Source organism: Dermacentor silvarum, chromosome 3, assembly GCF_013339745.2.
Source record: "Dermacentor silvarum isolate Dsil-2018 chromosome 3, BIME_Dsil_1.4, whole genome shotgun sequence".
In the NCBI taxonomy this organism is placed as follows: domain Eukaryota; kingdom Metazoa; phylum Arthropoda; class Arachnida; order Ixodida; family Ixodidae; genus Dermacentor; species Dermacentor silvarum.
The window spans coordinates 231,690,030-231,834,208 of record NC_051156.1 but is presented as its reverse complement, the minus strand read 5'-3'; the positions used below and the strand labels follow the sequence as shown (position 1 = coordinate 231,834,208).

Genomic DNA, 144,179 nt, shown 5'->3' with positions numbered 1-144,179 from the left:
CCCCCGCAGCAGACGAAACCGAAGCCACCGAAGCGAGCCGAGTAAAATCTACCGCTTGCCTATCACGTGAGGGCCTATTTCCCATCATCCCATTCCTCTAAATTTTTTATGACTAGGCTTCAAGATTGTCACGTGACGCTCCCTCCTAGTTTTTTTCCTTCCTCCATGGAACGAACGACGAGCGCGGTTGTTGGCAGCGTAAAAGTGCGCCCCCCCCCCCCCCCCCCCCCTGCTCCCTCCGGCGCTGGCTTCCTGCTTCCTTGCTTGCGCGTGGGAGAGATAAGAGACTGTGCGGACGAGCGACGAGCGCGGTTGTTGGCAGAGAAGTGCCCCCCCCCCCTGCTCCCTCCGGCGCTGGCTTTCCGCTGCCTTGCTTGCGCGTGGGAGATTGAGTGCGTTCGCTCTCCGTGATAGCGCGCGTCCCCGCACGCTTCCGCTGGGGCATACGGCGCGCGGCGAAGATTTTATCTATACGGAACCTCACGGTGACGCCGACGGCGACGGCGACGGCAGAAATCCGGTTGAAGTGTCCATATAATTGCTATCGCAATAAAATATTGAATGCCTTCTTCCATAGGTAAACCGAGTATTTTTTAAGCTTCATTGACACCGACGCCTAAAGAATAATCTGTAAATACCTTTCCTCAGCTTCTGTTATTCTGGGCGACGACTGGCTGCGCACTGAAATTGCGCAACCGTCCTATTCAATGCAGAAACCACAGCGCAAAAGCGACTTTGACATTGAGACAAACACATGGACGGACGATGCACTCGCCAGTAATTCATTATAAGAAAGCACGCTGAATATAATACCTGCGGTGCACAAGGGCGCACATGCAAGAAACAAACTGCCAAACACAGAGCGATTTGCCACAAGCAGCACTAGATCAGATGCACAAAGTAAAGCAGCGTATCATATGTGGCAGAAAAAATAACTGGAGTATAGAAGTCGCCTCAAAGCTCCTTTTATCATCAGTGCGTGTCATTCATACGGCTTTAAGATGAAACCAACCTCCTCATAAACGTTGCCTTCAGCATTCTTCATGCTGTTATCACCACTTTTCAAAATTTTCTACGCCACTGGGGCGCGCAACTGGCGCAAAATCATGCGCCTCCATCGAATTCTGCGGCCCGTCCGTGGTAGCCCAGGCGCAATAGCGTGCCGTGCGCAGCGCGCGCAGCCGGCGGGCGAGGAGAATCGAGGAGGAAAGCGCGGCGGGGAGGAGAATGTCACTACTTTCAAATTATCAGGGGGTTTTAACGTGGACTTTCTAGGGGCGCCACCGTTGACGTGCTTTCGTAAGCAAAAAGTAAAGAAAAAAACAAGCGCTTTAGGAGAGGAGACGGCGGAGGAAAGAGTAGATGGCGGCGGTACCTTTACTATATAGGGATTTTAGCCGATACTAAAGCCCCTCGATAATCAAGGGGCTTTAGCCGATACTAAAGTCCCTATAGCCGATACGCGGCGCCAGCGCCGCTTCCACCACTGGCGGCTGCCCGATATCCTACTGGAAATAATTCACAAACAAAACAATGCCTATATGACGTCACTGATGATGTCAGAAGGTAGAGGGAAAGGGCGCGCAGCCGGGTGGAGGAGGGTTGCCGCTGAAGCTCTCCTTTCCCATTTCGCATGCAAGCGGACTGTGTTCGTGCTCTCTTGCAGGTCCGCTGGCCGTGCGGCGACATTGACCAAATCGCGGAGCAGAACCCGCTGAAGTGTGTCGTGTATTAGGAAGCGCTTTCTTCCTACCAGGTTTACCTCGCAAGCTGCTATTCATTTTAACACGAAAGTGTTTTATGCCGGGGTCCACCAAGACTTCACTGACGTATTTCCGTCACGGAAATACGTTCTTACAATGTACACGAACATAATACAAAGAAAGAAACCAGAAGAAAAAGTTCCACAAACATGCAAAATTTGGAAATCGAACCCACGACCTCTCGGTCCGCGACGATAGATCGCCGAGCGTTTAACCCATTGCGCCACAAACGCATTTGCAGAGAGCTACACAGACGCGCCTTATATATCTAACACTCCTCCGTGTACCCGCCATAGAGAAAGAAATTCAACAAGAGGGGACACTCCCATAGAGCCCAGCGGCCGAATTGACTGCAGCGTGCCAAGCGGTCGGTGTCGATCACTTACATCACTGCCGGTTTCGGTTTTGGGCGCGCGTATTTTGAACGCAAGCTAGCACGCCGGCTGCGCACCCCCCTCCCCCCTCCCCTTCATTTTTTTTTTTTTTTGTCTTCGTGCAGAATCGGTTTATTATTTAGTAAAAATGATTGCGAACGATCTCGTAAAGTCCCATCGAATCTGTGCCACGTGTAATTTCACAAAGTAGATGCAAGACCTTTTGTGCAATGAGGAAATATTTATTTTGCTCTATATAAAAGCTCGTTCCGCGCTTTTTGTGCGTTCATCCAACGTTGTGACACCAGCAGGTAAGGCAGTAGTTCCTGTATGAAGCTCCACCGGACGGTACCAGCTGAAAAAAAAGTAAATTACAAGCATGTTACATTTGCAAGCACGTAACAGCATGTTACAAGCATGAGTCATTTTGATATTTAGACATAGGAATACTGCGAGGCGAAACGTGCGAAAGCGGTGAATGGGCGGAATTACAAACAAAAGCAATTCGCTTTTACATACATGGCGTAGAAAATACCCGACTCATCCCAAACATATATGAAAACATCTGATTTCCAAGCGTTCCCCAATTTCCGGGCATTATTTCCTGCACTTAGGCAGCACAAATACACGAGCGACTTCGCGTTTCCAAAACTTGGCCTCGGGCGACGCGACGGTACGCGACATACACAGAGACGGACGCAACAGGCACTCAAGACAAATGCGTGGGTGCAATGCCTTTTTTCAGTCCTTTAGAAGACCTAATTTTCGAATTACAAGTTTCTGATATGTTCGTCGTTCGCGCGTTCTGCCGGCGCCAGCAGCACACCCCATGTTATCACTCTTGGCAATCGCCCATCGCGTTTTCAACAGGCGTGAGTACCGGAAGAAGGTATATGTTGTTGCGGAGCCACAAAAAACGCCAGACTTGTCCCTCTAAGATTCATTACACGCCAAACTAACTTTATCACCACGGCCGAGCTGCTTATCGCTAACTGCGTCACAGCGCGCTGTGCGGCCAGCGTGCCTCAAAAGTACCCCAGAAAGTAACTAAATTACTTTTCAGTAATGTCTGGCGTCAGAGAAAGCGGCACAAACTTCTAGCAAGATGCACTAGACTACACACCACGGCTGAATTCTCGCTAACTGCGACACGGCGCCCTGTGCGGCCAGTGTGGCTCAAAAATCGAAATAAGTTACAATAGTCCCCTAGGAAGCGTCGGAAACATGTCTCAGCACGATTCATTTACTCAAATTAACTGCGCCAGGATGGCCTAGCTGTTTTTCGCTAACTGCGTCTTAAGTCTCGGTCCCATGCCGTAAGCCTAATTGCGTCGTAGACTGTGAAACGAGATTTCTCACCTTGCCGTAGTCCAATAGTGCAGTGGTGCCTTGTCCCAGTGCAGAAGCAACGCAAGAATACGCCGAGAGCCCAATAAACCAGGTTACATTTAAAAAAGAAAAAAAGAATGAGACCGACGGGTCGCCGTGCGCGAGCGCTCAAACGCGCGCGCAACCATCCTCGCTGGCTTCGGGGGAGTGTCTGGCGGATGACGCATGTATCTGGCGCGTCATTGACCTGTGGCTAGGTAAGGCAAGGAAAATAAGTCGCAAAGCTTAAGTTCATTTATACGCAAAACGTTTTAGTTTTCGCGGCAAAGAATTAAAAAAATAAATTAATGCCTGTTAACTTAAGTTCACTTTCTTTTTTTTTCGATGCTCGCGGCACCTAACGTTCGGTGTCAAAAGTATAGCGTGACGTATGGTGACGTGTTTCCTGTTGCCAGTTTTTGCCGAGTGTCCCCTCTTGTTGAATTTCTTTCTCTATGTACCCGCGCTCTTGCTCGGGGCGGTGCCGCCGCCTACGAGCAGAAAAGAGAAGTACTGCATTATGACACTAACGCGCACCGACAGTGAACGCTTCGGTGGTCTCAGCACTACGACGCCTCGATGCCAGCATTCGAAGGGACGCTGGCATCAAGAAGCACTACCAACGCCACTTAGGTGGCGTTCACCGTACTCAGCACAGTGGAGCGTGGCCTCCGCAATTAGCTCTGAAAATGTTTCTGAAGTTGATCGCGGAGGCTGCAATTACGACGCGCTGTACGCGCTGATTTGACTCGGTGACGATTCAGTTACGTGCTTTGTCTTGCGCGTTGTATTAGTGTGTCAGTTACGTGCTTCGTCTTTCGCGTTGTGCTAGCGTGTGCAGCGTAGTGCAGCTTCCATATGCACGACGGTTGCTCATGGTCATCGACGTTGGTAGTCGTGATGGAGGAGACGTGCCACCAGGCGTCAGCGTGGGTGCATCAACGCCTAAGGGCGCTTTAGCCACAAAACACCAATAGACATTATATATCAATGTGCAATAAACATTACACTACTTCTGTGAAGACACGTTTCACTTTCGTGTTCTATACCGATTCCTATATAAGAGGGATCAACCACATTTTTCTAAACCACTGGGACATTGCACATACGCACCAGTGCCAAGCAATTAAAATGAAGAATATTTACATAGCGAACCGTTGTTAATTACCAATATTCACGGTTTACATATTACATTTCGTGAAAGTAGTCGCTTTGAAAGTCCTAACTTGCGGTTACGTTTAGGGCCACACTTCAATTAGTCCACAGATATAGTGGGGGGTAGCATAGAGAAAATAACTTCCTGGCACCATCAATCGTTAATTTTGATCGTGTGTTGTGAAGTGGATCAACTAAAACTAGCGGATGTCTCGGCCAGCCAAAACTCACCAAAAAGTAAAAGTTGAACGCTTTTGTTTTTATTCACACATTCGGTACTGGAAAAAGACGAACCTCCACGCAGTGCGAAAGTGACAATATACAGAAGCAATTTTCATTCACAACGGAAATTAATACATAATGAGTGAAAATAGATTCCAGAAGATCCAAACCAATGCGGAAATTAATAACCACCACGGCTGCGTCTTTCTTTTCTTTTTTTAAACTTGGCTATGCATGTAGACGAAGAGTGAACAAAATGTATAGCCCAAAAACACGCACTCGTGTCCTTCATTACAAGTATTTTACCGAAAACAGATGGGCTGCCGTCATGACGAATCAGTCGAGCGACACTGCTCTTTCAGGCTTGGACAGAACTGGTTTACTCATGCAAAATGAATACCTGCTCGGAAAATAGAGTGAAATACTTGTGCTTACCCGCGGTCATTAGGAAACCTGAAAAACTTGGCAGAACTGGAATTCCCGGTGTTCGAACACCACAGAGCCGCGCAACACATGTGATGCCCCGATTTAGCCATCTTCGTCTAATGCTTCGTCTTCCGTTCGTTGCACGCCTGATCAAGCTTCTCTGTCTTATCTTTCCCATCTTCACACTTGGGACGACAACCGAAGCAGACGACCAAGCGCGATATGACTTGTGATATCGCTGAGCGAGTGGGAAGGGTGAGCGGAGGCAAGCTTGACGGACGCATGATGTCGACCGCTTCTCGCGCTTCGCCCGATTTAAAATGCACAAGAAGAGCAACAAGAAAAATAACTTGGGATATTTGGCAACCGCTGGGAGCGTGCATATGCCTTGAAACCGAGACTGCTACAGCCGTCATTCCAGCGTTACTAATATTAAATCTTCACTGTCCTTACCCTCCTTAGAATCGCGCAGAAAGATTGCTCTAATCTGCTTATTTCATAAAATACCGAACCTTCAGCAGCAAACCACCCTCCCGCTCTCCCAACCGTTACAAACGTCTCGCTGTTTGCACAACAACCGCTCCTTCAAACGCATCTTTGGGCGCACTTTCAACTCATCAGCGTTACCACTAGCTATTGAACGATGTCTCCCGGTACCACGCGCTATTTTATCGCTTCGCGCGCTGCAACGTGCGGGATGCGCGGGCTTGCGCGGCGACTGATCGCTGCAACGGCGCGTTTCCTTGCATCGCGTCTCAAAACGACCGGCGCTTTATCTACGCGCGATGGCAGCACGAAACCGTTCTGCCGGGGACTTGCTCGTTAGAGACTTTTCTGGCACGCGTCGCAGAACCCTCGGAGCGTTCTTCTTTCTTTCGCTGCGCGCGCTATGGCTGCTATACGTATTCCAGTAAAACACGTTGTGGGGCTAGTTGGTGCATAGCTTTCAAAAGATGAAGCGCCAACAGTGACAGCACATTAGGAAGGAACAAAGACAGGACAGGCGCTTCCTGTCTTTGTTCCTTCCTAATGTGCTGTCACCATTGGCGCTTCATCTTTTGAAAACTGCTATACGTACGGGACGAGGTTTTACAGTGAAGCTGTATAGACCTACACCATGTTTGCAAACAACGGTAGGCACCGTAGATATATGCTAGGTCCTAGAGAGCCGTCGCCTAATGCCTAGGATGAAGCTTTTTTTTTTGGGGGGGGGGGGGGGGGGGGGTGCCGGAATCATCATGTGAATATAAGGCACGTTCTAGTGGGAGACTCCACATTAATTTTGACTACCCAGGCTTCCTTAACGTGCATCCAACGGCCGAACGCGATATGGTATGCCTCTGAGCTCCGCAATGACGGCGTTGGCCGCAGCTTGTCATACAGTGCGCTTATGAAGCCTTCAGTGGCTCGTGCACATGGCGCGATGGCCTTGGAAAGAAATGCTGCGTCCCCCGCAATCGAGAGTAGACGCTTGGAGTTTAAAGCTTATTGCAGGCTACCAATGATATATATATATATATGTATGTATGTATATGTATATATATATATATATATATATGCAGTTGCCTAAGGGACCGGCGAAAAGGCAAAAAAGCCTGACAGGGCGCGAGCCCCCCGAAAACCCAAATTCACCCCCAACAAGACACAATTCTCAGTGTTACAATTTAACAAAAGCCCTATTACGGATCAGAAAAAAAAAAAAAACATAATACAGAAGAAGCAGCTCAGTACAGTACCGCTTTTCTACGTAACTAAGAAATTTCACATTTAAGCCACAAGAAGATATACAAGTGAAACCAAAAATATGACAAAATTAACGTAGGCAAATGACAGCGAATGATTGATTTTAGCGACTTCGAAATGACACAAAGTTAAAAAAAAACAATAGCAAATACTTTCGACAACATAACACATGAACAAGATATATGTTTGTATTGTATGTAACAAATATGAATGTCCCTCCCTTTTAAAAACATGGTATGAGCCGATCTCCTCAATCAGGGTAGCTAGATAAGGGTGCTGCTTTAGAAAATGCGGAATCTGATAGCTCAATTTCTAAGTGCCGTAATTGGTGCGTATTTTTTCTTTTCTATAAATCTTATGAGGTAGGTTGTGGCAGTGGTCTTTCGCAAGGTGCCTCTGAAAGAAGCCTGAAGGGTTAGATTTTACTTGATTGTAAATCACCATCGCCAATATTTTTTTTCATGACGTTTGTAATGATTAGTACCTCACGTTTTTTGAAAAGAGGTGCCGTATGAAACCTGTGTAGTGCTCCTTCGAGAAGTCGTGCAGCTTTCTTTTGCAGGACATCAATTCTATCCGTGTTTGATTTAGTCGTACTTCCCCCACACAAGAAGACAGCAGTGGAGGTGCGTGTCAACTTTTGTGTATGATAGTTTTTTTTAACCATTGTGGAAGCAGTTGTCGTAATTTACAAATAATACCCTTAGATCTTGAAATGCTGGAGCGGTCGTAATTGGTGTGCAAGAACTAGTCTAAGTGTTCTTGAAAAAGCACCCCAAGAAATTTATGTGCTCTGACGCGTTCAATCTTTTTTTCCCTTCAAAAGTTACGTTAGCTTCTCTTGTGATAGTCTTATTACGTGGACGGAATAAAACATATTTCGTTTTGTTAGTGTTTAGCTCTAAACCATTATTTTATAATAAACTACTTCTTCTTGAACAACAAGCAAAACCAAAGATTTGCTTGTTGTTCAAGAAGAAGTAGTTTATTGATTGGAAAATGTAGAGAGGTCAGCCGGAAAATGGAGCATCTGGCCTGCTACTCTACGTAAGGGAAGGGGGGAAGAAAGAAATGGGGGATGACGATGGGAGGTGAAAGGACACACTGCATAAGTGCTATCACAAGCACCAGTCCAGGCCCGTGTCGCCTGAGAAACGTGAAAGAGCACGCATCGTCTGCCAACTGTGTGGCCATATGTGCCTAGCAAGAGGTCCTCCGACAGTGGTCTATTGTATAAATACCTCAAGGTGGCTGCCAGTGTCAGTCTTTCGCGCGCATACACAGGGCACACCATGAGCACATGGGCTCTACAACGTCACGCACTGAACAGTCCGGGGAGTCTGTCCGTCCAATGATGTGCAAGTATTTGCGCGTGAAAGCGACGCCTAATCGCAGTCTGTGTATCAGGCATGTATGATGGCATGGGATTCCACGCAGAACAGGAAATTGCATATCGGGATCCAGCCTTTTAAGGCGGACGTGACGAGCGTCTGGCTGGGCCCAGTATCTTCTCGTCGCACTCCTCATTAATTCCGGCAGGAGGCATGTGATGTCCGGTCTAGAGAACGGCCCTACAGTTCGCAGGCCATTGTTGAGGGCGCGCCTTGCTTCAGCATCGGCCATCTCATTATCATTGAGCCCACAGTGGCCCTCCCGGGATCCTTTGGAATACTATGCGGTGGTGTTTTTCTTGAGCGCATGAAAGTAGCTCGGTGATCTGCAGTGCCAGATATGCGGTGTGACGCAGGAAGCATCCCAAAATTTGCAGCGTGGATTTTGAGTCCGTGAAAATGCACCACTCTTGAGGTTGTTCCCCGCAGGTGTGGCGGATCACTTCCGAATGGCCACAAGCTCTGCAGCGGTTGATGGAGAATTATGATCTAGAATGAAACCTCGAGTCATCTGCTGGGCTGGTATCACCACAGCAGCTGTCGATGCCTTTGGTGACGCGGACGCATCTGTGTAAACATGACTGGTATTCTGACACGATGTATGCCAGAGCAAGTTGTAGTCCGCTAACGGGAACCAATGATTTCTTGAGTATGCACGAATACCGAAGGTTTGACCCACGGTGGTTTGACGGGGTGATATGGAAGGGCATAGCCTGATGTTATGTGGGGTAGATGGCAGCGCTTGCGAAACTGCTGTCCGGCCGCTCATGCAGAACCGACGTCAATGGATGGCAATGGTGTCGTGTCAGTAAGCGTAAATATGCACCAAGTGGTTCGTGGGACAGGTATACCGATAATGGGCCTACGCGGGCTTCCTTAATTGTGCCTTTTTCGGAGCCACGCCGTGGCAAGCCGAGTGCCTGCGCTTGAACGCTCTCTAATGTCCGTAAGCAGGAAATGCTCAAGTTTGAGATTATCGGGAGGCTGTATCGAATGTAGCCTACGAATAGAGACTGATAAAGTCGTAGTAAGGAGCCTTCCGTGGGGCCCCATTTCATGCCTGCTAGGAAGCGAAGAACATGGCAAAACAAATTAAGTTTTTGCTTCAACATATTAACATGCCTCGACCATGACAAACCGCGGTCAATGATAATGCCCAACAATCTGTGGTGGGAGACCGGGTAGCGGCAGACGGATTTGCTCGTGAATGCAACCACAGCACATTTTTCAGCAACTAACAGCAAACCCTGACGCCGTATGTATCGTGAAGTAGATGACAGAGCACGTTGTAATCTCGCACGTAGCTGTGGGCGTGTTGTACCAGAAGATTTAGCGCGTTACCAGAGAAGAGTACATTGGTGTCATCAGAGTATAAAACTATGTCGGGTGTGAGTGGTATGTTAGGAATGTCGTTAACATACATAAAAAAAGCAAAGGGCTTGGGATTGACCCTTGTGGAACACCACATGTGATTTTACCCATATTGGCATTAGTGTCACTAACCCCAGTATATTGCTGACGATTAGTTAAATAAATTTTTATTAGTTCTAAAGTCATTCCCTTAAATCCGTATTTCGGCAGTTTCAATAATAGCTATTAAATGTTAACAACTGTTAATAACTATTAACTGTTAATAACATTAATAACTATTAACTGTCAACTGATTAGGAAGGCCCACTAAGCTTCAACAAATTCACTCCCTCACCAGAACAGGAATTGACCTCCCTGGTGCAGTATTCGGCCACTACCTCCCTCATGACTCCTACAATTAACCCGTGGCCCTCAGTCCCCAGCGGCTGCGGAGCACCTGACCAAGGCGGTCGTCAGACCTGCTACGCGGCAGAGGGTGCTAAGAATCTCTGGGTCCGGACAGGCCGCCAATGGAAACTTAACCTGGCAACATTCAACACGCGCACCCTCTCGAGGCTAGTTTAGCAGGGCAATTTGAAGAATTATCAGGTATTGCCTGGGATATTATCGGCCTTAGTGAGGTTAGAAGAACTGTTGAGGCTTATACAGTACTGACTAACGGCCACGTCCTCTGCTACAGAAGTCTTCCAGATAAGAGAGAATTCGGGGTAGGATTTCTAGTCCATAAGGACATAGCGGGCCACATTGATGAATTCTACAGCACCAATGAGAGGGTAGCAGTCGTCGTAATAAAGCTTAATAGGAGGTATAGAATGAAGGCCTACGCCCCAACCTCCAGTCACGATGATGGAGAAATGGAACAGTTTTATGAAGATGTTGACTTAGCAATGAGAAAGGTGCAAACTCAGTATACTGTAGTCATGGGCGACGTCAATTCAAAAGTGGGGAAAAAGCAGGTTGGCGAGCAAGCAATTGGCAACTACGGCATCGATTCTAGGAATGCAAGAGGATAGATGTTAGTAGAATTCGCGAAAAGGAATAGGCTCCAAATAATGAATACCTTCTTCAGGAAGCGCAGCAACACGAAGTGGACCTGGAAAAGCTGTAATGGAAAAACAAGGAATGAAATTGATTTCATACTCTCTGCCGGTCCCAGCATAGTGCAGGATGTAGAAGTGTTAGGTAGGGTAAAGTTCAGTGACAATAGGTTAGTGAGGTATAGGATTTCTCTCAATTTGAAGAAAGAAAGAATAAAATAAGTCAAGAAGAAACAGGCCAACCTAGACGCAGTAAGGGCCAAAACAGACCAATTCAGGCTGGTACTCGCAAACAAATATGCAGCTTTAGAACAGGAAGATAAAGACAACATAGAGGTAATGAATAAAACCGTAACTAGGTTGATATCATAAGCAGCAATTGAAGTGGGAGGTAAGGCACCAAGGCAATCAGTAGGTAACCTCTCCCAAGGAACAACGGTCCTAATAAAGAAATGGCAAAACATGAAAGTGCCAAACTCGAGAGGTCAGATAGAATTCGCTGAACTGTCGAAACTGATCAACAAGAAGAAAGTAAGGGATATCCGAAATTATAGCGTGGAAAACGTTGAGGAAGCAGTAAAATATGGACGCGCAGCACGAAATCAGTCAGAAGATAACTTGGCATAGGACAAGGCAAGATGTATGCACTGAAAGATAAGCAGGGTAATATCATCAGCAATTTCGATGACATAGTAAAAGCAGCGGAAGAATTCTATACTGATTTGTACAGTACCCAGAGCAGCCAAGCTACTTTCATTCGAAGTAGTGATGAACAGGATACAGAGGCCCCTTCTATAACTAGCGATGAACTTGGAAGGGCCTTGACAGACATGACCAGGGGAAGAGCTGCTGGAGAAGATGGAATAACAGTCGATTAAATCAAGGATGGAGGAGATATCATACTTCAAAAGCTTGCGGTCCTTTATACGCAATGCTTTACGACTTCAAGTGTACCAGAAAGCTGGAAAACTGCAACATTATACTCATCCACAAGAAGGGAAACGTTAAACAATTGAAGAATTATAGACCCATTAGCCTGCTGTCAGTATTGTATAAAATATTCACCAAGGTATTTTAAATAGAATCAGGGCAACACTTAACTTCAGCCAATCAAGAGAACAAGCTGGCTTCAGGAAGGGATATTCTGCGATGAATCATACCCATGTAATTAACCAGGTAATAGAGAAATCTGCGGAGTACAATCAACCTCTCTATATGGCTTTCATAGATTATGAAAACGCATTTGATTCAGTAGAGATACCAGCCGTCATAGAGGCATTACGTAACCAAGGCGTACAGGATGCATACGTGAATATATTGGCAAATATCTACAAGGATTGCTGAGCAACCTTGGTTCTCCACAAGAAAAGTAGAAAGTTACCTATCAAGAAAGGGGTCAGGCAAGGAGACACAATCTCTCCAATTATATTCACTGCATGCTTAGAGAAAAAGTATTCGAGCTCTTAGACTTGGAAGGCTTAGGAGTGAGAATCAACGGCGAATATCTCAACAACCTTCGGTTTGCAGATGACATTGTCCTATTCAGCAACAATGGGAACGAATTACAGCAAATGATTAAGGACTGATCAATATGCAGAAGACAAAGATGATGTTCAATAGCCTGGCAAGGGAACAAGAATTCAGGATCGCCAGTCAGCCTCTAGAGTTTGTAATGGAGTACGTTTATTTAGGTCAATTACTCACAGGGGACCCTGACCATGAGAAAGAAATTCATAGAAGAATAAAATCGTGATGGAGTGCATACGGCAGGCATTACCAAATCCTGACTGGGAGATTACCACTGTTGTTGAAAAGAAAATACAATCGTTGCATTCTACCGGTGCTAACATATGGGGCAGAAACTTGGAGGTTAACAAAGAAGCTCGCGAGAACAAGTTAAGGACCGCACAACGAGCGATGGAACGAAAAATCTTAGGAGTAACCTTAAGAGACAGGAAGAGAGCGGTGTGGATCAGAGAACAAATGGGGATAGCCGATATTCTAGCTGACATTAAGCGGAAAAAGTGGAGCTGGGCAGGCCATGTAATGCGTAGGATAGATAACCGGTGGACCATTAGAGTTACAGAATGAATACCAAGAGAAAGGAAGCGCAGTCAAGGACGGCAGAAAACTAGGTGGAGTGATGAAGTCAGGAAATTCGCAGGCGCAAATCGTAATCAGCTAGCGCAAGACAGGGGTAATTGGAGATCGCAGGGAGAGGCCTTCGTCCTGCAGTGTACATAAATATAGGCTGATGATGATGCTGCTGCTGCTGCTGCTGCTGATGATGATGAATAAGATATGGTGCTTAACGAAATCAAAAACCTCTTGAAGTCGAGAAAGACCCCTGAAGTGAGTAATTTATGTTCGAAATTGTCAAGTATTTTCTCTTTAATATCTAGTAAGGACGTTTCAGTAGATTGTTTTTTAAAACCATATGATTTTGAAACCATTGTTTTATGATCACCTTTTACTGCAGTAAATAATTAGAAAGTCGTAAGCTTATAACCTGCTCATAAACTTTAGAGAATATAGGCAATAATGAGATTGGCCCATAATTATTAAAGCATTTTTATTACCCCCCTTAAAAAACCGATAACCTTGCGATCTTAAAATCATCAGGGAAAATACCAGAACTGAGAATTATGTTACATATATGCGATAGTGGCTGACTTATAATACGAGCAATTGCTTTAATAGGCTGAGGCTTTAATTCATCTACGCCGCATGCACAGTTATTCTTTACTTATTTTTTTGCAACAGTGTGTATATTTCGGATTCAGTTGTGAGGGAACAACAAAAACGGAGGATACAACATTGTCAGTGACGTAAGAAGTATAACTGATATTTTCGTCGACACAGGTCGTAGAAAGGCCAGCTTTCAGGAAATGTTCATTAAACTTATTGGCAAGCAATGCATCCGAGCATGGTTCATCTTCTATCATATGCTCCGATATAACAGATTTGTCTTCTTTAAACATAAGGTCATTTACCCTTTTTCCTACTTTTTTCTAGTCATTGGATACGCTCGCATACATATTTTCATAATACAGTAAAATACCACTTGAACGAACATCAGTTAAACCAACTATTCAGTTGTACGAACTTTTTCTAAAACCCCCGCCGAAGCGCCGTTGCAGCCAATGCTAACACATTTCAGTTTAACGAAATATAGTGCAGAACGCATTTCAGTTGTACGAACATATTTTGTGACACCATCCAATACCTCCCACATCATATTGACCACAGGTACAACAGCACTTTCTGTAGCATAGCGCCTTCGAGATAAGTTCCGCTAGCGGCGCCCCTCGCGGAGACAATAACGGCGCTTCATACCACGTAACGAACAGTAGGAGCCCTTCGGCTTTGAACTGGATTGGCTGGCAACGTACGTATTTTCGTAACCAAATGGAGCCATAGCCGCAGTGACAACCCTAGCGCTGCAACCGCGTGCTCGTTATTGAGTGCCCACTTGTTCGGCCCACCTATAGTTGACACACGTATCAGCAACATCCAAGCTGAATTTCTCCCACCATACTGCACGTCAGGTTTGTAACCTCTTAATCTCGGCATCATAAAAAAATGTCGCAGTTTCGCCCGAAAGGCGAAGCATCGATTGCGATAGCAAATTAGTAGAGAGCTATTCGGAGTAGGGATAGCAGTTTTATCGGCTGCATAAACTTGGACACATTGGCTTACTAACTGAATTAACAATCGTGGTGTCAGCGCGCACAAGCAAACATGAATAGTTCATACGGAATGACGCAGCCAACGACTGGGAAAACGCTGGCAGCAAGCGCAGTTTCGCGTGGTCTATCGCTTCAACGGAAACTGAGCGGCGAATGCACAGCGCATACAAAGGTCAGAGCCGTGTGGAGATAACAGACAGTGCGGGCGACCGGCACCGCCGGGCGAAGGAAAAGTTGTTGGCACAGGAGAAGCTGCCCCCCCCCTCCCCCCTCTTCCCGTTTCTTGCTTTCACGTGGGAGATTGAGTGGCAAGATACGCCTTTGGTGCCGGAGCACAGCACCGCCCCGCCTCCCTCCCTCCCATACCCCCACAGCCTTTCGGGTGACGGTCGCGTTTGCTTTCCACCGTGCGCTCGGTCTCCGTGATAGCGCGCGGGGGAGTTCGCCCTCCGTGACAGCGCGCGTCCCCCGCGCTCTTTCGCTGGCGCATACGGCGCGCGGCGACGATTTTATCGCCCTTGTAATCTATACGAAACCTCACGGCGACGGCGACGCCGACGGCAGAAATCCGGTTGAAGTGTCCATATAATTGCTATCGCAATAAAAATTTAAAGGTGCACTACAGGAAGCGGTTTGTGCAGCGCGTCCTGCTAAATCTGAGAATGCAGAAGCCTGACCCAGTTAACGTGCGACAGGCAGCAGCAATGCTCACAGGGGCTTGGTGGAGTGTGAGTAAAACGACGATAGCGAACTGCTGGCAGAAAGCATGCCTAGTCACTGCAAACTTACCTCTAGACGCTAATCTCCCAGACTAGGAGCATGACACTGATGACAGCACTGAACCCAGTGCCTGGAAGGACTTGTCTGAAAGACTGGGTACAGACAGCACTTTGCCTTTTGAGGACTATGTCACCTGTGACTCTCGCGTTGAGACATGCGCCACTCTGTCTACAGAAGAGGTTGTAGCGAGCGTCCTACGTCAGGAAGAAGAAGAGGAGGAGGAAGAAGTAAACCTTGTAGAGGAAGCACCAAGAATTTCAGTTAAAGAAGCGCTGATGTACTTCGAAAAAGTGAAGTCCTTTGCTGCCAAGCAGAGTGTTGTACCAGAGAAGGTTTATGAGAGCTTGGACACAGCGACTCAATTTTTGGCGATGCACAGTGCACAGTTGTGCAAAAGTTGTGCAAGTGCGCAGTTGCAGCAAAAGATTACTGCATTCTTCAAATTACTGCAAAAGATTACTGCATTCTGGACGGCACGCGCTATGCTCGGGAGAGGGAAAGACTTGCGAGAGAGAGAGATCGAAAATAAATTGTAGCAGCACCAACGAGGCAACGCGCAGAGCTGCTGCCGACGCCGTCCGCGTTTCCCTGTTTCCCCGCGTTCGCGCCAAAGGCGCGCCATGCCTGTGACTGCAGCCGGCGCCTGTGGCGGCGGCTGGGCACGTTTCAACCAGCGCCCCGGCAGCGTGTTTCTATTTGCGCCCAAGCCCAGTGCTCGACCGCTGGCGCCGCCATGCGCCGCTCGCGCGTACCATGTTTCAAGCCACCGCTGTTGGAACGGAGAACACGCTGGGCTGGTGGTGACTAGGCACGACTGTGGCTGCTGTTAGCGGATCGATGGTATTCCTAAATAAACGCATCACTGTTTTGATGATCCAAATATAATCTCACTATCAGGGAGGGAGCAGTCTACCTGACTGGAGCAGTATTTTTTATTTGGGGTGTTGCTACGCTGCGCTCCGCAACACCCCAAGGACCAACGCTTCGCGTCGGCGCCCGGCACCGCGGCTTCCGCCGCAGCACCGGGGTCCAAGCGACCGCGCTGGCAAACAGAGAGGAAAAAAAATAAAAGCGTGATACCAATAAAAAAATTCTAGCCATGGCGGGGTTCGAACCCGCATATGCCGGGTCTCAAAGCGAGCGTCGTAACCACTAGGCCACACAGCCACTGTTTTTTTTTCTTTATTACATAGGAGCAGAATCTTCACCAACACAAGAAACAAGGCGCTACAGGTACATATTCAAAAGTCAGGCAAGCATGTGCACGCGTCCAATAAAGGCATCCAGTCCGGCGCTGATTCTTGTGTAGCGTACACACTACGAACGTAGGCAGCAGATTCCCGAAAAAACGACCGAGTGCTTCGCCGTGGTTCAGCGTGCCTGTCACACATTCTACTGTGCCAAAGACTATGTAGACCAAGTACTATGAACATGTCATATGGTGGGTCACAGGGATCTTTAAAAGGTAAGAAACGAATTATGTATGTAGTGATGCCTAAATCTTTTTAAGTGTTCTTTGGAGAATGTCCCAGAAGAACACGGCATCCCTACAATCGACAAAACAGTGATCAATCATTTCAGCATGTGGACACAAACGGCAGTTTGTAGACCCCGGCACGAAACAGCCCCTTTTTTTCTAACTAGGTTTTGACAGGAAGGGTTGCCGAATGTAAGTTAAAGAATGTAGGTGGTGCATCGCTGACAGATGACGACACAACTATTTCTGGAAGGTAAGTCATTAATCGAAGTTCTAACATCTCTCTTAGAAAAGGACTGTTTACATCACGAAAGAAGAATAACCGGGAAACACGTTGCTTAACAAGAAGGTGAACTAGGCCAAGACCACCACTCTCAATAGGAAGAAATAGGTTATCACGCCGCATGGCCTCAACACGTGAGCTCCATACATAGGTAGCAAATACACGATGGAAAGCTTGCAACCTAAGTCACGAGCAGTGTAATACCTGCAGGACATACCTAAGTCGAGCTGCTAGCTAGAAACAGATTGCAAGCTTCAGCTCGGCTAAATATGGACAACTGCCGCCCCTGCCAGTTGTTAACCTTACGTTGTACTTCCGCAACTTCCGCTGACCAGTGTGGATTACTATTGCAATATTGAGAGAGGGGCACAACTAAGTACTTAAAGTCTTGCCTCCACTGAATACCTACGAAGCCAGTTTGGCATTGTACACCATAGACCGAACCAAAATCCTGAACTCTTCTCAAAGTTCACAGTTGCACCAGAAGCTGAGCAAAACTGCTGCGTTATGGCGAGGGCAGTCTCCACTCTTTTCTCGTCAGCGCAGAAGAAGGCTCTGTCATCTGCATAGGCAAGTACCCGGACCTCATTGGATAACAATCTGAACCCGTGAAAGGTATGATCCTTCAAAATTCGTGTGCAAAGCGGTTCCAAGTACAAAGCGAATAATAGAGGAGACAAGGGACATCTTTGCCTTACCGATGCCCTGAGGTTGATAGATTCAGATAGACAACCATTAACTATTAGCCTTGTTGTGCCATTAGCATAACAGATGATGATGCCTTCAAAAAGAAAAGATCCAATGTTTATGGGCTCTAATACACTAAACAAGAAGCAGTGATTAACTTTATCAAATGCTTTTGCCAAATCAACCTGAACTATTGCAACCTGACCGGCACTTTCTGTCAAACACTCTAGCACAGACCGTGCAACGTGGATATTTGTCTGAATTGATCTTCCTCTAATGCCACATGTTTGATGGTCTCCCACCAATGATCGAATTACTTCTTGAAGGTGACTAGCTAATATCTTAGCAAATATTTTATAACCCACGTCGCAACGTGATATGGGGCGATATCCCTCAACATTCTACAATTTTGCTGCATCACTGCTTTTTGGGATAAGTACTGTGTGCCCTTGATAGATCGTGGCAGGTAGGTATCCAATCCTGTAAGCTTCTTCATACACTTTAAGCAGAAAGGGAGCCAATACAGAGCAAAAGCACTGATAAAATTCCGCACTCAAGCCATCAGGCCCAGGAGTTTTGCCTTTAGTTAGCGAAGTAATGGTTGCTTCCACTTCCTTGATACTTATGTCTCTATCAACGCCATCGCATTCTTCTTGACTGAGCTGTGGCAGCAACGAAATAAAATTTTCCGTTACAGCTTTACTCTTAATTACTTTATGAGACTGAAAGATATTGTCATAATGATCCGTGAACGCTTTCATTATTCTATCCTGGTCATTAACAATCGCTCCGGTATACTCTATCTCGAGAACTTGCTTCGACAGAGCATGCCGATGCTCATCACCAAGCGAACGACTACAAGGCTGTCAATTGCTCCAAATACCGACGAGTACGCGCTCGAAATAGTGCACCTCTGTATCTCTCAGTGTCCATTGTCTGCATTTGTGCCTTAACATTGTAAATGCCCTCAATGTACTTGCCAGAATGCAGGCATTCAAGTTCGTGTAGCTTATCTAGAAACTTGCACAACTCTTTATATTTTCCTTTTTTCTCAAAAGACAATGTGGAAGCTTCTTCAATGGCTATCATTTTAACTTCTTGGTTGAATATCTCCGAGTGCGCAAAGAGAGATAAAGAACTACGACTTGAAACGTCAATAAGAATTTCCGGGACGCGCTTGAGAAAAATATTATGTAAGAGTAACTGATTATTAATTTTCCATAAATCACAGTTCTTCCGCGAACTTCGACACTGCCGGTTGCCAAAACAAACCGATACCAAACAATGATCACTGAAGAACACAGGGTGCACACTGTAGCCGTATAGTCTAGGGAGGATAAGTAATGATACATAAATCTGATCAAGCCTTGCATGAGATGTACCTTGAAAATGTGTGTAGCGAAAAGGGACTTTTTCACGATCCCCTACATCAACAAGCTGGTAGTCACATGTCATGGCATTCAAAACTTCAACGCTGGTATCATGGAGTTGCCTTGTAGACGACCGATCCTGTCCACTACACACACAATTAAAGTCACCTAAGACAACCAATACACGGTCATTGCGTAAGTGCTGGATCAATGAGAGAAAGTAGTCCTCCCGGTCACGTGCCTTACTTGGCGCATACACGCAGAGAAACCTCCAAACATGACTATCAATATTGACATCACACCATACAAGGTGCCCTTCCCTATCAGTGCACAGTCCCAACACGTTGCATTGCCGCGTTTTCCTCACAAATGCCATATATCCTCCAGAGACACCAATCGCGTGGCTGACACACACTTCATACTGCGAAAGAAATGGAGCTACAGCAGCCGCTGTGTCGTCAACAGATTAAATTTTTGTTTCCTGAATTGCAATAACATCTAACGCTCGGCTACGCAACAAGTGTAATAACTGACCCTGCCGTCGCTTACTACGTAAGCCACGGACATTCAGCGTTCCAAACGTTAAGGGAAGGGCGCCCGCCATGATTCCACTACTGAGGCGCAGCGTCTACACGTAGCGCTGCTACCTTTGTTTTGCCTGCCCCATCCCTTTTAGTAGTCGCAGCTGCAGGAACTACTTGAACTGCCGCGGCATCTGCACTCACAGGCGCTCCGTGAAGGGGTTTCTTCGCCTTCACCGTGGCGACGCTGGGCTCTTTCCCTAAGCACTCAAAATCATATGCTGGCGCTGGAGGCTTCTTGGATGTCTCAGTCCTTTCAGTATCCTCGGCAGGACGAAGCTCGTCCCGAAATGGTGGTGATTCGGCCCACGTTGCACAAGGGCCCTTTTCACGGTTGGTCGCTGTATGTTCTTCAATAACCTTCGCTGTAGCTGTGTCCGCAGCTGCCGATACTTGCACTTCCTCAGCCCGATGGTCTTCAGCAGGCGCTTCGTCATAGGCATCTACGACCTCACTTACATCCATGAGGTGGTTAACGATGGTACATCGTCCACTGGTCTACTACCACGAAGTTCGTCAGCGTATGTGATAACGCATGCCTCTGCGTTATGACTGAAACGGTGGTACTTCGCGCAGCGTGGTGTCTTCTTATGTGCCCTACTCGGTTGGATCGAAGACACAAGGGAGGTCATCCGGGAATCAAAATTAAGCACTGATGTCCGAAGATCGTCAGAAGATGAGGGAGGGAACTGGTAGAGAGGCCTTATTTGAGCGTGAATTCCACATCGCGATTTGTCATCTGCCAACTCTCCATGCCCTCGCAACGCCACATTTCTCTGTTTATGGATAGCACCATGCCATATGGTTCCAATGCCGCAACAATACATTTCTGTTCTAGGTGAGGGGGAAGCCAAAGAAGCTTCATTTTGATGTTCCGGCTTTCTGGGTCGATGACAAGGCACTTGAGTCCTTTGACTAGAAGCTCACCTTTATCGACGAGCTTCTGCTTCGAACGGCTGCTGGCACAGGTGACGAGCCACAGATGGCTCATCTGATACTGGCGGCCTGCTCCGAGAATGTCCTTGGTATCGAGCACCGAGAGCAGGGCATCGCGAAAATGCGGGGCGCGGTACGGCCGACCAGTGAGGTCCGCGTGTAGGAACACTGAGTTGAGAACGGTGTTTCCCGATGGCAAACGAGGAAGAACGACCTTGTAATTACCGGTAACGGTAGACGTTGCAAGACATCCTCAGCCTAGGGCCGATGCGCTGTTTCCAGCAGAGCATGCTTGCTTGCTTGCTTGCTTCCTATGCCATGGCGCATACCCACCACGGGGGATTGGCCAAGAAGCCGGCGGTTAAACAGGTGGGTTGAAATTATGCAATGAAACTAACTGATGTTAGAGCCGTATTTCATTTTATCTTATAGGGAATTAGTGTGCTTTTTGGAAGGAGATCAAGGTAGAAGGTAATACATTTCAATCAGTTTAATTGGAATTTTCGAAATTAATAAATAACCAATCAGTAAATTAACGTAAACTTGAATTTTGTAAAATAATAATAAACAATATATCAGTAAATTAACTTGGTATTCTCCTCGTGTCACCAAGGAACTCGCATACGGCCCTGCATACGTTCCTGTGGCTAAAACCCAGTGTATATGCCCCGAAAGATAGAATATTTTCAGTGTTTATAGCGATGCCTAATTCTCGAAACAAAATTTCGAAGTATTTCTTTCTCTGGATTGCGAATCGGTGGCAGTTTAATAAATAATGATCAATGGTTTCAGATTCATTGCAGAAATGACATAGAGGGGACATCGCCAGACCAGACCTGTGTAGATAAATATTTAGGGGTGGAATACGGCATCGTAATTTTGTAATTGAGATTTCCAATTTACGTGTGGGACACCATTGATTATGCCAAGGGTAAAGCAAATGCTTTAAGTCTGTGATTTGGAACATTTTAAACACGGCCGTTCGAAGCGGCTTCTTCTTCTTCTGCGGCCATACAGCTACGCTCCCTTAGGAACGTACGTGATGCCATATTTAATTTTGTAATGGAAACAATTAAGGAGAGTGCAATGCTAATTTTTTTTCACAAGACAACAAAAATATTTGTTTCAAATTTTAAGATACTACTATAGCATGAAAATTAATATTGTTACGACGCGCGACAAACGGTGTTTATTGAACAGGCCTCAGGGCGAGCCTCCGACGAGCAAGAAGAGTTCTCTTCTTCGTCTTCTCCGCTAACACTCCTCCTCTTCTACTAATGCGGCTACATTGACTGTATTATTCCTCGGCTCCTAGACGAAGCCCGCCGGGCAAGTCAGCTAAGTTCTCGGTGTGAAGGGCTTGAGACGAGCGACATGCACAACTTCAGTCTTGGCGGAGCGCCGTCCAGTTGCGGTGAGACGCGCCAGTCGATAGTTCACTTCACTGAGTTGGTCAACAATAACGTACGGGCCAGTATAGTTGGCAAGAAGTTTCTGACACAGGCCACGTTTGCGCACCGGACACCATAGCCAGACTACATCCCCTGGAGAATAGGTGACATCCCGATGGTGCCTGTCGATCGTACCGTGCATTTGACCGCTCTTGCGAAGCCAGAGTACGTATGCGGGCCAAGCGTCGAGCTTCTTCAGCGAGACACAGAGTCTCGGCGATGGTGAGATCGTCGTGGGTGGAGAAAGAAAATATGGTGTCCAGTGTGTGACGCGGCGGACGAGCGTAGAGTAGGAAAAACGGGCTGTAGCCAGTAGTCTCGTGCTTTGCTGTTTTAAAAGCGTATGTAATGAATGGAAAAATGTCGTCCCAGTTTTTATGGTCCGATGCGACGTACATGGACAACATGTTCACCAGTGTGCGGTTGGTACGCTCGGTCAGCCCATTTGTTTGCGGGTGATACGGTGTCGAGTGGCGAAAGCTGGAAGCGCATAATCGAAGAAGCTCTTCCACGACATCTGCAGTAAACTGGCGGCCGCGGTCACTGATGATTACTCGAGGAGGGCCGTGACGGAGAATGATCGAATGCAAGAGGAAAAAGGAAACTTGGCTGGCGGTGGCAGATGGCAAAGCAGCCGTCTCGCAGTACCGGGTCAGATGGTCGGCACATACGATGATCCAACGGTTCCCTTTCGATGAGCGGGGAAAGGGACCCATGAGATCAATTCCAACTTCCTCGAAAGGAGAGCTCGGAGGCGTCAGTGGTTGTAGGAGGCCGGCTGGCGTCGTAGTTAGGTGTTTGTGGGCCTGACACTGAGCGCAACTGGCCACATACATTTCAGTCGACCGACGCATTCGGGGCCAGTAAAACCGTTCTGGGGCACGATGAAATGTACGCGCTGCTCCTCGATGTCCGGAGGTAGGATCGTCGTGCATAACCTGCAGAATAGAGGAGCGTAGCTTCTCCGGAACTACAAGAAGGAAGCGGGCACCAGTGGTTGCGAAATTCCTCTTGTAGAGGAGGCCATCACGAACACAATATCCTCGGCTTGTTGTGGAGTCATGCGCGTTGAAAAGTGGCTCTAAGCTGAAGTCTTTTCGCTGCTCCTTTTCGAAGGTCTCTTTATCAGGGAATGCAGGTGCCAAAGAAGCAATCAAATGATCAAAGTTATCAGCATGACAAAGAGTGGTGTTTAGCGGCATTCGCGAAAAGCAGTCAGCATCAGCGTGTCGGCGACCACTCTTATATGAAACTGTGAAGTTGTACTCCTGAAGACGTTGAGCCCAGCGCGCGAGTCAACCAGAGGGATCACGAAGATTGACAAGCCAACACAACGAATGATGATCTGTGACGATTGTGAATGGGCGTCCATACACGTACGAGCGAAAACGTTGCACAGCAAAATGTCCGCTAGGCATTCCTGCTCCGTAACGGTGTAATTGCGTTCAGGCTTACTTAACGTACGACTCGCATAAGCAATGACATGCTCGTTCCGGCAGCATCGCTGAACGAGGACTCCCCCGACCCCCACGCCACTCGCATCGGTGTGGATCTCTGTTGGTGCAGCTGGGTCGAAATGCCGAAGGATGGGACCCGTCGTCAGTAAGAACTTCAGTTGACGAAAAGATGCGTCGCACTCGTGAGTCCACTCAAAAACGGCGCCCTTATGCAGAAGACAAGTCAGGGGATAGGCGACATCGGCAAAAGCAGGTATAAATCGGCGGAAATAAGAGCAGAGGCCTAGGAAACTACGAAGCTCTTTAACAGACCGAGGAGGCTTAAACGCTTCAACAGCTGCTGTCTTTTGTGGATCAGGCCTGATACCATCCTTGTCTACAAGATGGCCAAGCACCAATGTCTGCCGCTCACCGAAGTGACATTTCTTAGAATTGAGTACTAGGCCGGCGTTTTCGATGCAGTCTAAGACGACTTCCAGGCGCCTGTTGTGCTCTTCAAAAGTGCTTCCAAAGATGGCAACGTCGTCTAGGTAACACATGCAAATATGCCATCTGAGGCCTCGAAGAATGGTGTCCATAAATCTTTCGAAAGTCGCGGGTGCATTGCAAAGCCCAAACGGCATGACGTTGAACTCAAAAAGGCCATCCGGGGTTATAACCCTACTAAAAAATCCTATTTAAATTCAAACAGGGTTATACAGGTTTAAACGGGTTTTAACGGGGTCCTGTTTGGCAACATACAGGTGTAAACAGGACCCGTTTACACACAAACAGGTCTGAACGGGGTCCTGTTTGGCTTGCAAATAGGTTTAAACGGGACCCTCCCACACAGAAATAGGTCTAAACAGGGGCCCCGTTTAGCGAACAAACAGGTTCATACTGGGCACTGGCACCAAACAGGGGCCTATTTGGCCCGCAGGCAGGTTTTAACAGGAAACTCCGACACAGAAATGTGTCTAAACAGGGGACCCGTTTGGTAGTTAAACCAGTTAAACTGGCTCATAGTGGTCCCACTTGCACCAAAAAGGTCTACTTGTAGCTGTCATGCTCGATTTAATGCTTGAACCATTTACGGTAAAATTCGATTTGAAATTGGTACACACGAGCGAGCGCTCCGCAACACCCCAACGACAGCCGCTTCGCGTCGGCGCCGGGGCACAACCAACGGCGCTGCCAAACACAGAGAAAAAAAAAGAAAGAAAAGGTTAATAAATAAGAAGAAAAAAAAAACAAATAAGCCAAAACGGGATTTGAACCCGCGTACCGCAGATCCCATGTCAAGCGTCGTAACCACTCGGCCAAGCAGCCTCGCAGATCCAGCGATTGCTGTCCTCACTATTGAAAGGAATGTGGCTGGAACCCGCCGTATAAGATGCATGATATCGAAATACTACCACAGAACACCCATACAAACTACCACATACTACGCCGTCACGATACATGCGGTCACCAAAGGGCCGAAAGTGGGCAAAAGCACGAAAGCATGGTCGCTTTCGGTGCCCCCAGGAGGCGCTGCCACTGCCCCAGGGGCATGACCGTGCTGTTGCTGCCTGTTGCTGTGTGTGCGCGCTGCATTGAGGCAGGTCGATGTGGATGTTTAATCGTGTGTACGCTGTGCCGAGAGAAAATGTCGTGCCCCTTGTGTGCTTTGATGATCACCTAACCCCTGGGACCGCGTAACGTAGCTCGCAGTACCTTTCGCGTGGTTCGCCGATGTCGATTATCGTAGTTATGGCCCGCTTGCGCTTTCTTTGTTCCCGGCCTCTGATAATATCGCATCGGATCACAGTGCACGGAACAATTTGTTGAGCTATTACGTGCTGTAGTTCATCCGCAATTCAACAGTGTTTACGTCGGAAGGATCGTCGTGCAGTCGACGCCGCGACCTGACATGAAGGAGCGTTTGCCGACTACGCCTAGAAAGGTAAGTCCGGCGCTTGCGCGCATTTTTGTAGTCAATGGTTCGTGAAGTGTGAATTGTTATACGGATCACGAAATGATTAGTAAAGCGACCACAATGATAAATGTGTTTTTCGAATGTTCGTTCATGTCGCAGTGCACATTTAGCGAACAGTCTCACAAAAAATGTCCTGAAACGTATTGGACGTTGCCAGGAGCTTTATCATGTATTTACTTTCTGCTATAACGTATGCTAACGGTGATTGTTTGACCTGATTGGTAAAGAAAAAAATCAAGCAGGGAAAGTTACTGCTTGTGTACGTAATTTCTGTATAGGTATTTCTAGAAGTACAGCCTTCCGCATTTGTAACTATACTGCGCGAGCGTCGATCATGGGCCATTTTAGAGCCTTCAACGGCGATACTTAGCGAGACCGACAAAAGTAAGCAGAGGCGCATAAAGCACTCTCCAGCGCAAGCGTCATCTGCTAAGCTGCTATTCTTAGGACGACGCACACCCATTTCATAGTATGCTGGTGCGATATAGTTAAAAATGCGGGAGGCTGTACGTCAGCTAACGGCTGCGCGAGATGGTACTAGATTGTTGTGTCTGACGCATGGCCAGATTTTAGCTTGTACGCGAATTCTACTACATATAGTGTCGCCAGACAGGCTGTATTTCTTGTGTTGGGTGTCCTGTGTGTTTTCGTGTGCTTGTAGATGTTTATTTCAGAGAAGCCGAGATTACAACAGCCGTGTTTCTTTTTCATCGAATTTTTTTTTTCTGCTGAAAAATAGAGCGTTTGTTCTTGGGGTAATTTCCAGTGCATCGTCCTTCGAGACAATGCTTTGTTCCACCGCATAAAGAAATTCGATTTGGAACACTTCATGTGCTAAGAAATTTTCTTCGTAGTACAATTCACATTTAACTTCCTACAGATGTGCGTTTGTGTGAAGCTTTTGATAGATTTATGTTTGCTGCAGTTTCATTTCAGTTAAATAACCGCTTGTGATGTAACAATCAGATGTTTGCACAACCAGATGCAGCTTCGTGTAGTTTGGTTGTATGAGACTTTTCAGAATGTAACATGATCTTGTTAACTTGCAAGCTTGCAGTTTCAGCAGGGATTACAGTAAATTGGAACATTTCTTATTGTTTAGGGATGTCAAGATTTCGTGAACCAGAGGCACCGCATAGGAACCTAAGACATTTCTGCAGCCGGAACAGCACGGCAAAGCATCTGATCTGCATGCTGCGACAAGGTGTGTACAAAATGGTCCCTGCCACTTACACAAGCTGTAGGTTTTGTTGGTATAATTCATACCTGTCAACTCTCCTGAATTTTTCGTATTTTTCGTGAAGATCTCTAACGAGCATACCAGAGGGGGCACTTGCGTTAGGCCAGTTTGTTCAGATAAATTTCTTAAACAGGCTAAATCGGCAGCAGCAAGAACACTGCAAATGTGCTCTGGTGATATAAACCAGTGTTGTAAGTTCTGGTGTTTCAGTTCGCTGCTGCTTTGTGTGCTGTTAAATAATGGTTAATTATGTGTTTATCAATGCAACAGTGTGGGTGCTGAGAGGAAGCTTTAAAAAAATGTGTGCTATCTCGCCAATAAAAAATTTTTGTCTGCAGAATTTTTACAAAATATAAAGTTCACAGGTTGGCATGTATGACATAATGTACAGCACTGTTGCTATGAATATGCTATATTCATAACTTGCTGTTTCGGTCTACTTGAATTGCATATTTTGAATCTGGCCTACCTTCATTTTAATCAGTTCATTTAAGTAGCCTCCTCTGAGTTAAATGTAATTGGAGGCTATTGTAGAAATTCATGGTGCTCCCTACTGACTGCATTGTGGCAATTTCTTTAGGGACCATCTTGTGAGGCATGCATTTCCTTTCATGTCTTGCTATGATTTGCCCAACAAAAGCAGCAGGGCTTTGGTTACCTTTGTTATTACGCATTCTTGTAGACTTCTGTTTCTCTCTCTTCTAACATATGTCCATGCGCAAATTCTGTGTTCTTAATTATATTTCTGTAAGTTGACCTAATTGTGTATTACATTTTAAAAAAAATTGGCGGGAGCGGGGTTATTGATTCCCATAATACTAGAGAGAAGGGACCTCAGACCAAAAGGCCACAAAAGGTGGCTTAAAGTGTTCGAAGCTCAGAATTTAACATTCTATCCCCTAAAGCACTACCAGTATGAAACTGTTTCTAATTGCTTTGTTTTTATAACCTAGCTGCCCGATTTGCAGCCACATTGCGAGAGAGTATGTTTTTTTTCTTGTTTTGTTTGAGTTCTTTTGTTGAATGTTCTCCTTTTTAGTTCAGAAATTTTTTCCTACCACCTCATGCAATACTCCAACTGGAGCCTATGAGGTATGTTTATAAATAAATAAGCAAATTCCTGAGGCATGCAACAAGCCATGCAAATCAGTCCCTAAAAAGCCATAAAGAGGATCTATTATTTTCAGCAGCTGCCTCAGTCGTACTGTGCTCACTGGCGCACTGACAAAAACCATTGCAGCAGCAAAGCACTACTCTAAACATTTTCCTTTCAACATTTTTAACTCTCATATGCTGTCTTCTCCAAATCGTGTTGAGTGCATCTGGAATGTTTCGGCAATTGTTTTTACCTGAACCATTATGCAAAGCAATCATGCAAAGGTGCAGCTTGTTGACTGTTGCTTATTTATACCTAGCCTGATCTGTGGAGTTGACTGTATGCTTTCTTTTTTTTTTGCATACCTGCCATGGTTGCTTAGTGGCTATGGCGTTGAGCTTCTAAGCACGAGGTCTCGGGATGAAATCGTGACCATGGCGGCTGCCTTTCCAAGGGGGTGAAATGCGAAAACACCTGTGTACTTGGATTTAGGCGCACGTTAAAGAACCCCAGGTGGTCCAAATTATTCCGGAGTCCCTCACTACGGCGTGCTTCATGATCAGACTGTGGTTCTGGCATGTAAAACCCCATAATGTAATTTAATTTTTTTACACAAGAACTATAAGGTGGCTTTTAATGATGCCACCTTTTCACATTACTGCATAACCACAAGTTTGTCGAAATAATTGAACAAATGTCATCAGTCTTCTGTAAAAGCAAACTTGTCTTGTAGAGCAGCTCGAATAAGCCATTTTCAGTGCAATAGCAGGCTTAGGATGTTGCTAGAAAATTGTGTCGCATAAGGATGTGCTGCATCAGAAGGCACGTTTCTTGTTCATTGTATTCATTCTAGCATTATCTCATCTCTATGTTCCTTTCAATGGTATTCACTCTGCACACATACTAAAGAGATAAGGAACATCCACAGTGCACGCATACCAAGGAAGTCACAGTCAGACAGAGAGCGATAGAGCACAGCACGCTTTCACTCTCTGTCTGTCGCTTATTTCCCTCACGTGAGCACCACCAAAATGAACTTACCGACTTGCCCAAGCTTCAACTCTTGTGCTTGGTGTTTTTTGTCTACAAAATGCCCATAATCAAGTCATAGTGGTGGTGATTTTTCGCATGTATGGAAAAGGCTTATTCAATTCCAGAACAGCTTCATTTGTTCTAGGCATAGTAAAGAACTTGCCAGTGTTTATTTTAAAGGCTGAATTGGTCGAAAACTATTGTAGTATTCCTAATGGCACCCTTTTGCATTAAGTTTGTGCAGATGCTTGAAGCTTGTACTATGTTGATGGAAATAGAGTTGAAGCTATAGAAGCATATTTGTCAAAATGTAGTGAATGCTTCCCAGTAGAAATCCGGAGTTATGCTTCCTGGGACACTTATTGGTTAGCCTTATTGGGTAATGCGATTAGCCTTATCGATGCTAAAATGTTGCAGGATGGCCAGCGTTACAAAAAAATTAACATTGTAAGAATACATGTTCTGCAATAATATTAGGATTGGCCCCCCAAGTGACAACGCTTGCTTACACTGTATCTGGGATAAACCAGGTTTACTCAGCTAGACAGCCATCCGTGCATGAGGGGGAGGGGGGGGCGGCAAGAAGGGGCTTTCGAGTAATCTTCAAGTAGATGGCTTATACATCAGATCTTTCTTACTATGCATGCTATCTTGCTCAAAGTCAAGTTAGCTGTGGGTACAATGTCTGCATTTTATTACTGTTTATGCCTAATGAAGGTTGCTTTGTTCATAGTGTCACTTTCTATATTGTTTCTCTTATGGCACTAAGCTCACTTGTTTTAATGCTGCTATAGGTATGGCTGGGCCTGGTGATGAAGTGTAAGCAGAACATGCTATGCTGCGAATTGGTGCCAATCTTCACATCCGACTTGTTCCTACGACAGTCAAGCACCACTGTGATTTGCTTCATTGGCAAGGTAATATACTATGGTGAGCTTGCACCTCAATATTGGTATTGAAAAATATGTCAAGTAAAAGACACAAGAGTTGGCCTTTATGAGAGATACATTCATGTTCTTTTTTTAAAGAGCTCTTTTAGCACTGTTCTTTATGGGCATGTTTTCAGAGGATGCTTATACTCCTTTATTACAAACTGCCATGGAGCTAGTTTGTGTGTTAAACTAACACTCTTTCACTAAGAAAAAGTCCAGTTTTTACTCGCACAGTGATATGGTGCCAAGGACGAAAGGGGTGGAATGGATCAATCTGAATGCATGTTGCTCACACAAATACAAAAAGGGAGCATGGCTAGCGCGATTTGTTTTACAGTGATGATAAGCAGTCTCAATGTCTAATAATTCTATTGATAGGGAGCTAACACACTGGTTCCCCGTCATTTGAATAAAGAAAGATTCACATATCTCTGAAGCACTCTGGTCCTTATATTTTGCCACATTCAAGTGGTTTTTAAATATGGGTGCACATTGCACTGAGAGCAGTGCAATACTAATGCCAACTGACCCACACATCAAGTTTGCGTGGTTACGCAGCCTGTCATTTATACATTTGGCTTGTTTAGCCAATGTAGCATCTACTGCACAATAATGGTATGTGATAGACACTGCACCTGTGTACTCTATGCTTCTTTTGCATTCAATTTTTTTCACCGGTAGTGATGCATGCCTTTTCAATATTTATGTGCCTACACAACAAGCCAAGCTTGTTCTTGGCCGAGAAAGAATTCTAGGAAAAGCCTACGTGCTGCAACTTTTCTTGGAACGAAACTAGCTTGGCTCGTTGGGTTAGGTTAAATGGTTCGATGGGTTTTGGAGCCCATACGGGTTCCTTGCTCACACTAAGACACATAAGCTTGTAGACTGTGCTTCTGTAATTTGTACAGCTCACTGACAGTGCAGGTGCAGGCCTCATGAAAGTATGAAATTTTTGTTTATGTAGCTGCTGTCAGCATATTCTATATTATCATTTGGTCTTATGCATATACTGTTTGCTCTAAAAAAATTGAATTCTTGAGTTTCACATGCTAAAACCACGATATGATTATGAGGCATGCTGTAGTAGGGGACTCCGGAGTATCCCTTGAACCCTTGTTAACTCAAACTCTGATATGTGAACATATCAGTTAAGTCGAAAATTTTTTCGTGGCTCGGTATCGACTTTATGTATATTTGACCTCTTATCTAGCAATGCTTCTGTGCTGTGCTCCGGGTATCTCGAAATCTTGACTGCAACACTGTAGGGAAAATGTTATCACCCAAAGGTTTCCATACGTTGTACGCAGCTGCGATATCTCCAAAAGTTGCAAGATCGCAAGTTTGTAGCAAATTCTGCTTCATTCCATGCCACTCTTGTCATCCACTGTTCACGACCGGCAGAGATCTCATTGGTAATCCGGGCAGAGTGTTTCTCTGACCCCTGACAAAATGCAATGAGCATGATAAGGCCTCCCGCTTTTTAACTATATTACATAAGAACACTATAATATGGTTGTGCATCATCCTGAACGGGACATCGCATTAGACGACTTTTGCACAGGATAGTGCTTGGTGCACCTGAGAGTACTTCTACATGTCTCGCTGATTATTGCGCCTTAGAGGTGCTAAAATGATGCGGGGTGGACGCTCGCACAATATGGATAAAAATGCGGGAGGCTGTACACCTGAGCACCACAACATACATGCTCATGTGTACGCATAGAGTTGTCAGCTTGCTCATCTCCTGTGCTCTGTGTTTCTGTGTGGATCTGCGCGCTAGGCCATACCGTGTGCTGTGCCGAATGTTTGGCACGTTATTGGTATTTTTTTCATTAACAAGTTCAGGGCCATGATCTTGTAGCAATGCGTTGTCTGATGCAATTTCTAATCGTGCTTCGTCAGTTGTCATAGTGACACTGTGCCCACGTTATCAGTACGGGTTTGATGGAACATCGTATAACGGCGCTGTGTGAGAACGGATCACAGAAAGAATGCACAGAGGACAATTGCCGAACTTCAGCTGAGGTTTACAGCAGAAAAATTACACAAGCAGCAGTTTCTGCGCTGAAACATTGGACAAAATACCGCCATGGTGCACATTGTGTCGTCACGATCACAACAGATGGTCATATCATACAACTCTATGGAACATCCTGATCTGCGCAAGATCAAAGACACATTTGTACTACACGTTATGCAATCAAGTTACGCTCTTCAAGCCCGCCAACTTGCAAACCTTTTGCAAATATATCTCTTCTCTTTTTGACAAATTAAGTGATGCGGTGCTAATGCAACCTTCTCCTTCCTTTTTTCATGTGAAATGCCTCAAGCAATTCACTCTCTTTTTGATCCTTAAAACTTCCTAGTATACAAGTGTCGTCGTACACTGGAGTGCAAGGACACCTTTTGCAATGGTCAGCCGAGTGACCCCCTGCTACGAAAGCCGGCACGGATGCTCGATGCTCCCTCAAATGGTCATTAAAACATCTACCAGTTTGGCTGACATAACACCTGCCACAAGAGAGCGGGTTGTGGTAAACCACCTCCGCCTGGCAGCGTACGAAGCCCTTAGCATGCTGTTTCGCACACTTATGTGAAGTGCGTGCACTGTTCACTGCACGGCAAATTCACCCCAGTTTTTCTGAGCGGAGAACACTATGGGAAGGCCGCACTTTCCGGCCACTTTCTTCAAGTGGTGGGAGAGGTTGTGCAAATAAGGCACCATTAACGGCTTCCTTGACCATTCTTTATCGGCTCCCCTGCTCCCCACACCAGACCTTACTTCACCAAATAGGCTTTCAACAACAGAAGCGATTGTTTCACCAGGGAAACCCGCCTGCTTGAGCCTCTTGGTTTGCACTCCGAGCTTTCTGATGCTCACATCACCATTCGAGTGCGGATCTGATACTGTTCAATGCGATGTCTCTTAACAAGTTTTGAGTTCCAATAATCCCATAGTCTCCTCCGCTCGGAAAAACTGGCACGAATGTGCTATGCCGGGAACAGTACACGCACTTCATAAAAGAGTGCAAAACAGCATGTTAAGGGCTTCGTACGCTGCGAGACGGAGGTGGTTTACCACATCCCGCTGTCCTGTGGCAGTTATGTCAGCCAAACTGGTAGATGTGTTAATGACCATTTGAGGGAGCATCGAGCATTCGTGCAGGCTTTTGTAGCGGGGGGGGTCGCTTGGCTGACCATTGTAAAGGTGTATTTGCACTCCAGTGTACGACGACACTTGTATACTTGGAAGTTTTAAGGATCAAAGAGAGAGAGAATTGTTTGGGGCATTTCATATAAAAAAGAATGGAGAAAGTTGCATTAACATCGCATTATTTAATTTATCAAAAAGAAAAGACATATATTTGCAAGAAAAGGTTTTGAATTTCGCGGGTTTGAAGAGCGTAAATTGATGATGGGGTATAACGTGTAGTACAAATGTGTCTTTAATCTTGTGCAGATGAGAACGTTTGTAGTGCTGTATGACATGATGACTTTCTGTTATGATCGCGCTGACAATGTGCACCATGGCGGTGTTTCGTCCAATGTTTCTGTGCAGGAACTGCTGCAGTAAACCTCAGTTGAAGCTCGGCGATTGTCCTCAGTGCACTCTTTCTATGTGCCGTCCTCACATGCACCGTTATAACATGTTCCATCAAATCCATACTGACAACATGGGCACAGTGTCACTATGACAACTGACGAAGCACTATTAGAAACGGCATCAGAAAATGCATTGCTACAAGATCGTGGCCCTGAACTTGTTAATGAAGAAAGTACCAATAACATACCAAACATTCGGCACAGCCCATGGCATGGCCTAGCACGCAGGTCCACACAGAAACACAAAGCACAGGAAATAAGCAAGCTGACAACTCTATGCATACACATGAACATGCATGTTTTGGAGGCCAGGTGTACAGCCTCCCCCATTTCTAGCTATATCGTGCGAGCATCCATCACGCGTCATTTTAGTGCCTTTAAGGGACAATAATCAGTGAGACCGGCAGAAGTACTCAGGTGCACCAAGCACCCTCCTGTGCAAGAGTCATCTAAGGTGATGTTCCCTTCAGGACGACACACGACCATATTATAGTGTTCTCGTGCAATATAGTTAAAAAGCAGGAGGCGGTACCTTCTCATGCTCATTGCACTTTGTCAGGGGTCAGAGGAACACTCTGTCCGGATTACCAATGAGATCGTGGCGTAGAAAGAAGCAGAATTTACTACAAACACCGTCATAACATGTTCCATCAAGCCAGCAACCAACTAGCCCATCTAAGTCTCATAATTATCAGTATGGGATAAACCAGCCAAACGTATGCTAAAGCCACTATTCCACAACGGTATTTACTTTGCTGGCAGAAAGGTAGCTTCCAAGTAATTTATTAGCGTGACGTGTCCATGCTGCTTTTTAAATGTGTATTTTATGCTTGTACTACTTCTGTTGCTTCAATCTATTAACCGAATGAGTGATGTCTTTTTGATTATAACACTTGTTTCAGTGGCCCGCTAATTGTGACAGTTTATTCTACCACAGTAATGCATGTTCGCTTAGAATCATAGCCATATTGCCTGAAACCAGTTACCATTGAATGAGATTTGTTAGTATCTCCTATATTCTAAATGCTTACCCATTCTTATCTGTGTGAACATATGCAAAACTGCTTTTGCCTTTCTGTGAACCTGTTGCACAAGTGAAAAGAAATTGTTGGCTTTTCTTTACTTTTTCAGGTGCCCTGCAAGCTCTCACCAAAGCAACACATTCCACTGGTTTTCTGTCAGAGTACCATTATAGAATTTCGAATAAACTATGCTTGTCAGATGTGTGACATGCCCCGTCTTGAAATCAGAGCGCTTCAGTAATAATGTTTGAATGGGTGTACATAAAAACACTCGTAAAGTATACTTATGTATTTCTTTTACAAGTCCTCTTCACCCGACGTTTTTCTAACTTAAAATTACGCTTTGCTGTACATTTGTTTTATGCACAAACCATTACAGCAACACAACACTGCAGTAAAATGAGTACAAATGATAAAGCATGCAGTACACCTGCAAGAATTACATTTGCATACTTGTAGTACATATGAAAATGAGCTACCGATCTTTTTCAGGTTGCATACTCTTATAGGTCATACATGTCAAGCACACTCATAGGTCACACAAAACTCGTTCAAGGCTGATCTCAAATCTCAGTGACTTATGTTAAGTGACATCGGATCAGTCTAAAGAAACCTGGCTCAAATAGGGAAATAAGTAGGTTCGAACAGGGTCAAATGGGAGTGGACTAAACGGGGACAAATAGGTCTGGGCTAAATGGGTTCAAACGGGGGCAAACAGGTCTGGGCTAAATGGGTTCAAACGGGGACAAACAGGTCTGGGCTAAATGGGTTCAAACGGGGACAAACAGGTCTGGGCTAAATGGGTTCAAACGGGGTCCCGTTCCATAATCCTATTTGATGAAACCCGTTTGAAATCAAATAGGATTTTTTAGTAGGGAAAGGCCGTTTTTTCTTTATCCGCCGGGTGCATTGGGATTTGCGAGTAACCCGATCGCAAATCTACAGAAGAAAAGTAGGATGCTGAATGAAGGCAATCCAATGCGTCATCAATCCTTGGAAGAGGGTAAACGTCTTTCTTGGTAATGGAATTGAGACGGCGGTAGTCCACACAACATCTCCAAGTATCGTCTTTCTTTTTCACCAGTATAACTGGAGCAGCCCACGGACTAGATGACTCTTGAATTACTCCTTTCTGTAGCATTTCGTGAACCTGCTCGTCGATAACCTGGCGCTCTGACGGTGACACTCTATAGGGTTTCTGTCGAACAGGCTGCGCCGACCCCGTGTTAATTCTGTGCTTGGTTCGAGACGCAGGAATGGACGGCGCGTTATCGCCCTGGGCGAAGTCGAAGATGCTTAAGTGTTTAGTCAGGACGTTCACTAATGTACGGCGCTCGTCCATGCTGATCGACTTGCTGATCATTGGCAGAATCTTCGAGTCTTCCGAGCAGACGTCAACTCGTGTATGTGGAGCATCTGTGAGCACGGCGACTGGCGTCGATCTGTGCTCTTTGAAGGAAGCAAGCTTCATGCCAGCAGGTACCACTGCGTTTTCGCCTGAAGGGTTGACAACCCATAATTTGGAGCGCCGCTGAGCAACAGACACAAGACAATGTGGCAGAAAAATGTTCTTCTTCATGCACTGTAAATACGCCGGCTCTACTGTGGCGTCGAAGGCCCGATGAGTGGTAGTAGCGCAGCCCACCGGCACACACACAGCTGAAAAAGCAGGCACGAGAGTGTCCTCACAGGCATGAAATGTGCCATCCTCGTTTGGAGCATCCTGCATGAGCTCGTAAGAAATGTCACCACTCACAAACATCTCCCCTGTTCGGCAATCAACGGTGGCACCGCACATCTGCAGAAAATCAATACCTAATATAACATCATGTGAGGAACGGGGGAGGATTGTAAATTCAGTCGTGAAAACTCTACCACCCAGTGACACTTGTGCAGTGCAAAAACCAACAGGCCGCAACGAATCCCCGCTCACGCCCCAAAATGTTGCCACTTGGTTCCATTGAAATACCACTTCGCGTCCTAATAACCTTTGGAAAGCGAGATTCATCACAGAGACAACAGCACCGGTGTCCACTAACGCCAATGTAGACACACCATCAATGAGGACTTTCACTTTGTTCTTCAACATAAACACAGGCGGAGGCATATCTTTCAGCAGCGAATCTCCAGCGACCTCACCTCCATTGGCCGCGCTCTCTAGTTTTCGGCGGTGGTGATCTTGAACGACGCCGTGGTGAAGGAGACCGGTGCAATCGAGGCGTCACGCTACAATCGGAGGCAGGTGAGCGGTTCCGTAAGCTTCCTTGCCAAAAGTTGCTGCTAGAAGGCGATTGCGCCATAGAAGGCCATTGGGCGTTGGGGGCTGGGGCAGCAAGTTGATCGTACGGATACCTTTGGCGTTGAGGACAAAAACGGGATATATGGCCAAGGACGCCGCAGACGTAGCATGTCGGAAGCGGACGGCTTCGGCGGTAGTCTTCAGAGCTGTCAGACACGTCTGCACGCCTAGGACGAATGACTGGGTCGTAACGCGGAGCATTGCCAGTGGTGGGGCGTCCAGAGGAACGTGCGTAACGAGGGTGAGGTTCAAATCGGGTATCCGAAGAGTAGTGGCCTCTCGATGCCGGTGCGTGTCGGTACTCTGACACATTCGTGACGCTGACCGACGGTTGCCATCCATTCAAAGGTGGTGAAGTCGCCGGGGCTTGCGAAAAGGAGGCATCAGAGACATCAGGTAGGCGACGTGTCGTCTAGGTGTGCCTGTCTAGCTCTTCGCGGACGATCTGTTGTATGGTCGACGCCAAGTCAAATGAAGAGCTCATATCGATGCTGGCCACAGTGGTAACATTGGCCAATCGGCCAAACTTTGGCGTTATTCGGCGCATCTTCAGCGCCTCGAACGTACGGCAGTGCTTCATGACATCAGACACTGAAGCGAGACTGTCCTTGCCGATCAGAAAATTGTAGACATCCTCTGCTATGCCCTTGAGCAGGTGCCCGACCTTGTCTTCCTGTGACATTCTTGCGTTGGCTTGCTTGCACAATTTCAAGATCTCTTCGATGTAGGCAGTGGAAGTCTCCCCTGGTAGCTGCGCTCTCTGTGCCAGGGTATGCTCTGCGCGTTTCTTTTTTGCGTCCGAGTCGCCAAAGCATTCCTTTAGGTCATGAACGAAACGTTCCCACGTTGTTAATAATTCTTCGTGGTTCTCAAACCACATCAGGGCAGTGTCAGTGAGAGCGAAGATAACGTTGGTTAGTTGGTCGGTGGTGTTCCAGCCGTTCGACTTGCTTACCCGTTGGTAATGTCTGAGCCATTCTTCGACATCTTCACCTGCTCTCCCGGTGAAAACCCGAGGTTCTCGGTAGTAGCGCCACGTACCAGCAGGCATTGATCCCGGAGCGGCAGGTATCGGTCCCCGAGCGTCTCCTTCGTTGGTCATGTTAACAGGCGCAGGGGGTAGTCCGGCGAGGCGACGACTCCGGCGAAGAATAAATGGCTCCGGGTCCGTCGTTACTTGAAGTACCCCGCACCTTCCACCAAAAACTGTTACGACGCGCGACAAACGGTAGAGAGAGAGAGAGAGTAGATTTTAATGAAGAGAAGGGAGGAGAGGTCGGCCTGGAGAGCGTGTCTCTAGCCTGCTACTCCTCACTGGGGTAAGGGGAAGTGGGTGATACAGAGAGAGGTAGGTGACAGGTGATTATGATATCGTACAAGGAGCTACTATTTACACACGTTGTCCAATACGCGGTTGTGCACTTTTCACACACTACACGCAGGAGTAGTGTTGTCCGCACAGAACGTCATCGCACAAACACATTTCGCGCACTGCACACTGCACAGGTCCTAGAGACGACCGTCTAAGCCCGTCTCACACATAAAGTTCAAAAGTGATCTTATGGTGCGCTGGGCATGATCAACGCTTCTCCATGCGCCTAAAATCTTGGCTTCCGAAAAGTGGCGGGAGTCCAAAGAGTCAACACTACGTTTTAGTGTCCTTCGCTCGGTCGCATATTGAGGGCACACGCAAAGTATGTGTTCTATTGTCTCGGGAGTGTGACAGACGCTACAATCAGGGTCCCGTTCTCGTCCAATCTTGTGAAGGTATTTGCGAGTGTACGCCACACCAAGCCGTAATCGATGGATTAGTGTTTCCTGGCCTCTCCGCATCCGAAGTGGAAGTCGGAATCGCAAGCCGGCGTCAAGTCTATAGAGGCGCTCTTGCCGATGTTCGGGGTTGTCCCATTGTCGCTCCATAGACGTTTTGATGGAGTTGTGTAGCAAGGCGTTGATGTCATAACGGCAAAAGGGAAGTTTTATAATCTTCCCGTCAGTGTGCGCAATTTTTGCTTCCGCGTCAACCTGCTCATTTCCGGCTATTCCACAGTGGCTGGGAATCCACTGCAGTGCAATGGTATGTCCGGATTGAGACGCCTCGGTGAGCAGAGCCATGATGTCGTAGATTAGAGGGCTATATGCGCTTCTGGGATTCATATAATTGCTTATGAGTTGCAGCGCCGGTTTTGAGTCGCAGAACACTGTCCAGTTAGCGAGGTTTTGTTGTAGTATGCAGCGGACTGCTTCTCGAATGCCGGTCAACTCAGCTGCTGTAGACGATGTTTTGTGTCCTATCTTGAACCGCTGCGTAATCCCCATTGCAGGTACCGTGTAAGCTGCCGCGGAAGAGGTCTGTGTAACAGAACCATCTGCAAAAACATGTTCGGTATATCCGTACTTGTAAGCAATGTAGGATAACGCGAAATGTTTGAGACCCGCAAGTGGCATTTTCGACTTTTTCGTTATTCCGGGGATTGAGATTTTCACCGTCGGTTTTGCCATCGTCCAGAGTGGAGCTTCCGGTATGCCATGTGGTGCGAAGTCCGACGGCAGTAGATCCCGTTGCGACAATACGGCTCCTGAGTAGGCGGCGTCAGGCCGTATACTTGTGACATTTGTCAGTGGATGATTCCTATGCCTTGTCAGTAGCCTTAAATGCACTCGCATTGGCTCATGTTGCAGATACACTCGAGCTGGGCATGCGCGTGCCTCTGCAATAGTGCCCCATGTGGAAGTACATCGTGGTAACCCTAGGCAAATTCTTAGTGCGCGAGCCTGAGCTCCTTCAAGTGTGCGGAGGGCAGATGAACTAATCCGAGAAAGTACAGGTGCGCTGTAGCGGAGGTATCCAACAAAAAGTGCCTGGTAGAGCTGCAGAAGAGATGATTGGGATGGCCCCCACGATTTTCCAGACATATGTCGAATGATTTGTGCACAGCTGTCCAGCTTTTTTCTCAATGTAGAGATGTGTTTCGACCAAGATAAGTCACGGTCGATGGTGACTCCGAGAAACTTATAGTGGGTTACCGAAGGTATAATCTTGCCATCAATCATGACGGGGTAGCAGGCTATTGACTTCCGGGTAAATGCCATGGCTGCACTCTCAGTCGGTGAGAGCTGAAGTCCACGACTATTTAGGTATTGCGACGTTATTGACACTGCACGCTGTAGTTTCGTTTGTACTTGTAAGCGCGTTAAGCTCGTGGTCCATATACAGATGTCATCTGCGTACACAGAGACCGAGACTGCGCCTGTGAGTTCTTTGACGAGTCCAACGAGAACAACATTAAATAAGGTTGGGCTCAGTACACCTCCTTGAGGCACCCCACGGTAGACAGGATGGTTCCTTGTATGACCGTCTAGAGTTGTCATAAATATCGTTCTCTCTCGAAGATAGCTGGCTATCCACTGATGCATACGGCCACCAATGCCATATTCTTCAAGGGCATTTAAAATTGCATCATGTAGAACATTGTCAAATGCACCCTTGATATCCAGAAAGACAGCAGCCGTCAATCGACGGCGACGTTTCTGATGTTCAACAGTCGTTACTAGATCAATAACGCTGTCGATTGACGACCTACCCTTTCGGAAACCTGTCATAGCGTCTGGATATATATTACGCTTCTCCAAAAACCACTCTACGCGCATCAAAACCATCCGTTCCATGGTTTTTCCTATACAACTGGCAAGCGCCACTGGTCTGTAGGAAAGCATATCATGGGGTGACTTGCCTGGCTTCAATAATGCCACGATCTTGCTTGTCTTCCAATGTGCAGGCACAGTTCCCGAGGCCCAAGAGAGATTATATAAAGCCAGAAGCTCTTCAGTCGCTCGAGGGCCCAGATGGCGTAGGGTAGAATAGGTAATGCCATCAGGCCCTGGCGCACTTGAGTGTATTGAAGAAGAGATCGCAGCACTTAGCTCTTGCAGCGTGAATGGAAGGTCGAGACGATCGTCCACTGTTGGGGGAGCGCACCTTAACAGCGTAGATACCACTGTTGTAGAGCCGGAGAGATGTAAGCAGAAATCTTCCGCGATCTCCTTCTCACTGCGCATCTGATTGATAGCCAGAGCTCGGAAGGGACGTCGTTGTTGTGGAGTAGATGGCAAGGCTCGTGCAACATGCCATATCGTGGACAATGGTTTTCTTGGGTCCAGGCTGCTGCAAAAGGACCTCCAACGCTGTCTGTCGAGCTTTTCTAAGCGTCTTTGAATTTTCTTTTGCACACGACGTGACGTCCTCAAGTCAGATATCAATTTAGTTCGCCTGTATTTCCTCTCGGCGCGACGACGGACTGCCCGCAGATGCTCATATACAACATCAACGGATGTTCTGGAATGTGATGATTGATGTGATGGATGTGATGTGAGATGCGACAAACGGTGTTTATTGAACAGGCCTCGGGGCGAGCCTCCGACGAGCGAGAAGAGTTCTCTTCTTCGTCTTCTCCGCTAACACTCCTCCTCTCCTACTAATGCGGCTACATTGACTGTAATAGTATTAACGATTAGAATTCATTTATTATCTCATTCTTAAGTGAGAAAATCCCATTTAAGTATCCTTGATTTTTCTTCCCACTGCCGCCCGATTCATGGCCAATCCCCCGTAGTGGGTTGTCCTATTTCTATAGGCACCAAACCAAACCAAACCAAACTAAGCCAAACCTTAGCACGCATTCATGCAAACCATATGATTGCGTTCGAGCGCCCTCGGCGAAAGAAACCACCTAGAAACATGGTACGCGCGAGCTGCGCATGGCGGCGCCAGCGGTCGAGCACTGCGCTTGGGCGCAAATAGAAACACGCGTCCCGGAGATAAGAGAGCCACGCTCAGTAACTAGCAGCCGACGCGCGGCCCCGCAGACCAGTGCCTCAAAAGTCCCTCAGCGATTATGTCCCTAGGCACCTAGGAGCTCCTCGATTGCCTTGACAACGCGGAAGTCGCTCCGCTTTACCTACTAGCAATTGTAAAGACGCGCACCGGAGGAGGTGGCCTCACGTTGCTCACGCGTTGCGCCGCCATGCAACCGCGTCTGCGCCTCCAGGGGGAGGTCGGGTACCCAAAACAAATGGCGCAGAAAGCCAGTTTGCCTCCTTCAGCCCCTATAACGCTGGTTGGGTTCAAATGTGCATTGCATTGCAGAGCCTTTCATTGGGGCATCCAGATGAGAAGTTGCACGCGCGTGAATAGATTCACGCCCCGTAAGCTTCATTGTATATAGATTCGAACTGGGCAAGTTCGATGTGCTGCATCTATTTATTTTTTCATTCACATTTACTGCAGCCACACTATAGAGCTATATCAGCAGTGGGAATAGTAAATTAACATAAACAAGCCAAATCCAAGCAAACAGTGTGAATCAGTTAGTGAGGCCACTCAACAGAAGCCAGGACAGACAGACAGACAGACAGACAGACAGACAGACAGACAGACAGACAGACAGACAGACAGACAGACAGACAGACAGACAGACAGACAGACAGACAGACAGACAGACAGACAGACAGACAGACAGACAGACAGACAGACAGACAGACAGACAGACAGACAGACAGACAGACAGACAGACAGACAGACAGACAGACAGACAGACAGACAGACAGACAGACAGACAGACAGACAGACAGACAGACAGACAGACAGACAGACAGACAGACAGACAGACAGACAGACAGACAGACAGACAGACAGACAGACAGACAGACAGACAGACAGACAGACAGACAGACAGACAGACAGACAGACAGACAGACAGACAGACAGACAGACAGACAGACAGACAGACAGACAGACAGACAGACAGACAGACAGACAGACAGACAGACAGACAGACAGACAGACAGACAGACAGACAGACAGACAGACAGACAGACAGACAGACAGACAGACAGACAGACAGACAGACAGACAGACAGACAGACAGACAGACAGACAGACAGACAGACAGACAGACAGACAGACAGACAGACAGACAGACAGACAGACAGACAGACAGACAGACAGACAGACAGACAGACAGACAGACAGACAGACAGACAGACAGACAGACAGACAGACAGACAGACAGACAGACAGACAGACGACAGACAGACAGACAGACAGACAGACAGACAGACAGACAGACAGACAGACAGACAGACAGACAGACAGACAGACAGACAGACAGACAGACAGACAGACAGACAGACAGACAGACAGACAGACAGACAGACAGACAGACAGACAGACAGACAGACAGACAGACAGACAGACAGACAGACAGACAGACAGACAGACAGACAGACAGACAGACAGACAGACAGACAGACAGACAGACAGACAGACAGACAGACAGACAGACAGACAGACAGACAGACAGACAGACAGACAGACAGACAGACAGACAGACAGACAGACAGGACAGACAGACAGACAGACAGAAGACAGACAGACAGACAGACAGACAGACAGACAGGACAGACAGACAGACAGACAGACAGACAGACAGACAGACAGACAGACAGACAGACAGACAGACAGACAGACAGACAGACAGACAGACAGACAGACAGACAGACAGACAGACAGACAGACAGACAGACAGACATAAACGTTATTTGGTCCTGAGGAACTACGTGGGGACCCCCTGTGGGAAGTCCGTAGTAGTGGATGGCCGCGTACACGTAGGGGCAGGAAGTCCGTGGTCCTCCACCCTTTCGCAGGCCCTCTGGACAGCCTTTAGTTAGACTGAGAGTACGCTGCTTTTAAGGGCATTGTGCCAGTATAAGGATGAATTAACTTTATTTAAAGAGCAGACGAAGATTATCGTCCCCGGGTGGACGGCGTCCTTAATCGAGGACGCCGTGTTCCATCGCTGCTTGTTTTCCGCCAGTCGAAGCTTGTCCTCCAGGCATGACCTGGTAAGCAGGTCCTCCTACTGCTCTGGGCTAGGGAGGGAGTGCGTCATCTTGGGCGGCGCTGAGCATTTTTTGCAGGCGTAGTCGTAACATGTTGGGTAGAACCGTGTGCCACGTGGAAACGTCTTTGTCTGTAGCCGATGATGATGGTGATGATGATGATTGGCATCCCCTTTGAAACGGGGCGGCGACAAATAGTCACCTAGCCTACTTGATTTATTCTGGTATACTATACATGTTCTTTATCTAGAATTTTTGTGTACCTCTCATTATTCTTTTTATTTTTCAAAAATTTATCTTGTACCGCTACCTATGATTTTAAGAGATCAGGTGGTATCCATCTTTTCCCTGCTTTTATTGCGATAGCAATTATATGGATACTTCAACCGGATTTCTGCCGTCGGCGTCGCCGTCGCCGTGAGGTTCCCTATAGATGAAATCTGCGCCGCGCGCCGTATGCCCGAGCGGAAGCGTGCGGGGACGCGCGCTATCACGGAGAGCGAACGCACTCAATCTCCCACGCGCAAGCAAGGAAGCGGGAAGCCAGCGCCGGAGCGAGCGGGGGGGGGGGGGGGGGGGGGCGCAATTCTACTCTGACAACAACCGCGCTCGTCGCTCCGCCCGCACCGTCTATCTCCCCACGGCTCTGACCTTTATGCGCCGTGCATTCGCCGCTCAGTTTCCGTTGAAGCGATAGACCGCACGTACCTTCGCCGCTGCGGCGTTTGCGCTTGCTGCCAGCGTTTTGACAGTCGTTGTCTGCAGTCATTCAGTGTGATCTATTCATGTTTGTTTGTGCGCGCTCACACCACGCTTGTTCATTCACTTAGTAATAGTCGGGCCACATTTTCCAACGCACGCTACACATGCAATGCTGCCCGAATCGGCAGTGCGGCGCTACAGGTGTGTCCCTTCGCACGCGCGCTACCCATGGGAAGCGCTTCTCATCAACACCACCGTTTCACACGCGCCTTCTCGTGGTCATCGAGTCTCTCTTCATGTCGGTCTACTTACGCCGCAGCACACCGGCTTACTTAATCAGCTCATGTTTACTACAATTCATATTGCTACCAAAGCCGCTCACCTTACTTCGTATGACATTGCTGTGTTGCTATCGCATTCATTGCTTCGCCCTTAGGGCGAAACACGCGCTTGTGAGAACGCTAATTGGTACATAGCTGTTATTTCGCACAGCCTATTTACGGATTTGATAAAAACTGCTGATGTGAATGCACAAGACATATTTATGAGTATGTTCTGACACCATCCACCCATCACTCAAAAACATCTAAATTATTGGCAGCTTTTGCTTAGCAGAGCTGAAAGTGATGTTAAAAAAACTTTAGGTGAAAGGCGCCTCGGTTTCCGAGCCTGGTCCATGGCTTCCTCGGTGGTGCGTTAGTATCAGCGCAGCCCAAAATACAGAGCACCTGGGAGAGAGTGTGGGACATTGCATAAGCTCAACGCTTTATTCAACGACACTCATAAAAGAACGACTGCGGGAACATTTGCATGCAATTAAGAAGAGAATACTAGAGACTTAGAAGCACTCACACAAGCGTGAAAAAATAATTACATAACGTGCGCTTCGCTAGAACGATGTAGCTCGGAAGACAGTTCCTTGAATTAAGCAAGCCCTTCTACACGGAAAACATACCGAAGGTTTAACCTCATTTTCTTTAGAGGAGCTCCGAACATATGCCGCGCCCCGTGGATCATTCAAACGCTGTTTCAGGTGAATGACGTTACTATGAAAACGCACACCTGCGAATCAATTAGTCGTTGACCTGGGGCCATTTTGGTCTGGTTCAGAGAATGCGCTGTTCTAGAGCAACGGCCAAAGAAGCAGACCAAGACAGAAAGGACGTTGACTGAACAAACGTCTTGCACGTGTTACGTTTTATTTATTATTATTTAAAAATTTTTTCAGTTTATGTTCTGGTCTGTGCCTTTAACTGCTCTGCTATCGGAATGCATTCTCTGGAAAGTGCATCACGAGCTTATTAAGCGCAGGATTGCGGGAAATTAATTTCATCGCATTAAAAAAGAATTAAGCAAACAACTCTATTAGCACTCGCGCTGTTTACAAGAGCAGCCTAGAGAAATATTTATTTGGCTTTCTGCATCGGATGCTGCAAACTATCGCCCTCATTTTGAGCTGTGACGCTTTGACTTAAGCACTCTGTTCCAGGACAGGCCAATCGTGAGCCTCTTCAACGTACGCAAGCCATAGACACGCATATGCACTGCCTTTCTTGTTGTACAGTGAGTACATTTACGCCCACAGATCCTGCAGAACGTTGTATCAGGGCCTCATTCCTAATTGGAAGGAAATGAGTGGTACCGATGAGCACCAGCGTATATAACCCAGGTAAAGTGGCGGCAATGACTTATCTAGCAAAAAACAAAGAATGTCGCGCACGACTGGGTCGTCTCTGTGCTCAGCTAATAAAAATCACAACCCACAGACGGCTTCGTGCATTGCGTGAGACAAGGCGGTAGTCTCCAGACTGGATTGTTTTCATTCGACGAAGCCTGTTGAGACCTTTTCTGGAGCGTCCAATCAGATTTGATTTGCAGGCGCCGTGTCGACTCCGATTGGCCCCAATGTCTTACAGCCGCACAATTCAGACGGCGTCGTCCGGCTGTTTCTTTGGAGCGTCTCTCGAGTGCTTCAACTTCTCGAAGACACATGCCAGCAGCCAGAGGAAAGATACGAACAGTTGGAAGCTTCCCAGCAGCTGGAACAAGCCGTCGTACTTTCCGTGCGAGTCTCGGTAATAACCTGCGTGGTAAAAGAAAGAAAACTCAAAGTCTGCCCAACAGCCGCGGAAAAATGGCGCGTCAAGGACAAAAGCGCAACTTGTAGGTGATATGAATGCGCACAACCCGTCTTTTCACCTGCCACACCCAGTTACACAATGAGTCTCTTCGATTAGTCGTGCCGGACTGCATAGAACTGCCCATGGTTGTGCTTTCAGCCAATGAGCGGTACACTCTAAGAAAAATGCCGGGGACAACCGGAGTAACTGGGCTGTTAGTCCTATAAATGGCGCTTTTCGTCCCTCAAAGGACTAACTGCAGGAGTTTGCGTGTCGTGTGCAAATTTTGGGGAGTAAGTGTTTAGTCCCTGGTCTAAAAGAGAGCAACGGCAGGACGAACGGCAACAGTTACTCCCCATGCACTTAGCTGTTTTCGTCCGTGTCGTGGAGTGGTGCGCGCAAAACGGTATTGTCTATAAATCGTGAATAATTTGAAGTTTGTGCACTGTCTATTAAACTACATGCAAAGCAGCACTTTGTCTCTTCGTTAGAAAAATGCGTGAAACATAAAATTTGAAGTGTGAAGAACCATGCAAGTCATGTGCAAGCCATACGTGAACGATACACATTAAACGCGCAAGTCATTGATGGACTGTCATATGTTCTAGGTCAATAGTACCTAAGTTCCTTCCGTTCCCAGGAGATTACATATTTAAGTGAAACGATACGTAGCTCAAACGGGGCACGCTAAGTGACAGATAAGTTCGCCTTCTGTGTCGTCTTGGGTGCCCTGTATATGCGCTCACTACACGTACGTACATCACGTAATGTCCCATCGCATAATCGCGCAACCTTATTTTTGCAATCGCATAGTTGCAAATACAAGCAGCGTTAGACTCTCCCCGCATAGAATACACAAAATGCTGAGTCTCTTGCATTTCCGCACCTGCGTTTCACTGCTTAACTTTGTCTCAGTAACGTGTCATGTCAAGCGAGCTGCCGTGATGTAGTGGGTAAAGTACCTGACTTGTGAGCGTGAGGACGTGAGTTCGAATCCTGGTAGACTCCGGAATGATTTTTTTTCTCCTTTTTTATAATCTCAATAGTTTTTTTTATCAGCGTATAAATGGCTAATTTAGTTAATTCCATCCTTGCGGAGCATCGGAAGAAATGACCGTTACTCTCTTGAGGAGCATCGGAAAAGAGCAACTGTTAGTCCTTGATGGAGAAACCGCTTGGGGAGCAACAGTTCATCCCCTCGCAGTTACTCCCCAAAAGGACGAATGGTTGTGGCAAGTCAGTTACTTCCCAAAAGGACTAACCGCGATACCCCATTTCGTCCTTTTTTTGTTAGAGTGTAGCGTATACACTGGTCTTGGGAGGTTCCCAACAGTCTGGGACTACAAATCGAAGTCGCCCAGTGTAGTGAAATTTCGTCGTTGACCCTAGCAGTTGCTGAGGAAGATCGGCTTAATTTGACTCTGCTGCTTCTTGCACCGCGATGCCAGAGTCACGTAAACTACTCTCTGTGCATACATTGGTGCAAGGCCGGTGCCAGTTAGAGCGCGGCCTCGCCGAATAAGCTAACATTCGTGTCTGAATTGATTCCTTGCCGAACACCTCGCTAGTTCATAACTCGGCGTCCGCACGAAGGCACAGTCGCACCACCGAGACCGTCGTTCACAGTACGGAGGCGTTCGGTCGACTCCCTGCCGCACTGCTGAGACACAGCAACCAGGCAGAACCACGCGCAGAGAAGTCAGATGCTCTCTCTCAAGCTCTTTTAGCGTAACGCGTGAGCTAAAAGCGCTAGAAGCGTTCGTACCACGTATTTATCGCGTTATAAAGAAAATTCTAGGTGTGATAGAAAGTTAAGTACTCCAGGCGCCCATAATGCATATGCAAGACCTAACAAAGGAATGCGCGCCAGTGCACAGGCGCTGACTTGTAACTGAAATTGCTAAAAATGTCAGGTAAGAAAAAAAGATCACAGAAATTTAACTCCTATTTACATTTACGAAGCGCATTCTTTTTTTCCCACTCAGTTGGCGCTCGCTCACGCATCGGCAGCAAAGCAGGAGCGCCGACTTCGCCGCCGCGCCGTGTATATGTTTGGGCGCGCAACGCATTCGCTAGGGACAAACCGTGCAACGCCGACGCCGGGGGTCTCGCTCATTCCTTTGCTCTCCGCCCCTCTCTTTCTCGTTCCCTTCTGTTCCCAGCCGTTTATTATCAATTATATGGACACTTCAACCGGATTTCTGCCGTCGGCGTCGCCGTCACCGTGAGGTTCCGTAAAGATTCCAAGGGCGATAAAATCGTCGCCGCGCGCCCTATGCGCGAGCGAAAGCGCACGGGGGACGCGCGCGATATCACGGAGAGCGAACGCATGGCCGAAAGCAAATGCGACCGTAGCGCGAAAGGCCGTGGGGGTATGGGAGGGAGGGAGGCGGGGCAACGCTGTGCTCCAGCACCAAAGTCGTATCTTGGAATCGGGCGTAAGGGGAACTTGCCACTCAATCTCCCACACGAAAGCAAGAAAGCGGGAAGGCAGCGCGGGAGGGAGAGGGGGGGGGGTACAGCTTCTACTCTGCTAACAACTCCGTTCGTACTTTGCCCGTCGCCCGCACGGTCTCTTATCTCCACACGACTCTGACCTTTGTATGCGCTGTGCATCCGCCGCTCAGTTTCCTTTGAAGCGATAGACCGCCCGAACCTTGCCCGCCGCGGCGGCTGCGATTGCTGCCAGCGTTTTGACAGTCGTTGTCTGCGGTCATTCAGTGTGATCTATTCATGTTTGCTTGTGCGCGCTGACACCATGCTTGTTAATTCAGTTAGTAAGCGGATGTGTCCAAGTTTATGCAGCCGATAAAACTACTATCCCTACTCCGAATAGCTCTCTACTAATTTGCTATCGCAATTGTTGTTACGCCTTTCGGGCGAAACTGCGACTTTTCTTATTACAGTGTTCTAGAAGCTTTTCAAAGCCTTCACGTACACTGTTATTCTTTCTATTCTTAGGGAGCCTACATCCAACACGTTGCATGTAGGCTCCCTATTTATTCTCATCGCGTAGCGCCATCTGTCGAGGCACGTGGAAACCACTGAACAGCTTGCTTCCTCGCGCGCACGCGCTGAGTGGCGGCGGCGGAACGGGCAGGCCGGCGCGCGTAGAGCGTGTCGTCTGCTAGAAACGCGGGCCCTCAGCTATGGTACCTCAGCCGTCTTTATTTGACAGCAATCAAACACGAAAAATATAGATGCGCGCAGAGAATAAAAGCACATATACACAAATGGTCCCGCTTTTTCTGCACGTATGCGAAACATTTTTACTTGTCTTTAGAGGAAACAGACGATAAATAATGCTGTACAAAAAAATCACCGCATATCCACGAAGTGAATGATGAGTCGGCGAAGCACCGGGGGATCATAAGCGTGAATCCCCGTATGTATATATATATATATATATATATATATATATATATATATATATGCGCGTAATGCGAAGACGTGGATTCGTTCCCCACCTGCGGACATTTCTTTTTTTCATCCTTTTTCATTTCCATTAATTTATCATTTCTTTAATTCAATTAGTAAGTACAAGTAATTTCCCCTATGTCGTCCTTGTTTGTTGGCTCCTTATGATATATATATATATATATATATATATATATATATATATATATATATATATATATATATATATGCATCGCTCGGCGTAGTCCGAGCGATGCGCTGCAGAGACTGACCCACTAGACAGCGCTCTCCAGCGCATCGCTCGGACTACGCCGCTCGCACTCGCGGTTCCTTGAACTGACGCAACGGTTGGCCCTAACGCTTGTGGGCAATAAACGCCTTTACAATATATATATATATATATATATATATATATATATATACTGTACAGTACACACGTAAATGCTTCTTCTTTCTGGGGTTTTACGTGCCAAAACCAGTTCTGATTATGAGGCACGCCGTAGTGGTGGGCTGCGGATTAATTTTGACCACCTGGGGTTATTTAACGTGCTCTACAACGCAAGCACACGGGCGTTTGTTTTTGCATTCCACCTCCATCGAAATGCTGCCACCGCGGCCGGGATTCGATCCCGCGAACTCGTGCTCAGCAGCGCAACGCCTTAGCTGTGTGAGCCACCCCAGCGGGTCACATGTACATGCTCTGGTATACACAGTATACATGCAAACCAGAGCTAGGGACAACGGACGACGACGAGGGACAAGGCTCGGCCCTAAGGTGCTTCGCCCCTAAAAGACGCCACAGAAGCACTTGTTTTTCCCGCCTGAACGTCTGCGAGGGCGTGAAGGAAGCCCCCGGAAAGTAAAGCTAGTTTCGGTTTGAAGGAACATGCGCGCTCCTAGCGGTTGCCAAATATCCTAAGTTATTTTTCTTGTTGCTCTTCTTGTGCATTTTAAATCGGGCGAAGCGCGAGAAGTGGTCGCCATCATGCGTCCGTCAAGCTTGCCTCCGCTCACCCTTGCCGCTCGCTTAGCGATATCACAAGTCATATCGCGCTTGGTCGTCTGCTTCGGTTGTCTTCCCAAGTGTGAAGATGGGAAAGATAAGACAGAGAAGCTTGATCAGGCGTGCAACGAACGGAAGACGCAGGAAACCAGGTCGACCAAGCATTAGACGAAGATGGCTAAATCGGGGCATCGCATGTGTTGCGCGGCTCTGTGGTGTTCGAACACCGGGAATTCCCGTTCTGCGAAGTTTTTCAGGTTTCCTAATGACCGCGGGTAAGCACAAGTATTTCACTCTATTTTCCGAGCAGGTATTCATTTTGCATGAGTAAACCAGTTCTGTCCAAGCCTGAAAGAGCAGTGTCGCTCGACTCATTCGTCATGACGGCAGCCCATCTGTTGTCGGTAAAATACTTGTAATGAAGGACACGAGTGCGTGTTTTTGGGCTATACATTTTGTTCACTCTTCGTCCACATGCATAGCCAAGTTTAAAAAAAGAAAAGAAAGACGCAGCCGTGGTGGTTAATAATGTCCGCATTGGTTTGGATCTTCTGGAGTCTATTTTCACTCATTATGTACAAATTTCGTTGTGAATGAAAATTGCTTCTGTAGATTATCACTTTCGCACTGCGTGGATGTTAGTCTTATTCCAGTACCGAATTTGTGAATAAAAACAAAAGCGTTCAACTTTTACTTGTGTTGAGTTTTGGCTGGCCGAGACATCCGCTAGTTTTAGTTGATCCACTTCACAACACACGATCAAAATTAACGATTGATGGTGCCAGGAAGTTATTTTCTCTATGCTACCCCCCACTATATCTGTGGACTAGTTGAAGTGTAGCCCTAAACGTAACCGAAAGTTAGGACTTTCAAAGCGACTACTTTCACGAAATGTAATATGTAAACCGTGAATATTGGTAATTAACAACGGTTCGCTATGTAAATATTCTTCATTTTAATTGCTTGGCACTGGTGCGTACGTGCAATGTCCCAGTGGTTTAGAAAATGAATAGCAGCTTGCGAGGTAAACCTGGTAGGAAGAAAGCGCTTCCTAATACACGACACACTTCAGCGGGTTCTGCTCCGCGATTTGGTCAATGTCGCCGCACGGCCAGCGGACCTGCAAGAGAGCACGAACACAGTCTGCTTGCATGCGAAATGGGAAAGGAGAGCTTCAGCGGCAACCCTCCTCCAACCGGCTGCACGGTGGAGGAGGGTTGTTGAACTTGCACCAAATGCACCAATTCACCAATTCCAACAATCTTTTGTTGAACTTGCACCAAATAAAAGTTCGGATGTTTGTGTTCCCTTGCCTGTTCGTTGTACGATAAGAACACAGCAGAAGGAAATGTAAACAAAGTGAAAAGTAATTACAATAACGCCAAGCATAAGAAGCACAACGTTCTGAATTAAAAGCATCAAAATCGTGGTTTCTGTCATAATTTGGTTTCTATTGAGAGGAAAAAACTGCTAGCAGACGACACACGCGTGCTACGATGACGTAATGCGCACGAAAGGAGCCCACCCTCCCCGAGCATGCGCGCAGATATTGTGGCTGCCGTCTGACGGCGCTGGTGATATATAGAAAGCCACGCGCTCCCGTGTTCACCCTCAAAAAGATTGCGACTGTACGTGCTAATTCGCGTGAGCTTTAAAGTGTGTGAGGGTACGATGCGGGGGTGGAGCACTCACAAAGGAAACATGCGGTCGCCCGCTCGTTCGCTGGCTGATTTAGTCATCGTTAATTTAGTCGTTTGCTCGTTCGTTTAGTCGTTCGCTTGCTTGTTCGTTCAACTATTTGTTCGTACGGCCACTATTTGTCTGAGACGCACTTGCTGTAGGGCACTAAGGCTGGTGCGTCCGTGCCCTCCGCCAGCCTTTGAGCGTCATATATCTTATACGCGCCGCGAATTCAAGTGGCAAGGACGGAGCGGATTATTTAGCTTACTGACGGTTTGCTGCAGGCCAGAGGATGTTGGCATTCGATCGTAAACGTGTTATTTACAACCATTCGTAACGAGATCTTGCGACACGCCCTTGACAAATGTAGTGCACGCGATACATTCGGAATCGTCATGGCACGGCGTTAGCGCTCGTTTAGATATTTATAAAAATAATTATCAAAACAGGAAAAAGAATCTGCCATCACTGAATTTTTATATATTGTCAAGTACTAGTTGCGGTGAAGAAAACAGTCGCAAAACTGTGAATGACGAAATGGACTTGTTATTGGGCGAACCTGTGCCCACAAAAGCGAGTTGCACTCGAAGCACAACGATAGCGGCGAACACAGTCGGCGATCGTCGAAATCTGATCAGCGGCGAAACGCGTCGGCTTTTTTACATGAGTCATCGAATATTCCAAAGTAATCCCTGGTGCCCTCGTGTCTTCCAGAAAGTACTAGACAATTCGCGTCGCTCATATAATCAGATTACATAAGCGTCGGTGACAACAGACAACGGATAGAAGCATCGACAACATTCGAGAAACTTCCGATACATGCAAGCGCAGTCCTGCGCCTAGCGATAACGTTTAACATTTATTAGCCTAAGAAAAGCGGTCCGGTGAAAGATAAAAAAGTGCACGTGTCAATATACAGGGTGTCCCAGCTATCACGCAGCACGATTTAAAAAGAGGAACGGCGTTACGCGAAGCAAACCTAGTGCGTATTGTTTCCAGTACAGCGGAGTAGCCGCCAGTAATTTTTTCGTTACTGAGATTTAATGAGATAATTGTAATTCATTATCTAACTCGAGAAGTACTGTCCTAATTATCAAAGTGTCAATGAGAAGATTGTAGAGCAACATGAAAAACTCCCGATACAGCTTTCTGTTGCTCGATACGTGTAAATGTGTAGCATAAATGTGTTTTTCTGAGTGTGAAAGGAGCAGCGAATACACGCAGAATTGCCGCGCGACTGGCCGCTCGAGGCATTTTGCGTGTATTGGCACCCGACAAGCCGAGTGACAGATTCTTTTGTTTGTTGGAAACTACCATTGCCCGAAGCCATCTGCGGTCGTGCAGCGTTTCTGTTTCAACGTTCGCGCGGAAGGCGAATCTATCAGCGGGTTCATTGCAGCGCTGAAAAGCCTCTCTGAGCATTGCAACTTCGGTGCCGAACTAGAAAACATGATACGCGACCGTATTGTGTGTGGTGTGAACAACGCAGATATTCAAACAAGATTGCTGGAAAAAGCGGAACTCACATTCCAGGATGCCCTGCAGACAGCCCTAGCAATGGAAGCAGGAAAAAAGGATGCCGGGGAGATTGCACAAGCTAACTCTAACGGCACCATTTCGACCCTCCGCGTCTCGTCAGGCTCCGTGGCCGTCACCTGCTATCGCTGCGGGGGTGGACACCTCGCATCCGAATGCAAGCATGTGAAGACCGTCTGCAGTTACTGCTACAAACGGGGTCATCTGGCGAAAGTTTGCAACACGAAACGAAAGAACAGCCAAGCCCGAAGCAGCAGTCCTCACAAGCAGCGTTCGTCCACTGCTGAAGTTCGCAGTCGTCAAGCAACCGCTTTCGCGTGCACCCTGTAAAAGATGAAGATGCCGCTACAGCTTCGCCTTCACAAGTCTACGACATGTGGCAAATTAACTACGCCGAACCGCCTCCGCCCTTCAGTCACCGTTGACGTTTGCGGCAAGCCGCTCCGCATGGAAGTGGACACGGGGGAAAGCGTCTCCGTCGTTGCAAAGTCGCGGCTTCTACAGTTTCGGCCTTCGGTTAAGTGCAGCCGTCGCAAGTGTTTCTGCGAAGCTATTCCGGGGAACTGAAAAAAGTTGAAGGCAAGACTAATGTCCTTGTAAAGTTTCATGGCAAGGAGGCGGATCTACCCATTTTTCTGGCCGGGGACAGTTCACCTACTCTGCTAGGACGCAACTGGATGCGCAAACTGGGCATCGGCCTCTCCAATGTTGAAGTAAATATACATGCACTTTGTGACATCAAACACCAAGACTTTGCAGAGGTGTTCGAAGAAGATCTTGGTACGTTCAAAGGTGCTATAGCGTCATTACATGTTCCTTCTGATGCCCCACCCCGGTTCTTCAAGCTTCGCCTTCTGCCATATGCCTTGACAGAAGGAGTCACACAAGAAGTAAAACGATTAAGGAGAGATTCCATCCTTGTTCCAGCGAAAACATCAAGGTGGGCAGCACCTATTGTTCCTGTGGTAAAAAGAGATGGGCGCATCAGAATCGGTAGAGATTTTAGTGTCACCATCAACCCAGAGCGACAGTGGACAAATATTCAATTCCAAGGATTGAGGACCTGTGGACTTTCCTTGCAGGGGGGGGGGGGGGGGATAAATTCACCAAATTGGATTTGCGTGACGCGTATCAGCAAGTAGTGCTTGATGAGGCCTCCAGAGAGTATGTCACAATTTCCACACACATGGGGTTGTTTCAGCACACCCGTTTGCCTCTTGGAGTGTCATCAGCTCCAGCTATATTTCAACGTGAAATGGAGAACTTGCTGAGAGGGCTAGCACATGTGGCCGTCTATTTCGACGACATTCTTGTCACATATGTGCTAATGATGCTGAGCATTTCAACAACCTTCATGCTGTGTTTCGCAAGCTTCAAGAATCTGGCCTCAAAGTGAAACTCGAGAAGTGTCACTTCTTCGTGCCACAAGTGGAGTATCTTGGGCACATAATCAGTAAGGAAGGCCTTTCCCCGAACGTCGACAAGGTGGCTGCCATTCTGTATGCCCCTGTGCCAAAAGACGTCAAATAACTTCAGAGTTTCTTGGGACTTGTTAACTTCTATCGGCGTTCTTTGCCTAATCTTTCTGAACTTCTTTCTCCCCTGACCTCTCTTCTTCGTGATGGAAAGAAATGGGAGGGGGGGGGGGGCAAGATCAGCAAGATGCATTCACAGTCTGCAAGCACCTGGTGACCTCAGCTCCAATTCTCGTGCATTTCCGCCCTGAGAGGCCTGTGTGTCTCAGCTGTGACGCGTCACCTTATGGCATAGGTGCAGTTCTGGCTCGCAAAGATGCTGATGACCGAGAACATCCCATTGCTTTTGCCTCACGGAGTTTGACAAAAGCAGAACGAAACTACAGTCAACTTGACAGGGAGGCCCTGGCACTCGTGTTTGGTGTATATCGGTTCCACCAGTACATGTGGGGCATACCGTTTGAAGCATACACTGACCACAAGCCACTTCTAGGACTGCTGGGTGCCAACAAGCCTGTACCTGTGCAAGCATCACCACGATTGATCAGGTGGGCTCTCAAGCTATCAGCGTACAAGTACGCACTTGTATACAAGCCTGGAAGAGAGCTTGGCCATGCTTACGCTCTTAGCAGACTGTCACTACCGAACGACAGCAGCGCACTGCCTGACCCTGCCGAGATTTTCATGTTGGAGGAGACCTATCCACGACTTCTTTCACCTGCTGTGGTGGCACGAGCCACCAGGAACGATCCATTTCTGGGTCACGTTGTGCATTCTGTATTGAAAGGAGAGAGCCTCCCAGCTGGGCCAGAGTGAAACCCTTTCAACACAAGAAGCTCAGAACTCAGTCTCCATGAAGGCTGCCTACTATGGGGATCAAGAGTCGTGGTTTCAAAATCACTGCAGGCCCAAGTACTGAGTACTTCACGCCAGTCACCCTGGTATTGAAAAAAGCAAGATGATTGCCAGGAGCCATGTCTGGTGGTCAGGCATAGACAATGACATTGGCAACAATGTGAAAAGCTGCGCTACGTGCCAGGCTCAACAACGGGCTGCGCAGCCGGTCCAACAGATGCCATGGCCGTTTCCGCACCGACCCTGGTCACGGCAGGCCCCATTACTCCAACCAGGAGATAAAGTGTATGCGAGAAACTTCCGCAAAGGTGCACCATGGGTACCTGCCAGTGTTTTGGATGTCAATCCACCGTCGGCCCATGTCCTTTGTCAAAACGGTTCGACATGGAACCGACACAATGACCACTTGCGCCTTGTGGAGACAGCGCCATTTCGTCTTGCTGGCGCAGAAGCTTTTCCTCAACTGGAGCAGCTGCCCATCCATTCTCCAGCTGTCCCGGATGTGCTTCATGAGAAAGAACCAGCCATACATCTCCCAGCTGCACCCAACGTGCTACATGAGGAACAGGAAGTGTATCTGGAAGTAGCTATGCCGTGGACAACCCTGTCATGGCTGCACCTTGCACTCCAAAGTTGCGGTGTAGATCAAGTACTCCCCGTAGCATGTATCTTTAGAGGGGAGGAGTGATACAATGTTTAAGTTGCCGCAATGCAGCGCACCCAAGCAGCGCTGCCTTTTTGTGTCGCTGCTGCGCCATGCCTAGCGGGCAAGTAATAAGTGGCCGCAGTAGTCGGCGTTCAGACGCAATAAACACGTGAGTTCATGAAGACTAGGCGTGCTTGGCCTGTTTCTTCGGTGGCTGTATTTCGCGGGCCAACATGGTTCACATTCAATGAGCCATACGCAATTGTATCACTTTAATTTTCATCAAATTTCCATCAACTACCTGATAGCATATGCTTTACTATTTATATCATCGCCATTAAACAGGTTCGTCACATATGCCAATGAAGTTTTGGTAATTTGGGTTAAAGTTCGCTTGACCGAAGTTTGTTTACATTGTGCCAACGAGTGGCCATCCGCAGTTGATGTAATTGTTCAGTTTACCCGGCATTTCCTTTGGAAGTTTATCCGGCACTATCCTGGAGTCCGCTGTATTAGATTAAGATAACGCACTAACGGTATCAAAAAAGTAGCAGTTTCGCCCGAAAGGCGAAGCATCGATTGCGATAGCAGATTAGTAGAGAGCTATTCGGAGTAGGGATAGTAGTTTTATCGGCTGCGTACACTTGGACACATTGGCTTACTAACTGAATTAACAATCGTGGTGTCAGCGCGCACAAGCAAACATGAATCGATCACACTGAATGACCGCAGCCAACGACTGTCAAAACGCTGGCAGCAAGCGCAGGTTCGCGCGGTCTATCGCTTCAACGGAAACTGAGCGGCGAATGCACAGCGCATACAAAGGTCAGAGCCGTGTGGAGATAAGAGACGGTGCGGACGACCGGCATCCCCGGGCAAAGCGCAAAGGAGTTGTTGGCAGAGGAGAAGCTGCCCCCCCCCCTCCCCTCCTCTTCCTGCTTTGTTGCTCTCGCGTGGGAGATTGAGTGGCAAGATACGCCTTTGGTGCCGGAGCACAGCGCCGCCCCGCCTCCCTTCCTCCCATACCCCCATGGTCTTTCGCGCGACGGCCACGTTTGCTTTCCGCCGAGCGTTCGCTCTCCGTGATGGGGGGGGGGGGGGGGGGTCGCCCTCCGTGATAGCGCGCGTCCCCCGCGCGCTTTCGCTCGCGCATACGGCGCGCGGCGACGATTTTATCGCCCTTGAAATCTATACGGAACCTCACGGTGACGACGACGGCGACGACAACAACGACGGCAGAAATCCGGTAGAAGTGTCCATATAATTGCTATCGCAATAAAAGACGAAAGGCACTTGGCTGATCGTTGTGGGAGCTGTGGCTGGTTGCCATTGTTTAAATACAGGTATCTTGTTTCCGTGCATTAGCGTATGTGTATGGTTGCGCGTGAAGCCATTAAAGAATACCACATATAACTAGGACGACTGTGTGAGCTGTTTGTCAGTTGTGCTGTCCGCTAAGAAAAAGTTGTCGCAGTTTCACCTGAAAGGCGAAGCATCAATTGCGATAGCAAATTTGTAGAGAGCTATACGGAGTAATGATAGTAGCTTTATCAGGTGTATACCCTTGGACATGCAGCAGCACCGGCAACACGCAGAACTGTTGTCGACGCCGTCGGCGTTTTGCCCGCGTTCGCACAAAATGCGTACGGCGTTGGTGACTGTTGCCGGAGCCTCTGATATAAATAGGCACTTGATGCCGCAGCTAAACGTCGCCTCCCTTCCCTCCCCCTCCCCCCCCCCCCGCCACGGCCTTTCGCGCGTCGGAAGAAGGCGCGTTTGTTCTACATATATGGTGATTGTAAAGGAGGAAAGAGACTTCTGCAGCCCTTAAGGGAGCACGGCGCAGAACGCGCGTTTTTTCTTCGCCGTGCGTTCACTCCCCGTGAAAGCGCGCGTCCCTCGCGCCCTTTCACTCGCACATACAGCGTTCGGCGGCGCGCGGCGACGATTTCATCTCCATTGACGTCATACGGAACCTCACGGCGACGGCGACGGCGACGGCAGAAATCTGCTTTGGAGTATCCATATAATTGCTATCGCAATAAAAAAAATTTTAAGGGCACGGGACCAGCGTTGCTGTCTGCACGTTCCTTGTCCAGAATTTCTTGCTCATGCGTGACTTGGGTGATAGTTATTCTGGAAATAATTTGCAACCGAAACTCTCTCTTCACAAACATAAATAATATAAAAAATTGTATAATGAGCTGGGCATGGCGTTAAACACACACAATATAGGGGAAGGGCAGGGAATAGCTGGAAAAGGAAAAATAGGTGGGCTTAAGAATCCACGTTAGCAGGCGTCAACGCTACGAAAATTTCGGGAGTTAAGTTAGAGCCTTTAGCGATTTTAAGTGGCCACCTGCCAAATTGTTTCCCGTCGGGTGTAGGCCTTAAAGATGTGTATGAGGTATGGTTTCATATATTTCCTTTTGCATGGTTATTGAGAATGAGTTTGTTGTATATGGTTCGTCTAATGTGTGACCGCTGAAGCTTTAATTAACTTGTATTGTGTGTCTCCGTGATGGTCGTTGAGTGTTTCATGCATTTGTTGTCCAATCTCACCCATGTATCGTTTGCTCCACAAGTGGCACACTCTAGACGACGTTGCTTGACGCGCAGGTTAAACTCCAAGTTACCTTGCGAAGGTGATTTGACGCTTTACTGTAGTAGCAAATTCTACATGTAAATCACCTGCGGCGTCCACAGGGGCCGGATGTTGGCCTCGTCGTTGTCCTTAGTTTGGCATACTCAAGAATGTCTTTGAAACTGTGTTGCGCCTGTAGGCTACTTTGGGCAAGCCGGGAGAATTTGATAGTATTTATTGAGAATGTTGTCCACGTTTGGGAGTGCGCTTGAGAATTTAGTAGTAACGAGAGGCGTTGTTGTTATTGTGATCTTATGGCGGGGTTTTTAGGACCTCGGCTCACTCAAGTTTGGATGCATCCGTGTAGGTTTTTCGTAGGGAAGTGTCTGGCTGGTTCCTGTTTGATAGGGTTTCTTTAAGGTGATTGAGCCTAGCTATGTTATCTTGTTTTTCAACGCAAATACGATGTAGTCCTGTGGCCTCACCTTTAAAGGTATAAAGATACCATTGTTTGCAATGTCTACGATAGTGGCTTGTATATTTTAGGTATTATTGCTTATCAAAAGGTTTCCTATGCAGCGTTGTCTTTAGCCTCTCATTGTCAATATATGTTGTTGTGTCCAGAAAGTTTATGCACTCAAGTGAAGATTCCGATGTGAATTTTATTTCTGGGTTAAAAGAAGTTAGCAGCGTTACAAACTTATCTAGACTGTCCTGACCATGTCACCGTATTATAAATATGTCGTCTATGTATCGAAGGTATGTGTGGGGGCTTGTATGTGCAGCGAGATAGGATATCTCTTTCTAGAGTCCCCATAAATCTGTTAGCGTAGGTTAGTGCAAAAGGTGTACCCATGCTTGTCTTGTGTATTTCTAGCAGTGGCGCACCGACGGGGGGGGATTCGGGGGTTGTAACCCCCCCCCCCCCCCCTGAGGACGACTGAACCCCCCCTTTTGTTTAACCCCTTTTCTTTCCTTACGCATTTGAGTACTGCAACTAAGATGTAAGACGTGCAATCGTCTGCACATTCGCAAAAAGCGCATTTTTTGACAATTTCCCGTGAATAAATCGAAATTAGTTCTGTTTAGATGGTACTGGCAAACTGTCAACCCCCCCCTGGCTGAGATCCTGGGTGCGCTACTGATTTCTAGGTAGTAATTGTCCTCATAATGGAAGTAGTTGCATGTCAGAACCAATTCAGGACGAGATAAATAGACTTTAGTATATGGGTTGTGCATTCTGTTTGGATAGAGGTTCTTTCATCGAAGATAAACCATTAAGAATTGGTCTGTTGGTGTATAAAGCCGTGATGCCTAAAGTGTTAAGAGAATTATGTTTTGCCGTAGTGCGCATTTAGTATTATTGTCTTCCATAATTCTCAGTAGGTGGGGGTACCTTGTACAAATGACGGTAGCGTTTTGGGCAAATCACGAAGTGGTTAAGAAATGTACACAGGCTCTCTGTCGGGGTGTTTCTATTTGATACTGCTGTACTATATAGAACGCCCTGGGACATTAGCGAAGTTAAGTGGGTGGGATTTTGTAAAATTCGGAAGGAGCTAAAAGCATCCTGCAGTTTTATTGCCTGGAGTTCGAGCTGCATTTAAAAAGCTCTGTTTCTTGAGGCATAAAAATAAATGCAAAGTCCAGTGTCAATATACTAGCTTATTTATTAATAATCAGACATTGACTTGAGTACGTGTGCACGTATTTTAGGTAATAGTAGACTAAAACTAATAGTAATATGGACAGTATCTGAATAAAGATGGTTTGGTTCATAAGAAGCTTTCTCACAGCGACTCCCCTAGTGAAATAGAATTCAAGCTCTTGATGTACCAAACGATTTCGGCAATAAATCCTATCTTCGCGCTTGAGAAATTTTCACGTGGTTCTTCCTGTCTGTTGTTTCCATGAACAACCATTCGCACTGGATACCATAAGAGCCAGGCGTCAAGGCAATATTACGCTAGAGCCAACGTATTAGAATTTTCTCTCTTGTCGAGTTATATAAGGGACTTTCAGTGGACTCACAACACGGACCGCGCAGGCGAACAACTGCTGCGCGTCCTTCTATCTGCAAACTTCGCGTCTCGACTCGCTGTCCAGGAATCCGCATTCGAACATTTTCTTTTTTTGCGGCATTTGATACGGTGTCGATCATTGCATTTATGTATACTTTGTATTTATTTCACCATTACGTCCTTCTTGCCCGGACTCGTAGTGTGCACCATGTACAAGTAAGTGAGCAATTTATTTCTCTCGGCTGCGAGTAAGGCTTACCGATGACCCTCGGCCTGAAAAAGTTTGCGTTTCCGGCTGCGAAGTTGCTGAGTCCGTACGCGAGCGGCATGAGGCGTATGCCGAGGTACTCGAAGAACAGCACGGAGAACAGCGTGATGGTACTGCCGCCGGCCAGGGCCATGGCGACCGCGACGGCCGTCACCGAGGCGTACGTGGTGCACAGCGGGGCCAGGTGCATCAGGATTCCCGTGAGCAGGTAGTTGAGCAGCATCACCTTGCGACGCTCGATCAGCTTCTTGTCCGAGATCCAGCCCAGCCCCAGCCGGCCCACCAGGTCACCTGGGCAAACAACGGCGTGTCACTATATAGGCGTCAACCTTCGGTTCGATGTCCCTGTCAATTTAGCGCTTCTCAACTGCGGGAGGCTCGGAATTGAGCGGCAAATTTGTTATTTGGAGGAGCTCTAAACGACGGGACAAGGGAAGACCAAGGCGCAACCAGCTTTATTTGAAGGAACACATATGGTACGAAAAGACGATGCGCAAATAAGGAAAATCCGTTCACTGCGACGCCAAATGGTCAGCGCATCGAGAAACCCTAGCACAGAGCCATCGATCAGGTGATCAAACTGTTTAGGTGTTTGAACTCTTGGTCGATTGAACTTATTGATGGCGCGCTTAAGCAAGAGGAGCCTCTCCTATATATCGCATGCGCTTCTAGAATTTTGCAAGTTCTTTGGTCTCTGTATCGCCTACGAATTTAGCACTTATCAAATGCCGGCGTACAGCCGCACGACGTTACACGAATGCCTAGGTTGCTACCACGTCGTGTGTCGAGCTACCTAACATGTTGCGTTCGTTGAGGCACTGTCCCGTCTGTGCTGCATAGTTTCGGCCACTGAACAGCGAGTCGAGACGCGAAGTTTGCAGATAGAAGCACGCGCAGCAGTTGTTCGCCTGCGCGGTCCGTGTTTTGTACTAAATCCTGCGGCCGAAGCTGCGTATGTGTCTTTATTACCACACCCGTGTACTTTTCCTCATCCACACCTTCAAGCTCGGACCTTACTTGTTGGATTTCTTTTGCGAATGAGCCCGACGAAGACTGTAGGTATACTCGTGTCCTGGGTGTGCACATGATCTGATCCGGGTTGGCAGCACTGCAACAGGCAGGCGTTGCGCCGTTTCCGGTTTCCAGCCACGCTTTCCTGTCCAATGTGTATATGTTTTGAGAACAAATAATAATATTACTGGCCGCGGCTTCCGGTTATTTGTTAATGGACATGATAACTTAGCAAAGGCGTTCCATCGACGGTGGTCGTCGTTCGGTTCGTCAGCCCTCCACACGAGCGTTCGCAGACGGGTCGGAGCAACGATGTCCCACCTGGCACGCGACACCTCGCCGGTGACACCGTTCAAAATCGAGGCATGAAACTAGGACAAGAGGCATGCACTGTGAAACTAGCAGGGTCGCAGTTCCGCGCGTCAAGTGGTCGACATCGTTTTTTAAACCGCTCGGAGAGGCGTCTTTCAAGCCGAGCACGGTGCGCTTCGATTGTAGACGCTACAATGGAGTGTCATTTGCAGCTGAGCGGAACACCTGTTTTCGAGGCTTTCGTGTTATTTCGCCTATATTCCTGTAGTGACTCGCTGATATGTCACCCTAAATTAGAAATGAATTTGGTTAAATAAATTTCTTTAAATATCCTACATTAATTAAACTATTAATATAAATTCGGCATACGAATGCCGGACCTATCTGCACTCGTAAGAAATATCTAAAACCCTCCAATGAACTGAATGGATAATGCCACTACCTATGCATAGACAGCACAACTAGTGCGTCTAGTATCGAAGCAAATAACGCCATGGAATGTGCATTCATTTGTTTCTGAATGACAAATGTGCCAGTTTAGTAGTTCACAATGTCTCGAAGGTCGTTATCGTCTAGAAGAAGAATGACTAGTCTCAGCAACCCTAGAGTGCCTGGCAAATGAAAGAGTAGACAAGTATCAGCGTTTTCACGGTATTATTCCTCCTTACGTAGCCGACTGTTAAGACGACAGACAATAATCAAGGTCATTCAGGAAAATGAAAATTCATGAGTCGTTTTTTGTCTGAGCAGCGGCGCTGCGCAGGCGAACGAAAAAAAGTCGCAGTTTCGCCCGAAAGTGGAAGCATCGATTGCGATAGCAAATTCGTAGAGAGCTATACGAAGCAAGGATAGTAGTTGAATGGGCCGTATAAAGCTGTAAACATTCGCTTACTAACTAAATAGACAAGCACGGTGTCACGCGCGCACAGGTAAACTCATCTCGCTCGATGACCGCGGAAACTCGCTGTGAAAACGCGGGAGAGAGAAAGCGCACCAGCATCAGCGGGCAAATTGCCTTCGCGCTGTCTCTTGTCTCGCTTAAACGCGAACTAAACGTCGAAAGCACAGCGCATACGAAGCTACCGGCACTCGGCGCATGTACTTTGTCCTCATCGCAGATCGCATTGAAGATGAGGCCCTCGCGGGTGCACACTTCGCCCACATCGCAGATTGCTTCTAAGATACCGCGCCCGGGTGGCCGCGCTGTGAGCAGCAGCAGACGGAGCAGGACGCACACCCCTCTCTCTCCGTCGTCTGACCCCGTGCCTCGCGCGCGAAAGAAGACCACGTGCTTCCGGCCTACCTTCCTCCCTCGCGTGCGCTACATTGCCGGCTCAGCCTCGTACGCTTCCACTCGCACACACAGCGTACCGCGCGCGGCGATGATTTTATCGCCGTTGGACTTTAGAGGCCTTTTCCCAAACCGACTTTTCAGTAGCGCCATTGCCCAATACGGGCGACGTCTATCGTCAGTACGTGTTATGCCGCCATTTTGGACTGCGGGCCTTGCGAGAGCAGGCCGGCCACACTTGGGTTGTGTGTTCTTCGCGCAGCATTATTTCGATTGTTTTCTTCCGCTTCGCTTGTCTTGTGCCGCTTGACTTGTTACGTGTTACACTTAGCGCTCAGTGGGAGGTGCAACAGCAACAGCAAGCCCAGCCAGTGGATGTGGCGTTTCATGGTTGATAGCGGCGGCCGCGTCTGCTTCGTCAAGATCTGGCGTGCTAATCAGCCGTATTTTAAGTGCGAAGCACTTTAGGGGTCCGGGCTGTCGGCGTCCGTCGCGCGTGATCACGCCCGGGCTGTAGCGCTACTCCAGCACCGGCGCAACACTGCTTCGCACTTCCCCAGGTTAGTGGAGCTGCATTTCTTACCCTTTTCTTTGCTGCCTCTCGAATGTAATAATTTTTTTTCATTGTTATTGCTGGGCACATGTGACGGTAGCCGTCGATTGAATTTGATCACCACTACGTTTCGCGGTTGAGGGTTACCTCATTTAGCGAAAGCAGGCGCGTACGTAGCTGTCGGGCAATGCTTAGAACAAGGCACGTGTCAGCGGTTGGTAGATATGCCGTGGTTACTCCGTACGCTTCCGACACAACTCAACAGCTGTCATGCAAAATTTACTGAATCTGGTGCAGCGCATGGTGCTTATAACCAAATGCCAAAGCAGAAGCGTGGCCCTTAAAAAATTAAATTTAATTATGGGGTTTTACGTGCCAAAACCACGATCTGATTATGAGGCACGCCGTAGTGGGGGACTCCGGAAATTTGGACCGCCTGGGGTTCTTTAACGTGCACCTAAATCAGCGTGGCCCTTGAGTAGCGCGGTACCTGCGGCGAACTGATACAGCCCAGATGCTATATTTCGAAATTACCTTTATGTGCCGGTCCGCACAGGGCGCATGTGAGCGCAGAGACAATGTTTGGGCGGACACAGGGGCTACATATACAGCTTACATAGGACAGGATTTTTCCAGATCGTTGCGAAGTGCATTTACCGACTAGTTCTCTTGCAGAATGCCTCAATTTGTCTCATACCGGTGTCACACGGCAACTTTTGATCGCGATCGAGCCTCGGAATGTTCGACCACGATTGGCTCCCTTCTGCAGATTGAGCAAAGAAGCCAATCACGACTGAGAAATTCGATCCAGATCGGGCTAGATCAAGATTAGAAGTGCGCCGTGTGACCTCCGTATTAGGCACTGGAATGAAGTTGTGTTTGAAAGAATAACAAATGTAGCCTCTGCCACTACATACGAGAAAATATTGCGTCGAAGAGCGGACAATTCTCGCAACCTATTGGGAAATGTGCCGAAAAGGGTTTACCAAAATGCATTATTTAACTGCTGTGTGCATTGGTTCGCATTAGACTGAAATGCTAAATCCTCAGATGATGCAGGAAACCGGTGAAACGTGAACATATACCACATCGGCAGTGGTCTCGCGGAGTACTGTGTTTGTCCCCAAAATCATTGTTTCCGCTGGTTGGTTGTGCACCCATCAACTGCACACTGCTGGCCTGTAGCCTCTTGATGAGTATACGACATTTTTTACGAGCGTAAGTCATTCGTGACAAAAAAGTCACAGGCCTGCGCGGCACACGCAGCACAGTCACAGCATAAACTGGTGGAGCGGCTCAAGAGTAGCTCCAATTTGGGCAACACGCACAACCGGGTCTTCGCAGCAGTCTGTTCGCCTCGTTTTGACGAGAACGATCTGAACTGTCCGCCCAGCGTCGACGGTGAGCTGTGGCTTGTAATGCTCTCTGCACAGCAGTCTGCTGAGCCCGATCAAGCCTTACAACTGCAACTTACATGTCAGGCGCGCCGCGTTTGCAGGCACCTTAACTAGATGGCGCCACCATACTGGCGGAGGCTCGGCAGCTCGGCAGCAGGTTGATTGCACACCTCGTCGAATCGCATGTCGTCGTCTGCGCCTGCGGACCCTCCGTTTGCAGGCATCTTACCTAGATGGCGCCATAATACTGGCGGAGGCTCGAGTCGTCTCCCCCTGCATGCTTGGCTTAAGGGTATTTTCCGCGGCCCGATAGCAAGCGCTTGCGTGGCTCAGTGGTAGAGTATCCGGGTCCCACGCAGCGGGCGCGGGCTCGATCCCGGCGGGAATCTGGTACTTTTTTCGCGTTTCCGGCGATAGCAGTTACGCGGCGGACGCCGCCAGCGGCGGCATCATCGCGACCCGAAACGGCTATAGGAATGAGCCCATAACAGCTTACGCTGTAAAATAAACGAAAACATCGAAGGAAAACTACCACTCCGCAATGCAAACGCAAGGCAAGCTCACAGTTCAGACCAAACCGGCAACACTGAAACATACTCTCGACGCCAGACCGTCGGAAGTGCCCTAGTTAAATCGCCTATACGGAACCTCACGGTGACTGCAAAATGCGCTTTTTTAATTGCTATCGCAATAAAGTAAGCGCGCACTCGCAGTTAGAGAATCATAGCTCACCTGCCGAATTGGCCAAAAGTATGTAAATGCCTTCTTCGGGTGGTATGCCATTGTCCTTGGCATAGTCGATGATGATGGTGATGAATGTGCCATGATTGAAGACATGCGACACTTGCGAGAGGCAGACAAGCAGGAAGTAGGGTGAGCCGAGCAGCTCCTTGAACATGGACGCGGCATTGGCGAACTTGGAGACCTTGGGCAGCGTTCGCTTAGCGAGGGAAATGCTGCATGAATGATCGGCGCACGTGCGTTCCTGGGTGCACCGGCCCTTGTCGACATCATGGAGTCTTTGCGTACTGCCGGCAAGCGGTTCCTTCAGGTTCTTGTCGGCGGGGATAATGCATGCGGCCCCACCACTCAAGTTGCATGTGAGCTCGTCCGAACCTCTGCGCGTGCCCGGCGCGAGTCGCTCGTTGTTGTTGCCGCTGTCTTTGGCGTGGTCGAGAAGCTTCTCCTTCTCGACGGCGCTGCCTCCCTGTCGGGCAGCGTTCCTCGCCTTGCTCGCGATGTCCGACGTGCTTCCTGGGATGTCGGCCAAGGTGAAAGTGCTGCCGGTTATGTTGACCTCGCAGTCGTAGCGCGGGTTGTTGACAATCTCGGGCTCCTCTGGCGGCGGCTTGCGGATCCTGCCGCTCAGCAAGAACGCGGCCGGCAGTGCGTTCAACGTGAACCCACTCGATATGAGGAATGCTCCGCGCAAACCGTACGTGCGCGCGCAGTACTGGAACAGGAGTGGAAACACCAGCGCCACCAGCGTGGGGCCGGACAGGTTGATGCCGGACGCCGTGGCCCGGTTCTTCTTGAACACGTTGTTCAGGATCACGGCCGTCAATGTGAAGACAAGGCCAGTCCCAAGACCTGCACGAACACGTTGCTAGGTTGCCGTAGTCTACATAAGCACGTACAAGCCAATCTGACAAAAGGGCCTAAAATATCAGAACCTAAATTGAGAATCACTCTTGGGTATTATTTTGGGTGGCCAACGTCACTTATAAGTGATCGCCTTACAATTCGCTTTACAATAATCTGTTCTGCATGTAAATTGTTTTTTCTGGGCTAATTTTGTAGATCAATAACACTTCAGTTGGGGCTGGTTGGTACATATTATTTTAAGGTGGCAAAATTCAGCGCAAACACCAAGGACAAACCACAAAGAAGAGACGAGACAAGCACTAGCGCTAACAACTGCTTTATTCTTTTTACGACAACTCATTGGCCACGCATGCGCACGCAGCACAAGACATAAATACGCATGTCACACCACAGCCAGTTAGCGAAGACGTGTGCAGAAGAAATTATATTTGGCCGAGTATACACCATTTTACGGAAGCATTTAGGTGCCGCCATATTGAGCTGATAACGCTTCTGTTTCTGCCTTTAACAACCAAGTTTACGGTACTACAGTCGATTCGGAGCATGGAAACAGTTGTATAAATGCATTCAGCGGTTCATGACCATGTTACGTGACTTAACTTCTCATAAAACTAATAAATTGTTTGTGTAACAGCCCGAGATGGCGGCGCCCATGAATCGAATATAAAATCGTCTATAGGGACAAGGAAGTATCACTGATACACTCATCTGCTTTTTTCCTTATGTGGAAAGCTTCCAGGGCCAGCCGCGCGTATTCATTTATGCTTTTGCCGAGAATCGTCGTCTCATCGAATCGCGGTGCACAATTGCGCAATCGGCAAGAATTGAGATGGACAACGAGATGTGCAGCTTTGTCTGTATTGTTCCCCAAGTCGCTCACATCGCTCTGTCTGCCCCCGACGCAAAGCAGTCGGTGCTTCTTTATCGTCTCTTTGTTGTGGCCCTTGTCCTGGTTGTTTGCGCTGAATTTTTTAATCCTAAATTAATATTGTAGAATTGCACGCTTATTTTTTATTATTTGTTATCTTGCTGCCTGCTTAACTTGTCTAGAAAGTGCTATAATTCTGCGAACATCAAATTATGGTTTTGAAATATGTACTTCGTGGTAACTATGCCCCTCCCCCCTGATTATCGTTTCTGATGAAACCTGATGCAGCGCTCCACAGCAATCTCTGCTTGCTGCATAAGTAATTTAATCGCAGAACACTTTTAATTCTAAGTATCATTGGGATCGGTCCCGCTGTTTTTTTCGTACATCACGCTCAGCAGTGTGGTTTAATGTTGACCGACAAACTACTGGCAGTGAGCGCAAATGTGTTATGCCTAACCAAGCAATAATCACGACAAAAGACCAGTACATATAACATAGGCTCCTAGGTAAAGCTCATATAAGCTCATAGGTGAAGCTCATATTGAACTCACAGACTTCATATTGATATAGCATGCTATATAATCACCTTCTTAAGTTTCTTATATAAGGCGTACATCTTGTTTAGGCAACTAGGACTACGGATGGTCCAGTTTATATAGTCCGTAATTCCTACCCTCAAAATAGTTCTAATGAGTGCATTTAGAGTGCAGCTCTTAGACGCCCGTTCCTTCGGTGAGCGTCCTCGGCGTAACCGAGCGAACTGGCACAGCGGGGATGAAAGCCAGCGATAGCGAAGAGGGCGCGAGCAGCAAAGCGCGAGAAGAAACGCGTAGCAAGAAGGGCTTTGCGGCGACGATGGCTGCGAGATGGTGCCAGAGTAACGTGCGTTATCTGTATGGAAACAAAGCGCTGCATGAGCGCGAAGTCTGTCTGGGGCGGCTGCTGCCTCTCACGATTAGCGAGGCAGTCGCACCACACTTCGCTCCGTTTTCACGAGACAGATTGTCTGCCAATATATCGCGAACTGAAAACACGTATAGAGCTGCGCTAAAATTTCGCATTAGGGAATCGTAATCGTCTGTGAATTTTTCTTAGACTCGGTCAAAAATAAATCATGACATAGAAATAGGTACATATAGGGCGCGATCTTGTACCCGTTCCATTTTGAAACGCGTACAAGATCGCACCCATAATGTCACCTTTTAAAAAACTATTCCTAAGCATACAGAATTATTAATGCAATAGCGTACGATATGTACTGAACGGTTTCATTTATTTTCTTAAATTTCCTATATTTGGGCTGCGCCATTTTTCAACCACTGAGTAAGATATGTGTCCATTTTTGGCCTTACACAAGGGGTATAGAATGGCTACGTATATTTAGATGCAGGTCTGCCGTACTTCTTTGTGGATGCAGCTACCGTCACATTTCTACGCTTGACCAGCCGTGGTGGCTTTTCGGCTGCGCTGCTACGGCGCGGGATAGAAGCGGCCGCATTCCGACGTGGGCGAAATGCAAAAGTGCACGTGTACTGGGCATTGAGTGCATGTTTCAGAACCCCTGGTGAACAAAATTAATCTGGAGTCCCCCAATACGGCGTGTCATATCTTGTTTTGGCACTTAAACCCTAGAATGTAATTAAATTTTTTATTATTCGCTCGATAAGTGTCAAATGATCGCCTGGACGTCGCTGCGTTGACGTCTCACCCTCTGTATCCGCATTATTTGTTTTTCGCATTTCATTATAATTTGTGTATGGTGTACTGCATTAATTTATTTTATGCATTGCATGAAATTAATATTGTGACCTGTGCAGAAGTAAAACATAACGTTCCTTCCGCGGAGTACAGCAGACTAGTCATGCCATCGCTATCCTAACATCGTTGTCACCACCTTGCTTGCGTCATACATACGGTAGCGCGTATTACACAAAGACATTCTTCCATCTCGTAAAGCTTTGTAGAACCCCAGATAATGCTGGATAGCCAGCTACCTGAAAATGCTTCCCATAACACAGATTCGCAGTGTGTGAGGTCTGTATAGTCTTTTTTTTTTTTCTCAGCACAAGTGTAACGGATTCACAAAGCCCAGAGCTGACCATATGAAAAAACACCGAAATAACGGAACAAAAGAATGGAAGGCGTGCCCGGTATTCCGGTATACGCAAACTGGATAGCGCTGGCGTAAACGTGAGTGGCTATACTGGTGCCGCCACCTGGTGGTTGTTGCCTCAGTAAATGCCTTTTTTTTTTTTTCGAAAACAACACTCGTGTAACACGAAAATGTATCTTTGAGACACTGCAGTTAGATGTAGCGTCCGTTAAACCGGTATAAGAGACGACATGGGCACTGTTCATCAGTTCCCTGATTATTTTGTCCCGTTCTTGCGCTGTTTGCGATATTATGCCGTTGTACGAACAAGCTAACAACCATTTTGGCAGTACGTATAGCAAACTCTAGCCTAATTTTAACGGTGTTAGTGCAATCAATGGAAGAATTTCTATGCACTTGCTAATTACACTATATTTACCTGTCTTCCCTGCAAGTGCTTTCATTGAGCCTTTTGTGCTTGGAGAAAGAACAGCAGGGAAGACCTGAACGTTGTATGCTTCGGAAACTATTCGTATTGTCCTGGAGGCCCGACCGTGGTTTCAGTGCCACAAACAGCGCATACCTACCTTGGCTGATGCTGTAGTAGAAGTTAATTTGCACCATGCTGGTGGCCGTGTAGCAGAGCACCAAACCCGTGGCCGAGGTGAGTGTCGCGATGACCACCAGTATGCGGTCATTCAGGTAGTGCGTCAGGAACCCCACAGAGAGACCTGCAGTGAACGTGAATCCATCGAGACCTCTCGGCGTATATAGGTGGGCTTGCAGACTGCAGCGGTGATGAAGATTTGTCGATACTCAACATGCATATATACGAAGAACAGCATACTTATCGGCAGTGCTTAGGGTATATCCCAAGAAATTTGGGGAGAAAGGAGGCATAGCCATGCGCTGTCAAGCAACTGAGTGCGAACAGCGCGCGCCGTCGGAGATTTCAGTGCCGCTAGTAATTGGGCACGCCGCTTCATTAAGTTAGCCACATAAGGCACGATTTCGGTGAATCGCAAATTATGAGAAACGTGCGGTATATGACGGTGGTGCGGTGCAGATGAAAGGCCTCTGGCCAAGTGAAATTTCCTCCAAAGGGTTGCGAAGTATTGACAACGACAGCAATCTTTGCGCTTCTCGGAAGGTTTTCTCACTATACGCGGGGGCGACATGTTGGCGCGAAGCAGGCGTCTCACGAGTGATGAGCGCCTTTGTGGAGCCCGAGGTGGTATTGAAGACGGCAGTCAGGGAAATCATGCGCACAGTGAGAACGGTATGTGCGCGCGGCACTACGCTCATGCCGGTGCATCCACTGGGCGTCGCCGTTTTTGTATAGCTGAACGCAGCTCGCGTCTTTGCAGATCATGTACACCTCCGCGTGTGAGTGGCGCATGCGCAATTAGTGGGATAGCGCGGCAAGAATGGCGTGAATGCGCCTCGAGCATCCGTACATAACTGCAACATTGTCGTGGCCATGAAGGAAAGAAATAAACTCGAAGGTCGCGGCCGACCTACAAACCGGTTTGTGCGCCGATATATTGCGCAGGCTGTGGGCTCCCGCATTTCACCGCCATGATTGCTTGGTTCAGTGCTGCGTTGTACGCCAGATATACGTCCGGCTGCAGTGGGTGGTGCTGGCATTGAACGGTCTATCAAATGGCGTCTTCTGCATTGGAAACGAATCTGCGAGTCGTGCTGGGGTTCTATTCTGGACATTCCTCCATTTTCTTCAAGGCGTGACGTAGGCGCGAAGCGTACAAAATGGCGCTGATGGCTCCGATTTGCTTTCGCAACCTGACACAGACTTGACGTTCCGCCAAAGAAACTGAATTGGAGGTAATTAACCTAACATTCTTAATAAAGCAAAACAGTTTTCCTCCTCAGTAAAAAATGTCGCAGTTTCGCCCGAATAGCGAAGCATCAATTGCGATAGCAAATTAGCACACGGAGTAGGGATAGTAATTTTATCGGCTGCATAAACTTGACACATTCGCTTACTAACTGAATTAACAAGCGTGGTGTCAGCGCGCAAAGCAAACATGAATAGATCACACTGAATGACCGCAGACAACGACTGTCAAAACGCTGGCGTGAGGAAGGGCGGCCTCCGCAGCGAACGAAGGTTCGTGCGGTCTATCGCTTCAACAGAAACTGAGCGGCGAAAGCACAGCGTGTGCAGGTCACAGCCGGTCACAGCAATGTGTAGATCGCTTTCAAGATACGGTGCGCACGACAACACCAGCAGCCCGCACCGGCGCAAAGTACAAGCACACATTTGTTGGCAAAGTAAAAGCCCCCCCCCCCCTCCTCCCTCCCGCGCTGCCTTCCCGTTTTCCTCCTATCGCGTGGGAAATTGTGTCGACAGTTCCCTTTGCGCCCGGTTGCAAGATACGCATTTGGTGCCGCAGCACAGCGTCGCCCCCCCCCCTCACCCCCTCCCACACCCCCCACGGCCTTTCCCGCGACGGAAGTCGAGTTTGCTCTCCGCGGTGCGTTAGTTCTCCGTGAAATCGCGCGTCCCCCGCGCGCTTTCACTCGCACATACGGCGCGCGGCGACAATTTTATCGCCCTTGGACTTTATACGCAACCTCACGGCGACGACGACAGCAGAAATCCGCTTGAAGTGTCCATGAAACAAATCAGCTAGCTCAGAGCGGAGGTTTATTCCGTCATAAGCGTCCCTCGCTTCTGTCCTCTGCTGCGTACAAGCCATCGTCTGCATCATTACCCAGTAGGACCATTTTTTACCTACACTGGCTACACGAGTGTAACTAGCGTAAGAAGTGTCCATGTTTTCTACTTGCTGTATAAATGTGTAGCTCCGCCCACCTACACGAAGCCATTTTTGATAGCTGTAGTGTAGCATCAAAAACTACACATTCTACACTGCGGTTTCGATGAGTGTAGGCAGCAGACGACAAACAAGCAGGCTGGCGTTGCAAATGCGTGCTGATATTTTGTCTGTGACTGTCGGCGCTGATATAGCGACGATAGTGCATATTCGCTGCAAGGACGGTAGCGAAGTGCTGGCGTGACCATGTGTCACAGAGGAAGGTGAGCTAATCTTCCAAGAAGATAAAGATAGCTTAATCACGGATGGTCCGGGCTGTTTCAGACTCCGTGCTCTTTTATACGCATTGACAGGTTGTCTTCGTGCACTGCGCATTCGCGATGTATTTCGCTGCAGTTTATCTAGATTTGTTGATGAAAGGAAACTCGCACATTGCCGTTTCGTTTCAAGCAAGAGCATATACGAAGCCAGTAAGTGCGAAGTCAGGCGCTTTTCGTCTGCTGACGCAGAAGACGACGCACAGTCTGCTCTGAATGGCTACAGCCCAGCTAGCCAAGTTCAGCACACGACGTCATAGACTCTGCCCGTCACTACGCTCGTTTACACGAGCCTGCACGAAGTGTAGGTAAAAAAAAAAAGGCGGCAGATCCACGTCCTGTGGGAATTGATGTTATGCGCAGCAGTGTGCGGGGAGCCTGACAAATTAACGAAATGACCATGAAAGCATCAAGACGTAGGCGGCTGTTTCACGACTTTTTTTTTTTTTGCACGCATGTCATGACATTCATGTCACGAGTCCTCGGGAGTTCCTTTAGATATGCCAAAGAGATCTTAAGGCAAAAGCCTTTGTCATGCTCATGACTATGATTTCGACAATCAACCTTTAGACTGTTCCTTTATTTAGTACCACATCAGAACCCGTTACATTAGTTTTTGAGTGTTAATCTTTTTCGCTGAGCCATTGTATTTATTGCTGAGTCATGTTCATGACTATGACTTCTACCATCATCCTTTAGTGTTTCCTTTACTTAGTACCCATGTCCGCACCCATTCCAGTAACATACCAGGTTAACGAAACGACCATGAGAGCACCAAGAGGTAGGCTGTTGTTTCATGACCTACATGACACGCATGTCATGATATTCATTTCATGACCTATCATTCATGTCCGAACCCATTTCGATGGCTTTTAAGTGTTAATCTTTTTTCGCTGAGTCATTGTCATTTTTGCCGAGTCATTGTCATGATTATGACTTCTACTATCATCCTTTCGTGTCTCCTTCACTTAGTACCCACGTCCGAACCCATTCCAGTGGTTTTACAGCGAAAGCTAGGCGAAACGAAAAACCGTTCGTCCAATGTTTCGATAAACGTCTCCATTGGGTGCGCATCAGTTACGGCGTTCTCTGTATACATCTCACCCAAGCGCTCGCGCCATTGACAGTGCCGTTAGTGACGTCGCTAGCAAACGCGTTCCCGCCATTGCCACGTTGATGCTGCTCTGCCCGCAACGCCCTCTCCTCGGCTCGCCGTTGTCGCATGCGTTCGATATCTCGAGTACAGTGGCTAGAATGGGGAAGTGTGACGAGAGGCACGCAGCGCCTGCATTGAAGCCGCCGGTAGGAAACCGCTAGGGGGCGCGCGCTGTCGTTGAGATCATTCGAGCAAGGTGGGACGTTAAGCAGCGAGGGGTAGGCAGGCTTGCTCTGGGAGCACACGGAAATACGCCAAATCAGGGGGTACAGGGTGACATAGGATGGACGTCATTTGAGGGCAGGGAAGCTAGCAGCAAGATAGAATTTGAGGAGCGATTGAGAAAAATGGCAGAAAAGCGGTGGGCAAGGAGAGTTTTCAGTTATTTGTACATGAGGAATGTTCACACAAAATGGAGGAAGCTGACCAGAAAATTGTCAATCAAATATTTGGACTGCAGGAGGGGTGCAAACCAGCAAACAACGGTTAAGAAAAAGGTTAAAGAAACAGAGAGGGGTCTGTGGAAAACAGGGATGCAGACGAAATCAGCACTGGGAACATACAGAACTTTTAAGCAAGATATTGTCAAAGAAAATATCTATGATAATTCTAGGGGAAGCTCTTTGTTGTTTGAAGCCAGGACGGGACTATTGCGGACTAAGATGTACCGAGTCAAGTACCAAGGTGGAGAGGAAGAGGTGTGGAGAGGAAGAGGAAACGGCTGAACACCTCATACTTTTCTGTAACGGGCTTAACCCTACAGTGCAAAGCAACGGGGCTGATTTTTTCAAAGCATTGGGGTTTAGGGACAGTGAAGGCAAAACAGACATTAAGCGGGTAGAAATAACCAAACGGAGGTTTTCCGCTCCGTCGGTACGCTCTTTCGGATCGGCGTCTGGTGGCTCTTAGATGTTCATCATCAGCAGCAGCAGCCTATATTTATGTCCACTGCAGGACGAAGGCCTCTCCCTGTGATCTCCAAGTACCCCTGTCTTGCGCTAGCGTATTCCAATTTGCGCCTGCGAATTTCCTAACTTCATCACCCCACCTAGTTTTCTGCCGTCCTGGACTGCGCTTCCCTTCTCTTGGTATCCATTCTGTAGCTCTAACGGTCCATCGCTTATCCATCCTACGCATTACATGGCCTGCCCAGCTCCATTTTTTCCACTTAATGTCAACTAGAATATCGGTTATCCCCGTTTGTTCTCAGATCCACACCACTCTCTTGACTGTATATCTTATGAGATGACTATATCTTATCAAAGAAAATGGTAAAACAGATGAAGTTGTCATTTTTAACAGCGGAGCTGTTTCAGCTGGGCCTAATGTGTCCGCTGAATCCAAAAATGTGGGCCGATCCTGGCAGCAGTGCAGAAAGGGTCCAAGCGCAATGGCACATACACCTGTGAACTAGCGAAGCTGAGCCTGGATAATTCTAGCTAAGAATGGTGGGGCCTAATTGCCTATCGATAGGCAATTGATAGCTAATCAATAGCTAGTCGATAATCGATCAATAATCAATAAATTGTCGGAGTCATGAGGGAGGTAGTGGCCGAATACTGCACCAGGGAGGCCAATTCCTGTTCTGGTGAGGGAGTGACTTTGATGAAGCTTAGTGGGCCTGCCTAGTTTAGTTGCACCTGGACTAGTATAGCCCCACTAGCTCTCGGCAATATTTTTTTTTTTGCCGGTGTCAGGCACCACTCCATGCCTGAAAATGTAGTGGACTGGAGCAGGATTCGAACTTACGACCTTCAGACTTGAAGTCGGCTGTTCTACCTCTGCTCCAAGCATAGTGCAGGATGTAGAAGTGTTAGGTAAGGTTAAGTGCAGGGACCATAGGTTAGTGAGGTCTAGGATTTCTCTCAATTTGAAGAGAGAGAGAGTGAAATTAGTCAAGAGGAAACAGGCCAACGTAGAGGCAGTAAGGGTAAAAGCAGACCAATTCAGGCTGGTGCTTGCAAACAAATATGCAGCTTTAGAAAAGGAAGATAAAGACAACATAGAGGTAATGAATGAAACCGTAACTAGGTTTATCTCAGAAGCAGAAATTGAAGTGGGAGGTAGGGCACCAAGGCAACCAGTAGGTAAGCTCTCCCAAGAAACAAAGGACCTAATAAAGAAACGACAGAAGATGAAAATGTCCAACTCAAGAGATCAGATAGAATTCGCTGAACTGTCAAAACTAATCAACAAGAAAAAAGTAAGAGATATTCAAAATTATAACGTGGGAAAGATTGAGGAAGCCGTAAAATATGGACGCAGCATTAAATCAGTAAGAAGAAAGCTTGGCATATAACAAGGCAAGATATATGCACTGAAAGATAAGCATGGTAATATCATCAGCAACTTCGATGACATAGTAAAAGCAGCGGAAGAATTCTATACTGACCTGTACAGTGCCCAAAACAGCCAAGCAACTTTCATTCAAAATAGTGATGAACCGGATACAGAGGCTCCTTCTATAACTAGCGCTGAAGTTAGAAGGGCCTTGAAAGACATGACCAGGGGAAAAGCTGCTGGAGAAGATGGAATAACAGTAGATTTAATCAAAGATGGAGGAGATATCATGCTTGAAAAGCTTGCGGCCCTTTATACGCAATGCCTCACAACTTCATGTGTACCAGAGAGCTGGAAGAACGCCAACATTATACTAATCCATAAGAAGGGAGACGTTAAAGAACTGAATAATTATAGACCCATTAGCTTGCTTTCAGTAGTGTATAAAATATTCACCAAGGTATTTTAAATAGAATCAGGGCAACACTTGACTTCAGCCAACCAAGAGAACAGGCTGGCTTCAGGAAGGGATATTCTACGATGGATCATATCCATGTCATAAATCAGGTAATCGAGAAATCTGCGGAGTACAATCAACTTCTCTACATGGCTTTCATAGATTACGAAAAGGCATTTGATTCAGTAGAGATACCAGCAGTCATAGAGGCATTGCGTAATCAAGGAGTACAGGAGGCATACGTGAATATCTTAGCAAACATCTACAAGGATTCCACAGCTACCTTGGTTCTCCACAAGAAAAGTAGAAAGTCACCTATCAAGAAAGGGGTTAGGCAAGGGGACAAAATCTCTTCAATGCTATTGACTGCATGCTTAGAAGTATTCAAGCTCTTAGACTGGGAAGGCTTAGGAGTGAGGATCAACGGCGAATATCTCAGCAACCTTCGGTTTGCAGATGACATTGTCCTATTCAGCAACAATGGAGACGAATTACAACAAATGATTGAGGACCTTAATCGAGAAAGTGTAAGAATTGGGTTGAAGATGAATATGCAGAAGACAAAGATAATGTTCAATAGCCTGGCAAGGGAACAAGAATTCAAGATCGCCAGCCAGCCTCTAGAGTCTGTAAAGGAGTACGTTTATCTAGGTCAATTACTCACAGGGGACCCTGATCACGAGAAAGAAATTTACAGAAGAATAAAATTGGGTTGGAGTGCATACGGCAGGCATTACCAAATCCTGACTGGGAGCTTACCACTGTCGTTGAAAAGAAAAGTGTACAATCATTGCATTCTACTGGTGCTAACATATGGGGCAGAAACTTGGAGGTTAACAAAGAAGCTCGAGAACAAGTTAAGGACCGCACAAAGAGCGATGGAACGAAAAATCTTAGGACTAACGTTAAGAGACAGGAAGAGAGCGGTGTGGATCAGAGAACAAACGGGGATAGCCGATATTCTAGTTGACATTAAGCGGAATAAATGGAGCTGGGCAGGCCATGCAATGCGTAGGATGGATAACCGGTGGACCATTAGGGTTACAGAATGGATACCAAGAGAAGGGAAGCGCAGTCGAGGTCGGCAGAAAACCAGATGGGATGATGAAGTTAGGAAATTTGCAGGCGCAAGTTGGAATACGCTAGCGCAAGACAGGGGTAATTGGAGATCGCAGGGAGAGGCCTTCGTCCTGTAGTGGACATAAAATATAGGCTAATGATCATGATCATGATCAATAAATAAATTCCAGAAAATGCTGGAGATGACTTGGTAGTGCTTAGCCTAGCCAAAAAGCCAGGACTAGCTAGGTGCCCATCATCTCCGCTGTCTCTTTAGCATTGCGCTGCCAGTGCAAGCTACGCAATTTTTTTTTCTTTTCCGCAAAAACGACCATTGGAAAAATAAATTGTACAAAGAACCACTCCTCAAACCCTTTCCATGTTATCGCTTTTGCGATCGCACTATTACCAGTGTCGATACTATGGCATTATTTTAGCGCTAAGGCCAGTTACTTTTGTGCTTCAATGCATAAAACAGCGTTTTCCTCAAAAAGTTAACTGGAACGCCCATGCATTTCGTCGGACACTTTGAAAATTAATATCTCGAAACTGGTTCAGTCCTGAGAATTCGTTCCAAGTGGATACACCTTGCGAACTCGGCGGCTAGAATTCGTAGGTTGAAAGATTTGCCGCAAAATAATTAATTAAAAAGGTAATTTGCGTAATTATGTTAGATATTCAATTAGGCGTTTTGACCATCCATTAGGCCATCCATGTCAGAATTAGCTTGGAACTACATAAAACAATTAGCCTCCTTAGAGCGTCGTCGCATTAATGCGAACACAAGAAATCCTGAGATATGGTCAATTCCATACTTCAGAACTCTCTATAAGCATCAGTCGTGAATACATTACCTACCATTCAAGTATCGGCCACATTCTAAAAGCATTTACGAATTAACGGAGGCCAATTATGGATTGCAATCTCGTGCCCCACACTACAGGTTTCATTTTGTTAGAAGTGTGGTAAATTCGTGAGCATTTAAGTTAGTCCCATTTCAGTAGACCTAGGCTTCTTGCATTAAATGACTTTTGAAAATGTACAGCTATTTGTGAATGCATACTGAAAAGCAGAAACAACGCAGATGACGCAGAAAACATGTGCATGTACACATGCACAGCTTATCACTTCATCCTCCATCTTGCAGCAATAAAAGTGTCATCGCGAAATGCAAAAACGCCCGTGTGCTAGTGTTGTAGGGCACGGTAAAGAACCCCAGGTGGTCAAAATTAATCCGAAACCCTCCACTACGGCGAGCCTCATAATCAGAACTGGCACGTAAAACCCCAGAAAGAAGAAAAAAGTGCCATTAAAGTTTTTCTAGTTTTCGGCAGTTCCATTAGCTGCCTTGAAGACAACAGTCTGCGTTCATTGCATGTCCTCACTAAGATGCTCCGCTTGTTGCTCCGGGGTTGTAACTGAGGGAAGGTGTTTGGAGCCCGGCGAAAATGAAAATCGCACGACATCATAGTCCAGCGGATCGGGCAGCTCTCTGCCTCTAAACATCAGCTTTTGGCGATACCGATCTTTTGCTTCGGTGCTAAGCGCCTTAAAGTAGTCGCTCGTCATCTCGACAATATTCACGATGTAGAATCAGCTCATCACAGATTCCGCCAAGCAGTGCAAACATCGACACGCCGGCCTCACGTCGCGCATGCCTTCAAACAACATAGCCGGAAGTGCTTCTAGCTCCCCTGCCCGAAGTTCCGATGGGGCAACCAATCAGCGGCAAGCGAGGTTTGTTTGTAAACACTGAAACCGTCTATACAGCACGCTTCGCATAACACGGGCCGTCACCGCCGCAACAGCGGGTAGCCGAGATGTGCTAAGTACACGCCCACGTTACCAGCACGGTTAGTCGGTAACTCGCCGCACGCCGTTTGCCATTCGCAGGCCACCGCTCGACAGCGGTTTTGCTCGCGAACGGCGAGATTTCCTTGCAGTGCGCAGAGGATGAGACCGGGACTCATTTGTGCGGCATCCTCACCGCCGCTGATCGCTCGACGGCGCCGATATCGCCGCTAGGCCTTTTCCGGTTCCCTTCAAAGCTAAAGCGGACGACGCTTCGAAATGAATTACCGACGCTCACAAGCCGCAATATTTTCTTATCGTTGTTATTTGTTGTTATATCATTGTTATTGTTAATTGTACACAAAGAAGAAAAATATGCTGATATTAGCGGCGCCGTCGGCTGCGATGCGAGCACAGCCGAGCCGGTCGTCACGCGTCGGATAACCGTGCACTGCAGCTGAGCTGCAGCCGATGTTTTCCTTGCCGGTGGCGGGGGCGCGCAGCTTCGCGGTCGTCGAGTGGCCCGTTGATCGTGCAGCGGGCGGGGTGCCGGCCGAACTGCCGTTAACTTTGGACACCTCTCGCGCTCCAGACGTTCTACGGCACTGGGGGCCGGTTCACCGTCGGTATATTTGCCGATAGCGTGGACGTGTCTTAACCGGAAATGGACAGCGCGTTGGCAATGTCACGCGACATTTGGAGGAGCACTCGGTGAGGAGGAGAGACCAGCCGACGAGGAGAGTAGCGAAGGAAAGAGCGAAACGAGCGAGGGCCGTGTTTCGATCATCAAACGCGTGTAACTCCACTTTTCCGGCACCATTTCGAAAAATTCTTGCGGCTACGTGTTCGTTGTAGACTCGTGCACAACACCACAACTAAATTTCGACCTCTGGGTGGTTTAGGGGCCGTTTAAAGAAGGCTAAGCTGAAGCGGCCTCCCAATTTTATCGCGACAGACGTTTTTTGTGGCTCCGCAAGAACATATACCTTCTTTCGGTACTCACGCCTGTTGAAAAGGCGATGGGCGATTGCCAAGAGTGATAACATGGGGTGTGCTGCTGGCGCCGGCAGAACGCGCGAACGACGAACATATCAGAAACTTGTAATTCGAAAATTACGTCTTCTAAAGGACTGAAAAAATGTGGTTGATCCCTCTTATATAGGAATCGGTATAGAACACGAAAGTGAAACGTGTCTTCACAGAAGTAGTGTAATGTTTATTGCACATTGATATATAATGTCTATTGGTGTTTTGTGGCTAAAGCGCCCTTAGGCGTTGATGCACCCACGCTGACGCCTGGTGGCACGTCTCCTCCATCACGACTACCAACGTCGATGACCATGAGCAACCGTCGTGCATATGGAAGCTGCACTACGCTGCACACGCTAGCACAACGCGAAAGACGAAGCACGTAACTGACACACTAATACAACGCGCAAGACAAAGCACGTAACTGAATCGTCACCGAGTCAAATCAGCGCGTACAGCGCGTCGTAATTGCAGCCTCCGCGATCAACTTCAGAAACATTTTCAGAGCTAATTGCGGAGGCCACGCTCCGCTGTGCTGAGTACGGTGAACGCCACCTAGGTGGCGTTGGTAGTGCTTCTTGATGCCAGCGTCCCTTCGAATGCTGGCATCGAGGCGTCGTAGTGCTGAGACCACCGAAGCGTTCACTGTCGGTGCGCGTTAGTGTCATAATGCAGTACTTCTCTTTTCTGCTCGTAGGCGGCGGCACCGCCCCGAGCAAGAGCGCGGGTACACGGAGGAGTGTTAGATATATAAGGCGCGTCTGTGTAGCTCTCTGCAAATGCGTTTGTGGCGCAATGGGTTAAACGCTCGGCGATCTATCGTCGCGGACTGAGAGGTCGTGGGTTCGATTTCCAAATTTATTTTGCATGTTTGTGGAACTTTTTCTTCTGGTTTCTTTCTTTGTATTATGTTCGTGTACATTGTAAGCTGACGTATTTCCGTGACGGAAATACGTCAGTGAAGTCTTGGTGGACCCCGGCATAAAACACTTTCGTGTTAAAAAGGCATTGCACCCACGCATTTGTCTTGAGTGCCTGTTGCGTCCGTCTCTGTGTATGTCGCGTACCGTCGCGTCGCCCGAGGCCAAGTTTTGGAAACGCGAAGTCGCTCGTGTATTTGTGCTGCCAAAGTGCAGGAAATAATGCCCGGAAATGGGGGAACGCTTGGAAATCAGATGTTTTCATATATGTTTGGGAATAGTCGGGTATTTTCTACGCCATGTATGTAAAAGCGAATTGCTTTTGTTTGTAATGCCGCCCATTCACCGCTTTCGCACGTTTCGCCTCGCAGTATTCCTATGTCTAAATACCAAAATGACTCATGCTTGTAACATGCTGTTACGTGCTTGCAAATGTAACATGCTTGTAATTTACTTTTTTTTTCAGCTGGTACCGTCCGGCGGAGCTTCATACAGGAACTACTGCCTTACCTGCTGGTGTCACAACGTTGGATGAACTCACAAAAAGCGCGGAACGAGCTTTTATATATAGCAAAATAAATATTTCCTCATTGCACAAAAGGTCTTGCGTCTACTTTGTGAAATTGCACGTGGCACAGATTCGATGGGACTTTACGAGATCGTTCGCAATCATTTTTACTAAATAATAAACCGATTCTGCACGAAGAGCAAAAAAGAAAAAAAAAGGAAAGGGGGGGGGGGGGCGCGGCCGATGTGCTAGCTTGCATTCAAAATACGCGCGCCCAAAACCGAAACCGGAAGTGATGTAAGTGATCGACACCGACCGCTTGGCACGCTGCAGTCAATTCGGCCGCTGGGCCCTATGGGAGTGTCCCCTCTTGTTGAATTCCTTTCTCTATGGCCTTACCTTCAACGCGTTTCGAACGCGCTGCCCAAAGCGGTGGCAAGTCAAGTTCAAGTCGAGGAGCGTTTATGAATACGAGGGGTATACTCTCTCAGCAGTCATGTGATGGCGTCGGCAAACGCGGTGCACGTTCCGGCATGTGTAAATGGCTGCGTAAGACGCTGTGGCCGCTCCCCCTTACTAGAGAGTACTGCACGTTTCTAACGCGTTTGTGCTAGCGTCCCCTTAAGCGGGAGATCCGATGATTCCCTCCGGAGCTTCGCCCACTCATCATCATTCACCCCGTGGATATGCTGTGATTTTTTTTTCTTTTTCTTTTCTTGTTTTGGCAACAGTATGTCTGCTTTGTTTTCGTTCTTTCTCTGCGTCAAGCAGCAATATGCTTGCACAATAATGCATACCTTGTGCTTTTTTCTTTGGCGTCGTTGTAGAAGAATATTTGTCTGCATGGAAATATGTGATTGTATTTTATGTATTCCGGTGAGAGGGTATAGGTGTACACAGTTTTTTGTTATTTGTGTAATTTTTGTATATTTTGTATAATTTCTGAAATTTATAGGCTGATTGTGCTTAAGTGAGTGCCGTGAACGCCAATATGGAGGCCTGCGGCTTGGTGAAGCTGTCGAAATGACAGCTTTTTCCGCACGCTCCTTCGTGTCATTATGCTGTACTGATACGAAAATAAACGTTATTGTCATTGTCATACTCCTGAGGAAGAAGCCGCCCGACATGAGCGCCAGAAAGAGCTCGCTGACGTCGTGAGGAACGCGCTTGGAACACCATCGGTGGTGAAAGCCGACGCGTCCAAACCCGTAACACGCTAGGAACGCCGTCGCCCGTGGACGCCGACTTTTATAGCCCGGCGCCTCTCCTCCTCATCCCCAGCGCGCGCTCCGATTGGTCCACTCTTCTCCTCCCGGCGAGCGGGTCACGTGACCTCTCCGGCGCTGCTCCTGCGTGACGGCGACCGTCATCGCAGACGCACGCTCGACTAAGAACAGCTCCGCTGTTAAAATCTGCAAAAATTGTAATTATGACGGCATAGCAACGTGGTGCCATGTAATAAAATTACAGAAGCGATTACCACTTGCAGTGGTAATGGCTGTAAAGTATTTCCGAACATATATTGAAGGTCGACAGTTCAAGCTATTGGCGGACAACCTATCTACTCAATCTCTCGCAACCCAAAGGCATAATTGCGAGGTGGATCAACGAATTCACATTTGAAGTGACCCACAGACTAGGGGAAATGCTACCAGAAGCTGATGCATTATCGAGGCTGCATATTCCATCCGCAGCAAATACGAAAAAATGGTGCGCCACCGAAATCCGAGAGGGAACAGAGGAAATTCGGCCATAGGGCGAGAAGTTTTACGTGCCAGATACATGCCGGCCAAGAATCTTCCCACTTTACTACGACAGCGCCAAATCGGATGGGTATGACGGATTCTCAACGACGTTCAGGAAGATAAACCAGCGCGAAAGGAGGAAGGCAGCGCGGGAGGGACGGCTCTGCCGGCAGCGGCGTACTTTGCGCGGCTCCGGTCTGTCGCGCGCACCGTATCTTTCAAGCGATCTCCACACGGCTTTGACCTTTCTATGCGCTGTGCTTTTGCGGCTAAAATTCCGTTGAAGCGATAGACGGCTCGAACCTTCGCTCGCTGCTTCAGCCGCGCTTGCTCATGCCAGTGTTTTGACAGCGGTTAGCGGTTGTCTGCAGTCATCGAGTGTGATTTATTCATGTTTGCTTGTGCGCGCTGACACCATGTTTGTTAATTCAGTTAGTAAGCGAATATGTCAAAGTTTATGCAGTCGATAAAACTACTATCCTTACTCCGCTCTACTAATTTCCTATCGCAATTTATGCTTCTCTTTTCGGGCAAAACTGCGATTTTTTTATATCAACTGCAGAACGAAGGCCGCGACCTCCAATTACCCCTGTCTTGCGCTAGTTGATTTCGCTAGCAGATTGCAAATTTCCTAACTTCATCACCCCACCTAGTTTTCTGCCGTCCTCAACTGAACTTCCCTTCTCATTGTATTCATTCTGTAACTCCAATGGTCCATCGGTTATCAATCAGTTATCTATTACGGTCACTGTAATTTACGTTTTTCACTAACCAATTACAAGTAATCATAATTACTTGTAATTGGTTACTGACGAGACAAGCTGTGACAGGCCACGCAGCTTTAGGAACCTGGTGGGAACTAGAGATCGTGCCGCGCACCAGCCTCGCGGACGAGCAGGTTCAGACAGGCAAAGCGTGGAGCTCAATATTTTATTTTCCTGATGTTAACACTCCACCAGGCGTTTGCTGACCAATTGAATCGGTGCTGTTACGTGTCGATAGCAGCGACCACTGATGACGCCAAGAAATCGCATGCGGAAATTTGTACAGCTTTTCATTGCTTAGGAAGAACTGGCTCATTTTCCCTTTACCCGTTTCCCCAGTACAGGGTAGCAAGCCGGTATTTACACTGGCTAACCTCCTTGTCTTTCCTTTCTAATTCTTTCTCTCTCTTGCCCAGCCGGGAGCGTCTTCTTCAAGTGCCAGCAAAAATGAAATAAGAAAGCGCTGTGTTTCACAGAGGACCAAGACGCTGAGTCGACAATCTTGTGCGCAAGATCCGCCGCACCCTACTCAGGGCGCACGTTGAGCCAGTTATCATTGTCGCTGCTGATGTACTCAGGAAAAAAAACGAGGGAAAATGACTAATGAAATTTTTGAAAAGTCACTGTTCGTAAAAATAAGCAGCGCAGGAAGAGCTGCAGAGGAGGCACTGAACGTGCCAGGCCAGCTCGTTCTGATTACGGTATCTGTGTAATGTTACAAAAAGTTGGAACGAAAGTAACGTAAAAATAATCGATTACTTTTGAATGATTCCTCAATCATTTTCGGCGGGCAGCAGTTTGTAACTGTATTTAACTACATTCTGAATGAACTAATTCTAATCGTAATCGGTTACTTTTCTTTCTGTAACGTGTGCAGGTCTGGCTGTCTCACGCGTTGTTTGAGGATGTCATCTCTCCTCATGGGTATTCGCATAAGCGCGAACTGCTTTTGCCGAGTGCCTTAGTGATCAGATAACTTGCAAGGTAATTTGTTTGGACGCGTGTTTTGAGTTGAGCAAATATTGCTGCTACGGCAGTTGACAGCAGGATTCGTGCCTTTCGGTGTGCTGCCTTGGTTCGTTCGGTATAGGACGGCATTTCGCTGCGAGTACACTCGAGTCGCCACTCACTCGAGCATCCCCCGATGACGGAGACGAGGCTGAGAGGCAGAGCGGCCTCTTCCCGCGTGATGCCGAATGTCTGGATGAGCTGGACGTAGACGACGGCCGTGCCTCGGATCAGCCCGCGGTGGAAGAAGTTCATCCAGGCGCACGAGAAGGCGATCAGCCACTGGCCGTTCTCCTCCTCCCTCTGCAAAATCATATCCAATTATCTGCAACGTTTTTGAAAGTGAAGCAGCACACATTTAGTGAGCGCCATAATAACAGCCGAAAGAGTGCTGCCAAAGACAGGCTGTCGTATCATTTGGGATTTACTTGAATTACATTAGGTGGTCGCACGAAAACAAATTACGGCACAACCCATCTCACGATGGCTGTCAACGATAATGCCATTCAAACAGTGTAGCGACACATCATATTGTATAAGTCCGGTTTATACGTAGTGGACATTCTGAGACTTTGGTTGCTTCGGCCGGCATACACTGTCTCAGGCCTGCTTTAACACGCTTGCGGTGGTTGCTCATGGCTGCATCACGACAACTGTATGACGACGACGCTCTGACGAAAATGGAATGTCGTCGATATAACGACAATGAGATGCTGATTCTGAAATTATGACGATGGTGTAACGGCGTGACAACGATGACAAAATGAGGTCACGAAGAGTTTATGACGACGACAAGAGTTAACAGCGACAATTTTTTAACGCTTTTAGATTTCTATCTTCATTCAACCGCCATCAACTATGATGGCGAGTTCTACATCCAACGTACTGGCATTTGTATAGGCTCAGCCATTGCCCCCATATCGTGTGACATATTTGCGCACCGACAGTGAACGCTTCGGTGGTCTCAGCACTCCGACGCCTCGATGCCAGCATTCGAAGGGACGCTGGCATCAAGAAGCACTACCAACGCCACCTAGGTGGCGTTCACCGTACTCAGCACAGCGGAGCGTGGCCTCCGCAATTAGCTCTGAAAATGTTTCTGAAGTTGATCGCGGAGGCTGCAATTACGACGCGCTGTACGCGCTGATTTGACTCGGTGACGATTCAGTTACGTGCTTTGTCTTGCGCGTTGTATTAGTGTGTCAGTTACGTGCTTCGTCTTTCGCGTTGTGCTAGCGTGTGCAGCGTAGTGCAGCTTCCATATGCACGACGGTTGCTCATGGTCATCGACGTTGGTAGTCGTGATGGAGGAGACGTGCCACCAGGCGTCAGCGTGGGTGCATCAACGCCTAAGGGCGCTTTAGCCACAAAACACCAATAGACATTATATATCAATGTGCAATAAACATTACACTACTTCTGTGAAGACACGTTTTTTTGTCCTCGGTTGACAATGAAATATCCGCTAAGATGTTGTACACGCCTGTTAAGCGAGTGTTTAGGTACGTGGACGACTACTTAATTGTTTAGAAGAAAGATCACGGTCATAACGCGATCAAAGAAATTTTGGACATGTTCAAAAACTCATCGGGAGGTCTTAATTTCACGCACCAAGTGCCAATTAACAACCGCATTCGGTTTCTCGATATTAATTTTTGTTTTTCTTCGGATGAACATGTATGCTGAGCATATATCATCCCAGATCTAAGGAAACCTTGTTACCCTGTGACAGTGCACACTCAAAACTGATTAAGAGAGGCATAGCAACCACATGCATTAAGGCAGCAATAAATAAGTCATGTGAGCACGAAGGTGAGCGAAGTCTTTTAAATCAGACAGCACGATTACAGAACGCAGGTTATCCCCATTCAATATGCGAAACCATTTTGCAGAAAGAAAGGAGAAAATGTTTGGAATCAGCACACAAAGAAAAGAACGAAGACATGAGACCAGTGCATGTGGTGCCGCACTTGCATAAGTTGTCGCAGAATATAAAGAATGTCTCCAACAGACATAATGTTGATTTACTTATCAGTGCCTTTGATAGGAGAGTGGCCCTTGAATTGTAGCACCCACAGTCTCCAGTCAGGCCACAAAGGGGCTGAACAGCACAAGAAAGTCAGCTGAAAGGAACCTTTCTCAAAAAGAATGGCTTGCGCTTCCGAGCCAGCAACTTCCCAAAGAACCACAGACTGCCAAGCCCACTCGGGAGCCTACTCCTGCCGCTGATGACATGCCCAAAGCTGATCGTCAAGTTATCTCAATGCTGCGCCCCCTCATAGATGCCATTCGAGTGATTTTGTCGAACATTGGAACCACGTCTGCTCGAAGTGCAGTGAAAGTACTGGACGCCTTTAGCCCAGTGCTTGAATCTCTCGAATAGAGACATGGCCAACCATCACCCATCCTTTCGAGAAGAAGTCAAGGAAGCGTCAATCATCCAGTGGAACAAAAGAGTACTAAAGCCACGCCTTTCAGACTTTCGTCAATATGTATAGACTAATTTGTTCCCAATCATTGTCATATGTGAGCCTAACGTGTCAAAACCAGTCAGATAATCGGGATACGAAGCTGTTGTGTCCACAACAACTGGTGCATGCAGCAAAGTCATCGTTTTTATTCGTCAAGAACTTACCTATGTTCGCCAGCCGATTCCGCCTCAAGATGGCAATCAATGTTTGCCGAACAATCAAAAAGGGCAAAGTCACGTTTACACTTGTAGGCGTCTATATATCGCCTTCAAGTAATTTTGATTCGGAAAGATAACGAACATCTTGTCGGTGTGTCCTGCTCCATATGTCATCATCGGAGATTTTAATCCGCATCATATGGCATGTAGAAGCGGAAGGACAAATGCAAGAGGACAAAGACTAGCAAACTCCGCCTGCAACCACGGCCTTTCACTCCTGAATGACGGCAGCCCAACGTTTATACGAGGTGTGAATTATGGCAGCTGTCTTGACCTAGCTTTCGTCTCCAGCTCTTTCACAAGATGTGTTAAATGGTTTTTGGATATCGAGACACACGGGAGAGATCATATTCTCACGTACCTTATCATCAAAGGGATGTCCAGGTCCTTCCCACGGAACACCATTCGATTAATTGACTGGACTAGATTTACCTCTGCCATGGAACATGCTTGTCGAGATGGATTGTCCTCTGGATTAGAGGAAACAATCAAGTGTGCAATGCGAGACGCCACACGCACGGTTACGGTTTCGTCGAAGCACACGGATTTGGATATAGAGTTGGAGCGGCTTCGTGCACTTCGTCGTCGTGCGGAGCGGCGGTACCGGCGTACAAAATCCATTGATGACCTTAGCACAGCCAGACGACTCCAAAAGAAAATTCAACGTCGCATGTATAGATTGGCATCACGACGTTGGACAATCTTTTGCCATCACTAGACCCCCGGAAGCCACCTTCCCACATCTGGAGAACCGTACGTGGTCTGCGTTCCCTCCCTGAACAACGCTTCCCGTTCAAAATACTGGCGCTCTTCCAGAGGCGGCTGGATGTTGATGTTGCAGAAGACTTTTGTGCAAGGATCGTTGGCCAAGCAACCTGTCCAGGCTCTCCAGCCCCCAGTGACATCCCCATTTCGCCTGACTGCTGCATGGATCTTCCTTTCACAATGGAGGAACTTGAAGCGGCTCTTGCTGTATGCAGGCGTTCTTCATCCCCGGGACCAGATGGAATATCCTATCGCGCCTTGAAAAACCTGATTGAATGCGCACGTAGAGAACTGTTAGATCTCTACAACGTATCCTGGCAAGATGGCATGGTTCCCGAAGAATGGAAGACAAGCCGCTTGGTTCCTCTTCTGAAGCAAGGCAAGTCCCCACTTGAACTCACCTCATACAGCCCAATAGCGCTGGCCAGCTGTGCGGGAAAAATAATGGAAAAGATGATCCTTGCCCGCTTGGAGTAGTACCTGGAACACTACAACATGTTCTCAAATTGCATGGCTGGTTTTCGTCGAGATCGCTCATCAATAGATAGTGTTGTTGATCTCGCTACGTATGTCCAACACCAAAGACATGCAAAAGATTATCTGCAGCTTTGTTCTTGGATGTCAAGGGGGCATACGATAACGTATCTCACGAGGCTATCCTCGATGCTCTTGAGATGGTTGGCTTAGGTGGTCGAGTTTTCCAATGGATTTCTCATTACCTTTTTATGAGATCGCTCTTGTGTGTACCGGCGATGGTCAAACCGTACGACACTACACCTACCGAGGCGTCCCTCAAGGCGGACTACTAAGCCCCACCCTATTCAAGCTCACGCTCATTGGTCTCGTTGAACATCTGCCAGCTGCGATCAAGATATCAATGTACGGAGACGACATATGTATATGGACTTCAGGTGTGACACACCCTCAGATACGTGCAAGACTTCAAAAAGCTGCTACACTGACAGCTATGTACCTCCGCAACCAAGGTCTTGAAATCTCGTCAGACAAATGTGCACTGGTGGCATTCACCCACAAACCAATGACACCCTATGCCATCTCTATAAATTGCCAGATAATTCCTTATGAGAAGACTTACAGATTTCTTGGCATAATCATTGATAGAGATCTCTCATGGAGCCCGCACGTGACCTACTTGAAACAGCGTTTGACAGCAATCCCCAGCTTTTCAAGTTTCTGGGCGGAAAGACTTGGGGAATGTCAGTACATGCAAAGTTGGAATTGTACAGGGCTCTTTTTCTGGGCTTCTTGAGATACAGTTTGCCCGTACTGACCAACACTTGCCAGACAAACCTTCGTGCTCTACAGGCTATTCAAGCTCGGGCTCTAAGGGTTTGTCTTGGTTTGCCGAAATGCACATCAACAGTGGCGAGTATTTCAATCGCCCGGGACCAACCCATACAAACGCACATTGCAGTGGAAGTGTTGAGAGTGCAAATTAGGCACTTTGCCCGGGCCCGTTGCCATCATCTGGCAACGCTACCGTGAGAAAGGTCGCAGGCATCATTTTGCAGTCTGATTTCGAAGTATTACACTCGCCTTCCATCAGGCTTCTCCCCTGCAACTAAGCCATCGATTCCTCCATGGTGTTTGGATCGACCTGCAGTGCACCTTGCCGTACCAGGAATCAGAAAGAAATCTCAGCTGTCATCACCTGCTCTTAAACAACCCACTCTGCTCCTTTTGCACGAAAGGTACGCCGACCACGTACTGACGGATCGGCAACTCTCCAGTGTTCCTCTGGATTCGTAGTATTCCCAGAGAAAGCCACCACCATCAGTTTCAAGACGTGTCACCCAACGACATCGACGGCTACGGAACTTGCAGCTCTTCGCGCTGCACTTCGCCTCGTCAGCCAAGAACAACCTCGAAGGTGGTCAATGTTTAGTCACTCGAAGGCAGCACTGCAGTATTTGCTATCAGCCCTGCGACGTGGACCACACAAACAACTGGTATTCGAGATTAGAAAACTCATCCATACCTTGACTGAGAAAGGACACCACGTGACATTTCAGTGGCTTCCAAGTCACTGCGGCGTCATAGAAAACGAACAAGCCGATAACGCTGCTCGGTTGACTCTTCAAGGCGACGAAGAGGAACCACTACCGTTCTCAAGGACAGATGCCGCTCGAAAACTTGGATTGCTCACCCGGGATATCACGTTCTGCAGCACTGACAATTGGGCGAGTTGGTACGGATGCATGGCTTCAGAACGGCGCAACAAGGAAGACGAAAAGACGAAAGAACACACGAACACAAGCGGCGGCGCTTGTGTTCGTCTGTTTTTCGTCTTTTCGTCTTCCTTGTTGCGCCGTTCTGAAGCCATATATCACGTTCTCCCTGTGGAACGCAGGAAGTTTTCAAAGCTGCACAACTTAGACTCCTCTCTGCGCCTTTGCATCCCAGCTGGACTCTGCCGTCGAGAAGTTTTCCTACGTTTTCGAATATGGCTAGCAGTGGCCTTTACCAAGTCTTTTTCATTTCGAATCGGATGGGCGGACGACGCCTCGTGTGATGACTGTGGCAGACTCTTCAGCACCTTCTCTGTGACTGTCCTCGCTACAATTCACAGAGACGATCACTCGCACACGCGATAGCGCGTTTTGACCTCAGAACCTCGAACAGAGGAACTTATTTTAGAATGCCGACATCACAAGCCATCGCAGCGGAGGGCGACGAGGGCACTGCTGCAGTGTTTAAGGGCAACAGACTTGGACAAGCGGCTGTAGCCCGGACAGGTGTTTATAGTGCTGCAAGCGCTACTGTGCTGTGCCACCTGTGACTGATTGTGGTTGTGTATCTGTGCTCCTTTCTTTCTCTATCTATACTTTCCTGTCACTTTACTTTCCCCCCCCCTCTCTCCCCAGCGTAGGGTAGCAAACCGGATCTTCCCATATGGTTAACCTCCCTGCCTTCCCCCTTTCTTTGGTCTCTCTCTCTCTCTACTTTTCAGTGCCCCATGCAAGATTTTATCGACATGCAATCCTATGAAAACGCTCAATACGCACCTGTGCACCGTCGTTGATAAATCCCGCTTCACTGACTGCCCGCGCAACGTTATATATCAGATACTGCTGAGCTGTGGCAGAAATTACATTGGACAAACGGGACAGTGTTTCAATGATAGAGCTCGTCAGCACAACAATAACGTGAAGAATGGCTGTGGAAGTCATTTAGCGGTACATTGCAAAAAGTGTCCATGCACTCCCATTTTGAAAAAGATGAAATTCATAGGGAAAGGAAAAAGTAAGAAGGAAAGAGAAATAATAGAGGCATATCACATTCGAAAGGAAGGAGACAAATGTGTAAGTTTTCCCTTTCTTGCATTGTCGGAGAAAGAAATAGCTTTTTTTTTTGCATGATAGGATATGATGTTACTGATTTTGCGGATGTTTATATGACTGGTGTACGCATGTCTACGCTGGAAAAAGTATAAATGGCTGATGATTTTCAAATAAACTTCCAGTTGGCAGTTAGCGCTTGTTTGCGGTATTTGTTTCTTCGAGTCCTTGTTTTATTTGCGCTGTTCAAACCTCAGTTCAAAATCATGAACCAACTAGCCCTCATCAAGACCTTACTTATGACGACGATTGCGGGACGACGGCGTATGAAGAAGCTGGAGTGATGCTCATTGCACGACCATGCCGGCCTGAAGACGACAGTGTGACAATGGATGTATGACAATGGTTGTCTGACGACAACGCAATACGACGATGGCAATTTAACGGTGGCGTAATCACGATTGACTGACTACAGCATGATTGTAATCAATGGCGAAGAAGGAATGACGTCGATGGAACCATGGCGGCATAACAATAGGATGACGCTATTGGAGTGGTGGTACATCATGACGATAGCGGTACGACGACAATGTGATCACAACGGCATGACGAAATGGCGATGACGTAACGGCCGCGACGGCATCACCACTTTGTGACAATGAATGCTTGATGTGACGGAGACAGCGTGTCGACTATGGCATTGCAAATGTACCAGGAGAAAGAGTAACACGTAAAAAAAGACGTGGGCAGCTTGCACTAGTGGTGCAAGTCTGGAGAAAACAGCGGAGCTGGTGATCGACCTAGGTTCTTCCAGGCTTCAGCTTGCACTAGTGGTGCAAGGCTGGAGTAAACAGTGGAGCTGATGATCGACCTAGGTTCTTCCAGGCTTCACTAGGGTTGGCTAAGTTTTGCTAGGAAATGCTAAATATTCCGAATCAGCTCGCCGCCGACGCGCACATTCTTGCTTGGCAGCGCCACGCGCTTCAAGATGAGCGGCGGCTTCTTCGGATGTCCGAATCCTCTTTGGTCGTCCCATATCAAGGCCTCGCCACAGAGTCAACGAGAGTTCTGTCGCCGTCGCGGCGGTCCGAGCTTTATCTCCCCGGTGACGTCATGGCGAAGCTGCACCTCCACACTTGCCGGGGCGTGGCTGGTCGAAACGTGCCAAGACGCCCCCAGAGGCGCCTGCTGCAGTCATGGACACCGCGCTCGTTCGGCGCGAACGCGGGGAAACGGGAAACGTGGGCGGCGTCGGCAGCAGCTATTCGTGTTGCCTCGTTGGTGCTGCTACAATTTCTTTCTCTTTCTCATTTTCTCTTCCCGTCTCCCAAGCATTGCGCGCGCCGCGCGCATGCTCTCCTTCCCTCTCCTTAACGTCCCATGTCACGGCAGCCTGCGCACGGCACGGAGAGGAGGCGAAGCACACGCCGCTCCGCGAGGTGGTTGCTAGGCAACCCAGGTGACTCAACGCTCAGCGATGTTTTTTTTTTTTTTTTTTTTTGGTCGACGAGCACGGTTGTACGGATAGCTGAAACGGCTTCGCTGTTAAAATGCTAGGATTGACGTCTCATTTCTCAGGCAGGCGCCTGCGAACAAAGTAAATTAGCAGCGTTGAAACGAAAATTTGATATATTTTGGTCTAGGTGGGAATTGAACCCAGACCTCCGCGGTGGGAGACAAGCACGCTTCCTTGAAGTGTGCTACAAAAAACCTTACATGGCAGTAGCATGGAACTATTTACACAAGTCACTTGATGCAAACGCTAATACAGTCTACATCATCATCATCATCAGCCTACATTTATGTCCACTGCAGGACGAAGTACTCTCCCTGCGATCTCCAATTACCCCTATTTTGCGTTAGCTGATTCCAATTTGCGCCTGCAAATTTCCTAACTTCATCACTCCACCTAGTTTTCTGCCGTCCTCGACTGCGCTTCCCTTCTCTTGGTATCCATTCTGTAACCCTAATGGTCCAACGGTTATCCATCCTACGCATTACATGGCCTGCCCAGCTCCATTTTTTCCTCTTAATGTCAACTAGATTATCGGCTATCACCGTTTGCTCTCTGATCCACACCACTCTCTTCCCGTATCTTAGCGTTAGGCCTAACATTTTTCGTTCCATCGCTCTTTGTGCGGTCTTAAACTTGTCCTCGAGATTCTTTGTTCACCTCCCAGTTTCTGCCCCATATGTTAGCACCGGTAGAATGCAATGATTGTACACTTTTCCTTTCAACGACGGTGGTAAGCTCCCAGTCACGATTTTTTAATGCTACCGTATGCAGTCCAACCCAATTTTATTCTTCTGTAAGTTTCCTTCTTATGATCAGGGTCCCCTGTGAGTAATTGACCGAGATAAACGTAGTCTTTTACACACTATAGAGACTGACTGGCGATCCTGAATTCTTGTTCCCTTGCCAGGCTATTGAACATTATATTCGTGCTTCTGCATATTAATCCTAAACCCCCCTCTAACACTTTCTCGGTTAAGGTCCTCAATCATTTGCTGTAATTCGTCTCCATTGTTGCCGAATAGGACAATGTCATCTGCAAACCGAAGGTTGCCGAAATATTCGCCGTTGATCCTCACTCCTAAGCCTTCCCAATGTAAGAGCTTGAATACTTCTAAGCTTGCAGTGAATAGCATTGGAGAGATTGTGTCGCCTTGCCTGACCCCTTTCTTGACAGGTAACTTTCTACTTTTCTTGTGGAGAACAAAAGTTGCCTTGTAGATATTTGCCAATATATTCACTTTTGCCTCTGTACTCCCTGATTATGCAATGCCTCTATGACTGCTGGTATCTCTACTGAATCAAATGCTTTTCATAATCTACGAAAGCCATATAGAGAGGTTGATTGTACTTCGCAGATTTCTCTATTACCTGGTTGATGGCATGGATATTATCCATCGTAGAATATTCCTTCCTGACGCCAGCCTGTTCTCTTGGTTGGCTGAAGTCAAGTGTTGCCCTGATTCGATTTGAAATTACCTTAGTGAATATTTTATACAATACTGAAAGCAAGTTAATGGGTATATAATTCTTCATTTCTTTAACGTTTCCCTTTTTGTGGATGAGTATAACAATGGCGTTCTTCCTGCTTTCTGGTACACTTGAAGTGTTGAGGCATTGCGTATAAAGGGCCGCAAGCTTTTCAAGCATGATATCTCCTCCGTCTTTTATTCAGTAAACTGTTATTTCATATTCTCCAGCCGCTTTTCCCCAGGTAATGTCTTGCAAGGCCCTTCTAACTTCATTGCTAGTTATAGAAGGAGCCTCTGTGTGCTGTTCCTCGCTACTTCGAATGAAAGTAGCTTGGCTGCTCTGGGGACTGTACAGGTCAGTATAGAATTCTTCCGCTGCTTTTACTATGTCATCGAAATTTCTGATGATATTACTCTGCTTATCTTTCAGTGCGCACATATTGTCTTGTCATGTGCCAAGTTTTCGTCTCACTGATTTCATTCTGCATCCATATTTTACTGCTTCCTCGATATTTCCTACGTTATAATTTCGGATATCCCTTACATTCTTCTTGTTGATCAGTTTTGACAGTTAAGCGAAATCTATCTGATTTCTCGAATTTGCCACTTTCATGTTTTGTCGTTTCTTTATTAGGCCCTTTGTTACTTGAGAGAGCTCACCTACTGATTGCCTTGGTGCCTTACCTCCCACTTCAATTACTGCTTCTGAGATTAGCCTAGTTACAGTTTCATTTATTACCTCTATGTTGTCTTCATCTTCCTGTTCTAAAGCTGCATATTTGTTTGGAAGCAGCAGCCTAAATTGGTCTGCTTTTACCCTTACTGCGCCTAGGTTGGCTTGTTTCTTCTTGATCAATTTTACACTTTCTCTCTTCAAATTGAGAGAAATCCTAGACCTCACTAACCTATGGTCAGTGCACTTTACCCTAACTCACCTAAGTCTACATACACACACGCAAAATACACTCTAATAGATCACATAGAATACCATCACATATTACTGTGGTCAGTAACAGAAACATTCGAATATCTTGAGCTATTCATGATGCGCCATTTGCGTCAAGCTCTGGCGAATGTTAAGCTTCAAGCCTACAAATCACTAATCAGGGCTAAAGCCGAATACGCGTCACCTATCCGGGGCCCATATCAAAATTATCTCCTAACGTGCTTGAGTGCTTTAAAAATCGTGCTACCAATATATTCATGCACCCCACTCATACGACACATCCCTAAGGGCAAAGTCTGATCGCTCTCGAACCGCCGCACTATAGCCAGACTTAATGTTTTTAATAAATTATTTTACGGTTCACCCAATCATGTTCCGTACATCAGCCCACCTGCAGAACGCTCTGCAGTGGTCACCAACTTCAAGTCTTAAAACCACACAACTACCTTCTCTGCTACATTTTCCCGAACCGTATCCGATTAGAATGTTCTTCCGCAACATTTTGTTGCTATTACTAGCCCCCTTATGTTCACTGCTGATGTTTCATCGGTTTTGGCAAACGAATTGGCCGTTCTTGTTCGAATGTAGCATGTAACAAGTGCGATTGCCTTTTATTGTCACCTTCTTTTATCTTTGAGGAGTACCTGCCTTTTTGCTTATGTAGAAAAGTTCTTATGCGAAATTGCTGAATATTTATACCTCGCTGCTTAGTAACACCCCTGATAAAGAGTCTTTAAGGAAATAAACTTACCTGACCTGACTATTTACATAACACAAATGCATTGAAATAAATCACATTGAATACTGTCATATATCATCCTGATCGGTAATAGTAACATTCTAATATCACATTTGTGTAATACATGAACGAAACTGCCGCTTATTTAGCACTTTTGTGTCTGTATATTGATTTAGAGCAAGTGGAAGGTTTTACGCTAAAGATTGGTGTCTGTAAATTTGACAAAAGTATGGTATCGTCCAAGTGTCCAAATTTTGCGTGTTTACAACAATTTGGTGATCTTCTAGAGATACCAGATTCGTGGAAAAAACTTTAACTGTTGTTTATGAAAATAGCATAACTTGTAATAAACAGAAAGTGTAAATATCTTCAACCGTAATAATATTGAACTCTCGGAAAGCACCTCTTGGTCTGGAAGTGAATTCATACTTCAATGAGGTCGATACCTTTCTCTGCAAAATGAAAAACTGTCGTGTGTCATACTAAAGCGCAACAGCTAAAATGCTAATGAGGCGTCATAGATTTGAAGCTGCATGTGGGAGCGAAGCGCGGCACCGTGACAATGTCCCGCATATATTGAAGAACCACACTACGTCAGCGCGCATGCGTTTACATTGCACGGGCTACGAATAGCATGGCTGTGATTCGTCTTGATGTTCTTTCAGCATGATCACTTGTATATCTAAATTCGCTTCTCCTGTCTCATCTTTTGCAGTAATGTTTACTTGTTTAATTCTTTAGTTATTGGCCCGAGTTTATTGGTTAACCTGATTGCTGGTTCATCCAGCCAGCTTGCTCTACAAACATCTTCTACATAGAGGGCGTCTTGGCTATGCGCCGCCGTGCGAAACCATCACGTTCGACACATCTTAAAGGGCTCCATCGAGTTGAACGCCTTAATGGTGCTAAATCCGGCTACCGTCCAAGGCTGTCAGCGCCTAGATGAGCTGCAGGCTCTTCGTCTTCAAAAGAACAGCAGCGATGTTCCCCCTCGTGCTCTCATGGGCGACGAGCTTCGAGCACAAGAACTGAGGCATCCTGTTTCTACCTGCGTCCTTCGACGTGTGGCGATGACTGCAACCACGACTCCCATAACCCACGTACACGGATGTTGCTTCGCTACCAACCCCTTTCGTGACCTCTGTGCCTATTGACGTCTCCGATTTGCACCAGCGTGCCTTATTGGCTTAAATGGCACTTGGCAGCTCAGTCGGTATATAAATTGTAAGCACTATTAACGTACTTCGTCGTTTTCATTTGTACATAGCCATCATCACCTTCCCTGTTCTTCTTCGCGCATGAGCTGGGGCGTTTCCTTTTTGAAATAAAAAACGCTTGACAGCTTGGTCGGTCTCGGTATTATAAAGTTATTTGCTACTGCACTTTTGTATTTTACATGAAGCCCCTCCTGCTCGAGCCAAATCATTGGCTTGCAGTATTTCAAATAAATAAATAAATAAATAAATAAATAAATAAATAAATAAATAAATAAATAAATAAATAAAGTGGTGGACGTGCTGGGTGGATGTGCTATATATATATATATATATATATATATATATATATATATATATATCAGCATTTGAAATGAACGGACGATCATGCGAAATGTTAATTTACTTCAGACGTTTTGGCCGGGGTCAGGCCTTCGTCAGGGTATGCTGTACTCCCTGACGAAGGCTGGACCCCTGCCGAATGCTCATTTCGAATGCCTGTATACGTATGTATATATACGTGTGTGAGTGGTGGCGTTGGCTAACACGCCCAGAGTTAGTTCTGGTACGAAAACGTAAATACTCCAGAAAGTGGATGGGAAAAAGGCGCCGCGGTAGCGCAATTGGTAAGAGGATCGCGAGCGTCATATATCCTTTGCTGCTCTCCACAGAAATTGGCGGCCGACCTTGTACTCTGTTGCTGGGAGTTGGCAGCATCAATAGGCGTGACTGCCGCTGGCGCGAACGGCAACGCATTTGCGTTCACTTGGCTTCGTTTTGGCAGTCGTATTACTTGTACTTATAATGTTGTGCTTCTTGCAATAACGTACCTGAGTTTTCCGCAATAAGACTTGGTGAAACGTTCAACACTCCTTGCCTGCACGATCATGTCAGTTTGTTGGGCAACGGACGTAAAGATGCGATTCTCACGGCGAGACTGAGGCCGCGTGTGGTCACCACGCATAATTATGCGCGAGCCCCATCGAAGGTTCCGTGCACCTCTGCAAGACCTGCAACCAGCCGCTGTCCATCTCCTTTCCGTTGTACAGCGTCGTGCTATGATAAAAGTGTTCGCGGCTGTAACGAATTATAGTATACGAGCCGCAAGCTTTTCGGCCGAAAAACGAAAGAGGACAGCATCAAATAAAATTTATTTCAGCATAAAATGAAAACAAGAAATTCCGGTGGCACAGCCCGGCAGCAAATCCTTGTTCCAAGCAACTTTTGCAGCCCGTCTTGTATTTTTTTTTCTTTTTTTATGCTAAAAAATTTGGTACAGTGGCAACGAAATATCACTTTACATGCGTTAAACAATTTTTCCTGATTACCTAGAAATAGCTACAGAAAATAAAGTGTTAAGTACGCGTAGTGTGCGAAGAAGAGAACAAAAAGTAGCGATGGGACTTGAACACAATCCTGCTCGGTGCTTAACGTCTCCAAACAACTTCCATAGAAATATTCACGCATTAAGTGAGATTCTTAATGCGATTAGCACTCTTCGGGAACTTGACAGACTCCTAGGGGACCAACCATTCCGCCGCTAAATTGGGTCAGTTGTAATGATTGCAGCATCGGGCTGCATTGCTGAGGGTTCAACCGTGGCACCAACTTGGCTCGCTGGAGTGCGATCACTTTTATTGGAGGTCCGGCGAGGACGCGAACTCGCCGAGCAGTCTAGCCCACCGTCGCGGCCGGACAGCCAGGATTGTCTGGAGCGGGGCTACCAGAAGCGAGTCCTCCTTGCTGAACTTGGGGTACCTGGATATGTGCCGCTCTTCAATGAGGCGACAACTATTCAACGACAAAAATTTATAATAAATTTCTCCAGCGCTCGGCGGAATCAAACCTATCAAATATACTGTCACGAATCAGACCATGGCACACCGGCGAGTCACCAAACAAGCTCTTTATTCGGCGAACTTGTGAGTCACCAAACAAGCTCTTTATTCGGCGAACTTGTGGCCACCAGAACAAGTTACAAAACGATGGTGTCCAACACGTGCGTCGGTCGTCGAAATCTGATGAAGCGCGTCAGCTACTGATACACGACTCGTCCAAGATTCGATGGTCCCTGCTCACGTTCTTTCCAAAATGCACAACACTATTCGTATCGCGCATGTGCTTTCATTAGACAAGGTTCGGTGATAACATAGGCAATAGATAGAATCAGCGACAAAAAACCGAGAATGTTCCGATACATACAGGTGCGTCTTGCGCTGAGCGATGACTTGTAACATTTGTTAGCGGATGAAACGCGGTAACCGCGGAACGATAAACAAGTGCGCGCGTCAGTGCTCCGAACAGCGTTACGAACATAACACGGGAGCAAAAAAAAAAAAATAATAACGTAGCTTGCACTGGGCCGCTATTTTGTAGCGATGCCTTTAAAGTAATAATGTCTTTTCGCGCTTATCGCGCTTTGTCAGTGGTCAGAGCGACTGGTCCGCTCGCGTTATCAACGGGATCAGCCGGCCGTGAGCGGTGGATGATAAGACTATTTCAAAATAAGTCATAAGACATCGCTACAAAATCGCGGCCCTGGAGGCGCAATGCCAAAGAGACAGCGGAGCTGATGGGCGCCTAACTAGTCCTGGTTTTTGGGCTAGGCTAAGCACTACCAAGTCATGCCCAGCATATTCCGGAATTTATTGATTATCGATCGATTATCGATTGGCTATCGATGACTGACTTAAGCGACTTAAGTAGTCCCAACCATGCTTACCCCCGTATTCAGAAATGCAACTCCGCTTCAAGTCCGTGCTTGACTTGAATTAAGTGACGCCTATTGTGAACATGCCTTGGACGTTCATTGCGTTTGCTTCGGCGTGTTCACAATAGGCGTCACTTAAGTCAAGCACAGACTTGAAGCGAAGTTGCATTTCTGAATACTAGCTAGACTTAGCCAGGCTCAGCTTCACTGGTTCGCAGGGGTATGATGCGCTTCTGCACTGCCGCCAGGATCGGCGCACATTTTCTGTTCGCACGTTACCGACGAACGCTCGGCTTCAACAGCTCCGCTTTTGAAATCGCGTGTAGTACAGAAAAAAAAAGCAACGCAACCAAAAATATGCAGATTTCAATTCTGCAGGCTATTCAGTGTCGTTAGGGGTTCCGCAAAACAACACCAGCGCGTGTAAATTAAACGGTGCATGCGTGTCGAAGACAACAGCAGGACGTTGTAGGCGATCGTCGCATGATTTCCATACGTTGTCATGGAGGTTGTTGAATGGAATTGAATTCTGGGGTTTGACATGCAAAAATCGCAATTTGATTATGAGGCACGCCGTAGTGTGGGGCTCCGGATCAATTTCGACCACCAGTGGATATTTCACCAGTGGATTTTTCAGAATTGACAACACACGATAATTCAAAAGAAACGTGAAAACTCGCTGCCCTAAGCAGGTTAAGTCGATTGGTTCTTGTTCATCGTTTTATAGGCGCTTGCAATGAAATTAAGACTAATAGCACAATCACGCTATAGGAGCAGCTGCTTAGCGAGCGTTTTCGGATATCCTATTTTCATTCAGCCAAATATGCAGCAGGCATTGCGTGGAATGTCACTGCTATGGCCGCTCGATCAAAACACTCGAGCACTCTGTGCGGTTGATCACTACTTTGCAGGTTCACTCCTACTGTCCAGTATTAATGGTAACATAGATAATTAGTGCGTTCACTTGAAAGCGATGTGCGCTCAAAGGTCTTAATGGGTCTTCAGTATAGACACCGTGATGTCGTACATGTTTTATCACAATTTAGTGTCTACTATACGTTTTGTGGTCTTTCGCAATGATGTGGCTGAAAAACGCTGTCGTGTCGCTTTAGACAATGCCAACTAAATTACCGTTATGAAAACAGACGTCCTTCATGTGTGAGTGAGTCTGAAGGTTGTCCACATGGGCGGCGGTAATCTTTGCACGCGAGTGTCGTATTATCTTTTTTTTTTCTGTGAAGGACACAGCTTTCGTCATGATGCTGTGTGTAGGTCACGAGCGCTGTAATGCACGTCGCATCACTTCCATCATTACCATACAAGCACTTTAAAGGTTCTTTGCGACCTTCCTTTCAATGCCACCCGCATAACGATGGCGGCAACTGCAGTAACGACCACCCACTTATACCCCGGTGACCCTACTCAGACTATGGGTGAAGCACTTAACATCTGTGAATGCGAGTATAGCTAATTAAATTTGCACCGCACGCAAACATTTTATCATGGAGTTTTACGTGCCAAAACCACCATATGATTATGAGGCACGCTGTAGTGGAGGACTCCAGATTAATTTGGATCACCCGGGGTTCTTTAACGTGCACCTCAATCTGCATTTCGCCCCCATCGACCGCTGGCCGGGATTCGATCCCGCCACCTCGTGCTTAGCAGCCCAACAGCATAACCACTGAGCAACCACGGCGGGTTGCACCGCACGGAGCTGCGGTGTATAGAAAGCGGAAATCAGCACTCAGGCTATTGTTTAAAGATGCTCCTTCAGGCAGCTGCTGCCATTCAAGTTCATATCAATTGGCCCAAGAAAGATAATATAAGGCTGTTGGCCACATTCCCTAACGTTTGCGTTTAAAACACTAAAGTACAATATTGCAGAACCCCTCCCAAGTATTTATACTCAGTTACAACAGACAAAATCAAGACATTCATGCAGAAGTCACTAACGAAAGGCTGTTTCTTATTAGCAAGCCTAAGGATATGTGGCATTTAGAGAAGCTTCAACATCCCAGAGCGTGAAAATAAAGTCTTTATAACTGTTCAGAAGCAGCCGTAGGCGCAATTTTTTGATAATTGCAGCAATGCCTCCTTTTTTTTTTTTCGCTATGACTCTTCAATCCAAGTGATAGAACAGTTCTTAAGGCAATACATATGTGTTAGAGCAGACCAGACTACTTTTTTTGCAATGTACATGAAGGTAGATTTCCTGCTATTCAGTTTCGTAGTCCAATATTCACACCATTTGATAATGGCGTATAGGCTAATTGGCAGGAACTGCTTATAGCTCGGAACTTTAAGTGTTTTCAAAAGTGCGTAGTCGTGTACAAAAAGAAAAAAAAAGAGATGAAAAATTACTCACTGCTGACATACCTAATATTGCATCAATTTTATTTATTTAGACAAAAATGAAACGACCGGTCGCTTAACAGTGCTGAAGGACTTCAAATGACAAAGGCCGCACGCTGGACATGCACTGATTTACCTGGAAATTATGTTTCCGAGTCTAAAGGTAAAAATGAATAAAACTAACAGACAGTCTAGCGTACACAATTCCCTTGCGTCCGCAAGCCAGTCGGGCATCCACAGTGCGCTTGGGTGGAAGCTTACCACGGCGTTTCGCGTTTTGTGCGTACGCACGTATCTCTTGATTGCATGCATGCTTGAACCCTTTAACTGGTAACTCAACAATATTGTCACGAGCAATGGCAAAGACAAAGACATTGTAGTGGGGCTGGGTCAGAGGCTCTCTTGTCGGACTGAAAACCTGCTGGAACCTGTGCGCTCTGTGCAGTCTTGACTAGGCAAGCGCTAGCCGTTCACGGTTAATTAAATACTCCCCGTAACATATTTTTGGTGGAGGTTGCGGGCTCTATTCCACCCGGCCCTGGATCTTCGGAGCGGACGCCACGTTTCTCCCGCCTCCATGGCCGAAGACAGTACGCAGTCATCGCAGCCCGCGCCCGCGGCGCCGGCAACCGTGGTCCTTTCGCAGCCCCTCGACCCCGGCACGGACAACAAAGACGTCGACGATTGGCTCCTATTGTACGAGCGCGTCAGCAAGCACCACAGGTGGGATGAGACTCTAATGCTTGCCAACGTCATTTTCTACCTACGGGGCACGGCTCGGGAGTGGTTTAACACGCACGAAGAAGAACTTACAAGTTGGGACCTATGCAAGGAGAAGATGCGTGCATTGTTTGGCCGATCGAGCGCGCCAAATGACAGCCCGGCACGAGCTGGCGGCCAGAGCTCAGACGTCCACGGAGTCGTACGTCGCATACATTCAAGACGTACTAGCCTTGTGCCGTACCATTGACAAAGACATGCCATATAGACGGGCAAGGTTGGCCACGTGTTGAAAGGCATAGCTGACGATGCCTTCAACATCCTCATGTGTAAGAACTGCACCACGGTTGACTCCATTATCACAGAATGCCGGCGGTTTGAACAAGCAAAAAGCAGGCGGATTACTCAGCGCTTTCACAGACTCCCGAATACAGCTGCGACCTCCTCGTGCGATGATCCCGTGACGCCCCCTCCGTTCTCGCCGCCTAACAACTTGGCCAGGATTGTTCGCCAGGAGCTCGAAGCCATGGCTCCAGCCGCTTATCAGGCACCTGCTCACGACCATTTGGCGACAATATCTCTCATTCAGGCCGTCGTACGTCAGGAGGTTGCCAATATGGGCGTCGTATTTCCACAAGCCCCCAGTCCCTCCGCCCATGTGTGCTTCCGGTCCTCCCATTGAACACCACACCGCCCCAATTGTTGCTGCTGCCGCTCCCCGGTTCACACCCCGCTACCGCAACCCTTCTGAGTGGAGGACGCCTGACGATCGACCAATCTGTTTTTCTTGTTCTCGCGTCGGCCACATTTCACGCCATTGCCGCAATCGTCGGAATTATAACCGACCAAGTTTCCCCGGTGACCGCCGCCAAGATCGTGGCCCGTACTACAGCACATCTTTTCTTGACGACCAACTCCCGGCCCGTGATCCTCGCCGTCTTTCTTCGCGCTCAGAATCAACCTACGCCGATATTGCCGCACACGGACACTGGTCCAGCCGTTCGCCGTCCCCTCAGAGTCGCCAGTCGCGCTCCCCTCAACGCCGTCGCTCTCCTTCTCCGGCTTCCTCTGGACACCACTCGGGAAACTAGCCAGTGCAGCTCCGGGAGGTGAGGCTGCATTGACGACAAGGACCGCAAAACCTCTATCGACCCCTACTTCAAGACGCAATTTGCTCGGTGTTCTCGTCGACGGCGTGCCCGTTACTGCTCTCGTCGATACTGGCGCCCACATATCTGTTATGAGTTCTACGCTCCGACGCCGCCTACGCAAAGTGCTGACACCTGCCGTCTCTCCTACTGTGCGAGTAGCTGACGGCACCCGAACACCTGTTCTTGGTATGTACACTGCCCGCGTTACTGTTGCCGGCCACCACACTTCAGTTCTCTTCGTCGTTCTCGACGCTTGCCCACATGATGTCATTCTTGGCATTGACTTCTTGAGCGCCCACTCTGCCCTCATCGATTGTTCTTCTGGCATTTTGCGGCTCGAACTGCCATTGTGTCCTGATGACACCGCAACAAGTAACGCTCGCCTACGTTCCCTGGAGTTTCTACGACTACCCGCGCAGGCTGCTACCTACGTCCTTATGTCACCGTTTCCCCCAGTCCCTGATGGTGAATATGTGGTCGCTCCCCTCACAGATCTGATCCTCTCGCGCAACATCCCACTTCCCCATACCGTAGTGCTTATTGCCAACAACAAAACGTTGCTTCCAGTCCTCAACGTTTCTACTTCGACCCATGTTCTTCCTCAAGGAATTTCACTAGCCGAACTGTCACCTTTGGAAGAATGTATTGTTTCTGCATTCGCTGCTGACGCTGAGACCGCGACGCAACCTGCCATACCGGCGCCAACCCAGGCTTTTCTGGACAAAATGATATCCCCCGACTTCCTACCTTCCCAAAGTGAAGCCCTCCGTGGTGTCCTATTTTCGTACCTTGACGTATTTGATGTTGCGAACAGTCCACTAGGACGTACACATGTAGTGACCCACCGCATCGACCCTGGAGACGCCAGCCCACTTCACAAGCACCCTTACCGAGTATCTCACTCTGAGCGCGAAGTCATCCAAAAGGAGGTAGATAAAATGCTTGATAAAGATGTTATAGAGCCTTCCTCTAGCCCTTGGGCATCCCCTGTAGTGCTTGTGAAAAAGAAGGACAACAGCTGGCGGTTTTGCGTCGATTATCGCCATCTCAATCGGGTAACGAAGAAGGATGTGTATCCTCTCCCACGAATTGATGATGCTCTCGACTGCCTCCATGGTGCCAAATATTTCTCGTCGCTAGATCTCCGCTCGGGATACTGGCAAATTGCCGTCGATGACCGCGACCGCGAGAAGACCGCATTCATCACACCCGACGGCCTCTACCAGTTTAAGGTTATGCCTTTTGGGTTGTGTAATGCTCCTGCAACTTTTGAACGCATGATGGACACTCTTCTACGCAGTCTGAAATGGTCGACCTGTCTTTGTTATCGGGACGACGTCATCGTTTTTTCGCCCAGCTTTGACAGCCACCTTCCTCGTCTGTCGGCCATTCTCGACATATTTCGGCGTTCTGGCCTCCAGCTCAATTCATCTAAGTGTACCTTCGGGCGCCGCCAGATCAAATTACTTGGACACTTAGTCGACGCTACTGGTGTCCAACCGGACCCTGACAAGGTCCGTGCCGTCCGCGAGTTCCCAGTTCCACGGTCCACGCAAGAAGTACGCAGCTTTCTTGGTCTCTGCTCCTACTTCCGCCGCTTTGTTCTCAACTTCGCGGACATTGCTCGACCCCTCATGGACCTACTCAAAAAGGATGCGGCCTTTTCTTGGGGCGCCGACCAAGCGTCTTCCTTTGCGTCGTTGATTTCTACCCTCACTACACCACCTGTGCTGGCTCATTTTGACCCGGCTGCTAGAACAGAAGTTCGCACTGACGCAAGCGGCCATGGCATTGGTGCTATCCTCGCCCAAACACAGAACGGAGCCAACCGTGTGATAGCGTATGCTAGTCGTCTTCTGTCACAGTCGGAGAAGAATTACACCATTACTGAGCGGGAACGCTTAGCTCTCGTCTGGGCTGTCGCGAAATTCCATCCGTACCTATATGGACGGCCGTTCGTGGTCATAACAGACCATCATGCGCTCTGCTGGCTTTCAACACTCAAAGACCCCACAGGGAGGCTCGGCCGTTGGGCATTACGATTACAGGAGTACACGTTCTCGGTAGTGTACAAATCTGGCAAGTTACACAATGACGCCGATTGCCTCTCCCGCCATCCCGTTGAACCATCCAACTCCACTGAAACGGACCCCGACACCTATGTTTTGGCGATAACAGACTTCACCCATGTGGCCGACGAACAACGTCGAGATACATCTTTGCTCTCTCTTATTGACCGTCTGCAATCCGGCACCCTCGACCCTTCCCTCAACATGTTCTTGCTTCAGGATAACGTTCTTCACCACCGCAACACGCACCCCGACGGCACAGAACTCCTGCTCGTTGTCCCGCATCATCTGCGCAGGGATGTCCTGATCCAGTTTCATGACGCCCCCACTTCCGGGCACTTAGGCGTCTCCAGAACTTATGATCGCATATGACGACGCTTTTTCTGGAAGGGCCTTTGTCGGTCCGTTCGCCGCTACGTAACATCTTGTGACCTGTGTCAGCGTCGGAAGAAACCTGCGACTCTACCCGTTGGTCTCCTTCAGCCAATTGACGTTCCAGCCGAGCCATTTTATCGAGTGGGCCTGGACTTGCTGGGTCCCTTTCCAATTTCCACGAAAGGTAACAAATGGATTGCAGTCGCTACGGATTATAACACTCGATTTGCAATTACTCGAGCGTTGCCAACCAGCTGCGCCACAGACGTAGCCGACTTCCTACTGTACGACGTCATCCTCCAACATGGTGCTCCACGTCACCTACTCACAGATCGCGGTCGCTGCTTCCGGTCTCGTGTGGTTGACGATCTACTTCGATCATGTGCTACTCATCACAATTTCACGACCTCATATCACCCTCAAACTAATGGACTCACCGAACGCCTAAATCGTACACTGACCGACATGCTTTCCATGTACGTTTCCGATGACCGCCATGATTGGGACGTTGCGCTCCCGTTCGTCACATTTGCATACAACTCATCGCCTCATGAAACTGCCAGCTACTCACCCTTCTATCTTCTCTTTGGACGCCATCCCTTACTACCCTTTGACACCTTGCTCCCTTCTGATCCGGCCTCCACGTCCACGACTTCCTATGCGCAAGATGTCATCACGCGTGCGCTCGTCGCGCGCACAGTAGCCCGCGCTCGGCTCACGTCATCGCAGACCGCACAAAAGGCCATCTACGATCGTCGACACCGGGATACTGATTTTCCACCGGGCTCTCTGGTCCTTCTCTGGCTCCCATCTCGTCGTGTCGGCCTGTGTGAAAAGTTAATGTCGCGGTACGTCGGACCCTACCGCGTGCTGCGCCAGGTGACTCCTGTCACCTATGAGATATCTCCCATGGCATCCACCTCATCGACTGCCGCACCGCGAAGTGACATCGTACATGTTTCCAGCCTGAAACTTTACAACTGTGATAATCCATTTGGATGACAACAAGCACCGGGACGGTGCTTCATCGGCCGGGGATAATGTCACGAGCAATGGCAAAGACAAAGACACTGTAGTGGGGCTGGGTCAGAGGCTCTCTTGTCGGACTGAAAACCTGCTGGAACCTGTGCGCTCTGTGCAGTCTTGACTAGGCAAGCGCTAGCCGTTCACGGTTAATTAAATACTCCCCGTAACAATATTGTTCACCTAGCAAAAACGTCTGCAAGGACGAGGCATATAAAATGTTACTCTGTGCCTTTATATTTACTTGTTATCTGCTCAACAGCGGTCATCAAAAAAAAAAAAAAAGAAAATTTGCCGTGGATGAACGCGGTTAGACCAAGTTTGTCGGCAGATAGCACGGTTGCTTTGGGAAAGGACACAGACGCTGCTCGGCGCGGCAGCAGCAGCGAGCGAGCGCCTTCTCGCTTCAACGCGAAGTCGAAAGCTCAGCGCATACCAGCACTGGGCGCAATTTGTCTACATTGCAGATCGCTTTCAAGATATCGGCGCCCACTCTGCGTACGCCGCAGCCGCCGGTAGTGGCAGGCTAAGTCCCAGTTTGACCTTGGCTGAGCTTGAAGGAGGTCAGATTTACTGACCAGGCGTTTTCTGGGTCTGTACTTGGAGTAGTAGAGCTCTAAATATGATGTCGGCCGCGAGAAGCAGCCGCAGAAGTATCAAAACCTGCAGGTTCGGTCATCATAGCCGTGCTTTTCTGCGGCATATCGAAAGGATGGCGTAGAACAAACATCGCACTTTTTCCGGGTCACATAGAGCTTCATGTAAGTGGCGATAATGCAGTTGATCAAAATGTACATCCTAAAGCGTGAAATCATTCAGCAGAAAGCAAGATATCCTTTGGCTGGCTTTGTTGGTGGACGTACACGCACTACTAGACCACACTGAAGAGCTCAAGTTCTTTACAGAACCCCGTCACTGACGGCAAGACACTGAGAACAACATAAGAGAAAGGCAAAGCAAAATCCAAGACATTAAACAAAGCTAAAGCATTTATAGGGAAATGCCTTAGAATGGCTAAATTAATTGCCAAAAAAAGGTTCTGGCAGGTTCCCTAGCTACGGCAAGACATTAATCCTTCAATTTCCCTCCAACTGGTGTTTATAGCATAGCGGCCACTGTGGTCAATGGCACACAGAGGCGCCTCTGCTTTCAAATGCTAACAATGCAATTGTTTTTCTGTGTTTGAAAGAGTACAAAATACTTTTAACGCGATAGCGTTAGGGGCCCCGTGTCGCAGAAAATTCGGTGTTGGCGTCAAGGGCGTTGCCCACCCAAGAAAATCCTCCCAAACCACCCCGACCACGCAGGCCCTCCGCGTGGAGCAGAGGCGCTGGTGAACTAATCGAATTTCTCAAAGTAAAATGCGTCAGAAAAATCGCAAAGTACGACTTAACCAAACGTCGTGATAGCGTCGGATTGTAATTTTGACCATGCGAGAAAACATAATTCTCTTAGGCGGAAATTAAAACACAAACCCCTTTTTCAGCATTTCTACCACTCATACAGCGGCGTGCTGTGGTGTCCTCCTTGGAAAAATATTATCTAGATGACTCCTCGGCAGCCTACAACAACGTTGCATGTAGGTTCCCTACGGCAGCCCCATGCGGAGGTGAAGTTGGACAAAAAAGCTGCCGGGAAGCCAGGGATCTTTGAATGCTATCGCGTTCCACTCTTAAAGGCGAAGCTTGAGCGTCCCCCAACAGCGAAGCTGTGTAAGCTGGAGGCAGTCCGGTGGTGTACGCAGAAAACTCCTCCGCCCGGAGATATCGTCACGGGCGTCGCCTAGCAACGGAGCGCCACTTCTTCCTCGCGCCAGCTGCGCCGCCACCTCCTCGCCCCACCGATGATGATGATGATTTATTGGCATCCCCTTCGAAACGGGGCGGCGACAAATAGCCTGCTTGATTTTGAAGTTGAACTTATTTTCATCAGTAGTACAAAAAAAAAAAAATAACAGGTGATCAGGTATAATCAGGTAATCAGGTATACATACGTACATGTTCTTTATCTAGCATTTTTTGTATACCTCTCATTAATCTTTTTTCTTTTTTTATCAAAACCTTAACTTGTACCGCTACCTATGATTTTAAGAGATCATGTCGTATCAATGTTTTCCCTGCTATTTTGCCACCAGTACTCTAATCGTCTCTTGCTTATCTCTGCGGCTGATCTGTTGATGTTTCCTTCCACTTTAAACCCAAGCGCTTCTGGGAGTTGCACGTTACCTACGGTTCTCGCTGGGTGCATCCCGTCGTATTCCATTAGAATGTGCTGAGTGGTCTCTGGATCTTTACTGCAGCATACACGTCTCATATAGTTCCGAATATTTGCTCCGGTATGTTGTGGTCCTTAGGCAGCCGGTTCGAGCCTCAAATAGCAAGGCACTGCCCTTTGCATTATCGTACAGATTTTCCCTTCTAATTTCTTTCTTCTCATTCTTGTCCATGGTCCTTTTTGTTTCCATTCTTTGTATCCAATTCGCGTTCTCTATTTCTCTCACTTTTTTTCTGATGACTCCCGGTTGGCTATTTACCGTTTCCATTATCCTGTACTTGGTTGCCAGCTTCTTTGACCTCTTCCTCCATGCTGTGTCCACGCTTTTCATGTAGAGATACTTGTGCACTTTAGCCGCCCATTTATTTTCATCCATGTTTCTGAGCCTTTCTTCAAAACTAATATTGCTCTGTGCTTCTCCGACTTCAAAAGATGCTCAACCCGTGTCACCCTGCACTGCCTCATTTGTGGTATTACCGTGTGCTCCCAAAGCCAACCGGCCTACTGATCTTTGGTTAACTTCCAACCCCGACAAGATATCTGATTTTAAGCATAGAAGGGCATTTGCGAACATTAGCGCTGGCACCTTTCCAGATTCCACGCACCACCTCATACTTATTGTGGCCCCACAGTGCTCTGTGTTTCATTATTGCCGCATTCCGCTTCCCCATTATTTTCAGATTATCTTGGTGGTTGCTTGAGTAATTCTTTCCTTCGTTTATGTGTACGCCGAGGTACTTATATTGCTTCACTACGGGTATTGCTTACTGTTGAATTGACACCACGAAGTTACTCGTCTCTTCATTAAAGACCATAATTCCTGATTTCTCTGTGCTAAACTTAAGGCCTAGATTTGTCGCTGCATTCCCACAGATATTCGCAAGTATCTGTAAATCTTTTTTTATTGTCCGCTAGTAGCACAATGTCGTCTGCGTACATCAGTCCAGGGACCTTCTGTTGCACCATTTGTCCATTACGCATGTAGGATAAATCAAAACCTAATTCGCTGTTTTCCAGTCGTCTTTGTATACCCTTAACGTAAAGCGTGAACAACAATGGAGACAGAGGACATCCTTGCTTCAATCCTTGGTGAATTCCCACTATTTCATTACCTTTTCGACCTTCCCATACCACTTGTACTTGGTTGTCTCTATATATCTCCCTCAGCAGCTCTACGAAATCGTCATCTATGCCTTCGTATTGAAGAATATCCCACAACAATTCCCTGTCTACGTTGTCATAAGCTCCTTTAATATCTATAAATGCTATCCATAAAGGTCTTTTCTGAGCTACTGAAATCTCTATGCACTGAGTTAGTACAAACATATTATCTCTAAGCGTCTGCCTGGCATGAACCCATTCTGTAGTTCTACCAATACGTCGTTTTTCTCCGCCCACTTCGACAGTTCTAATTTTAAGGCTTGCATTGCCATTCTTTATATTACCGACTTTACTGTAACTGGCCTGTACGAGCTCGTCTTATCCTTATCTCCTTTGCCTTTGTAGATGAGATTCATCTTGCTTTCACGCCATCCAACGGGAATATTCTTTGTTCTAATCAGTTGCTCTATGGCATTAGTCAGCAGTGCCTTGCTTTTTGGACCGAGGTTTTTGATTAGCTGTATTGGGATTTCATCGGGTCCTGCTGCCGTGTTGTTAGGGACATTTTCTGCTGCCTTTTCCCAATAAAAGCTTTCTATGCTCAATTTCGATCTCTCTGGCCTCTCTGCTGTTGCTGGATCTGTTGTCTGTGCCGAAGTTATCCCCAATAGCGTCTGTGACGTACCGCATCGTCTCCTTCGTAGATGCTTACCGCCTTCACCCCTTATAGCCGTCTCCCCCTTGCCTCCGCCGTAGCTTCTCCCCACAGCCACGCGGGGCGAAGCTCCCCCGCTCGTCTCTCGGATCAGCTGTGCCGTAACTCAAAGCTCATGCTATACAAACAAAGAGAGCCTGCGAGGCCGAACAAGTGGCCATTGCCCTTGCTCTAGCCCTCCCTCAGCGCGACACAATATTTACCGACTCCAAACCCGCTGCACTGGCATACCGCCGCGATACACTATGCCAGGCGGCCTTACGCATTCTAGCATCCGCTCAAATAAACGAAAACAAGCACATCCACTGGTTCCCGGGGCATGAAGGCCTCAACGTTCAACCAGGGGTCCCCAACGGTAATGAGCTAGCCCATAACCTCGCGCGAGATCTTACGCGCCGCGCGGGGACGCGGGCCGGCTCACCGACCGGGAGCCCCAACACGCACCCGGAGCCACTCCTCTCCTATCACGAGATTTGCTCGGCCTATAAGTTATCGAGAAAGGAATTCCCCTCACCTAACCCAACACTAAATAAAGCACAACAATTAACGCTTAGATTGCTGCAAACGCACAGTTACCCCAACGCCTATATATGCAGCAAATACCTCCCAGATATAAGGCCAGAATGCCCTAAATGCAAAAATCCAAAGTGCGACTTAGATCACATGCTGTTGCAGTGTCCCGCGCTAAACGCTTGCTTCGGGTCTCCTGCCACCGAGGACGACTGGATCAACCACCTCAGGAGCCCCGACAGGGCCCTTCAACACCAGGCCGTCCAGAAGGCCCAACAGGTGGCTGGCGAGCTCCGACTCCCAGTCCCCACATGGGCGGAGCCACCGGGCCGGCCCCCGTAAGGGGTGCCCAGGCCCCTTCAGGACATTTAATAAAGTTAATTCTCTCTCTCTCATGCTAAAGTATGCTTGGACTCAAGCGCGTAAATGGAAAGACGCCGACAAAGAAAAAGCGGCAAAAGGAATTGCAGAGGTTCCGTGCCAGTTCAACTGGACGCAGCCAAATTTCGCAAAGCCCCTCGACGCTCGGATGCCAGGAAGCGAGACCCAGGATGCTACTTGTTCTTTTAAGCGGCGTCGCTCTGCAATCACTGTCGAAAGAAAGGACATTTCGGCGAGGTATGTCGTTCCCGCAAAGCTTGCCTGCCTGGATACTGCCCGAGAACGCAAAGTACGTGGACGTCACGGTAGACTGCCTCTTTCACAGTACAGTGCCTCTTTCAAAGTCTACTCTGGTGCAGAAATCTCGGCAGTGCCGGGAGGTTTCCCTACAGTCCTCCGCAGCTCGACAAAGTGGACAATCTGTCGACATGCGGCGGAGGGGTCGCTACGCCTCCAAGGAATCTGGCGACCTCCAGCGATTGGATCGCTGGGAAACGTAGCCAATGAAAAGGCCAAGTTATAGCTAACAGAGAACCAGGTTAAAGCTAAGAGAGAACCAAGTAAGAGCTAATGAAAAGGCCAAGTTAGGGAAGGGCCACCAGCTTCGCTGCTTGCTTCGCACCACTAGTGTGAAGCTGCCCCCATTTCCCCCCCTTTTTTTCATTAATGTAACTCTAAAAAAGATGTAGTGCTGGCTTTCACAAGCAAGTACCGAAAAGGGGTCTTCAACCATACATTTACCTTTATTTGGCAGCTCAATTGACCTACTGCTTCTGGCTTAGTTTTTTGAGAAACGAGTTCATGTTTCATTCGGTGTGCATTTGTGTATGATTGAGAAGAACAAAAACAATAAAATATTGTAGGCTACGTTTATCGTATCTTGCCAGTTAAAGGGTTAAAGGAGGACAGCCACCATACAGCAGCGGCCAACACGGGAGCCAAACCTGAAGTGAAGCCAATGAGGCCTTGGTGTCGAAGCTGGGACCATTGCTTTCGCGCACACCTTGGTCGGTCATGCCGAGGATTGCTAAGCGGTGTGCCGAAGCTGTAGAATATGTCTGCTTCTTTTTCGCGGCGAAGCTGTATAGCTCTCGTTGTTGGGAAAATTTCGTGGCGTAAACACAAAACTCCAGCTTAACAATCGATGGCAAACGGCATATCTTTGTTTGCAATTAGGCATATATATATATATATATATATATTCAAAAAAGGAAAAAAAGACGAACGTTTATGGCATATTTACGGACTGACGTTTCGGCCGGACGACCGGCCTTCGTCGGAGTGAAACCGGTCCTCCGGCCGAAACGTCAGTAACTATGCCATAAACGTTCGTCTTTTTTTTCCTTTTTTGAATATACCTTCGGGTCTGGCGTGAAACCCTTCATCTTGTATATATATATTGTGAGCGCTAACTGTGCAGTTTATCATCGTCTACAAGTGTATATACCCACCCTCATAATCATCATCATTTTGTCGGGTTGGTGTTCGTGGGCTGTCTCGCGCTGTGTGACAATACCAAGGCCTCGGCCTTCGTCCCGGGCGTCGTCTCACAAGTGGTGGAGCGAGCGTTGATATCCCCGTCCTCTTGCTCTACCGGTCACCCCTGGGGCTCCGCTCTGGTCGACGGTTGTGCTCGCCAACACCAGTCATGGCACAAACCACCCCATCCACTGCTGCGACCACCTCAGCTCCGCCAGCTGGGCCTATTTGGTCCGTCACCGCACCGCGACCCTCAGGTTTTTTCTGGCCTTCACGGCGAAGACGTGGAAGACTGGCTTCACCAGTACGACAGGGTGAGCGCTTGCAACCATTGGGACGACTCAAACAAGCTCCGCAGCGTTGCCTGGTACCTGAGGCAGGTCGCCCAAACTTGGTTTTTCAACCATGAGCACGACTTCCCTGATTGGCCAGCATTTACTGCGCAGCTGCGACACGTATTTGGCACATCTGCTGGGCGCTCCGAAGTAGCGAAACAGAAGCTCGCTACCCACATCTAGGGAGCCGAGAAATCCTATGCCTCTTACATTAAAGACGTTCTGGCTCTTTGCCGTCGCGCTCAGACTGACATGCCCGAAGTGGCACGTATCCGCCATATCCTGAAGGGCATCAACTCCATTGCTTTTCACGCCCTTGTTATTATTGCGATAGCAATTATATGGACACTCAAAAGCAGATTTCTGCCGTCGGCGTCGCCGTCGCCGTGAGGTTCCGTATGACGTCATTTGGAGATGAAATCGTCGCCGCGCGCCGAACGCTGTATGTGCGAGTGAAAGGGCGCGAGGGGCGCGTCTTTCACGGAGAGTGAACGCACGGCGGAGAACAAACGCGCGTTCTGCGCCGTGCTCGCTTAAGGGCTGCAGAAGTAGGCGTCTCTTTTCTCCTTTACAATCACCATATATGTAGAGCAAACGCGCCTTCTTCCGATGCGCGAGAGGCCGTTGGGGAGGGGGGGGGGGAGGGAAGGGAAGGGAGGCGACGTTTAGCTGCGGCACCAAGTGCCTATTTATATCAGAGGCTCCGGCAACAGTCACCAACGCCGCACGCATTTTGAGCGAACGCGGGCAAAACGCCGATGGCGTCGACAACAGTTCTGCGTGTTGCCGATGCTGCTGCATGTCCAAGTTTATACAGCTGATAAAGCTTATATCATTACTCCGTATAGCTCTCTACAAGTTTGCTATCGCAATTGATGCTTCGCCTTTCAGGTGAAACTGCGACAACTTTTCAGAACCCCACTTCCGTTAGTGACATCATCATCATCACGACTTGCCAACGACTTGCCACGATCTGCTCCTTTCGTCTTCCACGCGCCTCCTGCGACGCTCACCTTACCGACAACGACGAATTGCGTGCGCTCATCCGCATCATTGTGCGAGAGGAGCTTCACGGCCATGCTCCGGCCAACACCGCTTGCGTCTTTGCGCGCTCCTCCTCCCAATTTGCGCGAGATCATTAAAGAAGAACTGGCGTCCATGCCAAGTGTCACACATGCCCGGTCCCATGCCCCTGTTTGTGCACCTTCTTACGCCGATTGCTTCGCGGCCTGCGGTCCCTGTTCCATCTGCACCTGCCACCGTTGTCTGCGACCACCTGGCCTCGATGGCAGCGAAGGCCCCAGTGCAACCATATGACTCTACCTGGCACCCTTCGCGCCCAGTATGTTTCTACTGTGGCATACGTGGTCATATCTCTCGTTTCTGCCGCCGGCGCCAGCATGATGAACGACGTGGCTATTCCGCCTATGAGAGGGACTATGTGCCCAGATCGGACGCCTACGTTCCAGGACCCTATATATCCTCGTCACGTCGCTCGCCCTCACCTCCGTTGTCCCAAAACATGTCCCGGTCTTCTCGCTCACCCCGTCGTCGTTCCTCGTCTCCGTTCCGCCGTACTTCATTGCCCCTGCGTCCTGCCTCCACTTCTTTCGACAACCATCCGGGAAACTAGACGCTGCAGTTTTATTGCGATAGCAATTATATGGACACTCCAAAGCAGATTTCTGCCGTCGGCGTCGCCGTTGCCGTCGCCGTCGCCGTGAGGTTCCGTATGACGTCAATGGAGATAAAATCCTCGCCGCGCGCCGCCGAACGCTGTATGTGCGAGTGAAAGGGCGCGAGGGACGCGCGCTTTCACGATAGCGCCAACCTTTCCCTTTCCCTCAAGAACCACTTATCATCATCGGGGAGTGAACGCACGGGGAGAACAAACGCGCGTTCTGTGCCGTGCTCCCTTAAGGGCTGCAGAAGTAGGCGTCTCTTTGCTCCTGTACAATCACCATATATGTAGAGCAAACGCGCCTTCATCTGACGCACGAAAGGCCGTGGGGGGGGGGGGGGGGGGGCAGGGAAGGGAGGCGACGTTTAGCTGCGGCACCAAGTGCCTATTTATATCAGAGGCTCCGGCAACAGTCACCAACGCCGCACGCATTTTTGTGCGAACGCGGGCAAAACGCCGACGGCGTCGACAACAGTGCTGTGTGTTGCCGGTGCTGCTGCATGTCCAAGTTTGTACAGCGGATAAAACTACTATCCTTACTCCGTATAGCTCTCTACTAAGTTGCTATCGCAATTGATGCTTCGCCTTTCGGGTGAAACTGCGACAACTTTTTGGAGGAGACACTGCTTGTTTGCGAACTGTTCCAATTCCTCCTGCTCGCCCGACTAATTTACTCACTGTTTGTGTGGAAGGTGTTTCTTTCGACGCTCTTATTGACACTGGCGCCGCCATCTCTGTTATTCATCGCGAACTATGCTTCCGTCTACGAAAAGTGCAAACTCCGTATGTTGGTCCGGTCTTATGTGGCGCCAATGACAGTCCGATTTACCCTACCGGACAGTGTACTGCTCGTGTCCTCATCGACGGAATTCGCCATCATATACAGTTTACTGTTCTTCCGTCGTGCGCTAATCAGATCATCTTAGGCTGGGATTTCTTGTCAGCTGCATCTGCTGTCATTTCGTGCGGACAACTACTTATACATATTACTGACACCGAGCTCTCTGACGTTGCCGATTACTCAACACCCCACCTTGTCACAGCGGCAGATTTTGTTCTTCCACCCGGCCAAGCCCGCATTCTCACCATTAGATCTAGCCAAAATATCGACGGCGACGCAGCGGTTTCCCCTTATCAGCGCTGCATTTTTCGGGGAATCGCCATCGCTTCTTGTCTAGTGCGTTTCTCACGCGGCTGCGCCAGTCTGACCGCCTACAACACGACATCAGAGCCACTTCTGCTGCCGGAGGGGTCCACTGTTGCCATGCTTATCGACGCAGCACCAGTATGTGTCGTCACTGTTTCGCCTGTTTCCTCCTTCGCCGAGTGTACGCCCACGGACGGTTCACCCAGTGCTCTCAGGGCCACTGTGAGTTCAGATCTGAGCCCAACTCAGACTGATGCCTTGCTGACCATCTTAAGGAAACACCAACTATCACCGAACAAGAATGCCTCGCCATCGTTTGGTCTATACAAAAGTTTCGCCCCTATTTATATGACCACCAATTCACAATTGTGACTGACCACCATGCTCTGTGTTGGTTGTCCTCCCTGAAGAATCTGTCCGGACGCCTCGGCCATTGGGTTCTGCGTTTGCAGGGGTACGACTACACTGTCACATATAGCTCTGGCAGGCAACATCAAGATGCTGACGCTTTATCTCGTTGCCCGCTGTCGCCAAATGCCCATGTCTCACCTTCCCTCCGTTCGGCACCGCCCAGCCAACCGACCACAACCATGGCCCCGGTACGGTTCGTGACCTCGGTCGACATTCTGTCCTCAGAAGACCTCGCCTCCCTCCAACGTGCAGATACGTACTGCCGCACAATTATCGACCGGCTCACTGGCTTATCCCGTCCTCCCAACAGCCGCTTAAGACGACAACTGGCACGGTTTAAACTTCATGATGGCTCATTATTGCGGCAAGTTTACCACCCTACCGGTCACCGATGGGTCCCAGTCGTCCCTCGCAAAGTTTACAAGCTTTTCACGACAACGCAACGGCTGGCCACTTATGATTTCAAAAAATCTACGACCGCATTAGCACTCGCTGTTTCTGGCCTGGCCTTTCTACTAGTGTTGCCAAGTACGTCAGTTCGTGTGCGTCATGTAAACATCGAAAACGTTCGACCTCTCTTCCCGCCGGCCCTTTACGACCATTGCCATGCCCGTCCGTTCCTTTTGAATTCGTAGGCATCGACTTATACGGACTCCTTCCGCTTACACCCGCAGGTCACCGCTGGATTGTCACCACCGTGGACCATCTCACTCGCTACGCTGAGACGGCAGCCCTTCCTTCTGGTGCGGCCTCTGAGGTCGCCGAGTTTGTCCTGCAAGCCATTATCTTGCGCCACGTTCTTCTAAGTGACCGTGGCAAGACATTTCTTTCCCATGTTCTTGCTGAAGTCCTGCAAGCCTCAAACACCATCCATAAGACCACCTCTGCGTACCATCCCCAGACCAATGGTCTTACCGAGCGTTTCCATCGAACTCTGTCCGACATGATCTCCATGTATGTGAAAACCGACCACACAAACTGGGACACTATACTTCCTTTCGTCACGTTTGTATATAATACTGCCGTTCAACGCACAACAAACTACAGCCCCTTTTCCCTCGTGTACGGCCGTGCACTGTCTTTTGTATTGGACACCACCTTTCTCTCTACGCCTTCTGTTCCATCCACATCTCTACCAGAGGAGTTCGCCGCCCGCGTCGCCCACTGCCGCGAAATTGCGCGCGCCCACACCGCGACCATTCAGGACAAGAGGAAAGTCCGTTGTGATGCGACCCGTCGTGTCATTCCGTTCCGCCCAGGCGACGAAGTGCTCCTGTGGACACCTGTTCGAGTGCCAGGGCTCTGTGAAAAATTTCTTCACAGGTATCGCGGCCCATATACCGTGCTTGAAAGAACATCTGCCGTGAACTATCGCGTAGCTCCTGTTACCTCGGTTACTGACCGCCGTTGCCGCAGCACTGAAATTGTTCACGGCTCTCGCCTGAAGCCGTATCTTCGGCGTTCCGACCGTTTCTGACTCGCTGCCTTACCGGCCGCTTTCGTGAGGGGGGGAAGTTAGTGTGAGCGCTAACTGTGCAGTGCATCATTCTGTGTATATACCCATCCTCATAATCATCATCATTTTGTCGGGTTGGTGTTCGTGGGCTGTCTCGCGCTGTGTGACAATACAAGAGCTCTGCCTTCGCCCCGGGCGTCGTCTCACAAGATTATATATATATATATATATATATATATATAATACTTATCGACGTCCCCACGCGTTCATATATGAAAGGGAGACCCGTCTAACAACTCATTCAGTTCATTCTACGACTACCATGGGTAGACTGCGGAAATTAAAGACAGCAGAAGAACAGGGTGAATACAATGCTCGACCATGTGCGGCGTTTGATACAGCTTCGCTGGACATTCACGTTCGCACGGCGGGATGGCGGCCAATTTTTTTCTCTCCGATCGATATGTGATGTACGCTGTTGTCGCACATTGCCGCTTGATGTGTTCGGTACATTGTTTTCTGACCGCCACTTTGTTTTTATTCTTTCTTAAGGCCTCATTTTGTGCCTGTTTTCCTGTGTCGGCAGAGAACTCAGTAATGCACCGCATTTAAATTTGAAGGGAATGCTGGACCTAGTGTTCAGGCAAAAAAAAAAAAAATTATAGAGCCAGAATTGAAATAAACATACATTCGTTTTGTGCCTCTTTAGAAGTGTTCTAACAACCGCGCAGAAAGTTCCGCCGTCCAAGAAATAAAGGTGGCAGGGCATTCATGCTTAGTAATGATAGGGGGCATGCTAATTGTGGGTGATGTGTAGTAAATGTTACCAAAATTATGCCAAGCACTTCGTTTGACAAACCCGCTTAACCCCTGGTGTTAGACGACTGTCCCGGATGTGGTATCGAGTTGAAGCTTGCGCGGGAATGCGGCGCACTTCTCCAAACGATGCAAGTCCTCGACACACAGCCGCCATACCGAATGTTTTTCATTGTCTGGTGCGAAATAAATGTCGCACTGATACAAGCATCTGGTGGACGTAATCTTTATTCATGAGTTGACAAAGTTTTAAAACGCGCGGTATTGAGAAATTATTAATACAGCAGCTCCATGAAAAAGCCTCGCTGGAAATTTAGCTTCGATTCCGCGAGAGCCGCGCAGGTGAATTGCGCGAGTGTGAGCCAAAAAAAAGGGGGCGATCTACGACGACGTCTCTCCTTCATTCGCCAACGAAGGGCGAAAAAAAGAGCCCGCTTTCTGCGCCACCAGTTTCCGGCTGAACGCGCCTCGGGCTGCAAACGACGTTCACGGAACCGGTCACGCCTGGCTGATTCTATTTTCAGCCGCAACCTTCTGCGTGCGTTTCCTGCCTCGCGTGGCTTCGCAACCTGCGCAATAGCCCTGGAGTTTTAATGAAATTTGACGAAATACTTGTTTTGTTGTCGTAAATCCTATATATAAGTTTGCGAGAATGACGTTAAGAAAACAAGGAGTAGTTGGGCGCGTCATCTAGGCACTAACGTCTCCTTCAATACAAGCAATATTATTAAGGTTAAAGCGAACGCCGTACACAAGCGCTTTAACGTCAAACCTATACTTGCGTGTGTCGAAAGCTGGAGGCAATTATGCCATTCCTCGGAAAATGCTATACAGAAATTATGCGGGATGTGCTTAAACAGAATACGGAGCTTGAATCGGAGAGAGGCACACCGGAGGCAGTGCCGCGGGGCGCGTGTTGGGCGGCACTGCGGTGATGAGGGTTTGTACAGCGAACTTGTTGCTAGTGCGACTCCTGCCGGAAATGGTGGAGGGGGCGGGCAAATGTTAAAGTGTTAATCAGGGTGAATACTGCTAGACACTCGTTTTTACCCGCCGTCCTGGGGAAACGACATGCGGCTTCAATGTTATATTTTACGGGTGGTATGCACCAAAAGATTCTCAAGTCATCGAAGCTTTCGAGAAACTCGCTGCGTTATCGGTTTGTCTCTCCGTAGCGACGTTGTACGAAGCACTTTGGAGAACTGAACGAGGCACCGAGATTCAACTTGCTTAAGTATGTGCGTTTAAACTGCGTAAGCTATATATGCAGCCGTCGTATAAAATTACTTACACAAGCGTTCAAGTATTTGAAGCGTATTTTACGATCCGCGTGCGAAGTTTGCCCAGCGTGCATACTCAACATGCATCTGGCAACACTGGCCGCACCCGCTACCTCCTTGCCCAGCGTGCGAACCCTGTTGTGCGGGCCGGCTCAACGATGGTTGCCGTGAGGAGGAGCTCTAAGCGTGCAACAATCGCCGTCATCGCCCAGCGACGAACTCCCCACAAATCAACGAAGCGCTGGTTTTTTCATCACTGGACGCCATTACTGCTGTAAGAGACGCGCTGCTCCGCTGGCGAGCCTCTTTTCGCGGCGCCTTCAACGACTGCTCACACGCTCTCCAGTTTTCCACTGACGGGCAACTCTGGCGATCTTTTCACCATGTCAAACTAATGGCGTTTTTAGGTCCCCCCTGTCACGCACCTGATAGAAGAAAGTTGGAAATTATTTTAAAAAGCGCAATAACGAAACCGAAACCTGACCGAGCAGCCGAGTGAATATCTTCGCGTGACGTCACGGGCGGCACACTGAAGGCAAAGGGTAAGGACCGCAAGGCATGCCGGTCACGCCAGCGTGGAGAACGAATGCGGCGAAAACATGGAAGCAGGAAAAAAAAAAAGAAGCTGAGGAGGGGTCCTATCTACTCAGCGCGCTAGGAGAAAAGTGGGGAGGAAGTCGGGTGGTATTTTTTGGCTGTAACGGCCATGTTGTCGGGGAACAATGGCGGTTTTGCACATGCGTGTGCTGCCCCGTAGGTCTCGCGCCATGGCAAAAGCGTCGTGTGTGTAGGATTGCGTCCATCTCCGTGTTTTGTTCTGCTGTGATATCTATCCCTAAGAATTATCTTGTGTTATCTATACCCTCCTTTGGGCTCAAAAAAGCCTGGTCTAGCAATAAAGTTTATGTCTATATATATATATATATATTACAAAGGGGATTTATTGGGGTTGGTAGCGACAGCGGGTCGTAGGATGCACCGAGCACAGTCCTCTCGCTCGAGCTTCTGCTGCGCGCTTGATGCTGCCGATGCTGCTGACTCTGCGTCATCGTTCGTCATCTTCCTTACAAGGGCCCCGCGGAAATAAAGGAGCCATCCTGGCGACTTAGTTGTCCGGAAGGACGATAGAAAGGTGATACGGCTTGAGGCGCTGAACGTGAACGACTTCACGGTTCCGACGTCGCATGTCGGACGGCGGCGTGAGCGGCTCAACCAGGTAATTAACGGGTGATGTTCTCTCGAGAACGCGGTATGGCCCGTCGTACTTCGGAAGGAGTTTTGAAGCGAGCCCAGGCGTGTGGTGTGGCACTAACAACCAGACGAGGGCGCCGGGGAGAAAATTGGGAGTCGAGTTCCGGGCGTCGTGCACGGCTTTTTGACGGTTCTGGTCGTCTGAGGTGAATTGTCGGGCCAGCTGGCGACATTCTTCGGCGTGTCTGGCTGCTTCCGAGATCGGCGGGCATTCGGATGGGTCCGGCCGGTAGGGCAGAATGGTGTCTATTGTGTGCGAAGGATGACGGCCGTAAAGAAGGTAAAAGGGTGAGAATCCGGTAGTGGCCTGAGTCGCGGTGTTGTAGGCGTAGGTGACAAACGGAAGAACTAGGTCCCAATTACAGTGATCAGGTGAGACGTACATGGCGAGCATGTCACCAAGAGTTCGGTTGAAGCGTTCCGTGGTACCGTTAGTCTGTGGGTGATAGGCAGTGCATTTACGATGAACAATAGCGCATGCAGCAAGCAGTTGTTCGATGACTTCAGATAAGAAGGTGCGGCCTCTGTCGCTCAAAAGTTCACGTGGACCTCCATGACGAAGGAGAAAACGGCGTAGTATGAAATTGGCGACCTCCTGCGCTGTATCATTTGGTAGAGCAGCAGTCTCCGCATAACGTGTTAAGTGGTCTACCGCAACGATGATCCACCTGTTGCCGGTAGGAGTCAACGGAAGTGGCCCGTAGAGATCTATGCCCACGCGATCAAAGGGTCGGGATGGGCATTGTAAAGGCTGGAGTGCACCGGCGGAGTTGTGCGGTGGCGCTTTGCGACGTTGGCACTCATGACAAGAGCGGACGAAGTTGCGAACAAAATTGTACATTCCCCGCCAGTAATAGCGGTGTCGAAGTCGTTCGTAGGTCTTGAAGACTCCCGCGTGGCCACACTGAGGGTCGACGTGGAACGAGGAGCAAATCTCTGATCGCAAGGTTCGCGGAATGACGAGTAACCATGTGCGACCATCTGGGGCATAGTTGCGGCGATACAGTAGCTGGTCTCGAATCGCAAAATGAGGAACTTGGCGCCGAAGCGTTCGTGACGCTGGAACTTTCGACGTATCCGAGAGAAGGTCGAACAGAGATGCAGTCCAGGGATCATCACGCTGTGCAGAGGCGATAGTGTCAAAGTCCAGAGATGACAATGTGCACTCGCAGGAGGAGTCGTGACTGGCCTGCGGGGGAAGCGGTGATCGGGATAGCGCGTCAGCGTCGGAGTGCTTTCGCCCGGAACGGTAAACCACGCGGATGTCATATTCTTGAATTCGCAATGCCCAGCGGGCAAGGCGGCCCGATGGGTCTTTTAGCGTCGACAGCCAACATAGTGCGTGGTGGTCGGTCACTACGTCAAAAGATCGGCCGTATAAATATGGGCGAAACTTGCCAAGCGCCCACACAATGGCCAAGCACTCCTTTTCTGTTACGCTGTAATTCGCCTCCGCCTTGGTTAACGTGCGACTCGCGTATGCGACGACGTATTCTGTGTGGCCAGGTTGACGTTGTGCCAACACAGCACCAAGGCCTACACCACTTGCGTCAGTATGAAGTTCGGTTGGCGCTTGAGGGTCAAAATGGCGAAGAATGGGTGGCGTCGTGAGAAGACGGCGCAAGGTTGCGAAGGCGTCGTCACACTCTGGAGACCATGATGAGAGATCTCTAGAGCCAACAAGGAGCTGCGTGAGAGGTGATATAATTGACGCAAAGTTTCGAACGAATCGCCGAAAGTAAGAGCAGAGGCCGATGAAACTGCGTAGCTCTTTGATAGTGGTAGGTTTTGGGAACGCAGTAACAGCACGTAGCTTCTCGGGATCCGGGCGAACGCCCTCCTTTGACACGACATGGCCTAAAATTGTGAGCTGACGAACAGCAAATCGACATTTCTTCAGGTTAAGTTGCAACCCGGCCTTGGTCAAGCAAGTGAGTACGTGCTGGAGGCGGAGCAGGTGCGTTGCGAAATCAGGGGCGAACACCACAATGTCGTCAAGATAGCAAAGACAAATTTTCCATTTGAGGCCACGCAGAACATTATCCATCATTCTTTCGAACGTAGCAGGTGCGTTGCAAAGTCCGAAAGGCATGACGGTGAATTCATACAAGCCGTCTGGTGTAACAAAGGCAGTTTTCGGGCGATCGGCCTCTGCCATCGGAACCTGCCAGTAGCCTGACCGCAAATCCAGCGAAGAAAAGAACTCGGCTACCTGCAAACAGTCCAGAGCATCATCGATGCGTGGTAATGGGTAGACGTCCTTCAGTGTAATCTTGTTCAACCGTCGAAAATCAACACAGAAGCGGATGGAACCGTCTTTCTTCGTGACGAGTACCACGGGAGAGGCCCATGGGCTCTGTGAAGGTTGAATGACGCCCCGACGAAGCATGTCATCGACCTGTTCTGCAATGACGCGACGTTCCGTAGCAGACACGCGATATGGTCTTTGTCGCAACGGTGAGTGAGAGCCAGTGTCGATGTGATGCTCGACTGTCGATGCACGGCCAAGAGATGTTTGCGCAACGTCGAAAGAACGGTGGAAGTGCTGAAGGAGTGCGAGAAGTTGAGATCGCTGCGAATGTGTCAGATCGTCGGCGATGAATGGGCTGAACACATCTGTCCATGCTGAGTGGGCTACGGAGAGGGCACTCAGTGCATGAACGGCAGTAGAAGGCATTTCGTCGAGGACGGAGACAATTCGGGTTGAATCAACCGACTCGACGTAACCAAGGCATTCGCGGCGGAGCAGTGATAGCGGCGACGAAAGATGATTGGAAACAGGCGTCGTGCTGACACCGGCGGCGAGGTCAAGAGCTGCAAAGGGCAAAGGAAGCGCTTTTCGGGTAACAAAGTGATGAGAGGGCATGAATGAGACCGTCCCGTCTCACTACACGAGACCGGTACGAATGCTGAAGAGCACGGGGGAATACAGGTGTCTTCTTGCACGAGAAGTTTAGCGGCAGGATGAGCATCGACCGAGGCCAGGTCACCAAGGTGGGAAAGTTCAATCTCAGCCCGAGTGCAATTTATGATGGCATTGTGGCGTGAGAGAAAATCCCATCCTAGAATAACGGCGTGGGAGCACGATGAAAGAACTATGAACTCAATCGTGTATAAAACGTCCTGTATGGTTACACGGGCTGTACAAGCAGCGGTAGGGCGAATGGGTTGAGCACTTGCCATTCGAAGCGACAATCCAGACAGAGACGTCGTCACTTTACCAAGCAAGCGGCAAAACCTGGCATCCATAACTGAAATAGCGGCACCGGTATCGACGAGGGCGACTGTAGCGACATCTTCGACAAACACATCATGACATTGGCAGGTAAAGGAAGAGGACTTCGGCATGTCGATACTTGCGCAGTTCTTGCCTCAGGAACTGCGTCGTCTAGTTTCCCTCTTCGTTAGAGACGGGTCGCTGACGCATAGGGGAAAGCGATCGGCGACGTGGGGAGGGTGACCGGAAGCGTTCGAAGCGAGGACGGCGATCAGTCTGGGAGCGAGGTGGTGATAGATCGAAGGGTCCGTAAGGCACATTTGGATCGGGCGGCACATAGGACGCTCGTCGATCGTCATCGAACGCCTGCGATCGGCGGCGGCAGAACCTTGCGACGTGACCGGGATACCTACATGCAAAGCATATAGGGCGATTGTCCGGCGTACGCCACGGGTTAGCGACGGCAGTGCTGGCCCAGGGAGCGGGAGGAGGAGAGCGGTGCACAGGCTGCTGGAAACGTGGTACGAGCGCACTGCGAGCGGCCATTGCAGCAACCGCAGCATAAGTTAACGGTGTAGCCACGGCATCCTGCTGGTGAACAGCTGGCAGCGCTTTCGTGACCTCGTCATGGATCACATTACGGAGAGGAGACGGCAAAGTGCTGGCAGACTCCGGAGTGATGGACACCAGAGACAGCTGTCGTGCGACTTCTTCGCGGACGAAATCTTTGATTTGGGCTATCAAGGAGGCTTGTTCGGGGCCGGTGGTCAGGCTGCAGAGTGACGCCGCATTAGGTGTGGGATGTCGCCTTGTCAGAGCTCGCTGCTTTCGCAATTCATCATAGCTCTGGCACAAGCTGATAACGTCGCCAACAGTGCGCGGGTCCTTGGCCAGAAGCATCTGGAATGCGTCATCATCGATTCCCTTCATGACGTGCTTAATCTTTCCCGCTTCCGTCATGGCAGCGTTCACGCGCCTGCACAAATCGAGGACGTCTTCTATATAGCTGGTGAACGTCTCACCCGTGTCCTGTGCGCGTGTACGCAAACGCTGCTCGGCTCGGAGTATCCTGACGGCGGGCCGGTCAAATACTTCGGTAATCGACGTCTTGAACGCCGACCACGTTCGGATATCCCTCTCATGATTCCTGAACCAGAGACTGGCGACGCCCGCAAGATAGAAGGATACGTAAGCCAGCTTGTCCGAGTCATTCCATTTGTTGTGAACGCTCACCCGTTCATAAGATGACAGCCACTCTTCAACGTCGTTGTCGTCGGTTCCGCTGAAGATGGGAGGTTCCCGCTGGCGAACGGTGCCAGTGCAAGGGACGGGTGGCGATGGAAGAGTCTGCTGGTCGGCGTCCGGCATGGCAGAGGGTAGCGTCCGCGAACGAAGTTCCAGGATGGTAGAGTGGAACGTTACCCAGCACGGCTCCACCACTTATAAAGGGGATTTATTGGGGTTGGTAGCGACAGCGGGTCGTAGGATGCACCGAGCACAGTCCTCTCGCTCGAGCTTCTGCTGCGCGCTTGATGCTGCCGATGCTGCTGACTCTGCGTCATCGTTCGTCATCTTCCTTACAATATATATACCAAACAAACAAAACAAAATATGAAGAAGTGAAAGCACGCGCTATCACCGTCCAGTGGGAGATACAGGAAAGAGAGAAGCGGCGTTGATCAAAGGATGGCAGTACTTTTCCAATATAGGGACTTTAGGTGGGACTGGAAGAAGTAAGAAAAATGTCCTCCCTGTGAAAGTGGGCGTACAGCGAAGCTGTTGCCGAGGTTACACACCAGCCCCGTGGTGCATACGCTCGCGTGTAACCTGCGCTCTACCCGCCGTGGTTGTTCAGTGGCTATGGTGTTGGGCTGCTGAGCACGAGGTGGCGGGATCAAATCCCGGCCACGGCGGCCGCATTTCGATGGGGGTGAAATGCGAAAACACCCTTGTACTTAGATTGAGGTGCACGTCAAAGAACCCCAGGTGGTCCAAGTTAATCCGGAGTCGCCCACTACGGCGTACCTCATAATCAGATCGTGGTTTTGGCACACTCTGTGCGACTGAAGCAAAGGACAGAGCGCCCGCTCATCAAGAACAGGTTCATCGTGTGCACATTTTCGTCACGCGCGCACGCAGGCGTGAATCTTATGTTCTCATTCTACTAAAACCTCCGGCTGGCGCAAGCGCGTTATTGAACGAATTCAATTTCTCAAAGTAAAGTGTGTCACAAAATTCGTAAAGTACGACTTACACACAACCTGCAGACGTGAGAGCATCGGATTGTAATTTGAACATACGTGAAAGCACAACTCTGTTTCGCGGGAACTCAAAATTACACTTGCTCTGGCGACGAAAATTTGTCTTTGTCTACGCGAAGCGACGGTGTACACGCACGGACGGTGAAATATACCGCTTCGCTGTAGAAAGCGTGAAACGAGCGCACACGCAACCACCCGTATACGCCTTTTACCACGCCACAGGAGGAGGACGATTTGGGAATATACTTGCCGTCTTTAGTAGAATCTTGCTACAGGAGGATGCAATTAAAAAAAAACAGCAGTTGGCAACAAAGGCACACGGACCGCGCGGGGTTGTGTTACTCAGCCAGCCAATCATAGAAGCATACAAAATCGATGTTATGCGACCTTTATCAAAATGGCGTCGTACTTGATACGACTGTACTTGTCGTACTTTCCACTATAATAGACGTGTGAAGACGTATAAAATTACGCCCTTATAATTTTATTTTTGTGGTTACCGCCTTATTTAGGTAACAGGGAAAGTATGAAGCACGAACTAGTTGCAGCCTCGCGGAGGAACAGTGGCTGACGGTTATGAGGGCGGGGCTTCACTGCAGGCTTACGTTGTATCCGACTATAACGTGTCATCACAGACTGGAACCGCTGTGCTTCAGAGCGTGTATGATAAGCGCCTTGCAGGTCAGTGCCAGCTGTGCAGTGTTCCTGCTTTCGACAGCGGACGATGCATTTTTGGCATGCGTAAAACAGCCATATGGAAGGATGGGAGTGAAGCGGCCGCTGTGAGTAATAAAGGGGCGAACCCGACGAACCGCAAACATCATGTGCACGAGGGGCGCAGGGAGGTTAAGAGTGAATAAGGCTCGAGGGAGGAACGTACTGCGCCTGCGCACACCGGTCAATGCGCTCGCTGTTCGCGGCACCGCGCGGAGGATGCCACAGAACCGTGAAGCTTCACTTACCGTGAGAACAAATAACGTTCGGCAGGTTTTAACACAAGAAGGCCTGCTGCACATTTGGTAATACATCAAGTTATACAATCCGAGTTAGACTGGTCTGTAAGACATATTCGTAATGCATTAAGCTATACAATCGGGACTTGTTGCAAGACTTAACAAGCCGCAATGGGAAGTACAGGTGTGGCACTCCTCCTGAACGCCACACTTGAACACTTAGCGTAGTACCTAAAGTGCAGCACGCGCACACCTTTAGTCAGCCAGATGGCTGTGACGTGACGTGTTCAATGACGCACGCACAAGCGAGAACCGTGGAGCAACCGTGGAAGCGTGCTCGCACCCCTGAGGTTCGATTCCCACCAAGACTGAAATGTACCAAATTTTCTTTTCAAAGCCACTAATTTAATTTGTTTACAAGAACCTCCCTAAGAAATGTGACGTCAATCCAAACATTTTTTGTGGCGTCGTCCATTTTTCGTCACGGCCCAGTTTCGCCAAGGGCACCGCCAACACCTAAGGCTTTCGCCCTAATATACCTCAGGCCGCAGCCAGTGCACTTAAACGCGTAACGACGCTCTCCTCTGCTTTCGTGCGCGCGCTGTGGCTCGTCACTTCGCGGTGAGTGGCGGCCCGAAACTCATCCAGTGAAGCAATGTCGAGACCAGCATACGTGTTTGTTCTCGCAAACTGCAGACGGGCTAGCCGTGTCGTGATGTGCATTCTTGCAGTGCAGTTAGAATGCGCAGGTTTATTAAAAAAAAAAAAAAAAAGCCGGGTGGCACACAGTCGAACTTGCGGTGTTCTTATGAACTCCTTTAAAAGGCACAACACTCGGACGAAGTGACTTAGGGAACGGAATCGCGACACCGTGGACCGTTGGTCGGATCGCTGCAGCGCGTCCGCGCAGCCCGGCGTGGTTGCGCGCCGAAGGCGAGAAACAAGAGAGGAGAATCTGCCCCGACAAGAAGGCGGAGTAACGCCAACTTAGAGTGACGTGAGGGCCTCTCCTTTGTTTTACAGCGAAAGCTGTATATGCCTAGGCGAAACGAAAAACCGTTCGCCACATGTTTCGATAAAGGTCTTCATTGGCTGCGGTATCAGTTACGTCGTTCTCTTCGTCGCACCCAAGCGCGCGCGCCATTGGCAGCGCCGTTAGTGACGTCGTTCTCTGCGCCGGCACGCGCACCATTGGCTGCCGTGCCGGCTCTTTAAATAAAGCTTATTTCTTCTTCTTCTTCTTCTTCTTCTTCTTCTTCTTCTTCTTCTTCAAAACTGCTAAAAAATGTCACAGTTTCGGCCTTAGGGCGAAGCAATGAATGCGATAGCAACACAGCAATGTCATACGAAGTAAGGTGAGCGGCTTTGGTAGCAATATGAATTTTAGTAAACATGAGCTGATTAAGTAAGCAGGTGTGCTGCGGCGTAAGTAGACCGACATGAAGAGAGACTCGATGACCACGAGAAGGCGCGTGTGAAACGGTGGTGTTGATGAGAAGCGCTTCCCGTGGGCAGCGCGTGCGAAGGGACACACCTGTAGCGCTGCACTGCCGATCCGGGAAGCATTGCATGTGTAGCGTGCGTTGGAAAATGTGGCCTGACTATTACTAATTGAATGAACAAGCGTGGTGTGAGCGCGCACAAACAAACACGAATAGATCACACTGAATGACTGCAGACAACGACTGTCAAAACGCTGACAGCAAGCATACGCCGCAGCGGGCGAAGGTACGTGCGGTCTATCGCTTCAACGGAAACTGAGCGGCGAATGCACGGCGCATAAAGGTCAGAGCCGTGTGGAGATAAGAGACGGTGCGGACGAGCGACGAGCGCGGTTGTTGGCAGAGTGTTTCCCAAAGCCTTTGACAAAGTAGCTCATCAACACCTGCTTCTAAAACTTTCACAGTTGAATATTCACGCTAATGTACTAAAATGGATAAAAGAATTTTGTACTAATCGTTCACAGTTAATATACAGGGTGTTTCAGCGAACACTTTTCAAAAATTCTTAAAGGTTGCCTGTGGCAGATAGCACAATTATAGTCCATGAGCTGGTCTGCTTGAAGAGGCGGACATTACTTGCACAAGAAATTGAAATGCATAATCGAATAATTAACAGAAATTCACTAATTAAGTTTTTAACTAATTACCTGATGGCCCATATTGCAATTTACAAATTGTAGCCGTGGAGTTCGCAAGGCACTTGGAACGAATTCTCGGGATGACACCACTTTCGAGATATTAATTCCCGAACTTTGCTGAGAAATGCATTGGCGTTCCAGTTAGGCTCTTAACAAAACGTAGCTTTTTGCATTGAAGCACAAAATTAGCTGGAACGACAATGCATTTCACCGCAAAGTTCGGGAATTATTATCTCAAAAGTGGTGTCATCCTGAGAAGTAATTCTAAGTGGATCCGTCTTGCGAACTCCACGGATACAATTTGTAAATTGCAATATGGGCCATCAGGTAATTAGTTAAAACGTAATTAGTAAATTTTTGTTAATTAGTCGATTATGCATTTCAATTTCTTGTGCAAGTAATGTCCGCCTCTTCGAGTAGATCAGATCATTAACTAGAATTGTGCTATCTGTCCCAGGCAACCTTAAATTAATTTTGAAAGTGTTCGCTGAAACACCCTGTATGATCTACCACTTAGTTTCTCTAGTCATATCCGCGTATTTGCTGACGATTGTGTTGTCTACAGTACCATAACTAACATCAGTGACCAAATATTGCTTCAGAACGACCTAAACAATATTCAAAATTGGTGTGATGACTGGCTAATGCTACTAAATCCTTCTAAATGCAAAGTTATGTCAATAGCCCGCCGTCGAAATGCCCGCAGATTCTCTTATGTAATATATAACAAGCCTATTGAACCAGTTAAACCCTTCAAATATCTAGGCACCTCTATTTCTGACGACCTTTACTGGTGTTCGCATGTGAATAACATTATATCATCTGCTAACAAAAAGCTGGGTTTTTTTAAACGCCACATACAAAACGCTCCTCCCCACGCAAAACTACTAGCATACAAATCGTTCATCAGGCTTAAACTTGAGTATACGCTTCTGCAATCTGGTGCCCGCATGACCTCACTTGAAGCCGCACAGAATCGCGCTGCTAGGTTCATTCACTCTGCACGACATCAGCATATCATGCTTAAAAGCAGACTCCGGTTTACCAACACTTTCGCATCGCCGTCGTATCGCCAGCCTATCTTTATTTCACAGATTTTGTATTTTACAAAACCGGACGTGCTTCTGGTTAACCTCCCTGCCTTTCCTTCTTTTTTCCTCCTCCTCCTCCTTGTATTTTACAGTCATCTCGCTCTCCCGCCATACATTTCACCACCAGCACGAATATCCCTTCGCACCGGTCATTCATTAAGTGTCGCACGCCACAAAGTGCGCACTTTTTCGTCTTTCCCTCGCGTAGTTGTAGACGGCCTTCCCTACCACGTCGCTGCCATCACATCTGCATTCACGGAAGAAGTGTCAACGATTATCTCACCTTAACTAATATTGTCTTAACTATTGTTGTAAACCCAGCCCTTATGTAATACCCCCGTGTGGGGTCTTTAATGAAATAAAGAAAGAAAGAAAGAACGAACGAAAGAAAGAACGAAAGAAAGCAAAAAAAGAAAGAAAGAACGAAAGATTCTAGTCACCTTTCCAGTGACCACTGCCAGCGCAGAGAGAATATTTTCAAGCATCAGATTACTAAAAAATTGTCGCAGTTTCACCCGAAAGGCGAAGCATCAATTGCGATAGCAAATTAGTAGAGAGCTATATGGAGTAAGGATAGCAGTTTTATCAGCTGTATAAACTTGGACATGCAGCAGCACCAGCAACGCGCAGAACTGTTGTCGACGCCGGCGGCGTTTTGCCCGCGTTCGCACTGAACGCGCGCGGCGTTTTTTATATATAAATACGCATTTTGTGCCGCAGCTAAACGTCGCCTCCCCTCTCTCTCTCCCTCCCGTCCCCCATAGCCTTTTGCACGACGGAAAAAGTCGCATTTGCTCTCTATATATAGAAAGGAGGAAATAGACGCTTAATTCTGCAGCCCTTCAGGGAGCAGGGCGCAGAACGCGCGTTTGCTCTTCGACGTGCGTTCGCTCCCTGTGAAAGCGCGCGTCCCTCGCGCCATTTCACTCGCACATACAGCGTGCGGAGCGCGGCGACGATTTCATCGCCGTTGACGTCATACGGAACCTCACGGCGACGGCGACGGTGACGCCGACGGCAGAAATCCGCTTTGAGGTGTCCATATAATTGCTATCGCAATAAAATTACTTGTGCTCTACAATGTCTGAGGAATGCATGTTTGGGCTGGCGCTTCTATACGCCCACAGAGACGTCGATATGAACGTGTCCGACGTCATTGACCGCTTGGCTAAACTTCCCCGCCGAGTGAAGTTTGTCCTTTAGATAGCGACGCAGCAAAAATCAATGCAAAAAGCTCTGTTCCTTCAGGTCCATAAACACGTAATTATAAAAACGTATGACTGTTCATTAGCTTTTAAAACCGCAGACATTTTTTTGCGTTTATTATAACAGTTAGCACCATTATCAAAATTATCATGTCAATACGAAAATTACGAGGACATCAATAACCAATTTTGACCGACCTTGTTTATTGAAAGCCCGGCCCACGCGGCGTTTCCCAAGAAACACACTCGAATATTGGGTAGTTCAACTTGCCTCATCATCTGTGGCTTTCGTTTGTCCTTTTCTTTCCTTTTATTGCGATAGCAATTGTATGGACACTTCAACCAGATTTCTGCCGTCGGCGTCACCGTCGCCGTGAGGTTCCGTATAAAGTCCAAGGGCATAAAATAAAATCGGCGCCGCGAGCCGTATGCGCGACTGATAGCGTGCGGGGTAACGCGCGCTATCACGGAGAGCGAACGCACGGCGGAAGCAAACGCGACCGTCGCGCGAAAGACCGTGGGGGTATGAGAGGGAGGCGGGGCGACGCTGTGCTGCTTCACCAAATGCTTATCTTGCAAGCGGGCGCAAGGGGAACTGGCCACTCAATCTCCCACGCGAAAGCAAGAAAGCGGGAAGGCAGCGCGGGAGGGAAGGGGGGGGGGCAGCTTCTCTACCAACAACTTCTTCTCTGCACAACTCCTCTGCACTTTGCCCGGCAGTGGCGGTCGCCCACACCGTCTCTTATCTCCGCATGGCTCTGACCTTTGTATGCGCTGTGCATTCGCCGCTCAGTTTGCGTTGAAGCGATAGACCGCGCGAACCTTCGCCCGCTGCGGCGGCTGCGCTTGCTGCCAGCGTTTTGACAGTCGTTGTCTAGGGGTCATTCAGTGTGATCTATTCATGTTTGCTTGTGTGCGCTGACACCACGCTTGTTAATTCAGGTAGTAAGCGAATGTGTCCAAGTTTATGCAGCCGATAAAACTACTATCCCTACTACGAATAGCTCTCTACTAATTTGCTATCGTAATTGATGCTTCGCCTTTCGGGCGAAACTGCGACATTTTCTTTTTTGAGGTTTTGGTGAGGCGGAGGAAAAATTCCTCGTGCTAACCTATGATTTCAAGTGATTTCGTGGTATGATACGAGCGGGTCTTTGTTGTCTAGATCCCTCCAGGCTGGGTTGAATCGAGGGGGCGGACCGCAGACGCGGAATGTTGAGTTCTCGCGCCAGTTGGTGTGCCCGCTCATTCGAATTACAGTCAGGACGTCCGGAAATGTTGCTTATGTGGGCCGGAAATCATGTGATGTGTGGGGACGTGAGGTTGTCTCCTCCCGTTTCTTGGAAGATTTTGCTGACAACCGTAGGTGCTTTCCTAGAGACGAGGGCGCCGAGAAGGTTCTAATGGTTGTTCTTGAGTCTGAATAAATGACGGAGCTTCGAAGGGCCACCGCGATGGTCATTTCTTCTGCTTCGTCAGTGAAGTTGGTAACTACCGTGGCTGCGTTGACGAGTGAGCCATGGGCGTCCACCACAGAGACTGCGTAGGCGCCTCGATTCCAATATCTGGCCGCGTCAACGAAGAGGACTTGCGTTTCGTTACATTTGATGTTGTCAAGGATTGCCTTCGCTCTCGCTTTTCTCCACCCTTCGTTGTAGGTCGGGTGTATGTTTCTTGAGATTAGATCAACGGTTATTAACCTCTTGGCATTTGTGCATAGTTGCGACTTCTCTGGTGGCATGAAGAGTATGCCTGCTTCTAGTAATATCTCGATGCCCGCCCTTGTGACTGAGAACCGACTAATTTGGGCGTTTCGCTGTGCTTCAAAGAGTTCGGTTGCCGTCTTGTGTAGCCCGATTTGGAGGAGTCGTTCCGTGCTAGTGTTTCTAGGACCTTTTCCAATCCTGTTCTGATTAGTGTGCCGATTTTGTTCAGCTCCGTCTTCTGCCAGTTGAGGAAGAGGGCGGCGTCAAATGCTTTCATGAGGTTGTCCTCTTTCAGTCCGTCCCTTGTGCTGGCGACCCGTGATACGACCCTGGTGAAGTTCAGGGTGCTCTTTGTGATGCGTTTTAGTGCCTCCGCGTTGTCATTGCTGTAAGTCCCAATGACCATGCCCAGGACCTTAATTGTGTTACACCTGGGGATGTTTCATCCATCCCTGGTGTGTAGGTGAACGTGGAGGGAGCTAAGGGGCTGTCTCTGCCTGGGGCCTTGTTTGCACAGGAGGAGCTCTGATTTGCTGGGGGAGAGCTTCAGTCGCGTGTTTGTAAGGAAAGCTACCGTGGTGCCCAGCGCTTGCTGTAGGTTCTGCTCCAGAGTGCTTAGCGGGCCGTTCGTGGACCAAATGGTGATGTCATCCGCGTAAATCGCGTACCCTACCCCCGGGACTTTCGAGAGTTTGTTTGCGAGATCGTGCATTGCGATGTTGAAAAGAAGCGGCGAAAGCACTGAACCTTGCGGGGTGCCGATGTTACCTAGCATGTGCTTTCTGCTTCTGATTTGTCTGACATTTATTTATGGTGGCCGTTCGTTTATCCAAAAACGATATTACAAAATTGTGGAAATTTACTCCGAGATCTAAAGTGGAGATTACGTTGAGGATGTGACTGACCGTGTCGAAAGCCTTGGTTAGGTCGAGCGCCAGGCTGCCTTTTACATCCCTGGATGTGTTGTCTATGACGGCGCTCCGGATGAGTAGCATGGCGTCTTGCGTGGATAGTGATTTTCTGAAGCCTATGAGATTGTGAGGGAATAGGCCTTTTTCTTCAATGTGCTCTCCAATTCTATTGTGGATGGCATGTTCCGCGACCTTCCCGAGGCACGACGTAAGGGAGATGGGCCTCAGATTCTCTGCATGGAGTGGTTTTCCGGGTTTGGGGATGAGGACTACATTGGCAGTTCGCCATTCGTCCAGCACCCGGCCTTCAGCCCATACCTCGTTAATTTTGCTCGTAATTATTTGTATGGCTTTGTCATCTAGATTTCTGAGTAGCTTGTTTGTTAGTCCGTCTGGGCCGGGGGCCGAGCGTCCGTGTAGGTCGTGAAGGGCGCGCACAATCTCCGAAACTTGGAAAGGCCGATCCAGCCAGAGTTGAGGTGCCCCTTGTAACAGATTTGCGCTCTGCCGGCAGGTCTGCCAGGGCGTCAGCAAAGTCCCGCGGACTCGTGCCTTCTTTCGTGCGAAGATGAACGAGCCTTTCGATCTCTTGGTCGGCTTGTTGCTGTCGGCGAAGAGGCTCCACTTGCTGCCCCTCTCGTCCCATTGCTGCGCCACGGCCAACGAAGCTTCGCTGTTCGACCCGGGGAGTGGAAGGGCTGGTGATTTTTCTTTAAATTGTCTTCTCATGATCAGGGTCTCCTGCGAGTAATTGACCTAGATAAATGTTCTCCTGCACAGATTCTAGAGGCTCAGCGGCGATCATAGGCTATTGAACATTATATTTGCCTTATCCTTAATAATCTTCGAAGCTACTCTTGCGCTGCCTCTTTTCAGGTCCGCAATCATTTGCTGCAATTCGTCCCCAGCGTTGCTGAACAGGACAATGTCATCGGCAAGCCGAGGGTTGTTGAGATATTGATCCTCACTCCTAATAATTTCCAGCCTAATAGCTTCAATATGTATTCTAAGCAGGCAGTGAATAGCACTGGAGAGATTGTCTCTGCTTGCCGGACCTCTTTCTTAAAAGGTATTTTTCCACTTGTACAGAATCAAGGTATCTGTGAAGTCTGAAGATATTTGCCAACATATTCACGTGTGCTCCTCGAAACGCTTCCATGACTGCTGGTATCTCTTCTGAATCCTTTTCAAAGTTATGAAAACGATATACTGAGGCTGACTGTACTGCGCAGATTTCTCAATTACTTGATTGATGACATGGATGTGATCCATTGTAGAATGTCCCTTCCTTAAGCCAGCCTGCTCTCTTCAATAATTCAAATCCAGTGTTGCCCTGATTCTATTAGTAATTACCTTGGTAAATATTTTATAGTGTTGAAAGCAAGCTAATTGGCCTATATTTCTTTAATTCTTAAGCGTGTCCCTTTTTATGGATTAGTATAATGTTGGCATTCTTTTATGGTTGGGTATAGTCACACGTAAAAATTGACTATAATTTAATAAGCTGTTGCAGTTTACTCCCGTAAGAATAGCCGTGATTTTAGCTATTAGAATACACTTAGAGAACATCGTTGTTCCCTAAGCGCAGAATAGACAATTGAATGTTTTATGGGCTGAATTGAAAGCCGTGTGCTTCTCGAGTTTTGTTGGTTCTAAGAGCGCGGAAGCAGCTCGGATGGACGGACGGAAAAAACTTTATTGATAAAAGCACCTGCGAGGTTGCCGGCCCGGGCTCAGGCCATCCGGGCATTATGTGCGGTGAGCCTTTGCACCGCTGCCCGGGCCCGCTGGATTGTCCATAGTTGGTCGTGTAGATCCGAGATAGTCAGAGCGCTTATAGCCATCGCTCCTCGAGAAGGTCCGGTTCTATGTTGTCCTCTCTGTATATTGGTCTGATCTCTTTGCATTTTGATAAGACCTGTGCCGTGTCTGCGTGCTCGTAATTTTTTCTGAATCAATTCGGGACAAAATGAGCGGTGAGGATTTCGTTTTTACGATATCTTGTGCTGAAAACGTCCCGAACATATCCACGACACAAAATAATCATTAAATGAAATTACTTACGGGTTTACCCCACAGCTACTGATCATTATATTTAACTACCAGGCCATCATTCCTCAGTTGTTTGTGGCTCAGAAATTTGTTATTTTCATATGGAATTGTTCTTTTACGTTCACTGTTTAAATAATTTATCCAAATACTTGTACATATAGCAGCGCGTCATCAGTACGCATTCACAAAAATCGTAAAACTCACTACGAGTAATTTTTTCCAAGTATTCATTCAAGACTGACATTCGTTCCTACTTCGTAAATATAAAGAACGGCGATGCAAAATCGTGCGGCCGAAAGCAAGGCAATCGCCACCCCTCGTTGTTTATTCGCGCGACAGAACGCGGCGTGGCCTATTTCGCGGCGACCCCGTGTGGGACGCAGCCTGCTGCAATGCTTCGTCGCAAGGACGCTGCCCACAGGTCTGCACATTGTCGACAGCCTCGGGACGTTTCGGGAAACGATGTGGAGTGAGTGGCGGTATATCGAGACGTGGCGTTTCTCCAATTCATAGAAACGAACCATTAGTGCATTTCTCTAATGGCTTAAGTGCCTATCCTTCAAACCTGGGGCAAGGTAGCGAGCTTGTGGTAAACCGCTGTTGTATGAGAACGGCTAACTTCAATTATGGTAATTTAAACATTGTTAATTGTGAAGTTCGGTGTTAATTGTATTAGTGATTACTGGGAAAATTATGTCTGCCACAATCATGAACCTTGGTCAGAAAAAGAAACTATAATTTTGTCTCGGATTCGTTATATTTAATAATCTCCGAGAGATATGCGGCCTACCTTACTGCGAGGGTGAATGATGGGAAGAGCTACATGCGAGAGCAGTGCGATGAAATATGGTAAGTAAAAAAAATTCAAATTCTGTCGGACGCAAGCGCAAGGTAAAATGGGCACAAGGAGTTAACCTGCACGCGGAACCTGGGAGCACGCAAATTCAGCAATATGCGTGGGATGACGCAGCAATTTTGTTATTTGAATTATTTAGACTAGCTTTAGACGTGCATCGCATCACGACAATTGAAGCCATATAGACAGGTGGTGGTTAGCCCATCAAGTTCAAAAATCTAAGACTAAGCCTCAGTGCGAACAAATGCAAAGGCAAGTCGAGGACAACCGAGTGGTAACAAGTTTTTTTGGTATTGCTGCAGTGTGGGTGGTTTAAGAAGGCATGCAAGTAAACACTGATGCCAAAGAGGAGCACGAAATACCCACCTTGAAAAATAAAGTACCGAGACTTGTTGGAGAATGGCATAGAGCAACGTTAACACTTTGAAGGACCGAATGTCAGCAGAACGGATGAGTATAATATAACTCTTCTTCGTTGGTCCTCCGTTATCTTTGTGTAGAAGCGGTCCGGCAAAATCGATACCACTGACTTCGAAAGGTGGCGAGGGCTGAACACGCTCAGTTGTCAGAGGCGCGAAGGGCCCCGAGTATTGCTTGCAGTAATTTCGCCGGCAAATTGTGCGTTCGTGAATGATTTTCTTCACAACCTGCCTCCTCCCCCTTCCCCAGAGCAGGGTAGCCTACCGGGCTCAGCCTGGTTAACCTCCCTGCCTTTCCCTTATGACTTTTCTCTCTCTCTCTTTGGAGGACAGATAGACTAAAAAGACCGTAAAGATATTTTTGACTTACCATACAGGACATCGTACTCTTTAAAACTAGGACTGGTGCTTTAGGATGAAGTGCTAGAGGCAAAACGTTTAAAATGTGGATGTCATTTAACGCTCCCTTGCGCAAGTAAGGGGAGTGACGAACATAAATAGTAGTGTTTGAATGATACGAACATGCTCTTTTCACATAAAATATTCTTATACCATAAGGAGGAGGATGAAAAAGAAGAAAGGCAGGGAGGTTAACCAGACGCACGTCCGGTTTGCTACCCTACACGGGGGAAAGGGTTTAAAGGGATGAAAAGAAAGGAGAGAGAGAGGGAAGAAAGTACTCGCAGTATGAACACGTGCCGTTTTCCAACACTTGACAATCGGTCACTGAGGCCAGTCGACTTATACCATAAATAAACAATACTCTTGTACCACAAATAAAAGTATTATTCGGCCTACCTAAAATATGTACTTACAGATGAATTAAACACAGGTCTTGTAGAATCGTTGGCTGATACTAGAGGCGCTGTGAGGCATATCGCACCTCAGCAAACTTCCGCCTCCCGTCAAGGTGCACGAACTCAGCTAGGTGACCCTGCCTACCATGCGAGCTTTCTTTATTTTTCTCAGTAAGTGCACTGAACTCAATAGAAAGCCAGTCCGGGACCTTCGGCGGTTCCACACTGGCAGAACGCGTCAAGTGCTGACTGCAGTGCTGGCGTTGCGTGCCATCGTGGGTCCGCACCTTCACAACATAGAAAAGACGGTCGCACTCTTCACGGCAACCGCACGAAACGCAACCCCGCCTCTGTCGCCAGTCGCATCATACAGAATTGAAATTCGGGACGGTCCACCTGCGGGGCTGGAAATGTTCAAAATGTTCCCATCTCAAAAATTGGTATCCACCACGCTGCTGCCACCGACGATGCTCTACTCTATTTCAACGCAACGCAATGACATTTCATCTGAAAGTGGTAAGCTCAGGAGAGGGGTTCACGACGCTTTGCCAGTTATATGTAGCCAAGGGGAGGCCCATACTTAAAAACGTCAGGGGAAGTATGGTGGATAATGATGACAGACCCCCGAGAAATACTTGCACTCCCTTCGTGGTAATGTGACACCGCGCTCACATACCTGCGAATAATTTATGTACCTATCGAGTAGGTCATGCAACCTATATCACTAAGACTGTAAAAAAGAAAATTACTCCACTTATCGATTGACGTGTGCTTTTCACGTAATTTAAATTTAGTATTCAGCAATATTGGGTACCTAAACTAGTTGGGCCCTAACAATCGGGTCATTCCGGTCGACATTTGTTGAACAGAAGGTTGTTCTGGCCGCTGGCAGGCGCTACTGAAGCAAGACATCGCGGGGCAGCCGCGATTTGGACGAAGCTCGAGTCTCGTGACCTTCCTGGCATGATTACGGACTGCTAGAAAAATGAATGACGGCTGCGGACTGACAACGGTGCTAGCGATTGGAGCGTTGCTTCACTTTTTTTCCCTTTGCGATTACTGCAACCCGACTGCAGAGGTGCGACCATCTTGAAGGATGAGCGATCGAACTGGTGAAATGCCCCAGCGCTGTGATAGTTCACAAGGCTCAAACTACAATCGTCCTGCAGTAGATGAGCCGGAAGGCCGTGGGAAATGTGCACAATGCTTGGCGCGCGTAGCCCTGGCGTTAGGGCGAAGGGCTGTCTGCTGGGCCCCCCGAGCTCTGCGACCAGACGACGCGACGATCGATGGAGCGGGGATTCCCGCATGGGCACAAGTGCGCGCCCCGATCCGCGAGCTAGCCCTTGCGCGATCAGCTGTTGCCCTCCCCCCCCCCCCCCCCCCCCGCCTCCCCCCATCTTCGCAGCAACTGCCGGTAGCGGCACAGACTCACCTGTTTGGCCGGCTGTGTGTCCATGGTGGCGGACGGTCAGCAGCATCCCTGCCGAGTTGGGCTTCCCCGCGTCTCGCCGTGTGGCACTGACGACAGCCGTGCCGCCGCTGCCACCATCACTAACGGCGAGCTCCCTTTCTCTTTGCGGTGGCGTCATCGAGACGTCACGGGTCACGTGCGCTCTCGCGCTCTTTCTGGAATCAGCAGCCAGCTGAGCGGCGGGAGGTCAAGCGGACTGCTTCTTTTTTCTTTCTCTCTCTTTTTTTGTGCTGGCGCATTTCCTAACTCTGCAACGGGGACAAGGCGTTGCCTTACGCCCTGCATCTTTACGCCCCGGCGTCGAGCG

At 48.2% G+C, this 144,179-nt stretch overlaps 1 protein-coding gene and 1 long non-coding RNA gene across 3 annotated transcripts; one reads left to right on the top strand and one right to left on the bottom strand.

Annotated features, from left to right (window-relative positions):
- The first annotated feature begins 24,930 nt into the window (after positions 1-24,930).
- On the top strand, positions 24,931-34,661 carry LOC125944456 (uncharacterized). Of its 2 annotated transcripts, none has more exons than XR_007466208.1 (4): positions 24,931-25,485; positions 26,621-26,722; positions 29,681-29,803; positions 34,553-34,661. It is a non-coding gene; the product is annotated as an uncharacterized LOC125944456 (long non-coding RNA). The 2 variants fall into 2 exon arrangements; XR_007466209.1 differs by having other exon boundaries at positions 29,681-29,816; positions 34,553-34,658.
- Positions 34,662-45,097: 10,436 nt separating this feature from the next.
- Positions 45,098-143,961, bottom strand: LOC119446861 (monocarboxylate transporter 5-like). The gene is made up of 6 exons (XM_037711435.2): positions 143,834-143,961; positions 87,036-87,216; positions 71,669-71,812; positions 67,246-68,103; positions 61,941-62,240; positions 45,098-46,427 (listed from the first exon to the last, which is right to left on the bottom strand). The coding sequence occupies exons 1-6, from the start codon at positions 143,855-143,857 to the stop codon at positions 46,270-46,272; spliced, it is 1,665 nt and encodes a 554-aa protein (XP_037567363.1). The 5' UTR covers positions 143,858-143,961; the 3' UTR covers positions 45,098-46,269.
- Between the last annotated feature and the right edge of the window lie 218 nt (positions 143,962-144,179).

Bases quoted from the DNA above. Each gene is read 5' to 3' on its own strand.
- LOC119446861 (XM_037711435.2), bottom strand. From the start codon at position 143,857: ATGGACACACAGCCGGCCAAACAG. The intron at 87,217-143,833 runs GTGAGTCTGTGC...ATGATTTTGCAG, and splicing joins ACACACAGCCGGCCAAACAG to AGGGAGGAGGAGAACGGCCA. The intron at 46,428-61,940 runs GTAAGCCTTACT...TTTACCACGCAG, and splicing joins TTTCAGGCCGAGGGTCATCG to GTTATTACCGAGACTCGCAC.